At 34.7% G+C, this 144,179-nt stretch overlaps 11 protein-coding genes across 12 annotated transcripts in view; 10 read left to right on the top strand and 1 right to left on the bottom strand.

Annotated features, from left to right (window-relative positions):
- Nucleotides 1-956, top strand: part of LOC125068880 (zinc finger protein OZF-like) — a 2,051-nt gene extending 1,095 nt beyond the window's left edge. The window contains exon 1 of the mRNA XM_047678238.1: nt 1-956. This exon is cut by the window's left edge and continues 1,095 nt beyond it. Within this exon, the coding sequence (XP_047534194.1) occupies nt 1-609 (609 nt within the window). The 3' untranslated portion in view covers nt 610-956.
- A 278-nt stretch (nt 957-1,234) lies between these two features.
- Nucleotides 1,235-5,035, top strand: LOC125068884. Its single transcript, XM_047678242.1, has 2 exons — nt 1,235-1,426; nt 3,087-5,035. Exons 1-2 carry the CDS (start codon nt 1,418-1,420, stop codon nt 3,963-3,965), a joined length of 888 nt encoding a protein of 295 aa, XP_047534198.1. The 5' UTR covers nt 1,235-1,417; the 3' UTR covers nt 3,966-5,035.
- Nucleotides 5,036-62,875: 57,840 nt separating this feature from the next.
- LOC125068951 (proline-rich protein 12-like) lies at nt 62,876-64,954 on the top strand. The gene has a single exon (XM_047678357.1). It carries the CDS (start codon nt 62,876-62,878, stop codon nt 64,952-64,954), a length of 2,079 nt encoding a protein of 692 aa, XP_047534313.1.
- Nucleotides 64,955-67,011: 2,057 nt separating this feature from the next.
- Nucleotides 67,012-71,011, bottom strand: LOC125068883 (zinc finger protein 135-like). The gene is made up of 6 exons (XM_047678241.1): nt 70,580-71,011; nt 70,086-70,302; nt 68,125-68,249; nt 67,969-68,052; nt 67,500-67,792; nt 67,012-67,119 (listed from the first exon to the last, which is right to left on the bottom strand). The coding sequence occupies exons 1-6, from the start codon at nt 70,848-70,850 to the stop codon at nt 67,075-67,077; spliced, it is 1,035 nt and encodes a 344-aa protein (XP_047534197.1). The 5' UTR covers nt 70,851-71,011; the 3' UTR covers nt 67,012-67,074.
- An 11,081-nt stretch (nt 71,012-82,092) lies between these two features.
- LOC125068886 (glycine-rich protein-like) lies at nt 82,093-83,482 on the top strand. The gene is made up of 2 exons (XM_047678246.1): nt 82,093-82,136; nt 82,970-83,482. Exons 1-2 carry the CDS (start codon nt 82,125-82,127, stop codon nt 83,330-83,332), a joined length of 375 nt encoding a protein of 124 aa, XP_047534202.1. The 5' UTR covers nt 82,093-82,124; the 3' UTR covers nt 83,333-83,482.
- A 6,548-nt stretch (nt 83,483-90,030) lies between these two features.
- LOC125068885 (adhesive plaque matrix protein-like) lies at nt 90,031-91,430 on the top strand. Of its 2 annotated transcripts, XM_047678245.1 has the most exons (4): nt 90,031-90,098; nt 90,349-90,594; nt 90,840-91,078; nt 91,133-91,430. In XM_047678245.1, the coding sequence occupies exons 1-4, from the start codon at nt 90,087-90,089 to the stop codon at nt 91,326-91,328; spliced, it is 693 nt and encodes a 230-aa protein (XP_047534201.1). In that variant the 5' UTR covers nt 90,031-90,086; the 3' UTR covers nt 91,329-91,430. The 2 variants fall into 2 exon arrangements, with proteins under 2 accessions (XP_047534201.1, XP_047534200.1); XM_047678244.1 differs by having other exon boundaries at nt 90,840-91,430.
- A 10,097-nt stretch (nt 91,431-101,527) lies between these two features.
- Nucleotides 101,528-103,129, top strand: LOC125068887. Its single transcript, XM_047678247.1, has 2 exons — nt 101,528-101,618; nt 102,813-103,129. The coding sequence occupies exons 1-2, from the start codon at nt 101,607-101,609 to the stop codon at nt 103,023-103,025; spliced, it is 225 nt and encodes a 74-aa protein (XP_047534203.1). The 5' UTR covers nt 101,528-101,606; the 3' UTR covers nt 103,026-103,129.
- Nucleotides 103,130-107,139: 4,010 nt separating this feature from the next.
- Nucleotides 107,140-110,908, top strand: LOC125068950 (cuticle protein-like). Its single transcript, XM_047678355.1, has 4 exons — nt 107,140-107,174; nt 107,344-107,437; nt 109,753-109,927; nt 110,075-110,908. The coding sequence occupies exons 1-4, from the start codon at nt 107,140-107,142 to the stop codon at nt 110,815-110,817; spliced, it is 1,047 nt and encodes a 348-aa protein (XP_047534311.1). The 3' UTR covers nt 110,818-110,908.
- Nucleotides 110,909-114,970: 4,062 nt separating this feature from the next.
- LOC125068752 (keratin-associated protein 6-2-like) lies at nt 114,971-115,994 on the top strand. Its single transcript, XM_047678054.1, has 2 exons — nt 114,971-115,010; nt 115,431-115,994. The coding sequence occupies exons 1-2, from the start codon at nt 114,999-115,001 to the stop codon at nt 115,944-115,946; spliced, it is 528 nt and encodes a 175-aa protein (XP_047534010.1). The 5' UTR covers nt 114,971-114,998; the 3' UTR covers nt 115,947-115,994.
- Nucleotides 115,995-122,778: 6,784 nt separating this feature from the next.
- Nucleotides 122,779-127,348, top strand: LOC125068949 (cuticle protein 63-like). Its single transcript, XM_047678354.1, has 2 exons — nt 122,779-122,859; nt 126,710-127,348. The coding sequence occupies exons 1-2, from the start codon at nt 122,779-122,781 to the stop codon at nt 127,346-127,348; spliced, it is 720 nt and encodes a 239-aa protein (XP_047534310.1).
- A 2,572-nt stretch (nt 127,349-129,920) lies between these two features.
- On the top strand, nt 129,921-142,090 carry LOC125068948 (shematrin-like protein 1). Its single transcript, XM_047678353.1, has 5 exons — nt 129,921-129,974; nt 130,117-130,787; nt 136,602-136,671; nt 136,809-137,396; nt 142,021-142,090. Exons 1-5 carry the CDS (start codon nt 129,963-129,965, stop codon nt 142,069-142,071), a joined length of 1,392 nt encoding a protein of 463 aa, XP_047534309.1. The 5' UTR covers nt 129,921-129,962; the 3' UTR covers nt 142,072-142,090.
- Nucleotides 142,091-144,179: the final 2,089 nt, after the last annotated feature.

Here is a 144,179-nt window from a genome sequence, read left to right as displayed (position 1 = left end):
CATAAAAGTCTAGTTAAGAAGCACCAGAGTGTGCACAGCGATGAAAGGAAATATGCCTGTCATTTATGCAATAAAAGTTTTAAGTCAAGACCAGCATTAAATGTACATATTGGCTTACACACAAATGAAAAACAAAATGTCTGTAGTTTCTGTGGCATGGCATTTGCTATGAAAGGTAATTTGCAAACACACATCCGTCGAATTCATTCTGAGAAATCAGGGCAATGTTCAATTTGTCTCAAGACATTTTCAGATTTAGAGGTACACATGCGTAAACATACAGGTGAAAAACCATATATTTGTGGGACATGTAATGCAGCATTTGCAGTCAAACGAAGTCTGGCTCACCATATGATATTTAAACATGAAAATGCAGGCAAATTTAAATGTTCCATAGGAGACTGTACTAAAACATTCCCAACGGCAACTATGCTAGAGTTTCACCTCTTAAAACAACATACAAACCACACACCTTACATATGCCAGCACTGCCCGAGAAGATTTTTCCGCACCAGTGATCTGTCGCGACATTTGAGAGCTAGCCATATGGACATAAATTTCAAACCATCTATGAAAACCCAAATTTCAAAACCTGTAATGTATAGTTAAGAGCTTATAAGACTGAGTGCTAAATACTAGTCAGGTGTACAAGTACCTAATGAATGAATAAGATTTAAGAGTATTAGTATTTAAGAGATTAAAAACTATTTATTACTGGAAAACTTGTCAGCTAATTTAAGAGCAACATTAAAATATTCATTTTAGAATATAGATGTGAAAATTTTCTCGTCATTATATAATTTCTTATTTTTCGTATATTTTTTTAGTGTATAAATGTATTCCTAGCACAATTATTTTCTAAAGCTTAAATTTTTGTCAACAAATATTTTGTTTAAGTACTTTCTGTAAGCAATGAACTGGTATTTACAATGTTTATTAGATTGTCTAAACTTCAAAATAAAACCTCTTAATTAATTCGTCTGATGTGGCTTCATTTCTATATTAATGTTCACGAAACAGCCCTTTTCCTGTGCGTCCAAACCCGAACCCTTCGAAATTCAGTGGCGCGGAAATCCGTGGTCGAGTTTCAAACAGTCGTTAAAGATTTAACATCGGTAAAACAGTCCGTGTCGGCAATGCAGCACTAGACCAGGTGTATGCCCCTTTCTTTCTTTTTTCTACAGGTAACACTAGCCCTCTCTCTCGCTCCAATTAGGTGTGCGCGACGAGGTGATACGAGCGGCCAAAGGACGTTAGCCCGCGACCGGCTGCCGACGCGCGTCGACTCGCTCCGTCTGTCGTCAATTGTTCCACAACCGTGGCAGGTGTCGGTGCCGTGATGTGTATTCTGTGAAGTTTAGTGTCGGACTTTTAACTTCTTTCCTATTCATATCGGATTGTTCTTCAAGATTTCACCATGGGTGAAGTGAGTATCTCACCGTTGGAATGCGGTGCTCCATTTGACTACGGACGCTCTCATTCTTGATCCTGATTCTAATCACAAGTTCGTAGGTCGTCGGCTTGGGACATGGTCCATGCCCCATAGTGTTTGCGTGGTAGTAGTTCGCCGCTCGCGTGTCGGATTTAATTGCACTTTCATATACGGCAAATAATTGTGTGAGTTTCGGAATGTATGCTGCGTCCAGCCGGTAGAAAGCTTATTTTTCGAAGTTTTAAGTAATGTGGCGCTTGTTCGCGTCGCATCCGCTGAGATTAGCCGTGTACTGTTACATCTGATAAGGCAGCGCGGCGATACAATATCTTCGATAATACTAATTCATTTTTTAATTTATTGCCATCGAATGTTTCTGCTAGGTAATTAAAATTAGTAGGTACCTATGCTTATCTATTCTATGTAATGTTGCTAATAACATGACGATCGATTGTTTCCATTTAGCTTATCAAAACCACTCGATGATATGCAGATTGTATAAAGATTTACTATCTCAAATTCAACGAATTATAATTTCAAAGATATAATACAATAATGTCAAAAAATATAAAACTATAAATTAATAAGTGAGTCCTGCTTTCAAGACTCGTTTGAGAATTCTTTAAGAAACTTACATAAAAAAGTAATTACTTAGAAGTGAATTTAATAGCAATTAATCGGTATAAGCGAGGTCATTCGAAATGGTCATCAAGATAAACACTACATACCTACCAAGTAAATAATAACAACTAAATTATATTATTTGTAATATATATAATGTGAATACATAATTCAAATCATTACCGCTACAGAAAACAGCTGAATATTTTTATTACACTATCTAATCATAAATCGTCATATATTACGATGTATATGCAGAACTAAAAATAATTGTTGCTTAGAGACGTACGTAACGACCCTAATTAACTTAATATAAGCTTAAACGATTACAGATTCATAAGAATATACACAAAATAACGTTAACCTTAGAGAATGTCATGCAACGCTAATCTGTACCCAAGGTCAAATATTCTATCTCTGAAATAATAAGTATACCTAATTAGCAAAAAATGCGTGTAATATATTCATTCGCGTGTACATCTGTGTTCGCAAGTTACAATTTACCCACCACGGCTACATTATAACAAATTATTGTTTAATTTATAAACAATAAAATTAAAAAAGATCCCTATTTATTTTAGAAAGTTTTCTTGATATACTTTAATGTTGTAGGTATACGCGTTTTATAATTTTTTGTTAAAAACAAATAAGTCGTAATATTTTAATTAAACATCTGTTCTAGAAACGAAAACGAAACGGTTTTACGATTAATGATTTGATGAGTCATATTTTATCAGTTATTTACACTCACGACTTAAAACTTTGTATAAAATAAAACATTAAATGCTTTTTTTAAAGTTATAGGAGTCGCAATTTAATCGAGTGTCTCGCGTGTATTCTTGCATTTGTGTCACTTTGTAAGGTCAATATGAACCAGTGCGCTACTATTGGTAAAGACCCAGACAACATGTAGGTATAAAAATATTACATACTTGGCAACATTGCCTAACTAGGTTACAGTCACGTTCGCGAACTTTTCGATTTGATAACTAAAATACAATGTTATACAATAACCGTGTTTTCGTTTTTACAGTCTATGCTAAAAGAGGACCCGCTGTCGAGAATTCAAAGGGAGATCATAGAAGTAACAGAGAGGGAACGGGAGTTCAAAGAGGGGCACTTCAGAATTAATAGACTTATGTCTGAATCTACGATTGATATGACCAGTCAGAATGGACATCTTAATGGCGATGCAGACGAAAAGCCGCCTAAGACCCTCAACAGAGCCGTCTCCACGTCTCACCTTTTAGGTCCCATTTCGCCCTCTCCACCCAATACGCCTGCGCTTTTAAACACAAATGGCTACACGCGCCGGTTTACGCCTCAAACTGGAACGAAAGGAATTATGCAAAGGTTTATAGCAAACAAGGGTAAGTTACCGGTAACCTCACCAACGACGCCTACTGCCGTAATTCAGCAGCCGCTTGTCTTCACGCCTATCACAATCGCGCCCATCTCCGCTCCAGCCGTGATCAGCCGTACCCCTGAAGGAAAACCGGTGCGCAAAGGCTACGTGCCGGTAGAAGAAAAAATACAAAAGGAACTGAGAGAGATGAAGGACAGAGAACATGAACTTAAGAAAATGAGAAAGAAACAAAAACCTTTCGATATTGAGCTAAGCGACAATGAAACAACTTCCGAATCGGAGGATGAAGAAATTCCTATGCCGGGGAAGTTAAAAGCTACGAAATCTATAGGCGAATTATACGAGGCGCTTAACGAAGAACTGAGGTCTCCTTCGCCTAGAAATAGTTCAGGTAACGAGTCATTGGGCAGCTTGAAGCCTGCTAAATCATTGGCAGAATTGTGCGATCTCGGACCTGGTCAAGAATTCTTGGCGCCGAGCTCGACGCGCCTCATAGCTCAGTGGGAATCCATAATACAGCAGAAGCAGGAAGCCGGAGCGGCCTAGTTATAAGCAAAATTTTAACGGGATAAATGCGTAATGTTAGGGCGTGTGACGCCAAATATGTTTCGTCAATCAAGATCGCTAGCGAGCGGAACCATGAGCGCCGAGTGTGTCCGACAGTCGGTATACTCATTAATGTGTAAACGTCATCTGGTGGATAGTGTAACGGAGTGATCGGGATATTTAAGCCGTTTTGTAGGTCTAAAGCTTGTTTATCGGTAAAATCAAGTGACTGATAAAATTGTCTGAGATCGTCAGTTTAATTGGGCAACATATCCGATCGATTCATTCAGCATTCGATCGAATGTGGAACAATTAATTTTCTCCAGACCGCGAACAATGCAAATGATGGTTATCCGTAGGAGTAATTATCTCGGTGTTGGAAAGCAGGCGACACACGACGCGGGTTCGTCTACGATGTGAGTAAGACAGTTTCTTCCTATTGTTCGATATTTACAGCCTACTGAAAAAACAGTGATGGATTTTTTGCGATGGCGCTTTCCCGCAACATAGCACTGCAGCTTAATCGCCTATCACACGTAGTGCCGTATGAGGTCTCAATCGACGCCGTGGGAAACAGTGCGGGATGCTAACAACGATAATTGAAATTTGTTTGTGTGTCTCCCGCAATGTTCTCGTTTGGAGCGTAAACGCTTTCTCGTTCGTTCACGTTTCTGCTATCATCAGCTACTTTTGTAACAATTTATTGTGTAAATAACGTGTTATAATTTAATTTAATCGTTCAAGTCATTCTCTAAAAGTATTTCTGACTGAAATTATTTTAAGATATGTTAATTATTAATTATTTTACCGAGCCAACGTTAACTTTACGTCGATATATATTTTTTCTGTAAAGTAAATGATTGCGACTGTCAGTAGTTACTTTCGATCAGTGCAATTAGTCGTCGATAACTGCCGGCTTGTATAATTCCTATCAAATTAAGAAGTACTTTCACATTATGCAAAATAACCGACTGTTTTGTTAGATTCATTTGGGTAAAACTGATCGAAAAATATAAAAATCTAAATAGAAGGCTAAATTATCAAACATTAATTTGTTACGCGTGTCGGAAATCTGGTAATTATGTGGTGTTAGTCGATACTTAGGTTTCACAATAGTTAAAGCTAATCACAATAACGCAGCAGGACTGCCGGTGCCGGGATACTTAAACTTCGAATCGATTGAATCATTTAATTAAAAATGTATGTATAAGATTTCAATCTTTTTACATTTAATACTATTTTTACAAATTAATATTTGTATCTTTCGATCAAAGAGATAAGGTTTTAAAAAAATCCTAGTACATAATATATTTTATAATCTTGTTAAAAAATCTTTGAAAATGAAATTGAAATGTAATATGTCCTAAGATGCAATATATATTTATACATAATACAATGATCCTTTTTAATGTACTTAACCAAGTCAATATATATATACATACATATTATATTATATACTTAGTATTTTAGATTTTATTATAGATAACTAATAATAAATACATGTTCAAAGATAGATTCGTTAGTGTCAATAGTATGTGCCTTATTATAAAATCGATACGTAATATTTCTGCACAATTTAGATATCATTAAATAGATATAAAATTTCATTTTTTTTTTGCTTAAATAACTTAAAGCCCTTAGTTTTTAGTTGGGCTTAAAAAGTCGCCAATATCTGAATTCGAAACATTTTTTCGTCAAAAAATTTCAACGATAGTGACAAACGAATGACAGTTTACATAATAATATTATAATCTGTAGCGAAGTTAAAACTTGTGTCGATGATATTCTTTGTCTATGGTAAAGCCTGACTTAACAATTTAAGCATAATATTGAAATAGTCAATTTAAATTAATGTTGTATATTTAGTTAACAAATATTACAATTACGTTTGAGATTGATAGCTGTAACATCCGATTAATGTTAAGTCTTAGTTTCAATTCTTTCTGTCTGTGCCAGGTGATGAAAATTTGGCTTTTTTGTATTTTTTTTATTTATAGACAACTAACAAATAATGCCTTGTCGAGCTATCGTCATTAGTAAACATATAAATATATAATTACATCGTGTAACTACTTTTTACTATGTACTTATTTATTTGGTGTACACAATCTCGAGAGGCAGTAGGATAATTTAAAAAACGGTCTAATATGATAAAATGTCTACAGTATAAATATTCGTCTCGTCGAGAATGTAACCTCCCAAAACCCGTAATGTGATAAAATTGCCTTATTGTTAAAACGTTTTTCGTATTTATATATTTCGTAATGAAGATTCCTATTTATAGTAAAAATATCTTTAATCTTAAGTTTACAAAGTAAATATTTATAATTTATATTGTGCATAATAGATGGAATGTTAATTTATGTTAAGGTTTTCGCAATAAATACATTGTCAAATGAACTCGTCTCTTATTACCTGTGATCTTGCCTTTCAGATTGTCGCAATCGTGTTCTGTGTTCTCAAGTTTCGTTATTTCAAACGTGTAACTCACACCGGTCGCCGCGCCGGTGCGATAAAACATCGTAGGCCTAATTACATCAAATATACGTCTCTATAATATACTTGTAACGGGACCACGTGTCGCGCTCGGACGTGGTTTTTTAATCAATTATAAGTTGGACCGTTACTGTATATATATATTAATAGGTGTCATCTCAGGGACGTGCTGTATTCTATTTTTACAAAAGCATTATTAAAGAACAGTAAAAATACATGAACAAAGTCTAGGCCTAGCTACATAAGTCATGAAGTTTTAATCGTCAAGATTCAACAAGTTGAAGACTTAATTAATTTGGTACTACTGAATAGGAACAGTAGAGTTATCATGTAAGAACAAACTCTTAACTCAACATAGGACACGGTCATGAAATGTCAAAAACTTAATGCGACATTGATTTTATTAAAAAATAATATTTATATGATACACGCATCAAAATATCACAATATATTTTTTTTTAATGAGGCGGGCATGTCTTTGTGCCACCTGACGCTAAGTGTGGCAGTCACGACCACCAATAGATTTATATAATAGATTTTCACTGTAAGAAATATTAACCATTCCTTAAATTGCTAGTATGCCTTGAGAACTAAGCTGCCATTTCCCTTGTATTGTGATTATACCGGCTAACCCCCTCAAACTCAAGCTCAATAATACTAAGTATCCCTGTTTGGCGGTAGAATATGTAAGTGAGTGGTAGCTACCCATACTGGTTTACGTATGTACCTACCACAAAGTAAATGACATTAAAATATATGAAGATACAATTAACACAAAACGTTATAGAACAATAACTTTAACGCTGTATTTCTGCCAAATATCGTATTAAGCGTGTTGTGAACAGGTAACTTATAATGTGGTGATTGAAGGCGCTATTAGTAATTATTCTTCATTGACTGATATCTAAATCTACGATAGATCTGTATATAATCGGCATAGAAAGTCAAGTTCTTCATCAAGATCTCCCACGTTTTGCTAAATAGGACCTTAATTTATTATGACCAAAAATCATTTAAATGTATATGATGAGCGTAAATTAATTATTTTTTATATTAATTTTGTAATGAGACTTGTGAAATGACGAGTTTCACTCGTTACGGCACTAATTTCAGAACGGGACTTTTGGTTTTTATGGAACAGGAATTGAATTTTAGTACAAATGTAATTAATTGCTTGAATTTTTAAAGGAGGAAGGCACATTGGTTGGAAGGAAGGAGATTATTTGTTGGTTAATTTGTAATGTTATAATTATATTCGTTAATTTCCTTTTCGTATTATAATTACCAGTTGCCTCGTTCACTCTATGAATATGACTTTTTTAATTAATATCAAATAGGAGGTGTAATATAAATTAAATTTAAAAGATTAAATTATAATTATCTATATATTGCGAAATACCGACTCATTATGAGACTTAGAAACTCTAGTTCCGATTGAATTGAAGTTTACCATAGTTACTTCTTTCGCGACGTACACGCTCACTAAGATAGGATTTTTGGAAATTTTTACTTAAAGGGGACTAAAAGACGTGATATTACCCGTACAAAGCCGGGACGCACAAATACTTAATAATAAAGTTGAAGTCGCCTTAACGTCAACAGACAGCTAACTATTTAGGTATTGTAAGAAGATTATGAATTAATGATGAATATCACAAATGTTATACTCGTATATATAAATAGAGAGAAAAGTTAAGGCTACAATATAAATGTCTGACTTGTACCTAACTCTCTTCGGCGGCGCCGCACTCGAGTAAGAACTTAACTAAAGTAACGTCCTTGAAAAGAACAGCAACGGGCATGCGGCTCCTTTAACCTTGCAGTGGCTAAGGAACAAAAAAGTTTTCAAATATCTTTGTAGCTTTGGAACTGAAAATTAATACATTGTTCTCTATTCATTTACTAACAATTAATGTTTTAATATAATTGTTAGTAAAATATTTAAAAAAAAATCAATTTTAATATTAAAATTGCTAAATGTAGCCTTATTATATTAAAAACATCATACATACATATGATATTATAGGTTTACGAGCCGCTGTCGTCCGTAATTCTAGCATAACTTTAACATTAACTTTAAGTTAATTTGAGAGGCTAATAGGAATATTAGTTATTCCTTAAAACTGGACATCGAGACTATTCTTTAACTAATAATAATAATAATATAACAAATACGTATATAATATAATACATATATGAAAATACGAAGAAAGATAAGAAATGATTTTGAAAAGAAATATCATAAACTTACGAAAACCAAGAGCACGACAAATGAGCTCATTAAAAACACTTTTTGATGCCGATAAGCGAAAGCTGTGTAGAATTATAACATTCGTGTGGTAACTCGATGCAAGTGCTCAACTATGGCATACATTTTACGGTCTTCGCTTTTTAATTTATGATATTATCAAAGCTTAAATTGAAAAAAAAGAGAAAATTTAATAGATAAAAATGTTTCAACACGATAGTCAAAAAATCTATCCATCTCTGTATGTTTTAAGCCGCTGGTAACAAACAGCAATATAAGATAACATTAAGTCTTAGACGACCTCCCTGGTAGCAGTGTGTACACCGGTTTTCATGGTACGCCACTCCGAGGTCTCGGGTTCGATTCCCGTCCGAGTCGATGTAGAAAAAGTTCATTAGTTTTCTATGTTGTCTTGGGTCTGGGTGTTTGTGGTACCGTCGTTACTTCTGATTTTCCATAACACAAGTGCTTTAGCTACTTACATTGGGATCAGAGTGATGGATGTGATGTTGTCCAATATTTATTTATTATTTATTTATTTATTTATTAAGTAAACGAAATTGTCATTGACGTCTTATATTCATTATTATTAATAACACTAAACACGAGCTCATCTTTTTCAGTAATACACAAAACATATTACGTTGTGTTAATAAATCAGAATATTCACAAATATAAGCTTAAGGGCCGTTAATTCGAAATTTAGTTCATATTCATTTTACTGAATTATCTATTTTAATAGATAGTTAATTTATACGAATTACATATATTATATTAAATATATTATCATCTTTGAGTTTGTGCATGAGAATTTGAACGTTACCCAAACACAATAAAGTTGTAAATACTGTAAACATTCTTAAATTATAATCTTGCTTCTCACTTAACGAGTTAAATGAAAGCGAATACATTGCCTTATATTTTTTCCAAACCGACCACACGAACGCAACCTTTACAATGAGGATAAATCGGATGCATCTTATAAAACATAATTGTAAATAAAGAGTGTTGGAAGAAAAATGGAAATCCCGCTGGATTTATTGGGTTGGTTATAAATTTAATAAGAATTTTGACATTGAAATATACTGATAATCACCAAACCATTACGCTGAACGAGTGGACAGCCCACGTGCGTGCACTCGTTTCGTTTCGTCAATCATGTTTTATCATTTATATATAATAATTTATTTAACGCTCCTCGATTACATGATTATTTCCTATTTTCAATAATTAGAACAATTAGTAAGCCGTTGACTCAGATTTTAATATAATAAAAGTGAAAGTGATTGTTTATATGTGGCCAACTTTCACGAACGTATTCCCCATACGTTTGTGAATTTTAACATTCCGATAATTTGACACATACAACTTGTCATTTCGACCGAAGCAATACGAACCTTGCCTACACCAAAATCAAAATACCTTTGTTTGAGGCTCTTCGAGTATTCTTTAATCGTCATTGCGCAAGGTTAATTTGGTTACCAAGTTTCGAAATGTAGATTCCACCGAGAAGAACCGACAAGAAACTCAGCAGTTACTCTTCTCTGGCAATAAGTTTAATTATTAAATACAGTAAGTTACATACAATAAATGTTTATACTTTAACAAAAAAATAGCTTTTTGTTGTGCTTTCGTAAAACTAAATACTCTCAGTGATTAAAAATTAATTAAACAAATAAAAATATTTCATTCACACTTTCAACAATATTTTAGTTTAAAATGTACTTATTAAATTATGTTGATGTAGTTCTGTTGCAATCGATGTAATTTTATAGCTCTAAACTATAAATGAATATTTTACTTGTCTAAGTCGTGAATGATTTCATCGAGTTGTTTTTCTTTTATTTATCGCAAGATGGTGACTGTACAGTAACACGTAATCGATATTGAAATAAACTTTGTAGTCATCATTTTAACGAGGAGGTAGTTTTCATTCAATTGCTTTAGGATGGCAGGCGATTAACCAGGGATTCTGTAGAATTCACTTCGTATCTCACAAGTGAAATATTAACGACCGATTTGCGGATACACATGTGTTCTATAAATTTTATAAATATTAAAATCAATGTCGCTTTATATATTTTTCTGATATTTAACGCTTGTGTTCTGTGGTGAGAGCGGATTTTTTTATTTACAGAATACCTGTAATTTAACCTTTAATATCTATGACGGCGATAGTGAAATTATTACGTAAATGTCACTTAATTTATTTCTATAATTACATATTCTACAGTTCTTAATTAATTTCAGGAAGGGGCCGAACCAATTATATAAACCACTTCGGCAACGCGCCATCATTCACGTGGCTTGAAATTTGATACGCCTTGTGTCTGAACACAGGTTCATAGACCTGTCGTACTGGCACACAGGTCACACTGTAAAACTATTTAGCGATAGGACAATTGGCTGAAACCTTTTCAGATGGGGCTACACAACAATCTCATCATTTTAACGCTGTGTTTATTTAATGTTTAATTATTTAAAATCGATATTCATGCGGAAACGAAAGTAAAAGAATTTACTATAATAAATAATATCGTCATATCCATTTAACAATTGACCTCTAGGCCAATGGATAATTGGTAGATTATCGAACCAAATCTAATATATTTACGTCTCTCAGACTTCAAGTCAGCATTTACAGGTAGTTTTAAAAGTTTATCTCACAAGATTGATTAAACATTAAGCTATCACCGGTTTAAAACATAGTTTATACCGAAAATAACCGACTAGAATCATAGTTATTGCTTAATCTCATTTCATTACTTTTTATCATTCAATTTGCCTGTCTATAATAATAACGCGAAGGAATAATTAATGAAGACACAAGCAGACACTTTTTATGTGGAGACTTCTATATTTGTATGATATTATTCAAGAATTTGATTTCTAACCTTAAAATTAAAATACAGCTGGAATAAATATATACTTCTATACTAATATTATACATGTGAACGTAACTATGTCTGTCTGTCTGTCTGTCGCTCTTTCATTACCAAACCACTGAACTGAATTTGATTAAATTTGGTATGAAGCAAACTTGAATTCCAAGGAAGGATATAGGCTACTTTTTTGCCTAACGTATGCCAACCAACCCTTAAAACGCGAGCAAAGCCGCGGGCGACAACTAGTAAATAATAAATATGCCGTAAATTTTTGGTCTAATCTCAGAGATATAGACGAAATATAAAAAGAGTATTTTGAGATCGTGCTTTGCTTTATATAAAATGGTGTGATATCGTCTGTCCGACAAGCGACAATAATACTGTAAATAATAGTTATACACTTTAAATATTCATTTAGTTTAATCGAAATGAGCACTTAATCGTTAGGATTATCGCTAACCCTAATCAACTGTTCGGATGATATTTGTATCTTAACATTTGCAGGTATTCAAACATGTGTGGCGAAACGCTAATGAATCATGAATGTTGTCCAGGCGGGACCGGGAAGACTACTCACCTATACTTATTGCCTTATTTGTTGTACATTAAACACAACAATAATGATAACAAAACATAACGTAAACGCGTTATTGATTACGGTACTTACAATTTTAATTCATTTACAAATATAACCGTTGATAGTTAGCATTTTAATAAAATTTATTTCGTGAGTTCTTTACGCTCGTCCGAAGATTATAGGCACTTATTTTGTCAAATATTATTACTTCTAATTGTTAAATAATTCGAGGATCAGCTAATAACAGTATTATTTATAAATTATGATAAATTCAATCTAAAGTATTTGTGTGATAAGATTGTCGATCGCGGTAATTTTTATTCGTAAATACATTTTGAACGTGTTAATAATCTTTAAAATGTTAATTTCGCATAGACTTAGTATACTTTTATCTTTTATAATAATCTGAGTATTGATTTGAAATTTTACATTGAAATTTTGATGATACAACATGTTGGTACCGTCAGGTCGTATTGACGATAAAGCGAAGATGGTAAAATTTTTCAATGAATATTAGTATTAGTAAGCTATGTCATTGGAACTCATTTTGTATGTATTTTTTGCGAACTTCTATTACACTGAAAACCCATGTTTTATGTCTTATTATAGTCATTCGACGCTCTGTGCACTTAAAATGATTTTATCACGACAACTAAGTAAACGGAAAATTTATATATTTTTCCGCAAATAGCCATTTGATCTGCTTCATTCATATATTTATACATTTTTATGTAAATAATAATTGTTAGACGGACGGGTAAATAGGCCCCTTGATGGTAAGTGGTCACCACCGCCCATAGAAGTGCTGCTGAAGTGGTGCTGTAAGAATTATTAATCATTCCATGAACATCACACCAATACACTAGAACCTTGGGAGTAAAGTTATCTCCCTTATATTTATGTCCCTTGTGCCTCTAGTTATTGGCTCACTCACTCTTCACACCGGACACAACGGTACTAAGTAAGTATTGCTGTTTGGCGGTAGAATATCTGATGAATGGGTGGTACCTACCCAGACGAACTTGCCCAAAGTCCTACCACTGAGTACTGCCACTGGAAACCTATTTCTCCATATTAAATATTATGACTGTCACGAAAGATGAATTATTAACAACGCAAGTAGCATGTAGCCCCGCTATATTTATCGAGAAATGCTCGACATACTACAGAAGGACTGCAGTTCTCATAACCAAGCACGGATACGAAATTAAATTTTCCATGTTTATTCTCAAGAATTCCTCAATTAATAAAGTGAGTTAACACCACACCATTAAATAAAAATATGATAATTAAAAAAAATTATCATATAAATCAATCACAAGAAACAAAGCGATATTAAGCATACTAAGTACTACATACAGACTACTAAGTAACCGACAAACGTTAAACACTTTGTTATAAACTTATTTATCACCAAGTTAATCGATAAAGTATTATAATTATTTCATGGATGTGATAGCAATCGGCTGATAATACGAACTTTTATCCGCCAACTGATAACCTTGTCACCGACATTACACGAACGCGGCGCGTTCTCGAATAAATCTATAATTTAATTTTTGACTTTACTTTTTACCTTCAACTTTTACAGTTGCTCTTAGATGATGATGATGTCGCCCCGACCGGTTCGGCCGCGACGTTTGATCTCGTGGAATACCAGCCAACTAAGCAGGACATATAGTGTATGTAGTGCACAAGGGTGTGCGCAAACACTCACTCTCAGCAGCACTCTCACCATCCTACGGGAAAGCAAATCCTACGATCGGAAAGAGTTCAGGCGCAGGACCAATTGATGTACGTGCTTTTCGAGGCAAGGGAGTGGTACACACTTACAACTTCCAGACTCCGGGCTGTTACTGAGTATTTTTCGATAGAAAAATCCCAATAACGCTTTATCGACCCAACCTGGAGTTTGAACCCAGGACCTTGGGAAAGTAAGCCCACACCAACGAGGCAGTCAAGTGTGCTTATTAACGAACACCTCTCAACTGAAAAAAAATACAAATTTAATTGTTTATGCTGTTAACCGTTGTGGAGTTCATCAGGAGCCAATTCTGGGTTAGCCTTATCAAAGAAATACTGTCATAGGAATTGAACCAACAAGTTAAATTTCATTTCCGTAGGAGAAGAGGAAGTGGTTTCAATGCATCAGTCTAAGAAACACACATTGCAAGCGAGTTTAATGATAACTAAATATTGGATAACATCACATACATTACTCTGATCCCAATGTAAGTAGCTAAAGCACTTGCGTTATGGAAATCAAAAGTAACGACGGTACCACAGACACCCAGACCCAAGACAACATAGAAAACTAATGAACTTTTTCTACATCGACTCGGTCGGGAATCGAACCCGGGACCTCAGAGTGGCGGACCCATGAAAACCGGTGTACACACGGAGGTCGTCAAACTGTCGATAACTGTAAGTATATGAAACTTAAAGATTAATTGTATTAATGTTATAAAGATATAATATTATTACCATCATTAGAGTTACTAGTAAGATCTACTGCACTACTGTTTTCCTTGTAACGACCTTTACACAATACAAGTTACGACTAATATAAAGCAGTAGGTCAGATGTGTTATGTAATAATCGTGATGCCCTTAGACATATGCAAAACGCCCGCGCGCGTCGCCTGCATGCGAAGTTGCCGCAGACCGCCGTAGCATCGCTATGAAATACAAAACACACCATGTTGATACATTGAATCCTTAAACATGATGAGTCAAGTCAATCCGTCGGGACGGAACAAAATGTTGTATGGCCTATGATATGTCCCATTACTGGACAAAGACTTCTATATAGAGGAGGCCTTCGATCTGATTCATTTGTGGATAAAAATGATTGTGTAAAGATAAACACGAGTAATTTTTCTCAAGCTTTTTTCCTTCATCACCAAGCACGAGATGAATGATTGTTACTGTAATTCTAATCCGGATTGGAACACGCGATATTTTGTTATGAGTTACGTAATCTATTCACCAGGCAGACTTTTCCTTTGAGATAATTACCCGTCCCGGCGTCGCACGGATATCATCAGGATCAATAATAAACAAAACCCTCACCTCCTTCCCCCAAGAAACAATATGTAAAAAAACTGTAAAAAAGAAGTCCTGTCTGCGGATTTAAGCCTTCCTTCTGTTGAGATCAGCTTATTATAGAAAAATGAATAAAATGTTTTTTAATAATAAAAACAAATATATAATTACACAGAGAGGTGTTTATTGGATACAATAATAATCAGCATGGGATTCAAATGAAAATCTGCGTTCATAATAAACTCTAATTGGGCTTTAACCTCAGAGCCGTAATAAAACGTATCGAAAAAATATGATACGTCAAGAATGTTAAGACGCAATTGCTATTATAATTTATTTACTTTGTATTGCTAATAGTTATTAACGTAACAGCTTTTTTATGGCGTCGGTATAGGTCGGTGGAGTGGGCCATCCTAACATGACGATACTAAGTATTATTCCTTAGCGGTAGACAAACCTTAGATTGGTTATGCTTTATAATGCACCAAAAATAGTTCTTGATTGATATATCTTTATTTATGATTTCACTATTCCACTAGAAAATACATACATCAATTTCAAATTTACTTACCAAAGTAACTCTATAACTTTGGCAACATTTAAAACGCCATTTTTTCACAAATCCAGAAAGAATACCATAAATTATTGGTTTAAGGGTTATTATTAGAAACAGTATTCATATGGCCTAATGTATCGGTCGGACTTGCTGAGTCATCGGGTTATAGGATGAGGAAATAAAGAGTGCACTTTTTGCACAGATTGTATACAATAATATGACCTTCGTAAATATCTAGTCACCCTAGAAAATGGCCGCTTTAGCCAAAATCGATCAAGATGACAATATCGTTAATACGTTAAAGCTAAATATTATAATATTACTCATCAAATAAAACAAACTAGTGTTAATACAAAAAATCATATATTTAAGTTCAAGTAAACATAGAACTGATTATTTCCTTGTTTTATTATTATAATACATATATAGTTTTTTCCATTTCTTGTTATTAACTAATGCATTTACAAGGTTACATTAATAAAACTAAATTCTTATATAAAAATATGTTAATCCTCGCTTTGCAGTTTTAAATTGAAATTGAATATTTATTTACGTTCTTCTGTACTATTTGTTAGAAAAGCTGATTTAGCGATGCATTAAAACTTATGTTTCGTAATAGTGCGCATCCGTCATATTTGAAATATTTCGATCGCTTACACACTCAAATGTACAACAGTGCTTCGGTCGCATAATAATATGAGATTCGGCATTTCTTATAAGCCTAATATTAGATATTATTAATTGTACATATTTTTTTAATGAAGCAGTTTGGTTTTTTTCCCGCTGGAAAAAATGCATTATGCGTTACATGATTAGGGGGGGGGGGGGATATGTGATGGTGCCGGAATAGCTACTAAAAACAAGTGGTACACACTCCGCCTTTTCGAGGGATATAACGGGATCGCTTGACGTGACCGTGACGTCCTGACGGTAGGCCCAATTCTGCGTATATAACATAAAAAAAATTGTATCCTATTAATATTTGTCCATCAATTGCTATTTTTTCTTAAAGTTTGCTAGCATTACTTTGGCATTAATACGGAAGATTTGTCGTATTATAAATTATATAAGAAAACGTATTCATAAAATGTATCTAGGATTATGGAGTACGTACGGTACTATCTTTACGAGTATGTACTGTTCTGTTGAGACTCGCTGAATGACGGAGAGATTATGATTGATTATAATACGTTCAAATTACGATGTTTCAAAGAAACAATTTCGTTGAATGTACTTCTGTTATGCAGAGGAGGTCGCGGGTAATGAAATATTATAGGCAAAGAGTTGACTCACAGTTTAAGCTAAGAAAATAAATCGTTCAATTTTTGAAAGTTAAAATGAATCATCGAGTCGTTATTACTCGATTGGAATTACCATACGGATTCCAAGTACCGGATTGAAAATATCTTAATACTAATTATAAATTTTAAGCTTAAGTTGAAACTGGGGAAAACCTCCTGCACGAGCTGCAGAGTGTCTTTGAAAGCAGATGAAAAGCGACTTTATTCGAGGAGGCTCTTACAGTCTATTTAAAGACACAAGACTATATTAAAGTAATGCTACTAGCGTGGTTTTAAATTACCAATTTACTTCTTTTTTAAACTCTCCCATTGAACATATTGCAAAAAATAAGTACAAATATGGAGAAGGTTTTAGGTCTTATTCCAGTACTCAGACTCAATGTGGGGTGACTAAACATGTGACAGAATTTCATCTGACTTGTTTTCTCACGATGGTTTCCTTTGCTGCGAAGCACGAGATGAACTATACAATAAACTATATAAAGACTCATTAGGGCTTATCGCAATCTTCGGTTAGGACAATCGTCATTCATATTACGTATTATTCAATTCTGGTATATAATGTGTATTAATTTGACTTAATAAATAAGGCTGTTTGTACAAAATATAAATATATATAAATAATATACAAAGTTTTTAAAAGTATATAAACCTAATCAAATCACTTCTGAGGGTAATAGAGCACTTCCAAGCCGCTTCGCGTCCAAAGTGTACAAAATGCACAATTTTTAAAACCAGTAATTCTGACAAATGGATATCGCAAACCATATGAGATATCTTAGATTAAATCTTATCTTTCGTCTCCAGATACACTGACACACGGGACCTCAACGACGCAATATCGTTAATTTTCGATAAAAGTTCCTAGTAAGTGAAGTCCCTAGCAGTCAATCGATTCTTAGTTCGTAATCCACGACAAATGAAATCTTGTCACTCTCGACAAAGTAATTAAAAGCAAGTTTTAATGTGTGTTTGACTATCAATAAGTAAGTTCCTTTGAGTTAATAATTTCAGTTAGTTTTGGAAGTTATACTTCTTTCGGCGCGTTATGAAAAAATTATGAGAGTGAATTTTTATGATGCGCGCGCACAGGGTGACGTGTAAACTATAATCATATAGCATCACCGCAATCATACAACTTCATCTGAAGTTGCTCGCTGAACCGCCAATTACATGTCAAGTCAACTTCACACCTTATCTTATTGGCAACGGTTATTTTATTACAAATTTAAATTGTGAATACTTAAATTTATTAGTGAGTTATTTTATTTTATCAATAAGTAGATTATTATTATTTTATCTTAAATAATTATTTGCATGATTTAAAAATATTTTAAATTATGCCAAAGATGTACCTAAAACTTCTCACGGACGTACATCACTAACCGAACCTTTTTATATATTTGTTGTTAATTCTCTTGATTCTGTGTATTTCAAGATTATTCCCAATAAAATAAATGTAAATATAAAATATACCGGTTAGGAGGCTGATAGCAAACTTGTAATTGACAGGTCACGAGAGCACGACGGAGGCTTAATTGGATTTACAGAAAATCGCGATCAGTAATCAATCAACGTATATAAAGAGAGTTCTTTAAATAAATGCGACTCGTTAACCGTCTCACAATTTGCTATTACAGCTCAGATAACGACGATTTAATCTAATACCAATCCTATCATTCCGAGTCATATTTTGGCGTCGGATTACAGCGCGGTACTTATTCGGGGTCGTTTATTTAAGCACATTCACTCAACGAGATGAAAGAGTGAAACGTTCGACTTACAACGAGCTTTCACCGATTCGCGATATTAACGAGTTGCGCACGCGCATGACAGCGCCGAATATCAGCCAATGAAACAATACTTATTCGTATAACAGGTTGGTGCACTTTTACCGCACTGTATCATTCTCAATGAGATTTCTTTATTGAAGCAAGTTTTAGTTTTTGTACATTTAGATATTTAACATTTTAAATGAATATAGATTTATAGTTACAAAAATATTTTTAGAAAACCTGCATATATCCGACATTAAATTTTTAACAATTGTTATATAGGTTTCTAGTAAAAACCTTTGGCCACATGTACATCACATCATGTACACAACATATAACGATAAACCTTTAGGCACAATCAACAATATTTATATTGTATCATAATATTAAAATATATATAATATATATATCATAATATTAAAATGTATATGGGAATAGAGAAGAGCAGAGAGGAGCAACGTTGATGTTATATCATAATTATACATGTATACAGTGTGAAACTTATAACCTATTAATACGGTAGTTATAAAAAAAATAGTTTCCTAATAATATTTACTGTACAATAATAACTCACTTATTATATAAATAATAGTATTTCTTCAATTGTTTCAAAATAAATTCAAAAAATTATAACATACGTAAACCACCTGCAAACAATATTATCAGTATTTTCTTTTCCTATATTATATAAATACAAAAAAAAAATAGTTTATATGTTGAAATTTGTCAATGTCGTGTACATTTTTAATTGAATAAAATAAATGTATGAATGCTACGAAGTCATTTTTTTTCTTTTTAGGGTAAAATATGTAATTTGTTAAAGTAACTTTAAAAATTACAAAAAAAAAACATTTAAATTTGTGTTTTAATAAAAATGTCTTCAACTAGAGGACAAAATATAATGATGTCAACGGATACATAGAAAAAATAACTGTTCTCGTATCAATCAAAAGTACAAATCAACGTGTAGTGTAACAATGATTACGATGTAACAAAAACAACAAATTGTGACTTTTTAATTGAAATGCAATCTCATGATAACAATCGCGCCGGTACGACTGACAGCGCGGACGATGTGCGACGTGCATGCTCCATGCTCGCTGTTACGTTACGTGCGCCTGCGCATGCGATCATCTAAAAGCAAAGCAGAGACAACATAATTATAAATCATACCACGACGTAATTGTACAAGTGTGGGTAACTTTAATGTTATTCATGAAATTTCTTAACTAATTGCAAATCAACAATAGAGTAATTGTTTTGAATTATAAATAAAAGCTAATCTGTTCTTCAATCTCAGTTGCACGTGAATTCACAGTATAATTATGAAATAAATTAATTATTAAAATGAGTTGACGTCTGGATGAATTAATTATTTACAATAGTGATTGACATTCTTATTACCTGTAGGTGAAAATGACAATTTTTTGTGGCACGCGTGGCAGGATTGTCAACATTGATTTGAAATCCCTGTATGACAGATACATAAGAATAGCGAATTTAGTTTGAAATAATTCTAAATCGTAATGTTATCCAAAATATATAACAAAACAAAAAAAAAAAAAACAATTGTGATAGAGTTTCCTCAGTCACCTGTCGAATTGTTATCATGATATTCGATGTGATAAATAATCTCTGCATAATAAAATATTAAAAATAAGAATGTCTATCGAGTGTAAGTTTTAGAGAACTATACGTTAACGTTTTCATGTTCATTGTAAATATCAGTACTAACTAATAGCAATTAGTAAATTATTCCCAAGCTTCATACATCCTTGAGCCAAACGACCCAGTTTTAACTTTTGCATAAATGAAGAGACATCGTCGCAGCGATGTGTTTGAACTGACCGAACAGACGCGTCCGTATTTACATACGAGTATGTACCGTTAAACTAATACATAAATACGTTAGGAATGTCCACGTTTATAGAGATTGGTAATCATTACTGAGTACTGATGTTGGAGTTTGGAAATGACTATTGTTAAGGAGGTGACTACAATTATGTTTCTTTTTTATTTTAATACCGTCTTTATTCATAGAATAAATAGTCTATGGTTAAAACGCTGTTTCATCTGACGGATTTATCAAATTAAAGCTACACTAAAACAGACAAGTGGAATTATTTATAACCTACACATTAAATGTGAATGACTAACATTTACTTTATTATGTTTTTTAACTGACATTAAAATTGGTAGTTTTTATTTTTGTCTGAATTTATAGAAAGTATTTCGCAGTTAGAATGGAAATTATCACACAAATATACTGGATGAATCATAGTTCATATTCATTCGTTCATTCATATTTTATTAAAAACAAATAAAAATGCGGTTAATAGTCATTATAGTCATAACAAGAGAGGCATTGGCAAGAAGAGAGGAAGAGTCCAGGCGCAAGACCAACGACTTAACGTGCTTTCCGAGGCTGGGAGTGTACACATTTCAAACTTCCATAGTCCATGTTGTTGCTGAGAATCGACAGAAAAATCAAAAAATTTTGCTCATCCTGAAGTTTGAACCCAGGACCTTGGAATCCGTCTCGTTACTAGACCAACGCGGCAGTCGAGTCGGCATACGACGTACATACAATACAAATAGTTATATACATCGTATTTACTAACTGCAGCTGTATTAAGAAAAGCAATTAACAAAATCATTAAAATACCCGCACGTAGAGCAAACAATGAGCAGTTAGCAGGACCTCGCTGTATGGGAGCTGCTCTCGACCTCGCGACTTCCGAGATAGGATTTATAAGGCCGGAGCGAATTATTTGCGCAAACGCACTTGTAAACGTTTCAACGGGCCTCGTTGAGTGTTGCACGCCGCTCTCCATCTAACGGCGAAGCTATAATCGTCTTGAAGCTTTGCAGACGTACTATATTTTTGAATAATGAATGTGTTTCAAATATACCGACTTTTTTTGGTACGTAATACTTAACGTGGAGGACGCGCCTTCATGACTAAATATTTTTATTTTTTAATAAATAAAATGACGGGCGAGTAGGCCACGTGATGGTAAATCATCACCACCGCCCATAGGTAGTAGCGCCGTAAGAAATTCTAGTCATTCCTTACATCATCAATATTTGGGGTCAAAGTTATTATGTCCCTAGTGCCTGTTCACTTTGTAATGTTCCACCCAGACGGGCGGGCTTACGCAAAGCCCTACCATCAAGTAGCCTATACATATAAGCAATGCATCGCAGTAAAACCGCCAAACGAGATATGACTTATGATTAAGGAATATCAGAATTAAGATTTTAAGTTAACATAGTTATTTTTATTACTACAAGTATTTGAAACGTTCACGCACAGTCTAGTGAACAAGACATTCGTAGATAATATCGAAATATCGAGCTCCACCAGGTGTTATTCTCATTGCTTGTAATTAGATTGGTAAGCTAATGGTCACCTTGAATTTAAAACACAGAAATATAAGTTATTACTGTTTGGCGGAAGAAAAATTGCTAAGGGGATGATACTCAGAAAGTCTTTCACAGAATCCTTCCATTGCTTAACTACAATATTTTTACGTAATTCTTCTTTGGTGACAGAAACGTCAACAGATTCGAAACGCAACGCTCTGCACGTAATGTAAGCAGGTGTACGGTGATCGACTTAATGGAACTATTGCACTTATTTCATCACCTCTGTAAAGTCATGTAGCTTCAATTAATAATGCGATAACACGTTTTTGTAGAAAGTCAAATTGACATGTGCGTGTAAGGAAAACAGTGTGAGGAAACATGCATGGTTCGGTTGAGAATCTCCCAAGTCCACCAACACGTAAAAAAAATAATCTTCATGAGAATTCTTAGATAGTAAACTTTGATACCGTGATTTTGTTTTCTGCTACAACAACCAATATACTAAAAGACGAAACGTGATATACCAATTGTGAAAACGGTGTAAACGGTGACAGATAGTATGAATAATCATGACTCGTGATTGGAAACGCTCATGTGTCAAGTGAAAATCTACGACAGGCTCAGCGATGATTCAATCAATCATGATCAAAATAAAGAAAAGTTCACTCAAACGCAGTCCGTTGGTGGAACGTTCACAAACTGGCAAAATCTTTCAACCGACCGTTAATATTACATGAAAAACTCGACTTGATATAGATATTCCCAAGAATTGAGATACCATCGTTGTGGTTTACACAGCTGGTCACGACCATATACGTCCTGTTCCTACAACCGTTGACGTCGACAACCTTAATTACAACTTATTGCATTTCAATAAAAGTTAAATTCATTTGTATTTTAACATGTAGGCAAGATAAGTTTGTTTTCGAAACAACTTGAACTAGGAATTCCTTCGCTAAGGAGACTTGTATTTAGGCGTGGTTACATTTTATGACAAAGGTATACAATAAAGGTCGAGAGGTTGACATTTTGATAATTAAGTTTCGTTTTAATTTTTAATACAAATTAATAAGACTCAATAGAAAAAACGTAATCCTTAATATTTTAATCGGCTTGTATTAAAGGCAGTTTCGTCAATATTGCGCGATATTGCTTCACCGTCCATCGCTCTCTGAACATTCCTTCTAAACCTTTACGGTATTACAAAAAGACCCAACACTTACATAGACTTCTTATGCAGCATCCCTGACACGATTGCAATCAAACAGAGGTTTTGTCGGTCTCAGAACGTAAATTGTTCTATATGTTATATGTACTAACAATTCCCCAGGTTTAAAAAGTTACACTCAAGACACAAAAAAGCCTTAAAAAGAGCAATGAATTATACAATTCATCAAAAAACCTTCATATGATTCATCACACGAGCTTGAAATTTAACGGTTTATCTCATCGATATATAATAAACATATACAAATAAATACAAAATATAAACGATACATATATATGTACTACCCACATATATGATAAACGCACTTACTCAGCTTGTACTAGACCTACTTGAACTGTTTAATTTTTAATATCACGACTCAACCCACAGAGACGCAATGGTAACGGAGCAACTAGTGTATTCACAAAATATGTTCGTATTAAAAAAAATTCTAAAAGAAACTAATATTATAAATGCGAAAGTTTCGATGTATGGACGTTTGTTACTCAATTATGCCAGAACGACTCAGCGGATTTAAATTAAATATGGCACAGAGATAGATTATAGTCACACATAGGAATAGCACATAGGTTCGTATATATATACTATATTTATGTTGCCGCTTTATCAATAATATTAAATAAAGTGATAACTATAATCAAATGATTGTAGTAATGGCATATTTCACGTTGCACAGTATCATGTAAGAGCCGCACGCCGTAACGCGATACGACACAGCCTACTTACGAGACGTATCGAGCCTTGGACTCGCCGATCATTACAACTATCACTACTGTCTGTCTGTCGAAGCGTAATCTATCCGTGCAGTGAACGGAAAAGATCTGGTATGTTTGTGGATTCCAAATGTGAATACTTTAAATTGTAGATAATTTAAATGAATATTTACATACAAATTTCACTGTTTAATTTATTAAATTAAACCACAACTCTTCTTATTTAATTAAAATAACGAACTGTATCTCGTCTCTCCGTCGCTATTAATTTTTTTCCGTGGATCTCGTAAATCTCGTAACTATAGGCCTATGTCCAATTTCGTTACCATGGGTGGCTTAGTTGTTATGAATAACAAACAGACAGACAGAGTCACATTGATGTAATTTTGTTATAATAAAGTAAATTTATATGTATATAAAAACAACAATACCAGTGCAAAAAATTCGTCAAAATGTATGCGTTTTAAAATAAAAAACTGGAACGACCAGTAATAAAAAGTAGTTTTTGTATAGTTTATAATAACAACAGAGATCGATGATGAAATAAGCTTTCCCATACACAATGAGACGGTCGTGAAACGATCCGAAGTGGTGACAATAAGCGAAGAGGTTGAGCTCAACACCAGCGCGCTCGACAATCGTAATAAAGTGATTCTTTTTTAACAATTTCATATAAAACCATGCTTATGACTTCGTCTTAAATATACACTGATTTCGAATTTATCAACAATTATTATTATTTATATTCATACGATTGAAGCAACTTATTACCAATTATATATTTATACCTATTGTACAACACGTTAACAAAGTAACATCAAAGCAACGTAAATGTATGCAGAGACGATCTTATCGCTTAGAGTTTCTTCTTCTTTACCAAAGGTTATCTATTCTAATATCCGTTGGATCAGTATGCTATTCTTAGAGACAAGAAGAAGAAGCTCAGGAAGAAAAGGTTTTATAAAAACATTAAAATAAAATAAATTACATATCTGATTGGAGATGTAGATAGGAAAAATGAGGCTCAGTGGTATTCAGTGGTAAACAGTCAAGAAATGTCAAAACACACGTATTTGTTATATAACATATAACATGACGTGACGTGACGTTGTATTGGGCATTATTAACGCAAACTTTTAATGCAAATATTCCGTACGCGCAAAATATTAAAAAGAGGTACAAAGGTTTCTTTTAACGTAATTCAGCTCTCAGCTCTGGAGGGGCTCTCCCCAGTACCAGCTTCTTCCACTTGACCATATTAAACGTCGTCGTTGACAAACAAGTTTTCCGACCTGCTCGATCCTTTGTCTTTGCTCAGAGATGTTTGGTCACTTATTTACTACAGTGTTTTTCAACGAGAAGAGGAACTGTTTGGATTAATTCATATCACTGAATTATTCCTTCAGTTTTTTCACGATTTCATGGCCAGAAATTCTAATTTCATCCACGCTACCTCGATGGCCGGAAATCCACAACAGAATGATTTTTAAGGATTTTCTGTCTCGTACAGCAAGTCTGTGGAACCAGCTTTCTCTGGTGGTTTTTCCGAACCGACACAACTTTTTTGAAGATTACTTACAAGAAAAGAACCCACTCATTTCTTAAAGACCTGCATAACTTCCGATGTTGCAGATGTCCGTGGCCCGCGGTAGTCACAGAGCCTCCTGCTAGTTTGCTCGCTATCACATAAAAGGAGAACATATATGGATAAAACAATATAATATTCATATTCCCGTGCAGACGGATTTTATTAGCCCCTCTTTCGGGCTTCGCACGACATAAAACTATCGAGATTTTGTGTACAAAGATATAGATATTGTTCATAAGTAGCTATAAATATATATCATAGTTATAGTAGCAAAATACTATAACTATGATATATATTTCAGTTCTATATCTTACAAATTAATAGTTTTCATTGTTGTTCAATAGCCTTCATGAACGAACGGTTGACGGTTGACTATCAGAGAATGCCTTCAGGCATCGAGTGCGCTATTTGTTCCAACTGTATAATTTTGTTGCTCAAGTAAAATAAACACAAATTTACAAGTATGTATGTCAAGCGCCCTACACTGTCTATAGAGTACGATAAACGAGCGTCATACTCGCGATCAGCTGATCGATATCGGACGTGCTCCATATAAACGTCTGTGTAAACATTTGCTGGAGATAGCTTTAAAGATCAAACCCACATTCAATTAACGGTTACAGACATGAGCGAAAATGACCACTAAAGTTATACAGATACGGTCCATATTGTGATTCGAAACGTAAATATTACAATAAAGACAGCAAGCAGCACAGATGTGTTCTTTGTGTTACACAAAACATTGTATCTGTGTGTTCAATTCTTTACCCCTTCAAAGGAATGTTATACCTAATATAGAAAACACCGATAAAATTATTTTTAATCATTCGAATAAACTTCTTGAATATATTTGAGAAAAGTATTTTATTTTTTATGTATTATATATTTTTTTTTATATTAAGTTAGGCGTCGGACAGGCAAACAAAACCATCTGATGGTAAGTTTAAGATGGTAAGATTAACAACAGCAATGGTGACCTTGCTGTTGTTGTGTCCCTTGTGCCTGTAACTACTCTGGCTAACTCACTCTTCAAACCGCAACATAACAATGCTATGATTTTCTTCGAGGCGATAGAATATATGATGAGGGCTTGCCCAAAGCCTTACCACCAAGTAATAATAGGATAGAAATCAAACAAGCGATCACATTCCGTCATAAACATTGTCCACCCTATCCAATTATAGAAGATATAAAAGTTCTAATGTCTCTTTATAATTACACTGATTCTTTTATCGTTCTAATGAAAACATTGTAATACGGATGGCGACGTAAGGAATAGTCAGATGACGCCAAGCGACCCTGTGATTAGTACATAATACGTACATATGTATGCAACTATTGCACAACTATCACCTTATTGTAAGAAAAAGCTAGTTTTAAAGAATAAATTTAAAAGAAAATATAACAAATCTCGTGCCCTGATGAAGGAAATATCGTGAGTGAAAAACTTCCACATGTGTATCCAACAACGCTGCAGCGTAGTGAAGCTCCAAAACCTTTTCCCTAAAAAACGCGAGCCTTCAGCCACCGGTGTGTCATTTACAGGTCAAGTTAGTCAAAGTCAAAGTCAAAAAGTTGATTCGTTTATATTTAAATAAGACTTAAATAAGTAAATATGTAAAAAATGTAAATAAACAATGCTCTCAAATGTGCGGTTATTTGACAATATCAAACGCGAATAAAGTGTCGGCTTATAATTAATTACAAAAAAAAACATACTAATCTAAGCAAACAACGAGTTGACAACGGCTAAATAAACATTACCACCGCGCCGTGATTCGGTTCCCAAGTGTGTCTGCGCGTTGATAATATTGTGTGGTGGCATTAATTTGAATCATCGACATTTCCTATCGGCTCGTATCTTATCGCACTCCGCAATTTGTCGCCTTATCACGCATCACATGCCGATATCGAGCGTTCGATGATAGCATTGTCCGTTTTATGCGCTTGTTATTTGTTTTAATGAATAATGGACCGCTTCTAGAAGCTTCTACATAATTCTCACTGCACCCAATTGACGGGAAAGAGTTGTATTTAGTATTATTATGTATACTTGTTTATAATAGACTGTGTTTCTTGATATAAACGAAACAAACTTGTACGACGGTCAGTGCAAAATTAGTTAAGTACTTTGTTCTCCTGATTTTAGAAAAAGAAATCTATTAGTTTTATACAAATATAAGAACTTAGTAGAACTAGAACTTAATATGACGATTCCAAAGGTATATATAAAGTATTTTCTTAACATTTATTTTGATTATATGCAAGCCTTTATGTTCTTTTTAACATTTAACGAAGTACCTTTGGTATTTACGTAATGTGTCAAACCACCCCCGCCCTTTTAATTCTACTATACACTAAACAGCCAACGTAAGCGTTCCGCAGACACTACACTACAGTCATGGTGTATAGCCACTGCAGATATTGCAAAGTTCGCTAAAATGGGTCGAGGTCGACTGCCCTTCAGCCGAGCCCTTTCTCGACCCAATTCCCCGCCCAATACCTTCGTTACCTGACCTTATTATTGTTATTAATGCACTAACTTTTACTGCGTCCGGTTTTATTGATGGAGTTAGTGCTATATAGTGAACAGTCTTAGCAGTAGTTTAGTTTCGTTTCAAGAATTTTAATCCGTTAGTTTTTTTGATCTTTTTAAAAAAAAAACAATTTGAAATATTATATCAAAGTTCAATCGTAAAGCTTATCAAATACATATTCATATATTTTATTACACACATATGTCAGAATAACATACGACGTATACAGGTTTCTGGGTAAATTTTGTACGCATATTGCTCGCGGTTTATACACACTACATGTATGTAAAACCATGTGTTTTTCTTGGATCGTCAGGGCTAAATGTATACAAAAAAAATAAAAAATAAATACTAATGCGATTTTTAATAAATATTAAAAAACGCATCCGAAACAATTCGCCAACAAACGACTTCAATAGAAATAGGTGATTTAAGTAAATTATCAATACAATAGCAGACATTCTTTCGAGACACTTTAATAAAGTACATTTCGTTGTTGCGATATGTTCTATATCTTAATATAATTATTTGTTTCAATCTGATAAAAGGTATTAATGACGATAACTTATAACTTACACGGTCGGTTATCAGACCAACGTACAAAGAGCTCCGGAACTTTGTTCGCTTTGACTTTATACGTCGAGTGCAAATTGTAACTATCTTAGAATTATTTAAAACACATCCTTGAATTAATTAAATCCTTATATATCTCGTTTAAAAGTTAACTCATTTGCAAAATATCTTTAAAATTAATTATATGAATAATTTAGATAAATGGATGCCGAAAAGATACGAAAAACAAAATCAAAATATTTTTTATTCGAGTAGGCTCATAAAAGTACTTTTGAATCATCGTGTTGCAGAGTAGAATTAAATGTACAGCTAGCACCGGTTTGGTAAGTAGATTCTACCGAGAAGAACCGACAAGAAACTCAATTAATATTCTTTTCAGTCTTTTTTATTACAGATTAGTAGTATAGATAACATATATATACATATATAAAATTCAAAAATACAGTCATAATCAAACTACCTATGTTTACGGCTTCCTACAAAACAAAAGACAATAAAAAAGCAACAGATATGAAATCGTAGAACACAATCATAAAACAAACAGAACGATCTTCTCACGTGTATTTTTTGTCACTATTTATGTTATGATTGACACCTAACACATGAACAGCACACAGGATATTGGGTCTTGTGCAAACACAATAAGAGTTAAAATAAGGTAATGGTAAAAACAGTTCAACTACTTTTTCGCGAGATTAATATTTCCTGTACCAGAGACAAGCTCAATATCAACTGAGAATCAGAAGTCCAAATATAAAAAAAAATTGTTAATGACATATAAAAGATAGGCAATTTGAATAAAACCTCGTTTTGGTAATCGTGAAAGAAGATTTAGGTTAGGTAGAGTGACTAGATATGCAATATGTCTGATGCTGGTTGGATGGAGAGGATAGTTCATAGGACCAGCGGGAAGCAAGAGGAGCACTGGAGATGATGATACTAATATATCCCGTGTTCTTAAAATCACTTGTGCTACAACTTTTGACCTGTGTGTGCCACATGATTTGATTCGATGTGACACATTTCTATAGCGGTGATAATACAAAAAATAACCATTGATTTGTTCTCTCCAACAAAGTAACAGCCTGTTAGTAGCACATCCCACTGCTGGGCTAAAGTCTCTTCACCTATCTTGAGGAGATCGTTTATAAGCTAAGTTCATCACGTTACTCTAATGCATTTTGGGTGTTTCCTCATATTCTCTTCAACGTTGACGTTGAAGACAATATCACTTCTGAATCTTCAAGGGCCCAAGCCCTTGAAGATTCAGAAGTGCTTGTCCGAATTTGAACCCAAAACTTCGTTTAGGATTCATCGTTCTGATCGGCGCTTAGAAACATAATATACAATCCATTATTATATTCTGAGTGAATGTAATTTTATTCTTTTTGGTAATGTTTCAAACAAGTCGTATTGAATTTTACTATTGAGAATGTCGTGCGAAGCTGCGTCGTAAAGTCAATTTGATATAAAGGACATGTTACGTTGGCTCGTCTGGTATGTGAGGTGAATGACCTCGATGCAATGGCCAATATCGAGCAGTTTTGTGGAAGACCGAACCCAATATAACGGTTATTATGAAATTGATAAGTGAATGTCACTTGGATATTACGTTTTATATTAATCTTCACTAGCTGATCCGTGAGACTTTACCCGCGCGGGACGAGCTCTTTTTCCCTGAATTAATTTATATATTTTTTTAAATTAATTTTAGCGGTAACGAATAAACACGCTTTCCGATTGAAAACGTCTCCTTTGGCCTCAGTTACTGTCACGATATGCCATTATTAGAATAAACCACTTCATACACCGAGACTACATCACCAACCACGAGGTCTAATATATTAGGCTCGTCCATTCTTCAAACCGTATTACTATATGACGATAGATGAGTAAGTGTCTGGTAAGTGGATGGCATCAACGACCTGGACCAGCTCAAGCCAGCCCAATCGATTAATATATTAACTTCCTAAGATTATTGCAATTTAAATAAAGAAATAGCAGACTAATGGAATAAATTCAAAAAAACTTTAAACATCACTAGCTTGTTTGTTTGTATAAAATGTCATTCCGAACATCTACTGGTAAACATTCTTGAGCGAGTTCTTAAGTTAAACCGTGCTTTCTTTAACTTAAAAAAAACATTTGTCAACTAATCACCTGTCATCTTAATGTTCTAGGTAAAGCCATATTTATTTTAATTTAAGTACGGTTTGTAATGTTATTTAATTTTTAACCGTTCTATTAAATTTGTGACTCTATAAAAAACTTGGAAATCGTTCACAGATCTGAACATTTTTTTAGAAGGAATTAACGACAATCGCACATCAATTTCATATGTTTTTATGCCCTTTTAGTTTTTATTTTACATTTGGTATTGTAACGCGGTAAAAAGTGAGGTTGACTTTTCTTCGAATTATGAAAACCAAAAATAATTGGTCATACATTTTTTTAATTTAATTATTTACTTACGTTAGCGCCGAGCTTAAGGACCAGGGCCGGAGAGGGACTCCAACAATAGAAATTTTGGAAATCCAAAAACATTCCAATTCCAACTAGTAAATACATGTAATTTAGGTAAAGTATATCTTTAGGTAAAGTAGTTTATATGTTTGATGAAAAAAAATGTTTAATTTATTTTGAAAAAAATTACGGGCGCTTTTGGTGTCCCGGATCCCCAGAAATTTAAATCTAGTGATAGTTAGAGATGATTATTATATCACAAGTTCAGCACATGAAAACTACACTGCTAGTCTAGATGTGAACCCGTGATCTTCCGTTAAAAGAAAAAAAAAACAATTCATAGATTTAGCGACATAAAATCTTTAAAGATAAATAACACAAAATAGTTTCTAAATCTCGATCGTCATTCTCAAATATTTTAAGGAATATAAAAAACGTGTCGAATTGTATAAAAAACTGAAAAAACATTGACGCGATTGAGCAGCCGACGGAAAGTCTGATGAAACGAACGATTGGCTTAAAAAAGGGCTCTAGGTATAACTCACCGGCCGTGGATCCGGCGCTGCTTGCGAACGATCGTCAAAACTATTTATCGAGATCAAAATAAATTTCCTTTCAAGTGCCCAATTACGATACATAAGTGTTTTTACAAGATTCACTAATATATATTATACAGAAGAGAACCGACAAGAAACTTAATAGTTACTCTTTTTCACCAACTATATGTATGTTAATTAACTAAATTATTTTTAATTTGTGTAAATCAAGGAGCTCTGCATTGTCTAGTGTTAGTACTGTTTGCTGTCTATAATCTTGTATTGAGCGCTAATTAAGAGCCGAGATGGCCCAGTGGTTAGAATCCGTGCATCTTAACCGATGATTTCGGGTTCAAACCCAGGCAGGCACCACTGAATTTTCATGTCCTTAATTTGTGTTTATAATTCATCTCGTGCTCGGCGGTGAAGGAAAACATCGTGAGAAAATCACGCACAAATGTTACTAAATATTCCCCGATAAATAGAATATGTGGCCAGTATAACGATTTGTGTGCATTAACGCAAAATATTGATGTTTTTTCCGATTCCTTGCCGAAGTTTAAGCGAAAAATTTGTGATGTTTTGTCAAGTTCTGTCAATAAAATTTAGCTTTGGTAGTTTATATTATGTGATATTCTTTCTTCTTTTGTTATCTGTATTTTTTTCGTAATATTTTTGTAATTGAAAATTATTTTGTTATCTTTATTTTATTTTTTTTTGTAATATTTTTGTAATCTCAAAAGATAAGTATTATTATTAAGCAGCTAGACAGTAATCTTCAGCAGTGCTGTGTACGTCTGTAATTGGTACATACATCAGATAAGTATCAGTTTTAAAAGTTTAGTGTTAAGTGTTTAATGTATGTACTGTTGATGTGCCATTCAAATAAAATAAAATAAAATAGTGAGAAAACCTATGTCTAATTTCAACGAAATTCTGCCACATGTGTTTTCCGCCAACCCGCATTGAAGCAGCGTGGTGGAATATGCTCCAAACGTTCTCCTCAAAGGGAGAGGAGGCCTTTAGCCCAGCAGTGGGAAATTTACAGGCTTACAAATCAAAACGTGTGTAACAATAGCCATCGACTTGTTTTGTCGTTGCACCAATAATTGAAATACATTATGTACTTGCGTGCCCTTTTTTCTTTGTGATATAAATAAATAAACGTGATCTATAATATAATAAAAGGTATTATCAAAATTGTAGCTCGAACAGACCTCGGGGCGCAAATAGTCTATATACGTCATAGCAAAGTTATTTATTCCTTCATTATACGCGAGCCAGAAATTCAGGGCTCGTGTTCGACAATAATGCTGTTGACTTTTGCAACAGTCCTCTGATTTAGTATCGAGACAATGAACGGGTTTAGTAAACGGAATTGTTGTAAGCGAGACTTCGCTCTCGGCGACCACTCAGTGATCAGGTATTGGGAATATATTCTCCCACTTCTATTATTGACAAGGAAGTTTGAACTTTGTTACTTGAGCCTTACTAGACAATCGTGACGGTAACATGTGACGGCTGAACGATGTCTTCGGTGTATTGATGTTCGATGTTCGATGTTCAAAATCAAAATATACAGAATTCAAGTAGGCTCGTATAAGTACAGCTATTAAATGTAAAGCCGCCACCGATAAATAACTCAGTAGGTTTTCTATTCCTCTGATGAAACAAACGCTTAAGTATTAATGCGTTTGTTAATCAATCGGTAAGAATACTGTTTTTGTTAACGTGAAAGTAAGTATTTTGTATAAAATATTTTTCCAAAAATGAATAAAGACCGACTTCAAAGCTTTGCCTAAATTTACGCTTGAATTAAAAATAACAAGGTCCAGTGTTAATAAAATCAAGCTGGGACCACCGTGGAGCCATACTAAACCTGACGCAAAAATAATGATCAAATTTACTTTACATACAAAAAAAAGAAACCCACAAATATATACAGACGAGTCGAGAACTTCCTCCCGTTTCGAAGTTATTTGTTTATGTACGAATAATCTAAACCATTACAAGGAGCTGGTTGCGCTCTGTTTATAAAGTATATATTATTAAATATTATATAGTAGGCACATAAAAAATGTATCTATGTGAAGTAAAAATACATAACAAAAAGTATATATTACGTTGATGTAAATCGTATTTGAAGATATCTCCAAGTTCATTTCGACCGAACTTCCTCAGTTTGGACATAATTATAATTTGCAATGGAAAATAATAATGTACCGTAAATTCCATCGTAAACTAGTAGATATGACTTGTTTATTCTTTTTGTAAATAAAAATCAGTCTCCGGTGACCACGAACACTGCAAAGTGCTCGAAACGTCGGGATGTTAAAATAAAATAATTAATATACGCGATTAAATCCGTTAAAAACTAGTTTTATTTCAATGTGTAATAATCGCGAAAATCTAAGACAACATTATGTGAACCAGTACGGACTGGAAACATCAAATAAAATTCGCCGGTTGGAGTACCTAAAAGTCAAACATGCCCGATTCGTAACGTCCATGAACTTGCTGAAAAAATCAGTCTATTTGTTGAGAAATGTATGTTGTTGTTAGTATTAGTTAAACATTAATTAATTAACGCCAAAAGAAGCGGGCGGATGATAAAAGAGCTATTAAATAACGAATATATCTGTGTATTATGTTAACTCCAATCGGATAACACGACTTCACTAATATATAATTATAAGCTACAACAAGTATGAAGGTACTTCCTCAACTATTAACTTCGTGGTTAGTGGAGTGGCAACTGGTAAAAACGTCTTAATCATCGTTGTGATCTTAATGAAGACAAAATAAAAAACTTTTTATAGAGCATCATTTTAGAATAAGTTAACAAAACATTATTTCATTCTTAATTTTAGTATTCCCAAATTGATACGACATATATATAGAAAGATTCATTTGTTAACATATATAATATATAGAAAACAATTTCACTTCAAGAATTTCAAAAAATTACACATTCTGCCCATTTAAAGTGCAGTCAAAACTCGAGTGTTTAGGACGATGTTTGCATATTAATTCACAGGACCACCCAGTTAGAGGCTTGACCTTCGGTACAGGTCGCCGTCACTCGCGGAGGTGCTGTGCTGAGCCGCCGCGACATTGTGATGTTAATGGACGCCTCAGTTAGCGCTTTGTTGAGAAAGCATTTCATCGACACGTGTGTACTGTGTATACACTCCTCGTCTTATTCTTGATTCAAGTAAATATAAAAAGAATGTCGCTGCCATGGAACCCAATTATGAACTGCTGGATTATATATATTGTTACAGCTTTTCTATCGTTTAATGAAATGGTAGACTGTGTGGAATCATACCGCGTTGAGTTTCGGCTCTGACAGTACCTTGTAGTAGTATCTCAACCGTTTATATTATTTACTTTTCTTTCATTGTGTTTGTTATGAACATAAGCCCTATTTGTTATTCTCTGTTATTATATATTATTAACCACTGGCTCCAGTCATTTGCTAGCGCACATCTCAATTTGACTAAAACATAAGAAAATTGCTAATAGTACGATTAGCTCCGCCAATGTTAATGCATATCTTAAATTTAACCTTTTTGTTCAAAACCAGTTGTTTTTATTTAGACATAATTTTTTCTTCAAAGGAATTTCGAAACTCAACTGAATGGTCTATATTTACTTAGGTGGTCTTTCTGAATAATGGAACTATTGTACTATTTGAATACCTTGGACCAAGGAATTCGCCTTTTATGTTCGGTAGAGTTATGTTTCAATACTCGATGTAGGACTCGGTCGTAGATCAGAAAGTGATAAATATATGACAATTCATTCAAGATATTGAAGCGATACCCCGTGTACAGGCTCGCGCCCTATCTGGGTACAACTCACTTTACCGAGCCGTCAAATCTCAATACCTCGCTATGTGTAATTATAGGCACAGGGATTTAACTTTTACTGCGATTTACCTGATGGGAAGGTTTTGTGCAAACTCGTCTGGATAGGTACCACCCACTCATCATTTTGAAGTTGTGTTCCGGTTTGAAGGGTGTTAGTGAGCCAGTGTAACTACAGGCACAAGGAACTTTACATCTTAGTTCCCAAGGTTGGTGGCACATCAGCAATGTAAAGAATGATTAATATTTCTTACAGCGCTAATGTCTATGGGCGGTGGTGACCACTTACCATGAGGTGGCCCAATTGCCCGCGCCCAAAAAAAACATCTAGCTCCTATATTTGGCAGTGCATTAACGGTACAAGAAGTAATGGATAAACTTTCGTTCCGCCCATACTTCCGATTGATCTTTTGATATACTTATGAGTTTTGGTATAATTATAGATTTCGACGATTTTCGAAAAAGAGTAACTGCTGAGTTTCTTGCCGGCTCTTCTCGGCAGAATCTGCATTCCGTACCGGTGGTAGCTTCACTTATACTACATATAGTTTGTTAAATGACGATTCAAAAGTGTCGATTTTCAAGGTCAAATCTAAAAAAAATATTATTTATGTTTTTCACGTTTATGTTGCCTAAAAAGTCGTCCAAGTGGTATTTTTACAAAAAATGTGTAACATTGTTCATTTTTTTTTTAAATACAATTTTATTGTTGAGCTTAGTTTAGATGGGAGTATACACGGAGTGATCTGACAAAGCAGAACTCCTACATTAAAATAATGCTGCTGGAACTAAAACTGGTCATATATTGTTAAGTTAGTGTAAAAAAAAAGCCACCAGGAACCCCGAAAAAGTGTAAACAGACAACGTAATAACGTTATAATGACACCTGTCGTTTCAACATGTTACTCTAGTTTCAAATTTGACGTATTGAACGTTTTTGTGTCGCTTAGTACGATTATATTAAATATTTTCATTTGTATTTTAGTTAACTGAGGATGTAATCATAAAATTGCCTAAAATAGTCCAAAACTCTAAGCAAATGCTCAATATCTAATAATTTGTAAGTGTGTGTGTGTGTGTTTCGAGTTCAATGAACCGTTATTAAAACTATATAATATAAAATTTGCTTCGATTACGGTACACGTCACAAATACACGTTTTAAATGTCAACACGTGATATTGTTGCTCATTTGAATCAGCGACACATTCCAATCGAGTTACATTTTCTGGCCCCTCGTCCTTGCAAGAAATATATTAGAAGAGGATATAGCTTCTCCCAGTCACCCTATGACCTCCTTGAGAATTTGGAGTTGGATTTATTTCACACCATAGGCGTTGTTGAGCTGCTAAGCGACGACGGTGTTGTCGTAAGCTTTAACGAGACTTAGTGGTTGAAAAGGGATGGGTCTATTCTAGTCTATCTAAAACCACACTACGTTCGATTATGAATTTTAAATAATATAATAGTGAACAATTTCTTACGAAACAAATAATAAGTTTAAAGTAATTTATCATTCATGTTGTTTGAACTGGTCTCCTTAATCGGCATTTCATGATTTAATATGATTACGGTCGGTTTTTTCCGTTATTGTGATCCGATCTACCGGAAACTGTTTTTTTATTTAAATATTATGACGGTACATGGTTATTGTCGCTCATAGACACTGGCCCCGTAACAAGTATACGCTTCTTACAAATCTAATGCGCTGCAAACATTGTGTTCAAGATCTGATGTCGCTTTGCCTGTAAGTACACAAGCTCGCTCATTCTTAAAGCCGCAAAAAAAGAATCCAAAGCATCTCTAATAAATTAAGTGGAACCGATAAAAAACGCGCCTAAATATTTCTTTGGAAAGAGCCAGAAATTACTGGTACTAAGTACAAAGTAATAATAGCAATAAAATCCGCAGCCCATAGTTAGCAAGCTATCTTTAATGCTGACGCAAATACATACATGGTTTTTATACGATAGGATTGCGCTATTAACACGTCAGCGTCGTAGAGAGGAAATTAGTTTAGACAAGTTACGTCGGAAGTTCAAAAAAGTGTTTGTTATAAACCGGTGCGGGAGGAAGGAGTTAATGAAATAATGAGACACTCGATACAAGTCGTTTCTATAGAAGGGAAGTCAGAAACTTGATCTGATCCAACACTGGGGAGCACTCGAATGACGTATAAATTAATTAGATTCTAAACATATTTTATTATCTGTGGGTAATTAAGTAAAGGATTTAAAAAATGTTTCAACTTTTCAAAATAAAAAAAATTAGTACACGAATTATCCCAACTAATATTAAAAGATCTTCTGTTAGGGGAAATGTTTACACGAAAGACCTGCTATATACGTAATATTTATAAATCTTTACCTGCAATTTCACTGTCCCGTTGATTTTGTCGCTAAGTTATAAGAATTAGCCCGACAGCGCGAGAATTGATTTCCGGGTTGGACTAATAAAAACAATCTTGGATTTCTTTATCAAAGAATTCTCAGCACTCCTTTACATTTATTCTCACATTTTGAAAAGACGTGATAATGTTACGACTAATCTCTTCGCTCGCGCCGCACTGCCGTCCCATGAGAATATGTGAGTTAGGGAACCGAGAGTGCATCTATGTATACGCGTGCACTTGTTTGGTCTGAAGGGCATTAAGTTGTGTATATAAAGATTGTATTTCTTAAATCATTAGTCTTACATACGATATAAATCTGTAAAATGGAAACTGTTATCATTTCCGTTTATATAATTGCTACCTGTATATTATGACTTTGGCATAAAATTTGTCATTTGGACAGTGAGTGGCGTATTTGGACAGGAAGTGGGCGCGTGAGGTCGCTCGCTCGAAAGTGAAAACAACAATAGAATTTCAGTTTTATGCGAATTACGAGCGTTGTCGTCATACGAGTGTAACGCGTGTACGTGGTGACGTGCAATCATTAGATTGATAAACTATTGCCTTATTTGATTTTATTTTTTTGAATTTAGAACCTTGATGGCTCGGTGTATAGAATGACGCGTGAATTCTACATTGGATCAAATCTAGAAACGTATCGCTAAGTGACATTTTATTGCATACTCATAATGTGGAATTTTATTATTATCTACTAGAATTGTCTAATCTTAAATGGACATATTGAACTTCAGTTATTCTTATTGTTTTATTATGAAAAAGGCCAGCGATGAGTCTGCATCTCCGCCGCTGTTAGTCACGTTCCATCAGGTGAAGAGGTCTAATCGTATCCCCCACTTCAATAATGAAAAAAATTGTCAATTTTCATTGTTCAAGTCACTGCTAGATCGCCAAGACTATCTACCTACCTACTACTAAGTTCAGGTAGCCTGAGACCTGAATGACGTCATAGGGATATGAAAACCAGGATTTACAGGAAATAAGTTCGATGCGGACGAAGTTACGCGGAACAGCTAGTAGACTATAAACTAAAGGATGCACGAGAGTTTTATTTATTACCAACGTTCATTAAATACTTTCTGATATATTTATAAGATAAGCTTATTGTTGCGTCGTACACGTGTAATATACTACATAGTAAACTATTCTATATGAATTTAACTTTGAGCTATTATAATACTAATTGCCCACTAAGTAAGATCCATTATTGCTTAAACATATTAAACCATTATATCATTGATTTTAAATCAGAAAGGTATAATTACTACTTCAAACATACAATTACTGTTATTTTAAATGATATCAGACTTTTTACTAAATTGCACATTAATAACGAGTTGCTGTGCAATTAAAGACGTAGAGACAAACAGACGCCCGAACAAACGGTGGACGTCGTTATAAATATCATGACATAAAACGATCGCATCATTTTATGTCTAATGTCCGGCCATGCAGTAAAATTTATCAGGTCCGTGATTAAATGGTCGATGTTATATTGAGGTGGCGACATTTTTACGATAACTTCAAATTTAACGTATAAGCAGACACAATTAATATTTAACAATAGCAAAATCTATCAAAGGTTCCGAAAGGAAAATTACTGGGCAACAAAGAACCGGCAAAAGAAATTTATCTTAGTTTGTTAGTTATTTAAGTGGTTTTTTTGTCAATTTTATTAAAATATTATTGAGTATTAAGAATACTCAATAATATTTGCCATATTAATAAATAAAATAACACGTACCAGGTGTCAGCAACGTGATGCTTAAATCTGATATGACTTATACAAAATATAACTAGCATCGGATATTACTTGGGAACATTCAAGTAAAGAGCGCACTTATTCCTTAAACTGCAAGCTTACTACTGTTGAAGATGTCTATGGGCGGTGGCAGTCACTTTCCATCAAACGAGGCTCTTGCTCGTTTGACACCGATGACGTTTGATGTTTATCCGAATTAAAACTGCTGTGAACCTTTGAAATTACATGTATTATAACATCTCAGATATTATGGATGTCAGAGGAAGCAGGCTGCCCTCTTGCCACCTATTGCATAAAAGACTACGCTATGTAAGTCACAATTATGTACTCGTAAATGATGACATACACGTAACGATATAATTTCGTGATATATTTTCGAAAGTGCCAACGGAATAGTACAGGAGTTATTACTTTAAACTGTTATATAATAAAAGCATTTCGTGTTGAACTTTAAAATCAACAATTTTAGCAAAAGTGTTCCCAAGAACTACTATTAAAGTAATCGTTCCATAATGGAATGTGTTGCGTAAATATGACGATCATTCTAAACATATAAAAACATTTCGATTGAAGATTCTCTACTCACTTAGATATGAATTAGAGATTGCATACAAACGGATAACTATTGTTCCATTTGATGTATGATGATAAACATACATTTAATACTCTAGAGACAACAAACTACTTCACGCTGACACATATTTGTACGCTTTTCTTTTAAGCCCTTTCGTAATGCATTCCTAAATAATATGAAAGTAATCTTTAAAAATCTTTCGTGAGTAATTCCTTAACTTCGATCGTGATGCTGCCTCGTAATAAAAACGTGCAGGCACACTGTTATAATATTGATACAAATAAAAATAAGATACACCTAACACACGGACAACACGTCTGCGATACAAATATAATACAAAAACTCTTTGATAATATATTCTTCTCGCTGTCACAGGACTAAGATCTAAAGTCTAGTAGTCATAAGGCCTTTATTATTATTATTAATTGTGGAAATTGCTCAAAAGCGCGTTGCACGATGACAAAGAACACGTTATAGGTGCAATAAATCGAGCGAAAATTACCAAAGAGAAACTTAAATAGATATTTGACCTGAGATTTATGACCTGGAGGCCCTCGGATAACAAAATGAATTTGAATTCTAATTAAACATTTTTTTCAGTTAGGTGTTCGAATAATTATATAAATATATAATTATATAGCAACTCTGTTATATCATTCTCTATCTGAATAAAAAGAGTTTAAGTAAATATTTGTAGATGTAGTAAAAAACAGGTATAACTCTTGTATGTTATATCTACATATATACAATATTAAATATGTTAACTCATCAAATGTAAATTTCTATTGTGGGGCCCCGGAACTTCACATTTCCTAAATCTAACTCTTTTGCGTACGTATACGCCATACTTCCAGCAGTTCTACAATATAAATAAGTAATTATGAGATCGACTGTTGTCTGTTAACAACTAATAACTTAGTTCAGTTAAATTATAATTGTGTTATTGTAGTATGACTTTGACCATGAAGTACTTCAACGTACCTATTCATGCTCACGTCACTAAATACGATATAATTGTTGGTAGAAAATTAAATTTATCTCACAACAAAGCGAAATATAATGAAATCCGTATTTAGTATAACTCGGAAAAGAATACGTATTACTTATAAACCTTTAATTAAATTTCAAGGTAACGCGATACATATGAATACTGTTTTAACATTTCCTCAGTGAAACTAATTCTGTATGTAAGGTTAATTACGTCGTTAAATTTGTCTTAATTTATAACAATATACTTCATTAAATGGTTAAATATTCATTTAATAACTGAAATTGAATATTACACCGTATTCCACACCAAGACAAAACATTTCGATATTAAAACAACACGAGATCTTACAAAAGACGACCGAATTACTTTGCTTTAATTTTTTTTTTAAAACATGCGGAGTTTATTTTAGTTATTGGTTATTCTGAAGTCGTCTGTGTTACACATCCGTGCCGAGAAAATAACTGAAAGCGCTTGGTCTTGCACCATCTCTAGTCGAAACGGATTGCCATCCCATCATCCCATGAAAATGATCTTGTGCATTCGTATATATTCTTTATACTTGACTGCGATATGGTCAAGAAGTCACTTAAGGGCGAAAATTGATTAGGATAATTCGATCAGGGTAATTAGAACTTTACAAGGGAATTTGTATGGAAGTTATAGATTTGTACAGAAGCTAACACTGTTCGAAAATGTCTCGTATGTAATGTGTATGTAATGTCTCTATCTATTCTGTTTTCGGCTCAAAACGATAACGTAACTCATGACGATGAAGATAGTTAATATTTGTACGAACGGTATCGGCTTTATTAACGTTTGTTCATAAATTGCCCGAGTAGAGCCATAACATCAGACTGTATCATTACCGTATTTCCATCTTCGAGATAAACAATAGAAGCGAGATGCAATCTGTCTAGGAACAGCGAGTACAACTTTTTACAACTACTCCGGCCGTGGTTTCACTCGGGGTGAAAGTAAATATTTTAGATGTTTTCGTAAGTTATGACTTGAAAGTTAAACTATCCGGTGCACTATGATCTGATATTGTGAAAACGATTCCGTCGCTTTTAAACGCATGTGACATGCTCGTATATATCACCGCAAAATTGTAAATAGGTACCGTTAGATTATAATCTATATCGCGAGATTGTGAACCGTAACATACTGCTTACAATTTAACGCATTACTTTTCGGTAGATTATAATATATCGAAGTGCGTAATTTCAGTTAAATTATAAACACTAACCGAAATATCATAAACTATCGACATTTCATTTTGAGTTAAATCTCCGTTCACAAAATTACGGATGTTTACAATCGCACGAGATAGATTACCGATATTTACAATTCGGTATTTACAATTCTACGTTGATATATAAACGCACAATGGAAATAATATACTTAAAATTTAAAAATAGATTTTACTTTAACATATTCGTCTATTCTTGTGTTTTTTGTTCTATCAACTTTACCGTATATCTCGATTCTTATATTTATCTTAATTTAATAGAGCGAGTTATATACAAAGGTAATATATAATATCGATTTCGCTAAAACGATTGATTATAAACGTGTCTGTGCTGACTTTTTGTAACAATATATAGTGATATTAATCGTTTAAAATAGACAAATAACCAAATACATTGTTATTCAATATATAATCTTGCTTATATTTCATAAAGAAATAAATACAAACAGGATTATATGTCGAGTAACCGAAAACGTCTTAAAAGCCCGACAAATTGGTGAATAACGTAGCTAATAATCGCATCACAAACAGTTCAGACAATCCGTTTTGGTCCGAACCGTGTAATTGGATTTCAATATTGCGTACGTTTCCATTGATCATATTTATGACGTAACCGTCACAGTAATAACTTATTATTTATTTAAAGGATGTAAATGTAAATCAATTGTTTTAATGTGATGGTTCAATCATTTATTAATTTTCCAATTACTTAATATTGACTAGAGTTATTCATTTGTGCCGAATAATTTGCTTTATTAGAAATTGTTACCAATGAATATTTAAATCTCAAGTAAAAAACATTGCTCAGTAAGGCGTGACACTCGATAAAAGATTATTTATATTATGCCAAATAAGCGTAAAATTCGCATTTATTCATTCTCATGCAACATACTTAGCTTGAGTACAAAATTTTTTTATAGAGTTGTCGCGTTTAAATATTAATAAAGTACAGTAGTGTCGTATATCGAGTCCCAATCGTATAGGATAATCGTATCCAATATATATTGAACAGGCATTAGAAATCACCATTAGCATTTAAACATGTTTATTAGCTCATTTTGATCATTGTCTGTCAAAGTATAATTTGTAATTTATTCTTAACTAATTTTCTGTTGACATTTCTTAAACTTTTAAGTTTTTTTACTTTTATATATATTATAATAGGTAGTCGGCCTGTCAAATGGGCTGCCTGATGGTAAGTGGTCACCACCGCCGTATAGATTATGGCGCCATAAGAAATTTTAATCATTCTTTACATCTCCAATATGCAACCTTGGGAACTTAAGCCTGACTACTACACTACACTGACTCCTGCACTACTACACTACACTGACTCCTGCACTACTACACTGACTCACTCACCCTTCAAACTGGAACATAATAATACAATGTATTGCTGCTTCGAGGTAGGATTTACTATGATTGGTGGAACCTACCCAGGTGGGCTTGCACAAAGCGCGACTAGCAAGTGAAATATATAGCCCAGGATGATATATTTAAATATATATATATTTTTAATAATTATAAACACGTGTCACATAGATATATCACCCTGACGTCAAGTGAAGGTGTTATGGAAACGTGGTTAGACTTTCATGTTTACAAAGGCCGCGTGATCATCGGAACAGCGGCGTGTATCCCCATGTGTGAAATATCTACGTTTTCACAGTTAGTAGAGTTAAACACGAAAAAAATGGACAATAGTCGTACTATGTTGTACACATTAGCTTATGCGAGTTCATTATATATATTTTTTATCAACGTTAAAACCTGACAGATCGTAATTAAATTCCAAATCAAATAAAATAACCGCCTCAAACGCAGTGGCTTCACTTAACACAATTTATAAAATGATATTTCTAAAGAGTCGAGATGGCCCAGTGGTTAGAACGCGTGCATCTTAACCGATGATTTCGGGTTCAAACCCAGGCAGGCACCACTGAAATTTCATGTGCTTAATTTGTGTTTATAATTCATCTCGTGCTCGGCGGTGAAGGAAAACATCGTGAGGAAACCTGCATGTGTCTAATTTCAACGAAATTCTGCCACATGTGTATTCCGCCAACCCGCATTGGAGCAGCGTGGTGGAATATGCTCCAAACCTTCTCCTCAAAAGAGAGGAGGCCTTTATCCCAGCAGTGGGACATTTACGAGCTGCTAATGCTAAAAATTTCTAAAGTAAAAGCCTATTCGAATAACGTATATTTGGATTTCATTTGATTTGAATGATGTTAGAAAGAAAAAACGAGTGTTTAAGTAAAAATAAATAATGTTTACAAGTAAGGCCATTAATACTCGTATATAATATGCGCTTCGTTCCTAACCTGACGGCGGCGGGTGCGGCGACTGAAATAGTCGGTATTGCATAACGCTATTATGTTTAACGCATGGTGGACGTGACTTGTATTTAGATTAATTCGTTTTCCTTAACGTGAAATCATTTTTATTATTTTTAAGAGTTTACATACATTACATCTTTACATTAACAGCCTGTAAATTTCCCACTGCTGGGCTAAGGCCTCCTCTCCCATTGAGGAGAAGGCTTGGAACATATTCCACCACGCTGCTCCAATGCCGGTTGATGATACATGTGGCAGAATTTCGTTGAAATTAGACACATGCAGGTTTCCTCACGATGTTTTCCTTCACCGCCGAGCACGAGATGAATTTTAAACACAAATTAAGTACATGAAAATTCAGTGGTGCCTGCCTGGGTTTGAACCCGAAATCATCGGTTAAGATACACGCGTTCTAACCACTGGGTCATTTTGATTATTTTTTAAGAGTGCTCGAATACAATTAGATTTTGTTTTTATAAAATACTGGTAATACCATATTTTAAGGAATTACTTATATTTCTGTATGCCCCTCCAATTAAGCCTAAAGCTTGTGCTAGGAGTGGGAACGACCATAGCCCAAGGTACCAGGATCGAATCTGAGGTTTTTTACATCAATAGGTAGCTCGTAAGGTATTGCGCTATTGACGCTATATTCAATACAAGATTGTAAATCTTTATACACAATCGTATATTTTTGTAACGTCCTTAAGTTGTGCCCAATGAAAATGTTACATAAAAAACTTTTTTATCATATATTTCTAGAAATATCTTATATTTCAACATGTATTTTTATATTCTCGTAAAAATAAGCGGCAAACTCGAGCTGGACGTGTGGATACGACATTCAGAGTGCTTGTCCGTTTACTGTTCATAAAATCAACGTCAAAATCAAAATATGCTTTATTCGAGTAGGCTTTAACAAGCACTTTTGAATCGTCATTTAACAAAAGCTGCCACCGGTTCGGAATGCAGATTCTACCGAGAATCACCGGCAAGAAACAATTAAGGTTTAAACTTCCATATTTCCAATTAATTATTCGTGTGACCTATGAACGACACTTCTATGACGATAATGTTTTCCTTTGCAGGACACGTGTGACAGTGCACAGTGTGTGTGCAAGCACAAATGTACTCTTTAGTCCCCCACTCCCGTAGTCCGGCGGCAAATACATTACACGGTATGCTATACACACGCTCTAACCGTACTCAAAAATAAAGATTTGAGGTCGTCACTATCGTTACTTGATTGTTTTAAATCTGTTACCGCGACACTAGAATTTAATTAAATAATTATAAACCGCATTAGCCTACTTATTTAAGCTGTTTAAGTACAAACCTCGGATCGTATTCCCGCACCTTCGTAATTATCAACAGATTTAGACATCACGTACGGTCGGTTAGACGTTTGGATTGTTTTAAAACACTCCAGCACGACCTCGCTGGTATAAATTAGTTCATATTTTCTGAAATTAAATAACTAAGTTCTAAACTAAAAAACATTTCATTTTTATTTTATCACAACATTAACTTGGACTTACTGGTACACAGATTTGCATTATTACATCCACACACAAACTCACACACACACACACAAACATATATCTTATAAGTGGTTATATCGTATATCATCTGTTTTTGAAGCTTTAGTGTAATATATGAGTGGAGGGGATTTATATTGATGAACAAGTACCAATATATAATTAGTTCAGTGACCTTGGATTTGTACGCTCATTTAAATTGTACTTAGTTCGAGTACAAACTATTTTAAATGTATATTTTACGTTTTAAGTAAATAAATGTATGTCACAGCTTCTGTACGAATAACAAGTGTCGACTAAGAACAGTTGATTCGAATTTTAAAACTACAGTTTATTTTTAAAAATAACGGTATTCGGCGTGATAGCGGGATGTCACCTTTATTATTAGGATTAAATTATGAGTACTGCTTAAAAAGTAATCAAACAATTATTTTAAATTAATTTATTTACTTTAACTTTTTAAACGAAATAAATTACCAAAAATATAATTATATTCTTCTCAGTATATTTGGAACAATGATTCGTATATAAAGGCGAATGAATGTGTATTTTTTTCCATTCAATGACAGCAAATATAGAGATCTAGTTTTCAACGAGACGACCTCATTATGTGATATTAGAAAAAGTTGCCACGAAATTGAATAGATCTGACCGCAGCGTCGGTATCGTTCGCTCCACACTCGACTCGTACGACAAGCGAGGGTCCACAACCGTATCTAAGTTTGCGACCTCTCGTGTCTGGCGAGTTGAACAGCACATTCGACTTTCTTATGGAACACTCGTAATAGTAAATCAACTAAAAAAATGTAACTACAGAGTTACATTTTTTTTGTATTATTAATTCCATAAATGTTTCGAAGTATGTGAATTACTGGCATCAACATTAAACCTGTTCGAGCTCTAGCGGACACTAGTATCGTACACACTCACTTTACATTTTATGAAATACGGGCATATTAACCAAGGATAGAGTGTTCAAATACGGATAAATTTCGATGAGTTATATATAGGTCTTAAAGTGAGGTGTCTCGCGTATGACAGTGATTAAATTATGTAACTGTTTCAAATTAAATTATAGCATGGTATCATCCAATCAAAATCAGACAGAATATTCGTGTTTTTCGATTTAGAGGTTTAAAAGCGTCTGGCACTTTTCAGGCAACAGGCTGATTTGAATGAAAATTTATCGACATAAAAATCCGAATTGGTCCGGCCCTGGTGTGTATCAGGGACCGCCGGTTCCGCGACCCTATTCACTAGCCACTACACCAGCAGGGCAGACGCGTCGTTTCACGAATCATTAGCAGTGGCACCATCAATATGAGTGATCGCTTCTCTGGAAACCTTGTATGTAGTCATCAATCACTGCGCCTGAATTGTTTCTGAGCGAGTGATACGCGAGTAAAAGTAATCGGTTATTGATGATCCGACGACTTCGTAGAAAGTTACAAGCTTAAATTATTTGTAACATACTCGTACCTAGAGTATTATTTATTGTGTGTAGTTTCAAAGTTAAAAAAAAAATGTTTTCATAAAAGCTGTACTTCATTTTACTTTTTTTATTAAAAGTATTAAAAGCTAGCCGGGCCTAAGAGAACTGAATGAAAATATTAAAATTATATATTATCAGTGAGGAGCTCCTCGCGGATATTAATTGATCATTTATTGCGTTCAGTTGTCGACCGGTCCGAACGTCTCAAAGGTAACGTAGACGCAACCTATTATTGTCTCGAACCTTTTCCAGAAACGAACCTGAATTATAACAAAAACCTCTTAGTTTTATTTGTGATCAGTGTAGACAAAGAGATGAGAGAAGAAATAGTCCAATAATTTGAAAAACTAAATCATGAAGTACGATTGCCGGTTCAAGCCCTGGCAAGCATCTCTGAATTTTTAAAAGCTATGTTTATTTTCTCGGCGGCGAAGGAAAACTTCGAAAGGTCATAAGACCTTGTTCTCTGAAGGAGAGGAGACATTATTTAAGCACTGAGACTTTACTAGTTGTTACTTACGCCAGTGTGAAAGACTGCTTTATATTAGCGATATAACAAGAAAAGCTTTTCCAAGATTAATACCATACATATCAGCGGTGATAGTGAAGGTCGGCGTCGTCACGCCGCGGCCGGCCCTGCGCCCCGACCATTAGTCAGATGACCTCGCGTCGGACGCACGTTAGACGATATTTCATATCCAAAGAAAGCTATCTTTACGTGATGTACATAGGTATATCTGTAGTTACGTCATGTTACTCTGATTGTAATTACAAACTAGAGGCCTTTCAATAAGTAAGTACGATTGGGCATTTAAATAGCACCGTGGGTCACGTGTACGTCGTTCTTCGTAAGTCAGGCTTTCTGATTTGCTAAATGGGCTTACAATTTTTTTTACTGAGTAGTTAGGAAAACTAATTTGTAATACCGCTATATAGACACTTATATACCGTCTCACTTTGACATTAATTCCAACGAAGGAATTTGGCATCTCTTTTCTTCAAAAATGGAATACTCTACCAGCACACGAGTTCCCCTTCTCTTAAAACCTGAGTCAAACGAGGCGTAAAGAGGCATCTTCAGACCACTATCACTTACCGTGAGGTGGAGTGGAGTCGTATGCCAACCCGGATAATATAAAGTATATATAAAGTAGCTAACGTATATAATATATCTTTATAACTACAAATGACCTAGTTATAAAACATGACATCTTTCTATAATCTTGAGTATCTGATGCTCGACAAGAAATACACGTTTCATTGTATTGTGTCTGTAATTAGAGGTATCGTGATCAGCAACACTGATTAGTCAGGTACTTAATTATAGATATTATTTTATAATTATAAATAATTTCTGCAGGTTACGTAAAAATAAGTTTTTTTTTTTTTTAAATACAATTAATAAAATCCTCCAGCCTATACGAGTAGATGTAATAAAGTTTTGGAGCCGTGTTTGTACATAAATCATTCAGTGTTAATTGAGAGAGACGTTATCTATATAAAGGTCAAACACGCCAATTTTGGAAGTACAGCATTATTAAGTATATCTTACTAAATCCTCAGAATCGATGCCCGAAACAATTACAGCGTTTCCCCGGGGTCAATGACCAGTCTATATTTAAATAAGAGATAACCAGGATTGTATGTATTTATTTTTAATTTGCGCGTAATAAATACTTCGCAAAAGATGTCGCGAGCGCGCCACACTGACAATACTACCAGGAAAATGTATTACGACACATTATTCGTTATATAAAACGAAATATTCCGTTTTGTGAAAGTAAATGTAAATTATGAAGTAATTATATCAAAATGCACCGCAAGAAAATGTTATGATTAAGTATAGAATGTTGGACGTTGTCGAATGTTGCCGCAGTGCCGTTGGCGGCAAAGGAACAGTCGTGTTCCTACTGCCAACGGTTTGCGGTCTTTGGATAAGCCAACTACACTCGAGCGACAGACTCATATGATATGATATACCTATAGTGGATCATCGTTTTGTGTTAAATATAAAACAAAAATTAAGTAATAAAAGGACTTTATCGGTTATAAAATTATTCTAATTATTTATTAAACTTATTTATTGTAGAAGAAGATGCCTTAGAGGTCCAAGTCCTTGCAATACAATTTTATTTCTCTGTTACCTATATGGATACAAAGTAATCACGACGTTTTTTTTATATATTCTTCGTAACAGTTATTCAGATATTTTTAAACATTTTCGCTTTCTCAGAAAGGGAAAGTGAGATTGCTACAGCAAAAATTTATATTTGTTGAAATTTGACAAAGTTCCTTGTCTGTCTGTAATGTGTAATATTCGTTTTTTTAAAAGAGAAAGCAACAAGGAAAATGAACTTGAATAATAGTGGCCTACATTTTATACCATATATGCGTCCCTCGTGACCTTGGCAGCGATGGTCATTATCAGATACGAAAGCATTATTTACATTGATACCACCGAACCCCTCTATCACCGTATAAACTATATGAAGTTTTGCTTTATTGACTGACTACACAGTCACACAGAATGAAAAATCAAAACAACCACAAGATGCCATGTTAATGTTAAAATTAAAAATCAGAAAGATAATATTTTAGAGTTCCGTGCCCCTAAAGGACAAATGAACGCTCAGTGTTATAAAGTTAAAATGAATACTAATACTCTGCCGCCTCTTGAAACTGTGAAAAAATCAAACCTACGCAACGCAATCAACAGATATTGCCGTTTATGTCGCATTGCCTATACATTCGCAAAGGGAAAACCTATACCAATAACCTATATATAACCTATATAAGGGACTGCAGGAAGTAGAAGCAATATCTGGTATCAGAAGTGTAAAATAAAACGCAAATTTGTTGTTACATCAGTTTCTATTTGTCTATCTATCTGGTGGTACGGAACCCTCAGTGTGCGAATCCGAATCGCAACTGTCCGTTTTTTTTCTTATTTTCACTGGTACAATTAACCACTGAGGTAAATAATGTCGTGTCCCGTAATGGTTTGCAACATTTTTTTTATGGCATCGGTTGGCGGACGTACATATGGGCCACCTGATGGTAAGTGGTCACCACCGCCCATAGACGGATTCCTTACATCACCTATGCGGCATCAACCTTGGAACTAAGATGTTTTGTCCCTTGTGCTTTTGATTACACTGGCTCACTCACCCTTCTAACCGGAACACAACAATACAGAGTACTGTTATTTGGCGGTAGAATATCTGATAAGTGGGTGATATCTACCCAGATGGGCTTGCATAAAGCCCTACCACCAAGTAAGTTAAAACAAGTAAAACTTAGTCCATTGTCGCCGTGTTGTGGGATCCCTTATTACTCCACTAATTGTTTATAAGTAAACAGTTGAGCGTCAATTTTGAACAAACTTCTATTACGATTAATGAACTGTTTTGTGCCTTCGATTTGTGATTATGTTTCTTTATTCTATATGAAAAAAAAAAATTAAGTTTTTTTGAATTATAAGTCAACCAAGACAAATTTAATTATATGTTATTAGTATACGATAATACATTAAAATGAACAGCAAACAATGTGAAATTAATTATTAAATTCAGTCTTTTAAAGTAATGAGATCAAAAACGAAGACTTTTTACACGAAACAAAATTTCAAATTCAAGATTTACACAAATTAACATCTATTTTATTAATCTAGATAAGGTTCTATCCCTTGTGCACGGTTTAACATTTAATATAAATTTATATTAATGATAACTAAAACAGTTCAATAACGATTTCCACGTGGTCTAACCGAGACTCTGATGTTTATAATTTACCGTAAACCGTAATACAAATTAATCTATGAAACGGCAACTCGGAATTATCTGGGGTTGCCGTGTAATTTGTGTAACAGTGCATTTACGTTGTGTCCTGCATATCGATTGTCTAACTAATCGAATATATACCGTAAAGCCATTGATTTAAAGTTGAAATTGCATTGCTATATATGTTGAAGTATTGCTTTATATTTCTTTATGTTTACGCATTCAGTTGTACATTTCCCTCTCAATCGCACGTGAATCTGTGAAAGAGACAGCAATATGGAGCAATTGGATACATGGTGTAGAATAATATGGTGATAAACCAAATTTGCGGTGAGTTTCCTTGACACGGTTTCACATAGCTGTACTGCCAATCCTTCCGTGATCTGGTTAATAATATGCTACTTAGTATTATCAAATACACACGCCTCAGCACAAATAACAAATTACAAGTTATCTTTTAGTGTTCCTCTTGTACCCTTGTATAGAAGACCGTTGTATACTCTTATATGAAACAAAAATAAAAATAACAACTTCCTTATTCAAGTAAGCTTAAAAAAGCACTTTTTTTAATTGTCGTGTGACACTATTGAATTAAAGTAGATTCTACGAAGAAGAACCGGCAAGAAACCAATTAGTTAGTCTTTTCCTGGATATGACTTGGGTATATCACTCAGGTGTACCCGAAATTACGACTTATACTAACAATTTTAACAAGGATATCTGATTAATTTTTTTTTTACATGAACGACTGACATACAGTCTAGTCACAGGACAAAATTTTGCACACGAATTCCTTATAGAATGATTTAAAGATAGTCGTTATAGTAGTTTTAAATATTCACCCCACAAAGGGGTTAAATAGGGGATGATAGTAACATTTTATGAAATTTTAATTAATCAAACTCAATTGTTATTTTTTATTAATTGTAATAATAATATTCAATTTTAATTTTTTTATATAATTTTTATTAATATTTATATCAATCTGCTATGTAATGATTTTGATCTAGTTTATTGTGAAGACTTGATTGGTTTTTTTTTTCTGTAATGTGATATTTCTTGTGTGCATTTTATAACTGTTTGTCTTCCTTAAAATAAATAAATAAATAAATAGTTTTATGGAACCCGAGATCAAATTCCTATTTGATATACTCGTGTATGCGCAATACAAGTTAACGAAATATATCACCTGAAGAGAAATTGGTAGCGCTCTGAATTATGATTCTAATGGGATGGGATATAGGATGGTATATATACAAATTTTTATATATACGAATTTAAGTGCACCTTATTTCATGTTTAATGTGTGTATATGTTTTAACTATACATAAGGAAATATAAATATATTGTATACTTTTATGCAAAGTAACTTAACTTATGCGCGATACAAATGGCTGAAATCGCCCTTATTATTCCATCTCAAAACGGTCATACTTTAAACATTAGTCACTAGAATAGAGTTCACCAGACTAGAGTGAGCTGGTGTACAAACATGCAAAATTATCCTTACATTCCATTCTTGCCTCAACATTTATAACGCAAGAATTGACAAATGTTTTAAAAATCACCGAAGTGTGTGGAAAGGGTTGACTAATAATAAATTGTTCATGTGATCGTTTTCGTACATATTTTTCCCCATTATTAATAAAAAACCTATCGATCGTCACCTAAGTCTGCACGTGGGCGTCACTTTCCCGCGATTTCGCGATGGATCGATCAATTGCAAAGCGAATCAAAATCGATTCTAAATATGTCCGATTACTTACAAACATAGTTTACACCCAAATCACTTGAGTCACCCGTAAAATACCCAACTCTAGAATAAATCTTACACATAAACCAAATCACAACCGGCCGTACTGATAAATCCCACTTAGCGGGGACTGCTGAATAAAACGATGATTACTCTCTTTCGTTTCGTTATTGATTTTACTTTCGTTAGAATATTGTTAAAATTTATTGATTGTTTACATAATAACATTTATAGTGAACTCCGTATTATTTGATTCCTGTAGTAAATTGTATATAAAAGATCACTTATGGTATGGGTTGGTAATTTTTGACAATGCAGCAATAAACAACCGTAAAAGCATATAACGCTTTACTTTATAGAATTAATAACGAAAGTTACAAAAATACAAACGCATACACTTTAACAAAAATGTAGTTATGGCCAGCGTTATACTCAATAAGACTAAAGAAATCATTCGTCAATTGATTTAATTATAATGTCGTAATTACATTGCTTTATATTTTTTATACCTAATAAAATAATGCTGTCACCGATGGACTCGGCTCACGCACGCCCGCCTACTGCGACGGTTGAAGGAGGGCAAAAACTTATGATTATCAGTATGAAGCCCACTCAATGACAAACTGTGCCGCCGTGACTGACGCCGGACGTGTCTATTCTACATCGACTTCTGTATAAATATCGCGTGAGCACCGATTACTGTAATGGTAATATTTGACCTTTCCGAGAAAAACAGATTAGCTTTGAATAGCCTTAAAGCTGGACCTTTTAAGCTTATTACTTGTGTTAGGAGTGGGTACGACAATAGCCCAAGGGGTCAGGATCGATCCTGCGACTTTTTACATCGCTAGGCGAACCTTACACCATTACGCTATTGACGCATAATAACTTTACGTAAACGTAATAACAGTCACTGAATTGTAAAAAAAAAAATATTTTTTTTATTTATTCGGTCAACGCAAGCAATATTATTAACTGCTTTTGAGTGATCGCTACCGCTCATAGACATCGGTGCTGTAAGAAACAGTATCCAAGTCAATGCGCCTTGCAACCAACCTTGGCAACTAACTAAGATGCTACGTCCCTTAACACCGGAACACAACAATACTAAATATTGCTGTATGGTGGTAGAATATCAGATGAGTGGGATTACCTAACCATACGGGCTTGCACAGCCCTACCACCAATCTCATTGAAATCCAAAGCTGTATTAACAGATAGCTTATAATATTCTATACAGTTTGTTTTTTTTACAAAGATTATGTTTTATTTGAATTAGGCCGACTGCGAGATGAAAATAAACAAAAGTAAACAGTACACGTCTTATTCAAGTGGTTAGCGAAGGGGCTCAAGTAGAAACAGGTATGCGATATGATCCTCTTTGACAGGGATATCGAATGTAGATCAAATAAACACGTCTCTAACGAGTAACGATGTCTGGCAAAAAATGCCTGCATTGCGCCGCCGTCGGTCCGAACTCGTACGTACGTAGGTCTTTAACTTTTGTGTTAATAACGCGATCTTATTAGCGATAACTTGGTTAATTCTATACCTATTCGAGTTTTATTTTAAAAAAATTGATGTAATTACTTATATTTTCAAATAAAACGAATTTGATGAGTTCAAATCAAATCAAATCAATTTTATTCAAGTAAACTTCACAACGAAGCATTATTGAATCGTCGATATTAAAAAACTACCACCGTTTCGGAAAGCAGCCTTCAGCGAGAACAAACGGCAAGAAACTTGCATAGTTGCTCTTTTCAAATAAACTTATAACTTATATTCTTATTTATATTAGAAAACGGTTTCGAAAAAATGACCAAATGTAATGAAAAATTAAAAATACTTCAATGTTTGATCTTAAGCAATAGTCCTATTATATGAATTGTACTTATCCCTTCTAGACAGGGGATTTAATACATTTTCTTTTTTTTATATATAATTTTGAAACATTACCCTTATTTAATGATAGTCAATGTAATTACAATCGAACAACCAACAATGAAGACAGTCGTTTAGTTTCCAATGCGTCCTCACTTCTTTCCGTCTACAAGCTAACTAATCGTATAATAACCTTTTAATTTATTACACTGCGGAACTGAGTCGCCGACACTAATTATAAGGGAACCTTTTATTATTTGGCGTCGTTTCTTCTACTGGATCTAGCTATATCGGTGTATATTCACCTCTCCATAGTAATCAGTTACTACGATGCCGATGGGCAATAATTATTTGACATCTGTATAATTAAATTTTGTAATAAATTTACTTATTAGATCACAGTAAATTATTTAGACTGAAAACAATGCAGGTTTATGTTTATTGTTGTTTATTTAATCGTAATGTCATTTATGAGAATGATCTGTGTTTAAAATATTATAAAACATTAATAAGTTTATTTAATTCAATAATATTATACTGAGAAAAAACTACTTCGTTCTTCTTATTATGTTAAATATATAAACCATAAAACACATGGTGTATTGTTTAATAACTGAAATATCAGTCAGCTGCGCTAACGGTTGACTGTTGGGTCAGCGCGGGGGCGCCGGCGTCACGAACACTAACTGATGGTTCAATTTTTGGCCGAAACCAATTCAAGACATTGTACTTAACATATAGTGCAGCTATTTTGTAAGAAAAACTTGAAACTCACTGCTGAGCACGATCGTCAAATGACAGGATGTGATATAAACCATTAATTATAATAAATATTACATTTAAAGGAAACAAGCAATAAATACTAGTAACACAGAAACTCGATTTTCAACATTTCACGTTTAAGATACGAACTAAGTTCCCATAGAAGAACATAATAGTGTACTGACAGAACTTGAAGCTACTTGCTTACATTTATCTTTTAGTATTTCTATTTACGTCTTTAAACTAAATAAGTTACCTCAGATTAATTTTCCACGTGCACCGGTTTCTCCATCAAATTAAACAAAAATATATTTTAAATTAATGTACGTAGTAAAACGAGTATTTACTATGATACCAAATTTTGTCATAATTTCAACGTAATCAGGGTGGAAGTGGTAAAGTTAGTAACAAGAATTGACCCACATAACATTAGTACTAATAGATAGAATTAAATAAAAGCTATATGATTGTTTAATCTTCTACGTACTGTTAGTATTGCCATCTATTACATTGTAATGGGCAGAGGCTGGACAACTTTTGGCGAAGAAAGGAGGTTAAATTACTAATAAACTTACTAGGAACAGGGGAGCTTCTTAGACACGGAATACTTTGTCAAATTACTGATGACTTGTAAATATGCACCCACACTAACGCGTTTATTAGTATATCTATCGTATATGTATTATACGAATTAAAATATTGAAATATGTAATTTTCTTATGAAAAGATCTTCTCATTCGTATTAATTATATAAGGTGTAATGCAAATTATAGCAGCTAGTCAACCTGACTCATCCTCGAGTTTCTACTCGCGCGTTCAGCTGCTAAAACAAACGTCATGATGAGCGCCGAAACGAAATCGACTGTTTACATACTGATTCATGGCACACATGACACACTCGTTGAACTAAGTCACTTATTAGCAGATATTTTTTGAAAGACCTCGTACGCCTTGAAAAATGTTGGTAATTGGTCACCAACGCCAATAGACACTGGCACTCCTAAAAGTAAAAATCGCTTATTTCGTTGTTAATTATAAAGTTATATTTTTGCCTGAAATTGTATTGGCTCACTCACCCTTCAGACCTGAATACAACAATGCCATTTTTTTGTAAAATAAGCATGTGTGGCTTCCGCATACGGTACCAGGGGCATGTTCATCAGATCAGAGAATTATTTCGTATCTGCATCCAATTATCCTGGGTCGATTAAATAAAAGTTTTACCGTCGATAATTTCTCAGTAGAAAAGAAACACAGAAATAAGAAAGACAACCCAAATAATTGATGCTTTGGAACATTCCCTAAAACTAAAATGGAAATACGCGACTCATATTGCACGTATGGACACGGTGTGTCCATACACAGAGAGTAACCTGACAAGGGCCAACAAATAAAAGGAGATTGATTAAATAATATCACAAGCAAAGAACGGACTGACATGGAGCAAAATGGAGGAGGCCTTCACTCGGGGACACGGATTTTTTAAATTAACTTGTAAATTTGAAGTTATAAATGTAAACAAAAATAAATTATTATATAAGCGATTGTATTTTATAAAATAGACTAAGTTAATAAAAAATATAATATTTTATTAACTTAGTCATACACATGTGTAATAACGAATCCTATATATCATATTTTATTATTTCTTTTATAAGTTATATAGAATTAAAAAGGCTATAATAAACAAAACAAAATATACCTCCTGAGGTAGGAAGTCACTTTATGGTCATGCTTTGTGGGAGCCCCTCTGGTACTTTACTTAACCATCACCCACTCATCGTATACCGCCAAACAGTACTTAATATTTTTGTGTTCCGGTTTGAAGTGTGAGTGAGCCAGTATAACTACAGGCATAAGGGACATAACATCTTAGCTCCCAAGTGTGATGGCGCATTTGCGGTGTAAGGAATGGCTTATAATATTTTTTAATAATAATATTTATTATTAATTTACGTTGATAATTACATTTGTTGTATACTGAGTGAAGTTAAACAGCTTTGATCCTTCCACTTAAGTAATAAAGCGTATTACTTCACTTATTGTTAGCAAATATTAGATGAGAAAGCTTCGCGTATTCACGACGTATTCAACTCGTTATTAATTTATCATTTTTAAAATTTTGTATTTTATATAAAAAAATAATATTTAGTAACAGCTTTTCCTGTCCCTCTTTTCAGGGCCGGATCTACCATATGGCTTAGTGAGCTTCAGCCCAGGGCCCCGTGGATTCAAGGGGACCCCAGCTAAGTCAAGTCAAAGTCAAAAATAGACGATAATGCGAAAGAATCCATAACTTTATTAATTTAAACTGATCGTATGATTCGCATTAATTTAATTCAAGTCTACGTTCATATATGTCTTAGGTGGGCCCCTAGTAGTAGTTTTAGCCCAGGGCCCCCTAAACTTACGGTCCGGCCCTGCCTCTTTTAAACTAGAAGCTGCTAAAGATTAGTTTTATAGCTGATTGAATTGAGTGTCAGTATTTAACGCCACGTGCTACTACTTAATTAAATAATTTGAGCAATTTAATGACTTAAACCCAGATTCGAACCTGGGAACTTTAGTTAAGATTTCGACATTTTTCACTAAGCCGTTACTGATGATGATTAATGAAACTCTATCAAATAATAAAAATAGATTGTATTCCATGAATGCGATGAACCCGATGCGGCGCCTCCGCCGGCACCTTTTGTTTTGACCGTTAACACTTTTCGGTCGATACGATTACCTTCACCCAGAGATCACTGTTCCCACGTAAACACGTAGTGAGTAGACAATTGTCTCGCTCAGTTAATTTTATTAATGTAGTGGAATATATTGCGATACCGCGTGAGAACTACACGACACTCGACAATACCTTTTATGCTTTATTTCTTGTTTGTTTACGCGTGTGTGTGTATTTGTGTTTCGTAATGTGTGTAGTATTCATAAAACATAACAATTAAATAGCAAGTATTGTTATAATAGTTCAAGAACGCTATAGAAAAGCTACTCGTTGACACAATAATTCGATTAAAACGAGCTAAACTGTATGCTGGTAATAGGAACTTTATGATAATAATCTTATTTATAAAACGTATGTATGTCTGTGTGCGAATCAAGTCTTCTCTCAAGTTATTGGTTGAAAATTCTGCATACACTTAATCCTTGTGGCGATAAATTTTCTTTTTAGTAGTAGATCGGTGTCTATAAATAAATATACCGTATTCCTCAAACAAATACTTTATATTTATTCTTAGTGTAATATTATGTTACATTCGTATATCAGTAGGTTCAAAATAAAACATGTGATGCGTAATCTAATAGCATGTCGCTTCGCTTATAGAACATCCTTCCTTGACGTCAGCTGCAAAACGCTCACCGACATGGAAATTAAAGAAACCGTCAAAACACTAGCAGAACGGCCCGCATATTTTTGTCTTTTTAAGGACTTTCTCATTACATTTTTGTTATTATTTAAGATGGCTTAAAATTGTAACACATTCATTATAACTAAAAAGAAAAACTAGATCTCAATGCTTTTGAAAGACCACCTGATAAAACATAACAAGAATTGAATAGTTATGTCCAGGATTAGTGTATGTGATAGTATTGGTTTCTCTAGGATATTATTGCACGGAATAACAGAAGCCTTCGATCTCCCGCCATATGTGTGATACTTCCGTAGACACATTGTGCCTAACCCTGGAGGAGCGTAAGGGCTTTGGGGGCCCGTCGCTATTATTTTGAGGCTTGACGGAATATCTCGTTTCGATTCATGAAACACAGGGTGGGGGTGGGTGATTGGTCTGACAGCCTAATGAAAATACTTCCGCTGTCCTGTTCCAACGAAGAGCCCATACGGTTTTCGGTATCTCGAGATACCTCAAGATTTTGAAGGACTGTTTAACGGGGTCGGTCGTCACGGCATCACGGTAAGTTGATGGCACTCAATCATGCCAGTAGTTATAGCAGTTTTAATTATCGTGGCAATCGGTCATTGCTCCATATTCTCGCAACTCGTACTAGCTATGTAAAAAACAAAAGAACTGCAGGTATGATTTATACCAGTGGCGTGATAAAGCAATGACTTTTCACTTTATGCTTTGATAATGATGGTGCAGTTGTTTTAAATATATGATATACTGATACTCATTTAAACTAACAGTCCTTTAGAATATTCGTCTTGAAAAACATATTCTATATATTATTTGTGATATAATTATCCCACGTAGTTATTATTGACATGGTGACCTGACAGCCTCATGGCGCATGGCATGAAACGGCGCGTGCGCAGGTTTTTGCTCCGGAACTAACTGAGCGGCGTGTGTCACGCTAATTAACGACTGTTATGTCTTCGTGCTTTGCCGCTCTTAAACGGTACCAGCACACATTGTATAATACATTAATTCATCACTTTTACATACTTTTACGACTGTGATAATTTCGTATTAAACATAAGAAAAGGCCTTTGTATTGATTTCGAATTCAAGCAGTTGAGGGATAACGGAATGAATATTTTACTTTCTATGTGAATGACTAGGTATATTTATTTCTTATACACAATAATTCAAGACAAAAATAAATAATGCCACAAATATTTTGACGACAAATTGTCAATTCTATGAAAAATTGCTATGTAATTTCACATGTAAAATAAAACAAGATGTTAAATTATTATTTTAAAACAGTGTCATCTGTCATTTAGCTGTTTGGAACTTAATAATTGTCGTTATTATTGGTAAATATAACTAATATCAGGCCGACTATTGGAAAACGGTTGCTTACCTTTTTTATTCAAAAATATCAAAATAAGTTATATAAATTTACTCTTCAGAATTAAATTGTGTTCTTTGCTCAGAAGTGAGACATTAACGGATGATTACCACTTTAATACAAGACAAACATCGAAAATGAAGAATCATTAATTTATAAAAAGAGCATTAAATGGGACTTAAAGCTCCTTTTAAAATATTATCAGCAAATTTACCGCTGTAGTTTTTGCTATTTAATTTTGTAAGGCGTTTGATTACAATCATATGAGATGAAAATAGCGTACAGTTAAATATGACACGATAATAATAATAATAAATTTGTTAAATCGAATATCAAACATTGACAGTTTGCGTTACGTGGATTAATATGTTCATACTCGTACTAATCCATCAATCCATCATACTAATCCAACGCATCAATACATATATTTTAAATATAATACTATTACGATTCCATTCTATTTAGATATAAATTTTGGGAAATATAACCAGCATAGCTCAGCACAGACAACCACCTTGGTTTCTTAGTAGAAAAGCAAAACCATTCGCAAATGTTCGCCAAATCATTATCGCTAAAATTAGGTGAAGGTACCCACGTATTAAATAAACGAAAACGTGAATTTGTGGTCTTTACCGAATATTATGCGATTAAGTACGGCTTCTGATTACATTTTTTCGGTTTCAATAAGCTCTAGCGTATGTCAGTTTAAGACTTGGACACGTTTGAATATGTTAATATGTACAATAATCCGACTTCATTGAATTAAAACATCAAATAAACATAGTTCGATGCTAGAAGAAGCAGGATTTATTCTTTTAAATTAGCTCTCATAGAATAAGTCATATTTTCTCTCAAGCAGAACCGAGGTGACCCAGAGGTAAGAACTCGTGCATCGTAACCAATGATTAAAGGTTCAAATTCAGGCAAGCACTATTAATATTCAAAGTTATTTTTTTGTGTTTATTATTCATCTTGTGCTCGACGCCGAAAGATTTAAATTCTGCTACATGTTATTTTTATATCTCAATCAACTTGAGGGAATATTGAAACGGCAATTTATTAACGTATTAATCAATTGACAAATTTGATTTGTTTGTTATATTCAAAGTTATTGCTCAAGCGTTCTATAGATTTAACGCCTGTAACGTACAAGTTCAAATAATTATTTCTGTAAACGAAACGTAATTAGTTTCGGTTAATTATAAAGTGTCAATGTCTTCGTCTGCGTTAAATTATTAATCAAATTAGTATTTAGCATTTGATCAAAAGTTACAATCACAAGTTAAGGTCAATGATTTTACTTTAGAAATCATAATAAATCTATTATATATTAAATTGTTATAAAATAATTATTGTCTTTCGTATTTCATATAATTATTAAAAGGATATTAGAGGATTAATAGATATCCATTCCCTATTAGGTACGTAATGACTCATTATTATTACAATACAATACAATTTTGTTACAATTGGAGCAACGTTAAACTATTACGTCTTACTGAATGGTGGGAAATTTAAAGAATGTTCGAGAACGAATAATTATTGAAAAATAATAATTATTTTTTTGCTCTGAAATAGATTGATTGACCTTACTCTTATTCTTTGTACACGTAACGCATTTTTAATCAGCGGCGGTCGTTACTTATCGCCTAATGATAAATAAATTTAAATAGCGAATTGATCTATTGTATTAATGGCATTGCTCATACTTTGCTTAACGTTAACGACCTAATAAGGATTGGCTATGAGAATTTAGCGAATACGAAAGAGGTAGGGTGAGTTCAGCGAGGCGTGACGGACTTGGGCAACTCCTGCAGCGACAAAAGTGCGCGCTCGCTGTCCCGCGCGACACTAGCCCGCGCCATGCCGCGCGTGCTGCTGCTGCTACTGCCGCTACTGGCGGTCTCTACACTCACGCGAGGTGCCGATGTCTTCGTCATCGCTGACACTGCCAATCAAACGATTACTATCGCAGACGCCGCTAAGGAGACTATCGCGGAAGCCAACGACTTCGCCTTAGCCGCTAATGACACTGTTACAGACTCAGACGACGATCACGAACCGGTTGTGCGTAAAAAACGTACCTTTGGAGATGTCGTATTTAGAGGTCTAGCTGATGTCCTGGGATATAGTGTAGCTCGGAAACCTCCTCAAGTAGCGTTTCCGCCGCCACTTGCACCAGTACCCGGTATAGACACGCCTTTGCAAGGTGTTCCAGTTGCAGTGGTACCTATACTAGCTGCAGCTCCGGCTCCCGCCCCAGCACCGGCAACACCACCTTGTGGCGCACCTCGAGCTGCTGCACCTTTGCCTTGTAGGGCACAAGCACCACCACCACCAGCTCCACCGAAACCTACACAGCCTCCGTGTCCAAGGCCAAGAGCTAACCCAAGACCTAAACCGAAGCCAACACCGAAACCGCGACCAACAGCGCCGCCGCCACCACCACCATGTGCAAGACCTCGTGCTAATCCTACAACTCCATCACCTTGTGCACCTCCTCCACCACCACCTCCGCCACCGAAGGCTGATTCTAACCTTGAAACAATTACGTCTAACTTTCGTTTGGACTTTAACTTTAATAGAGCGCAAGCGACACCTGCTCCTGCTCAAGCTGCTGAAGAGGAACAAGCAGAACAAGAACAAATTGTACCCGTGGCAATCCAGCCCCGAGCAGCACAACTGCCTCTGGAATCACCGCGCACGCCGCGTGTCTACTTAGATGCATTCGTGGTGCGAAACGGAGTACCACAAAAAGTTCATGCTGTAGATGCCCGAAACTTAAATCAGAACCAAGCTCAAGAAGATTATTTAGTATATGACGAAGAGGAACAACCTCAGCAGAATCAAGATGACGATTATGAGTATGTGGAAGAGTCCCGCGATCGTGCTAAAGCTGTTCGAGAATTTGGAAACGCAGTAGACCGTTTCTGGGAACAGAAACAAAAGAAACCAAAAAAGAAGCTGCCAGCGAATGATTATCGGAATGTGCATTTTGGCGATCGTGATTTGGTCAATCAATTTCGACACCAAAACGACGAAAAACTTCAGTACATCCAAAAGACGAAGCCAAACTCTAACCGAATTCCCTTACCGTTACCAGAAGAAGAAGAAGAAGAAGAGGAAGAAGACGAAGTAACTACAACAACACAAAATCCACGAAGACGACTGAAACCACGTGTACTTCCCCCTACAGAGCACAACCCAAATCAGATCGATACTGTTACTGTTCGAGTTCCACCCATATACAAAGAGAAGAACCCGAAGAAACTTCACCGTGAGCGACCTGAACGACCAGATAGGGATGAAGATGCGGAAGAATCAGAAGAAGTTCAGGGATCAGAAGAGCAACAATACCCGTCTGACTCGGAGACTGATAATAGTGATACCGTCCCTCAAACAGAAAAACCTAAGCGCAAGCGCCGTCGTAAGCCAAAACGAAAAACTAGATCGACACACGAAGCTTACACCGCCGGAGATTATGATTATTATGGCAACAAATTGCCCATATCGGATGAGGAGGATTTTTATCGTGGATTGACTATTCCACCACCAACTAAAGACGCTGATGTGGCACGTTTAGAAGAGGGAAAAAATGAGGATAATCATTTCTTGGATGATCACGAAAGACTTCGTGATGATCCGGAAAGAATCAAGAGCAATGACAAAAGCTACGACAGGGAACACGCGAATGACGATGAACGAGCGGACGATTCGGAGAGAGCTGACGAAAGCGAACGTTCTTACAAGGAAAACGAACGAGAGGGTGAAAATGAGCGAACCGATGATACCGAACGAACAGATAAACTAAGCCCTAACGCCCGAGTACGAGAGACAGGCTACCAGAACAACTACGTGCATGCCACTAACGTCCAAGTCGATGACCCCCGGCCTCTCGTCTCAACCGTGAAGAGGAAAACTAAAAAGATCAACAAAGCCTGACCCGCTAACGTTTCGCCTGCGAGCACCCGCCATAATTATAGTTATTTATTATAATACGAGTATCGAACGTAAATCTTTCGAAATCAAGAGACAAAGTCTCCATTACTCGAAGAGTTCCTGGATTGTATCATTCATCGAAATCAATATTGCGACCTGTGATGTTCTAGTTAAGCCTATACGCGTGTAATTTTTACTGTCTTATTATTTTTATACTTAGCGTAAGCAAATTGTATATTAAGTTTCTTAATAAATCGTTTCGTCAAATATATTTCATTATTAGTATTGTAGTGGCATCGAATCGATTGCTGGGGCGTGAAATTTGATTTCCTCAAGGCGACGGCGACGTCAGCCACTTTTGTGGGTGAAGGTCCGCGAGATGAAATAGAAAACGAATTGATTGCGGGTCGTTGCCACTGCGACCCACTTCTGCGAGAGGACGAGGCGGTCACTTTGATGACAAAGATGCTGCGCTCTGAGACATTTCTCTTTTATAAAGTCTTAAGAATCTCAAAAGAATCTAATTTAAAAGATGTCAAATAATTCCATCAGATTTATTTTATCCAAATAATTATTAAACAACAAAAAACAACAATAAGCTTTATTTGAATATAAGATTTTTTTATTTGTATTACAAACTAGTCGTTACGAAACATTTCGTTACAAACGTGCAACTCATTAACGTTCATACAACGATTGATCAACATTAAACTACATTAAAAACATCGAATTGAATAAGACATGATTGTTCATTATCATTACAATCAAAATATTTAATAGTCAAGGAAACATTGACTGCATAGAAAAGTCCAGAAAGCCATTATAAGCTGCCGACCCAACGAGAACGAGACAAGTATTGTATGAAATGTCGATGTTGAGCAAATCTGTTTCGATTGCTAAGTTGGGTAAGCTACAGAACGATTAGTCTTAACTTGCTTTACTTAATCAAGAAGAGATTTACTTTAGTGTCAACATTAGTGATTTTATATTAATTGTGTAAATCTGGATCGCGTTATCTGTAATATTAAATTACAAAAGGAATGTAATTGTTGCTTATAAGGATGAAATTTGATTTGTAAAAAGAATCCAAAAATATAGAGAGACTGTTTTCAAACATAATTGCCGTGACACAGACGACATATTTGGTAAACTATACGTAAAACTTTAGGATGCGTCCAAGCCGTTGAGATGTCTCTCGTTTCGTTAAAATTATATTTAGTTCTTATTCTGATTCATATTGTATATATATTCTATTTTTAAATTCATAACTTTCTAATTTATATATTATTGCATTTTTTTCAAGTATATATTTAAAATTACTGAAAAACCGCAAGTCTCAATTTGACTGTGTCACTGTCCTGTCACTTTCGATTTAACCTCACGCTAACATAGGTCACACGTAATGAAGTTGAAACATCTATTATAACAATATAGTCTTTATTTCACCGGCCATTAGACCGATTATTCTGTCAAAGTATTGAACAAAGCGCGTCGATTGACCATCAATTCGCCACAGACCTTGACCGCAGATTTAATTTTTCGCCAATTTAATTTTTCCAACAAGACATTGAGTACAAGGAGTACCTAAAAATAATTAATAATAAAGTTGTGACGTTAACAACATCGAATCAAGAAAAAATAAATCATAAGCGAAATCAAAGAGTCGGTTGATTGTTGCAAAAGGCAAATAAAGCATTTTGTTATCACATGCTCGGGGACTACCTATCTATCAATATATGATTCATGGTTTTTTTTTTTATGTTAAAGATCTGCACGATTCAACGCAAACTGAAATAGGTGCGCATTTGGTGTATGAAACCTAATGACTTCGAGAACGCTTAAGATTTGGTGACTAGCGTTCAAAATTCGTGAGCAACGCGAAAATCCACCAAAAAAGGTTTTTTACAAAACATAACACACACTTAATAATGGAGTAAATTCACTGAATGTTTTGGCAAACACTAATTTATTCCTTAATATATTCGTGATAGACACATTATTGTATATGAATGTCGTAAAATTATTAAAAACATAATATATTTAAAGCACTTTATTTGGTATCTGACTAGAACAAACACTATCAGCAATAATTACAAAATTATAAAACGGGCGAAGTCAGTCTTCTAACTAAAGCCGGTCTGCTGCTTCGTGACAACTGCAGAAGTTTTCTGAAAATAATTTCACCATTACAGTGCGCTCAAAACAAAACCACGAAGCGAATCAAAAAATTCTTACAAGTGCATAATATTTAGTTTAACATTTGTTAATTGTTTGATGCAAAGAGTTGTCACAAATACAAAAAAATATAGACATAAACAAATAGAGCCGAGATGGCCCAGCGGTTAGAACGCGTGCATCTTAACCGATGATTGCGGGAGGGCAGACATCCTTCGGGGCGGCCATAGCGGCAAGTGGAATACCACTCGGTCGTTGCCCATTTTTATAAATAAATAAAACGTTCTAAGACATCCTAACACTAAACGTCGCCCCGCCACCCCGACCCGCCCGCAATCTGACCACACTATGAAAGTAATCAATGAGCCTTTACCACTCCGTGTCGCTTCCTCAGGTGCTTGTTGAGCGACTGCTTGTGGTTGTACCGCGCGCTGCACAGCGCACACGCGTGCTCGCGCGCCGGCGCCGCTGCGAGCCCCGGCCCGCCCCCCGCCGCGCCCCCCGCGTGCTCCCGCGCCGCGTGCTCGCGCAGCGCGCGCGCCTCCACAAACCGGCGCGGGCACGCGCCGCACGCGTGCGGGCGCGGCGCGTGCGTGCGCATGTGCACGGACAGCTTGTTGGTCGTGAACCGCTTGCCGCACGTCGGACACATGTAGGGTTTCACTCCTTGGACATATTGTGGCAAACGGTCGTTTTAATTGTATTGATGAGTCAGCATTTTTCAGCAATTTCGATTTCGATTAAAAGTACGAGCAAAGTACAAAACTTATAAATATGTACAATAAGGTGCAAACTGCAGAGGATACCGCTGCTACGGATGTTATATAACATATAATCATCACCTGTATGAATTCTCTTGTGATCGTTCAGCGTCGTTGAACTTCTGAAGGCCTTTCCACACTCCGGGCACTCGTAAGGTCTCTCGCCTGCAATGCAATATTTTTATTAACAATGACCTAGGCACTCCACGAGGCAAACGCTCGCCGCCGTTACATCACCGTTATGCCTCCTGATGTGCGTGTTGAGGTTGGTGAGCGACGTGAAGCTCTTCCCGCAGGCGGGCGCGGGGCAGGCGCGGCGCGGGCGGGGGCGCGGGCGCGGCGCGGCGCCGCTGTGGCGCGCGCTGCAACGGGACCACTCACTGATGGGATGTTTCTCATTTATAGAATGTAGTGAAGTTGCAGCCTGTAAAGGCTGGGCTTTTTTTCCCCTTGGAGGGGAACGTTTGGAGCTCATTCTATCCCGCTGCTCCAGTGCGGGTTGGAATTCTGCCACATGTATCCAACATGTGGCAGAATTCCGTTGATATTAGACACGCACACAGGTTTACCACGATGTTTTCCTTCGCCAAAGTGTACGAGATGGAATTATTAACACATGAAAATTCAATGGTGCTCGCCTGGGTTGTTAGCCGCAATCATCGGTTAAGATGCACGCGTTCCGACCACTGGACCACCTCGGCTCAGTATACGTCGGCAGACGGATCAATGGGCCAGACATTAAGGGGTTAGTGTAACCTACCAGAGCTTGCACAAAACCCTACCCCCAATTATACTATACTCTACAAAAATGCTTGTACGAGAGAAGTGTTGATTAATATTCAAACTGAGCCAGCGACAGCAGAGCCTGACTAAAATCTCATTACAAAGTATGTCATAGACAACCACAATAAAATACACTTTATTTTTTCTTGTAATATTAATGATTGGTAACAATTCTTTATCTTGTTTGCTTTATTCTTTTTTTCAAGTTTATGTATATCTTTCTCAAGAATCCTGATATACATATAACAAATACAAAGTACATATTTTTTAAATATTGTAAAGAAATCACCTACTGTTTGTACATTTGTTCTGTTACATTTAGACTTTTTTGATTTCTTCTAATATCATTTGAGCAAAGTGTATGCATGTATTTAAATTATAGTATTATACAAAAAAGAAATTATTAAATGTTATTTTTGTAATAAAGATTGTGTATTTACTCTCGTTGGTCAGCCTTATTCAATACATAAAAAATAAAACATGTATTGAATGTATTTTTAACTTTTATTTTATCAAATATGTTAACTGCCTCAGTTATGCTGGTTTTATGCTTATGTATGTTTGGTATATAAGTAAATTGCAGCCTTGTAAGTGTAATATCCAGTCAATAATGCCATATGAGAGGAAATTAATAGAAATATAATATTTATAGGAATTAGAAAAATAATTTATAAGTAAGCACATCCCTTAAATTTACTGTTACTTATATTGTTGTTTAAAATATAAGTGATCATATAAATATTTAAAAAAATTGTCATTAGCAGCCAGTTCTATCTAAAGATTTTTAACCTGTTTTTTTTTTATCTATTTCAATCAAACCACATTCCAATCAAAGTACCTGATAGATAATGATAGATATGTTAGTATAATATCTTAAAGCAAGTACAAACAATTCAGTAATTATTTTTCATTAGTACTTTGTGCAGGCCATTTTGACCAGTTATCACCCACTCTTTACCTGTTTACTACGGGAATGCTGTGTAGTGCTGCTTTCCAAATTGAAGATTTTTAGTACATTGCATTTTTTGTATTTATAGTCATAAGGAATGTATGATATTATATAAAACTGTTAGTGATGGAGAAATAGTTTATACTTCTAATGTAACATTTTCTTAGTAGTGTTTTGTGCAAGCTCCTCTGGATAGGGACTCATCATATATTCTACTGACAAGCCGCAATACTTAGTATTGTTGTGTTCTGGTTTAAAGGGTGAGTGAGCCAGTGTAATAACAGACACAAGGGACATACATCCTAACTCCTAAGGTTGGTGGTGTACTTATTCCTATAGGCAGTGGTGACCACTTAACATTTGCCCATCCACCTACCTATTTCATATAAAAAGTATAAGATGGAAGATCACTTCTAAATAAGTACTAATAAAAAGTAACTAATAAAAGTAAGTATGGGCAACTTACAGATGTAATTTTAAATTAAACTTCCTGGTAAATACTTTGGAGCAATATTGACAACAATGTTTTATCATACTCTGTGTAGCGTTGTCCTTAATTGTAGAGATTGGAGTATTCGATTCTGAGCTTTCACTTGTTTTATTATCACTGACAACTCTTTCTTCAGTGCAGTCATTTTCGAATAGTTTTTCTTGACCTTCATAGACATACTCAGCATCATCAACTGGAATGAGAATCAAAAGCAATTTAGTTTTACAAACAGCTTATATGATTTGTCTAATATAAAAATGTTGTTAGTTTTTAATTTGGTTAATTTAAAATATCAATTAAATACTTTCAATAATTAAAACTACATTTAAAACAGAAAATATAACTGAAAATTATGATACATTTAACATTTTGTTTATATGTACAAAACCATATTAATGGTTGGTATTAGGTACCTACTTATGTATCATATACTTAATTGTGGTCTTATATTTTTTTATAAAAATACACACCAGAATTATTCTCCTTGTATTGTAATAATAATTTGTTTGCTCTCTCACATTTGGTTAGAAACTCCATAAAAATGTTCATTTCAATAAAACATTGACCGCATATTACATTCGGTCCCCCGTCATTAATAGCTATGTTTAGTTTTGTATTATTTACGAGTTTTTCGTAAGGAGAGGATCCATCTTTATCGCTGTATAATGATATTGTATTGTATTGTATTTGAAAACAAATGCGGCAAACATTATTGCCTATAATATTGGGAGCACTGTCCATGTTTCTTTTGTGTAAATTACTATATCATTCCTTTATGTTTTCAATATGAATTTATACCATTATATATAATACAATAGTAACTTTATTTGACAACATTAATGTAAAATATAGGAAGTAGATTTAAATTCCAGTAGATTTATTGTACGACGTACATACAACGGGTTTTTGTATCATATTCATTAAATGACATTTGACATTGACATTTGAATTTGACAATTATGTCAATCCACGCACGTCACTTCGAACCCTTAGGGTCATTTAAAAAATAACAATTTTAGTAAAAGTAGTTTGATATCCAACAATATATTATATATCTTTATGTTGGACTAGGAATGATACCAAATAATATTGTGAATTAAGACATTATTATAATAATGTTACAAATAAATTATGCTTTAAAGGAAGGTTTTATTTTATTGGTAAACGACTTCACTGTGCCTGACGATAAATGAGCAGAGTCCAAACGCGAAGATGGGAGAGAGCCAGAAAGAAATATTTATTTAATAAAAGGATTTTTTATGTATTTTATTAATAGCACCTTTGTAAAAATAAATATAAATTAAATGTACTAAATGAGTTAAAGTGTTTTAGCTAATTTTCTTAGTATACAATGTCCAACCAGTTCACTTATTAACAGATAGAAGTAAATATTGCGACTGCTTTACATTTTGATAATTAATTTGATTAGTGGCACTAATTGATATGTGCTACTAATTTATTTGCAGTAACAAATTGGTACATTTTTTTATTTAACTTTAAATATAGATTTATTTCTTTTATTGGGATGAAAAAAATACCGCTTAGTAAACTTTAATTTCATATATATATAAAGGATGTATTAAAAAACGGTTTTTTGTGTGAAAAGGGTATAATTGATCACGAATTTATTTTATTTATTTTAAATAATACATGTATTTTAAACACTTATCTAGTATGAACGAGGGGCTTATTTGATTGAGTCGAGAACTATTTTACAAATATTTTACTATGTATATTTTCTCATAAAGAGCACAAAACCACCCGGGCAGAATTTTGGTTATAAAATAATAAAGTAGACCTGTCAATGTGCTGGGCTGAGGCCTCCCTTCCCCTTGAGGAGAATCTAAGAATTTCAATGACATTAAACACATGCAGGTTTCCTACAGCTCCGATTACAAGATGAATTCTAAACTCGAATTAAACACATGCTAAATTCGTGCTTGCTTGCCTGGGTTTGAACCCGCAATCATCGGTTAAGATGCACGCGTTCTAACCATTGGTCCTCGACTAACACCCGTGAAATAAACATAAAAATAAAATTGTAGTGAATGACCTACCCTCGTGTATGTAACGTTCATATGATATCCGTATCGATGGAGTCGAATCTTTTTTTGACTGAACACGAAAAAACAATAATAGAAAACTTACCAATACTTTAAGTTTTAATACAATAAGTGGTCATCTTTGTATAAGTTGGTCGTAATTCCTGCACTTTAAGCGCCGTGTTGTGCCTTAGCATTATTACACAATAAGATTACACAGGAATAGTACATTAAACTAGATACGATTCAATTAACGTTGTAAGCAGAGTGATAGCGAGAGCCAAGGAAAGTGATGTTTGAATATTTGGTAACCGACTGCGTGTGTGCGCATAACAATGTCCTGCCCGTACAGGGACGGAGCTACTTTACTATTGTTGAATACTTACTACCTAAGTATATTTTAACACTTTTAATATATTTGATAAATTTAAGGTCTAAGGTGAGGCGTATTATTATAATTTTATTTATTCGTGTGCTATTATATATACATATTTATTGTAAATTTGATGTTATATTGTAAGCAAAACAAATACAGTATAAGTTTTCCTTACAATTTATATATAATTTATCGAATATTAACAAGTGACGTAAGACTACTGATTTTAACAATTAATAAAAAAGGCATTAATAGTAAATATTTTTGTAATATTTCTATATAGCAAATAGAGGCAAAGATTTTTTTTATCTCTTTTGTAATCACACTAAAACTTCATACACTAAAATTAGGTTTAAAACAAAGTCACACTTAAAGTACCAAGAAAGGCAATTTGCAAAAGTTCCACCTATAGTTTGAAAGTACCCGTTTCCTATTCTCTCACCATACTTAAACTACAACATTATTAAATAACAATTATGAATTTTATGGCAACGCTTATAAAGACCATATTAATCCGCGACTTCTGTAGTTCCTGTAGGTTTAAGCTAATTTATAATTGGTTAAATTATAATAATTCGGATACTATTGAAAATGATTAATAAATATAAATACATAAAACATGTATTGAATCCAGCCCTGCGTGAACTGGTACAATTTTCTCTCGATTACGTTTCTTAATCGATTGGTATGCGTTCATACAACCATGTTACAAGAATGACGACAGCGCCCTACGTGATCGTTTTAGAAAATGAAAACTTTCCAAAGTAAACTTTCTAGGCACGATATAGAGTATAATTTCGAATGTCGGAAATTCGGCCATTCAGTTCCGATGGTTCGATTAGGAACTGTTGAAAGCCGCAAGGAGCCAGCATGTAACGTCCGGATACAACGAGTGAAACTTGGACGTTGGCTACATACTAATCGTTTGTATTTTAAGTTATAAGTATGGGTTGCAAATGAAAAGATCACTGGTTTTTGAACGATTGTCGCGCCGACCAGGCGACCGCACGCCATGAAGTTTTCAATAGTAAGTATTCCTGGATACGCAGTGGAAATACAGTGATATAGTGAGAATGTGGTAGTGATCCGTAGTGGCACTTGGTGCAAATGTATTGGGTGGAAAAGAGCGTAGGCGTTATAATGTAGAATATTTCTAATAATTGTTTTAATAAATAATGTTAGGGCATACGTAAATACCTTATGTTAAACACATAAAGAAGATCATTAAAACGTAGTACTTAATAATTTTAAGATCGAGTGAACAAAGTTAGTGCATGTGTTTCAGATCGCGTTGGTGTTTTGTGCTTGCGTGTACGCAGCAACTGCAGACGTCGCTCATATTAAAGCTGCCAAAGCAAAGTTAATAGGAAGAATAGCTGGGAAAGGAAGACATCATAAGCGTGGCATCCTATCTGCTGTACCGCCATTTAAACTCGGCCACGACATACCTCATGTAACACACTCTGTGCTCAAACCGTTAGTGGTTAATTACCCTCCGACAGCTGCCGTAGCTGCTGTCAAGATCCCCATTCCCCAACCTCATTACCCTGTGCCTGTGGGACACAAAGTACCCGGTTTACCGCATCCACATTATGGACTTAAGTTCCCTCATACTAAATTTTTAGCAAAACCAGACCATCATTATCATCATCACCACCATCACGTGTCTCCTAGACCCATTATACCTGTGGTACATGCTGCCCCAATTCCTACAACGCACGTGGCTCCTGCGGCTCCTATAATACCTGCGCCTCAACCACCGGTTGCTGTTGCTCACCCAGCACCAATACCGCACCCACTTCCTGTACCTGCACCACCTGTTCCAGTTTTTCCACAAAATCATTTACATCTCAGACCTCTACTACCAGCTGCTTCTGTACCATTAGCACCAGCTCCAGTTTTACCCTCGCCAGTTTTGCCTTTAAGTCAACCGTTTCCATATGTCATTCGCCCTGGCGGTGCCGTTCAGACTTCTTTATTTGCGACTTATCCAAGATATCCTTTAATTAATAGTTATCAAGCCCCTCTCGTCCCCGTGGGGCCCTCATCCCCTGGTATACACTCTATTTCACAAGTACTGCTTCAGCGTCCACAGTTTAATCCATATCATTTTATTCACCAAGCAGCAGGTCAGCATGGTGTTATAGAACAACACGGATTGTTACATCCAAGTCAAGTGGCGCCACAACCTTCTGTTCATTTACATTCGAATCATGAAGTTTTGCAGCAATCTGGCTTCCATTTACATCCTACTGAAGAAACTTTACATCAACCAGAATTTCATTTACACCCCACTCAAGAGACTCTTGCTCAACCTGGGTATCACTTACAGCCTGGCCAAGAAATATTGCCACAACCTGGCTTCCACTTACAGCCCACTCAGGAAACCCTACCCCAACCTAATTTCCATTTACATCCTAGCCAAGAAACGCTACCCCAGCCTGGTTTTCATTTACATCCTTCGCAGGTTGTACCTCAATCACCCATACCTTTACAACCAACCCAATCATCCATTCCATTAGATCATGATGGATGGTCACCAGTACCAACGCAACCTCATGATTTGAGTACATCTCATGAAGGACATTTCCCACAACAAACTCACCATTTTACCCAGGAACAAGGCACTCAAGTATACGAGCATCATACCGATAATAATTACAATGACTACCAACATCAACTGCAACACCACATTCAGCAACAGATCGAACAGGCGCAATACGAACAGAGCTTAAATAATCAACATCAACCATCCCAAGAGTACGGCGTACCTCAGCAACTGGGCCAGGAGTATGGTCAGCCAAATGAATATTCCCAACAAGACCAAGATTTTGCACAACACGCTCAGGAGTACCCACAGCATGGACATGACTTCACACAGCATCAACAAGAGTTCGCGCATAACGGCCAAGATTTTGCACAACATGCACAGGATTTTGGACACAATATAGCAAACTTAGGTCAAGAATACGGCTTGCCGCACCAGGGCGCTGAAGGTAGAAACTCTGATGATAGCGAGCAACAGCAGTTTCATAACCACATACCACTTGGGCTTCAACCCCCGATCGACAGGCCGCTAGACCATTTCCAGTAGTTACGCCTATAAATGTATAGCTGTAACTGAATTAGAACGCTGACTGCTATTACCTTTGTTTTAAATTTTAAGAGTAAAATCACGTATCTTATATTGATCTTATCGTAACGAGAAGATCATCAGCATCTTTCAGTACTAATAAATTCTACCATGAAAATAACGCAAAGTCAGCGCTTAGGTATCAGAGCGATTTTCAAATTGCATTTATGCGGTATCGCTACCTCGTCTAAAGTAATGTTAAGCTTATTTAAGAGGATGATGGTGAAACGTTTGTTAAATAATATTAGAATTGATAAAAAGCATATTGATGTGATCTGGTTGAATTAAGCTGGTAGTTAAGTCCTAGATATAAATGACGAACATGTGTACAAATTGCCTAATTGCTATTGACTTACGAGTATTATTAACATAGCGCTAAGTTTATTTATTGTAAAACATCATTATTATTAAAATGACGTAACATATTTAATATTTTTTATTATAAATATCCCTGCGATAGGTACTGTATACACTTGACAGAAGCGATATTTACATTTGAAATGGAAATTTGAGTTAATTGGCAAGATTTTTAATATATCTTTAGTACTAGGTCCAAACAAAAATTGTCACTAAAACAAATATTTCAACTCTCGATGATTGACAAAACCCTATTAAAAATAGACAAAACAAATTTAATAATAAATAAATAAACAAAAACAAACTAGACTTGCATATTTCATGCGATTTGCTAATAGCTTTTCAAGAGGGCTATTCGCGCGAGTTAAAGAATAATTAAGGTATAAATTTAAAGCAATCAAGATATTGACTGTTGCTTCTCAATATATATTCTGTAATGTTTTGTATGTACCGAAAAATATTAATGATTTTATGAGAAAATGTGATACTCATAGCATTGGTACAAGGAACAAACACAAACCTGTAACTGCATAGGCAGTCGAGTAACAGGAGTTACACCGGACTCTATAGTCCGTAACTCTTTTTTGGGGCAATGTGTATGGTTCTACAACAGGATCCAAGAAAACGTTCAAAATGCCTCTGTTGCCCCAAATTTTAAAAAATAAATGTTATGGAACGCTTGTGTGCGAAAAGTCATTCATTATACCAGCGAGTTTATGATTGATATGGGAATGAAACGAACGCCTCCTGGCTATGTCTTTTCTTATTGAATAAATGAAAATAATAAAATTGACAAAAAAGGCCCGCTGAGTTTCTTTCGCCGCTTCTTCTCAAGTCAGGGTATTTTCTTTTCCGAAACGGTGGTAGTGTTTAATATGACAATCAATAAGTAAGTGTAATGCTTCTTTATTGAATAGAAGAATTTGAGTTTTGAGTTTATATAGGCATATCATGTCAATTTAATGTCCAAGTTGTTAATTACTGACTCCTCCTGTGGTTGGAAAAGGCTATACAAATATTGTCCTACTAAATTAAACTTATCGAGGCTGACTAAGAGAATGATACAATATTTCAAGCGTAGTAATTGTTATAATCATTAAATTCGTATTTATTTTATTAAATTATTAAAAGTTATCTCTATTCTGTGACATATTTTTTTTTGGACACGCTTAAAATGTTTGCTTGTGTCCGAGATCCTGTCAATTAGGCTACAGTCACGAGATATGATATCACCCCCTTTAACTCTATTAAAATTTGACGATCCTCATTTTTATTATAACAGGTAATTAAAAGATTTATTTTCGATTTAATATAAAATATAAATTAATGTAACAAAAGCATGACAAACATTCATCTCCGCCTTTATAAGTAACAATTTTCTCGAAAAACTCGTATAATATGTATTTGAAAAGTATTACGAAAGCGCTCCAATACTAAATGTAATTATAGCCGGTACCGAGCCGGTTACTGATTGGATGTGGGCCACACGTGCTTACGATTTACAAGATATTATTATCGCCGGTTAACTTGTTTCAATTACAAACTCTTAGATAATATTTGTATTTAAAACAGGCTTCTATCCTTACTCCTTTGATGATGTACATGTATACCATGTTTTCCATCACCACTAAGCAAAAGATGAATTGTAAACAAATTAAGCATCTACATATTCAGCTATGCTTTCCCGGGCTTCGAATCCGCAATCTCTTTAAAGTCACGAAGCCAATCACTGCTCAAATCGAGATCTAACAACAATAGACTTTATCATTTATAATTTTAAAAAATTGCTTGACTCCGTTAAAATCTCACATTACGATTACTTACAATTAACGATTTTTTTTGTGAGTTTCTTTTCACTGATATTAAGTATCAGACACATAAAACACTCGTTACAAATGTAATCTTAGTCGTCGCATTTGTGAATGAAAACTTGATGTAACATTTTAAAGAAGATCATAAGTACACATGCTAGAGATTGGCGATACGACCTACTGCCATATTTTCTATTGTGATACGGTTCGAAAATAAAAACATGCAAATAAATTCTGGATATATTCCATTACAATACAAAATGCATCAAGTGGACAGACAACTCGTCTGTGGATATTTGTTTATTTAAACGAACAAGTCTAAAAAGTCAACGAGTCCTTGAAAAGTCCCTTTATTTAAAAAATAAATAATGATTTTATCTGTTTGTTAATTAACTGGTTTTCTCAATTTTCTTCCATTAGTTCATTTAAAACAGAATGTAGTACGTACATACATAGAGCAGGTTATATTACACATTGGGCCATTAGTCCATATAAGCCCCAAAGTAAATACGCCCTTTAAAGTACTGTTTGACGGAAATTTCTTATTCGTATGAATTTTTTACGAAACGAATCTAAAACACGACTCATTTCAATATACGTAGTTAGCTTACTTGAGTCGATATTTACGAAATATTAGTTTAAATTGACTTTAAAATCATTAAATAATATAATTAGTTCTACTGTTACATTTAAAATTGAGTTCCATTATATTTTGAATTACTTATAACGAGTATTAAGTTAAATTAAGTAAAGATTTAATTAGCAAATGGCATTAATGTCCTCATTAAATAATTACAAAATGAACATCTTAAGCTTATGGTGCTGTTGTACCTCATTTCGGATATTAAAATACAATTAAGGTAATTACTTCTTAATCTCTTGTTTCATTGTGCACTCACAAATAATCAACAAGGAGATAAGACTGCTATTCATAAATAAACACGTACTAATCGTTGTTTATAAAAAGAGGTTAAAATAATCATTAATCGTCATATATACGGTGCAGCGCGATGGATACACTTTACGCGAGAAGCGAAGACACCTTCGCAAAGTGCATAATATCTACCGTACCCCTCGACCGGCCAGTGATAGCTTTATCGAAAGTGACGAAAATGGTGCTAACTTCGAACATACCAGTGTGTCTCCGTCCACACGTGCTCATCCGAGCTCTGCGGATCCTGCGAGTTATTGAGGCTGAAAATAATCTTCTAGATCTCTGCTTCGCGCGGTACATCCCTCACCCTACGTGTGGAGAGCTCAACATGAGTCTCGGAGAACTGTGGGAGCTGCCGAGGGAACACGAGTGGTTGTGCGGCGAGTGTGGGCGGCCGCTCTATGATATACAGACAGACAGTGATTGAAACTCATTCATAACGTTATCTAGATGCTATGAACGACAGTGAGCGTTTGCTTGCAAATAAACGAGTATAACGCTCTCGCGAAAGTAATCGACGGAGTAGCTGCGGTCCATTTGTAATTTTATACAATTATGAAATATTATTTTTTGCGTAGTGGGTGCTTTTTTAAAAACTTTATAATGATATAATATAAGATTTTGGTTTACTAAGGCTGAAATGAAATGTTTCATAACAAGAGAAACGTTTGAAGGGCAATTTTTCGTCAAGCGAATTTATGAAAGAATAGCTTTTAGGAAACATCGAGAAAGAATCTTTACAAATATTGTTTTTTTTCAGTGTGCAAATGTATATGAACTTCAAGCAGAAGAATGCACTTAAGGTAAAAGGAATGAGAGTAGCGACCACTCGCGTTAAAGTCCTGTTCGGTTCAAATACACAAAATGTATCGCTATATAATATATCGATAAAATATGGTAACAAAATAGACTACGTTACATAACTACATTTGGTCTAGCTTAGAGCGACAGTCAACGACCTTATAATTAGCAGCAAGCTGCAATAAAGTTATTCTGTATGAACAAATTCGAAACTCAGCACAGAACATGATCGTGTTTTATATAAAGTGAGACATTGACCAATAATAATTATAATTATAACACCGTAAGTCGGGTTTCAACATCCAATGAGTGAGGTACGAAGTGAGTTTACACAGAATAGCACCGCAGGTATCTTATAAGTGATCAAATAATATGTATCGGTTATAATGTTATAAAGTACTGACAGAATAAATATACCTTGAACATAAATCAATGCACTCTATATGGAATAAGGTTTATTTCATATCACTGTTTAAGCCACTAGCTGTGCCCTGCGGTTGCGCTACTTTTGGGTTACGCAAGTCTGTTTCATGCATAATAATTATGAGTTCATTACAAACAGCCTTTGAAGAATTAAATATCATCCAGAAAATATTTGGCAAAAAAACGGTCACCGAATAATTAGTTTACTCAATTTCGATAGACGAAGGAGATTATCAATTTGTTTATTTTAAATGTAAATATTTACTATCCCTAATTTGTTTGTTTGTTTTTACTGTTTCGTCCCTAACAAATTTTGAAGAAAAAAAAATGATGTTTGTTTTATTAGTTATGATTCTAGATTACTATACAAAAACTTTTCGTAATGTAAATGTGTACCTAAATCTTTTTCAATAAACTAATTTAAACATTCAAACAGAGCAATTATAATTTATTATTAGTATAAAATGTGGTCAATACCCTCGACCAAAACTTTAGTAGGTAATGTACCTATAATGACTTATAAAACGAGCTCAATGAATTCGTGAACTGAACGATTAAAGTCAATACCAATATTATATAAGTCTTTTAAAAAATTACTGCTTTTATTTTCATATTACCTAATAATCCTGTTTTCTACATCGCATTTTCATGTGGGGTTTTTCTAATGAAGGTCAGGATAACAATTTATATTGAAAATTAATCAAAATAAGATTAGTAATTATATAAGACCTTCTTTAATCATATGTCACTTATGTATATAATATAGTCAAGTTTATTATATACAACAAATGTTACCGGAGCTTAAATGTCGACCATGATCATTAATGGAAATTTAATAAAATATAGAGATAGGCCGAATGTGTAAATTTGACCGAACATTCGATGAAAACAAAAATCTGAGCTGAAGTTTAGCCGACACTCCGTGAAGTGTGAGACTAATATCGAAATCTCAAAACAAATTACTTGTCCAAACGAAATAACAGATGAGCTGTTAAAGTCTGTACGAAAAAAAGAAAATTAAATAAAAATAAAAAAGAAGAATATGATTTAATTTTTATCACTTTTTAAATTATGGTTTACTTGTTCCTACTAAGAAATGACCACGAGTAAATAAAGGGGCCTAGTTTTATGTTACAGTTATGATAGACGATATGATATCCATTGACTTCGAATGTTCGGCGTTCGAACCGAATTTTGACCAAATGTCGAAGTTCGGTTCAAGCTGCCGAATTTCTGTAAAACCGAATGTAAAACGAATTTCGGCCCATCATTAATAAAAACATATTATTATACATCAATATGAATTAATACTATTAATAAATAATTAATATTGATATTAATTAATTAGTATTAATTCATTTGTATCACAATGAAGTCAATGACGACCAAACAAAAAGAAAATGAGTTGCCAAACAGAAGAAAAAGTTTATTTTCGTTTATCGTTGCCGATTTATAGGTGTATGGACAATAAAATTAATACATTATTATATCACCTAGTTTGACAAGAAATCTATACTAAGGAGTTAAGTAACCGTTAAATGTCTCTTCGTGTGGCAGTTAGTCTTGCAACTATATACCCGCCCCGTACAAATAATTGTACATATACTTAGTTTTCACATATATAGTATTTTAATCAAATATATTAATATCAAATCTGTAAAACGATTGTTTCCTAATTTACAACAAACAAGACACAAAAGACAATAACAAAAATGGCCTCACGAAAGAGCAATGCTTACAATATCACTGCACTCATCCTGAGTGAACCTGTGCGAGTCTAAAGTCCAAGTGAGCCAAGTCAAGCCAAGAGCCAGTCTTTAAAAACTATAAATAATTACTCACTTCGATTTATAATACAAGTTACACAATACAAGATTCGCGCCAAACGCAACATCACCTTTAGGTGGAGTCGGTGATAATTAAACTATTTGCCAATGCAATATTAAAAGCAAAAGGAAACGAAAATTTCTCACATCCTGGTGATTCATAGAATAATTTTAGGTACCGTATCGACTTGCCCTCTATACCTAGGCTAGATAGTTAGCAGCTAGAGGGGCGGATAGGGCTCGTATAAAAGCACTAGGGCCCCGTCACGAACTGAGTCAGTCTGGATACCCCGATAGGCACTACTTGAAAATATGAAGGCTATAGTAAGTATTATTTTATATTTATTTTAAATAGATAATTTTATTTATTTATCGAATTTATTTTTGGAGACAGCGAAATTAAATTCAAGGGCACCTTAATACAGTAAATACGGTTGAAAAAAGATATCAAGCTTTTGATTGGTAATATAGGCTTATTACTTACTTTAAGTTAAAAAAAAATAATAAAAATTTCCTAGAGTCATAATATAGTTAATGCTATATTTAAATAATGTATCGGTAAAAGAACATGATATAACGCAATTTAAATGTGCACCTTATAGTAATTTAGAAATTATAATTATAATAAATAAATAATAATAGTATTTAGTTTTTTCGAATTCACAATGTTGTTCAATATAAATAATTTACTTTAGAAACTTGCATCTTTTATAAACTCAAATGAATTTAAAATGCGATTGCCTAAATATAACAAACACCTGCCTTCGTTCGTTTATCTTTATTATGATAATTGTAAGAATTTATAACGTGTGTTATAAATTATTTTAAGCAAGCTCCCGTGCCTCGCAAAGCACGCAGCCTTAAAAAATATATGTATATTGTCGTTATTTCTTATTGAAGCGTAATTTAAACACTTATTCATTTATAATAAAGCAATAGTGTGATGTTACCCTACCATCTTATTATAATTTTGATGCTCGTACTTCAGTAATATTGACATATTTCGACTAGACATCTTCGGGTCATACGTTTTATTATTTTACTGTATGTGTCAATGTGACTGACGAGCGTTCAAATGAACAAATATCATATTACAATAAATATTGATTAGTCAAATGTGTAAGTAATTGTTTTACTGAGTAAGTATTAATTTTCAGCTGTGTGTACTTCTGGTGGCCGCCGTCTCCGTTTACGGCGCTGAAGAGAAAAAGAATGAGAAACGAGGTCTTCTGGGACTCGGCTATGGAGGCGGCCTTTATGGAGGACACGGATTGGGCCTGTACGGTGGCCACGGTCTGAGCATCGCCTCAGCCCCCATCGTCAGCCATAGTGTCGCCATTCCCGCCCCCGTGATCAGCCATAGCATCGCATCTGCACCTATCCTGGACCATGGCCTCATCGGTGGTCACGGTCTCATCGGTGGTCATGGCCTCATCGGTGGTCATGGACTCATCGGTGGCTACGGAGGACATGGCTTGGTCGGAGCGCCTCTGCTAGGCCTCGGTCATGGCTGGCATTGAAACTTTCTGCAATATTTGCAATTATAATCTTATTCTGTAGATTATATTTCATAAAGGCAAAAAACTGTCATTGTAATTGAGCCCACCACCACGCGCGGCTCCCTCTGTGCCAAATTAGCTCCTTCAGGTTTACATGTACAATTAAGTTGAATAAATTCTATAAACCCACAACTACACAGTTTTATTTCATACAATATCTTTAACACAAGCTGTGCGACTTTGTAACTTGGCTCGGCTTCGGCGTTACATATTTTATAACATTTGTATTGCACAAAATAAAATTATTTTTCAAATAAAGTCTTGATTGTTTGCAAACAATATTTGCAGCAGAATATTGATTGGACGAACCTACTCGGACAGGCTTAAACAGCCCCGCGCTCAAGTGAATTTAAAAACCGATCATTGGCTTATTAATCTCCTGCAAATAATTTTATCGTCATCAGATAAGAAATATCTTACTATTTGAAGTGGCTAAAGTTTAGCTGTCGCAAGAGGAAATGGCCGTTTGATCTGAACTAAGGAACTTGCAACACGTTGATTACTTGCATTGCAGCGCACATAGACTCCCTTAGAAATTATTGTTAAGCACATAAAATAATAGTGTTTTAAAACATTTTTCACAATGAATAAAGTTCTACACAGTAGTTTAAGAGTTAAAAAGCCTTTGTCTAACTATGCGACAATACTGTTAGGCCTTATTTATTTGTTTAAAATTAAATTAAATTACACTAAAGTTGGACTCAGACTATTGCAATCTTTGTCAACTCACGACGAAATAGAAAGGTGCAAGATGAAAATAAAAAACAAAACGATTATATAATAAAAACGAATTCAAATTATATAGAAATAAATACATACAACCATATTCTATATTTATACAAACATACATTTGTAGGTGAGTACAAGTAAAGCCACATTTACAGATAAAATTGTAAAAACTATTTGTTTCGATCGGTTGGAAAATAGCAAATATCATATCGTCCTAATTATACTGGTTTGTAGATTTTCTAACTAGAACTCGCGTTATTAAAACGTTATGTAACGTATGAACAGACAGATAGCTTGACTGGTTAAATGTTCCGATCTATGTGATTGTAGATAAACTTTACATAGTATTAACTGGTTTAAGAACAAGTTTTTTTTAAGTTAAACTTATTCTAGATATTATGTTTCGCACTAAGCCGTGTACGAATACGGGAAATTACACTTTATGTAACATATACTTTATGAAACTGTAAATATTTTACAAGTTATAATTATGGTATTTACTTTGACACTATTATTGCTAAATCCCAGGTGTTTTAAAAATAAATAAGATTTATTAATTTTGATCTTGCCAAATATCTAATGACCGCCGCCTCTTGGACACAGAGATAGACATAAAAGGTTTAATTTATCAAGCCATTAAATTTTACATGTTCATAAATCATAATGACTTGACCAATCAACTTGCGATATTGGCGGATGTAAATCTGTTAAATATCGGGCAATCACAGTAAAATACGAATAATCTGTATTTTAAACTATGGAATTGAAAGGTTCGTATGATTTACATGCTAACCTCAACAGCTACGAATCCGATTTGAAGAATTATTTAAGCGTTAAAGCTGTATGCAATATATACAAAAGATACATGTGTATAACTAAATTTTGACGCAGGTGGCAGTGGGAGATTGCTTGGCTATAAATAAATATATCGCGAAAGTTTAAATTGTACAAACAACCAGATACTTACCTTTTAAAGCAAAACATTTATATTTTTACGAACACGTCGAAAATACTTTAAGCTCATACCAATTGAGTAATGCTTGCCCAATTTTAAAACCGCAATCTTCGGTTATCAAAATCAAAATGTCCTTTATTCGTGTAGGCTGATAAAAGATTTTTAATCGTCTAATATTTCAGTGTCGAAGCTACCACCGGTTCAGAGAGTAGATTTTACCGAGAAGAACCAGCAACAAACTCAGGTGTTACTCTTTTCCAACATTTGAATTGGTATAGATTATGATACATTCTAACCATAGGACTGATCTCGGTTCCTCGTCTACAACTAATTTACAAAAAATATAATTAGTTATATTTCATCGCTTGTATAAATCATCGTACGCGACCACGCGACCGGCGCGGCGCCTGCTCGCCGATTTAATGTTGATCAACTCCGTAATGCAAACGCACTAAACGAGCCGACATATTGTTGCCAGCACCTGTCGGTTCGATATTCAGTAAGCTGCACCTATAATTAATATTTTTATATTCGTCGTAATAAATCTACATGTTATTGCAATTAAATACTCTAATTAATAAAACATGCTTTTATTCAGTACAAATAAACACAACAACAACAAGAAGGGAAATGTTAATAAAAGAAACGCTTCAATCCACGAGCGCAGGAGAGGAATTGACGGATATCTATTGTAAAGTTCATTCCACGAGTAAAGTATTCTTCTAGTATAAAAATGGTCGATGCACGCGCCAAGAGTCAAGCTAGGCGAATTCGGCACGTGAGACAATCGTAAGAAAAGATCTGGCAAAAGAAAATCTCGCAAATTAAACAATGAGCGCACAGGAATATTTTACTCGTTTCGTGGAATGGACTTTATTAGTGGTGACAGTTCAATATCTACAATAGGACGGAGATTTAAGATCGATAATTCAATTGGTACATATCTAAGATTGATGTGAATTTCGGATTTTAGATATAACAATAACTTTTCAGACCCAAAGTACATATAAAATAAATTAATTTGATTGAATATTATGTATGTAGTAGAAAGATCGAGAAAACTTCTGTAAATAATAAACACTTTAACGAGAGAATGTCTTGTGATGAAAAACATTTTTTATTGATTAACCACGTTTACAAAACAGCCCGTCTGGGTAGGTACCACCCACTCATCAGATATTCTACCGCCAAACAGCAGTACTCAGTATTGTTGTGTTCCGGTTTGAAGGGTGACTGAGCCAGTGTAACTACAGGCACAAGAGACGTAACATCTTAGTTCCCATGGTTGGTGTCGCATTGGCGAAGGAATGGCTTATATTTCTAACAGCGCTATTGTCTATGGGCGGTGGTGACCACTTACCAGCAGGTGGCCCAACCTGTACCATAAAAAAAAAACGATACAAAAGTATAAAATACAATTATTGTAAATATCGTGTAAGCAAACATTACAACGTGTCTCTGTCTGTCTGTCCTGCAGAAAGTGTAATCGTTTGTTAATCAATTATGAGTTACAGGTCGTAAAAAATAAGCATAATCGATATATTCATTCAAATTTTCCAAGATATTCAAATTGATATATTTATGTTCTCATAATTTTATCTGTTCATTGACCCTTTATAATATATATGTATATGTTATGTAGTCAGTTAACCGGATCAACGAATATTATGTATATGTAAAATAACATACAAATTTTATAACGAATATTAAAAACACTACGAAGTTACCTATTCGCAAAATTTAAAATGAAAAAAGGACGCTTATAAATATAATTTAGCATTTTAAGTATAGTAAACTAAACTATTTGAGTTTCGATCAATTCATTATTTAGAGCGGGAAGCCCAACCTAAGAAAACACTTTGAATCAACTAGTATATCTTTAACACTATGTTTTAATTATATATAAATATGTATAACATTCCATAATGTCTACGTAAGTGTTAATTTTATTAATTATATCATTATAAAACCTGCCGGACGCAGTTACACGGAGATAGAGTATTCTTGAATATATATTTTTTTTATTTAAAAATATGTGTAATCAGATTATTTTAATATATATTCACCAGAAACCTGCCCACTGCTGGATAACTGCTTCCTGTTATTGAGATTATTCGGAGCGTATACGGAAGAACCGCATGACAGTGCTTTAAGAGCTAGATCCAAGGAATAGGATTACACCAAAAATATTGTAATATACATATATAATATAAGCTTTTGTGTTATTGACAAAAAAAATTTTAACTTTTGCCTCCGTAACAGAGGTCTTGTTTTAAACAATTCCCTATGCTTTTTTCTCAAATATATTATTACCTAAGCTAATTGCTTTTGTTTAATTAATTTTAGATTATAAATAATCATCAACTACGATATTTCATATCCGCCGCGCATCTTAGATACCTACACTACGAAACGCTTAACGCGGCGAATTTCTTTATTAATGATAGTCATACGTTTTACATACCCATAATTACCTACAATTCACACGTAATTATTCATAAAGTTTGTTTGAGCGCACAAATAAAATCAATCATCAAGCGGTCCATCGTTTAGTATACCGTCCGCGTCTCGCTGAAAGCTCCAAGTGTTTTGGACATAACAAATTAAACACCAGTTATGCTAATCAATTCCAAATCGATGCGAAATATTTGAAGATAATAAATATTTGTAAATAGTTTTTTTTTTTAATTCAAATTATAATTTAAATAAGCAAAAGAAATATTGATTTCGTCTTAACTTTTTTGACGTATTAACGCGTAAATGCGTGTCTTTATCTATATCTATAATTAAACTATGTAGTTATATTAATAGAAGTCAATCATTATTAATTCATTTTAAACTTGAATCTGTCAAAATTACAATTAAAAAAGTGACACTAAGATTGTATATAATTTATTTTAATAGAGGACATTAATTTCGGCTTATTGCATTAAAATAAACTCAACAATAAGCGTTTGTCTTTATTAAAACACAATAAAGACATATCTGACGCAGATGTTGCAACGGCAATACGACATTTCGCAGCAGGTTTACCAACTTTTGCAACAAAAGCGCAGTTGTTCCAAATTTCATTCATATTTATCGAATCTCAAATCGGAGACAGGACGTCTGCACCGTGTGTGTATGGGGCATTAGAGGCAGGCAACAATATACTGGCAATTATTACTGCATTAATATGTATATCTATCTATATAAATACTAGGTAATATATTCTTTTTTACGATATTATTTAGTTTTGTTATTAGATAAATTATAATTTCGTTGCATTGTGTTATACTCCAAATAAGTTTTCTTGCTCTCATTTGTTGCAAATAATTGTGTCTACGACGAACGAGACTAAGAAAATTACTTTGATCATTATACCGATGTAAAAACATAAAATATATGTTATAATTATTTATGAAATAATACTCGTAATGCGAGTTAACAGTTTTTACTAATAATTTATATATTTCACTTTCAGAATAAGCGTAAAGCACAATCTATGAGATCGGAATAATAATCGCCCAAAGATAGACAATGTTCACGACGCAAGGTTCGTTTGCCGTTGAACTGTTGCGTAAATACTTAACATATCCTTTAATACGAATTATCAGGTTTGACTCTACAGGTCATTGACCCTTCGTTATACAATTCAAAGCCATATGATTCAGTATTATTTAACTTATGTTACTTAAACTAATATTTAAAAAAATGGACATACAAAAGTATTAAATTTAAAAATATTTCAACATTTATTATTGGATGTATTAAATATTTTACAATCTCGTGTGTGTGAAGTGTCTCAGGGCCTAATCATAGAGAGTGTTTAGTGTTAGTGCTTGGGAGCATACTTAATGTTACAGTACACACAATTGGTCACCATAATATGTCCTGTGCAGTTGGCTCATCTTCTATTAGTGGCTGCCACGCCAGGTCTCAAGTTATGATATCTGTGGCAAAATCAATTACGATTGTTAGTGGTTTACTCGCTATCAAACAGACTCCGTTTGATTACTAACAGTATTTTAGATGATAGTAATAATAATTGAAGCACGAGACACAGGCCGGTTTGACGCTCTAACTAATATTATTTATTTTCATACGTCATTCTTCCGACGTGCAGCGATGGAGTTATGGGTTGACGCGATTCTATGCTTAGAATCAGAATGTAGAGTCTCTCCGGAGTGTGACATTTATAGCCCAGAATATACAAAAGACCAGGTCCGCGGCAGCAGCATATAAACCTAGTTGCATTTTCTCACAATCCTACTCAGTTGTGTTTTGAAGGAAGTCTTACAAAACATAAAATCGTCATAAGCAAAGGTCACATAACGCTAAGTGTACGTTAGCCGTCGTAATATTTTCTTATTATTTTGAGTTTTTTTTAATAAAGAGCGTCCATCTCATTAGCAAATTATTTGATGAGTTGTAAATGAAGCATGTCGAGAATTACATTAACGAATTGAACGCGAGTTCCGTATTATATTATATTAAATACACTTCGCCACAAGACATGTTTCATTTCAAATAAATGTATTATTCATTAAATACCTAAAATAAAAATAGTAATATCTCCTATACAAATCATGATCAGGTCGAATGGTGGCAGGAATTGGCAGCATTTCTTAGTTGAATCGCAATTCCGATTATAAGGATTTAAAATTAAAATAATCATAGCTATATCTTCTGGACATAATATTTCATATATTATCCTATTAAGTCTATACATGCTAAATCAACAATATATTCCATACAACAACATTTTCAAAAAAAAATCCATTTGGCATTTGAAAAGAAGATCCAACACCATAAAATTTTAATTTTTTTCTCACTCAACCGGTTTTAAAGCTGAACCCTAAAATAATCCATTACTCTTAAATATATGAGACTTCTTAGGAATCCTGTTCGATGGGCCGGACGAGATTTGACAAGAGTTTTATAATTAGATCCTGTCCTATCTTATATAAAAGCCGATCGCCATAATTCTTCAATAGTTGTGAAAGTCTGCGGGCGCGATACTTTGTGTGGAATTGTGTTTGTTATAGCAACATGAAGGTTTTGGTGAGTTGCGTCTTTAAATTTACAGGCGTTTTCGTTGATTATTTATTTTTCGCTTATATAACTTGTTACCTTATATGGTGTAGCGAAATAGTAAAGTCTGCAATGTTATTTTAGTACGAAAAGCTAAAATTTACATGTGAACTTTTTTACAAACCAATTAAAAATAAAATTTAAAATAAATATTGTTATCGCTATCAAAGCACAAATTCTAATTTTAAGCCAAATGCTCATTATATTATATGTCCTGTAGATTATCCTCGCTATTGTGGCTGTGGTGAGCAGTGGACAGGTTAAGCGTGGGAAGCGCAGCTTCGGCCACCAATACTCACCTTTGACGCAGACCTCTTTGGAGTCCAAGACTCAGCACTCAGCCTCTTATCAGTCCAACACGTTGCAGTCTACCTCCTTACAGTCACAAACAGTACAGCCAAATTACCACGCGACCTACCAGCCTGCTGCTGCCGTCGCGCAGCCCACATACAACGTTCGCCCTACCGTGAGTAAAAATTTTCAGTCAAAAGTATAATTGAATGAAGTGTTAATTTTTGTATTTGAGTGCAATATTTTTATTTTCAAGCAAGACTTTTTAGTTTTTTCAAAAAGGATTATATAAGTACATTTGCTTTTTGCATTCTACTAGAAAATGGTCTATAAATATTGTTTTAAGTACAAAAGACATCAACGCGTGCTGTTTTAGTGCTTCTTATTAGAATTACATTAAAGAATTTAAATATTTTTCAGTACTCCTACACTCCACAAGTCGAGACACACAACGTGCAGACTCCGGTCACTTACACGTACCCCGTCCGACAACAGGCTGTATACAGAGCTCCTGTCCAGACATACAGGGAGACCTACACGCCTGTGCAAAGCTACGCGCCGGCTCAGATTTACCAACAGGCTCAGACCTACGCCCCCGCTCAGACTCACGCATCCTACGCCCCCGCTCAGAGTTACACATCCTACGCCCCCGCTCAGAGTTACACATCCTATGCCCCCGCTCAGAGTTATACATCTTATGCACCCGCCCAGAGTTACGCATCAGCCCAGACCTACACGCCCATCCAAACTTACTCGCCAGCTCAGACCTACACACCCACCCGAACTTATCAAACTTATACACCAGTCCAGACCATCCAAAGTGTGCCAGTCCAGGCATACAATACGGTGCCAGTATCTTGGCAATCAAAGAACGTCGGTAACAACTACAACGCTGACCCATGGTGCTAAACATCTCTAATATGTAGCGTATTTTATCAATCCCACCAATTGATTGCATGAAACCTCAACGAACAATTTATAATAGAAACATATCCATAGAAGTACGAAGTATCAGAATCTCACGAAGCTTTAAATCACAAAATGTAGTACAAAAATAAAGAGGTATTCGTTATTAAATGTGTATGTATTTAAAATCTCTGTTCCCGTTTATTTTTGTGTAATAGCTCTTATGTACCTTTGGAAAATAAAAGGATTTCCTATTTAAATAGCCAAAGTCCATTGAGGGTTGAATTAATAAAAGATCTATTTAACAGATGAAATTGTTAACGACTTTATATTATATTTCGAGCCTCGTTCAGTTCCGCGGTCAATTGCAAGGCAAAGCCAAATTGGCATAAAAAAACTCGGTGTGCTCTTCTACAGAATTTTTCAAGGGTAATGTTCCGAGGAATTGTTCAGGACATCTCGTCAAAATTCCAAATATCACACGCACCACCTAGATGTCCGAAAATCCACAACAGCGCGATTGTTAAGACATTTTCTGCCTCGCACAACCACTCTGTGGAACCAGCTTTCGCCGGCGGTTATTCCGAACCGATACGACTTGGGAACCTTCAAGAAAAGAGCGTACTTATTTCTTAAAGGCCGGCAACGCACCTGCAAGCCCCCCGGTATTGCAGATGTTCATGGGCGGCGGTAATCACTTTCCATCAGATGAGCCTCCTGTTTAAGTGATATAATCGATAAGTACAACCTGAAGCCGGTTGTGTCCACGCATCGGGTCCACACATCGGACGTCCTTCACTGAACGGCTCTAGTGCAACTGATCTAAAGATATTATAATAAATTATTTAAATCTACAGCTTCATATTATAAAATATATTTTATAGTTTCCGCCGCTCTATATTTGTTTAGTAAAGTCAAGGCCGCCTCCGTGTGTCACGGAAGAAAACATCACTTAATTGATTTTTATAATTTTCCGCTCGAAAAATTATGCTTCAAGTTTTTTTAATAGTAAATAGCTATAGCTAGTAGTATAATTTAAGCATTCGTAGTAAATCTAAAAATTTTCAAATATCATTAGAGACAAAATCTCAGACAGCACAAATATGTATAGATATATGTTTTGAATTAAATTTTATCTTCAACGAAACATGACGTAACCAATTTTATACCTAGGCACAATTGAGATTTTTTATATATATTTATTTTTCTGTAACTTATGACGTCACGCATACAAATTTACCATATATTTTCGATATATTTAACATATTAAATGTATTACAGATTTTATATTCGCTAGCGAATATTTCTTGAAACGTATGATTTATTTGTTATTATTTTATTTCTTTATTTGGTTTGTTTATAACATTATTATTGAACGATAAATAAATAAAATTAAAATGCACCGAATATATGAAATATTAATTAGTCGCATACAAGGCGAGAGTATCGATGACCGTTAATAATAATTAATTATTGCAGAACGCCGCGCCGACCCAGAAATAGCATCGATCATATTGTACTACCACAACGTGTACGACTCGTAGTGGGACTTTTCCGCTGCTATGTCGGCATCGAATCCCCCGTTGCCCCGGTACATCCTCACTGGTGACTTCGACTACCCAAACAATTTTTTTGCTTCACGATTATAAATTTATAACACTTCAAAGTATCTAAACTTTCGAAGCAAGCGAATTTTTGATGATTTTTCAAAACAAATATTTACGAACTTTATGTTCCTACAATTATTTACGCTAACATTAAGTCTTTGAAAATTTCTAATGAATACAAAAATTACATGAGATATTAACAAAAGTTCAGCTAAAATACAGCTAAAACGAAAGGTTAGAACAACAATTATATACTCTTCCTATTAATATTGCGACTTTATACCGTTAAGTGTTTCTTTCTCGACTGTGTACTGTGTTCAGCTACCGGATACTACTGTATTACACAGATGCCACTTTTACTCCCTTTGGTCATCACAGTCATAAGCTATAAAGTTATTAATATGATACAGGTCGTTGCGAAACAAGAGCCTCGCAGATGACACAATCTATTTATTGACCGCCATGAGTACGTGATGTTTGTGGCGAGATTTATTTTCCCAAAACGTACAGCTTTATTCATCGTCTTCATTACGAACTTGGTTTCGACCGCTCGAACACCTAAATTATACCAAATAACTTAACAAAGCTCAGGACGACGTAATCAGCTTCAGGACGGATGACTGAGCGACGCATACAGACGGTAAAAAAAGCGAGGAGCCTGTATTCCTTGATGTCCATTCAAACTGAAACTGAATTTCCTTTATTCCATATAGACGCATTACACTTACTTATCATATTGATTGTCAAATTAAACACTACCACCGGCTCGGAAAAGAAAACGCTGACCTGAGAAGAACCGGCGAAAGAAACTCAGCGGGTCATGTTTCTTTCAATTTTATTGAATTAACTACTGAGTCGCTTTCTTTTTCTTTCTGTATGAGCTATAAACTTCTATGAAACCGATGGATTGATTTGATGCGGTATTTACTGATACAAAGAAATATAAGATTTGTATATATATCATTTGTAAATATTTTGTACAGATTATTTTAACTGTGACGTTATAAAAAATCTGTTTTCGTACGTTTACATAACTAGCGCTGGCTTAACCTTGGAAGATACATCAACACAGTGCACTAAAGTATTGTAGATCCTAACACGGCCAACGGAAAAGTTCGCGGGCATGTGTCCATCTTCTGAGGTACAATCGTAATAACTATTGTTTTCTATTACAGATTACAAAAACAATGTCGGTTATTTGCGATTGTTTTAACATTACATTACACTAACAACCGGTAAATTTCCCACTGCTGGGCTAAGGCCTCCTCTCCCTTTGAGGAGAAGATTTGGAGCATATTCCACCACGCCGCTCCAATGCGGGTTGGTGGAATACATGTGGCTGAATTTCGTTAAAATTAGACACATGCAGATTTCCTCACGATGTTTTCCTTCGCCGCTGATGATGATGATGAGATGAATTATAAACACAAATTAAGCACATGAAAATTCAGTAGTGCCTGCCTGGATTTGAACCCGAAATCATCGGTTAAGATGCACGCGTTCTAACCACTGGGTCATAACGGCTCTTGCGATTTTTAATTCATTATTATTCATATAAATATGTTAGATACATTGGACATTTCGTATAGATTATAATTGTTTATTACACTATTTTATTCGAATAAATGCATTAAAATATATCACAGATTCCAAATGACGTATAACCAAAAAAGCGTTGGTTCGATTTCGTAAAAGTCCTAAGCCCCTTTTGTCTCCGGTAGGAAATACTATTTTGACGAGAGCAAGGAAAACATTAGACGATTCTGTTTACTGGACATTTTTAAAGACGAGATTTAAAGTTTTATACTTATAAATAAGATTACGAAACGACTAAGCGTTTAGAATATTAATTGTCAGTCAGACACACCCGGCGATCGCTGCATCGATAAAATATTATTTACTGAAGGCCGTCGTAAACTCATCAACAGACGTTCATATTATTTAATTTAATGTATAATGTTAATACGGAAGATTAATTAATATGACAGAAATAAGTGTAACTGTGTGTTTAGGGAATTGTTAAATTTGTAATGAAATTCTTTCTATACCTTTGATCTTGCCTATATACTCGTAATGTATGTTGCAAAGATCAAATGACAATATCTCTCTTTATTGTGTGATTCCCAGAGGTTTTGAAACTCACTCCGGAGTAAGCACGTCGGTGCATAAAAAAGTAATAAAGGCCTATAAAAGGTTTCACAATACGACGTTTACATTGTACTAAGACACGTGAAGACACATTCGTAACATTTGTAATAATTTGACGCCACTGAATAATTGAGGCGCTTAAGCTCTATACTCTATTCCAATGAGAATAGGAAAGAATCAAAACAAACCGTAATTTTCAATATCACAAGTGTTTTGTTGATAAGTCCGCTATATGATTTACTACAGACAGTTCTTGATTAATGTATCTTCAGTTTTAATACAACAATATTTCATTTAACAACGTAAAACCACTTTAATTTCACTTCCAAAGAAACGAAAACATTTTTGCCGACATTCAAAACGCCATTTTTCGATGAACGAACAATTAAAATGGAGGTCTCACTAAGGGTGTTCGCTAAACGAATGGAGAATGAATAAATTTATACAGATAAAAAATATATTATTTTAGTTTTAATATACATTTCTGATTTTTTTAAATATATATTTATTTAATTGGTTATATATAATATGGAATATGAAATATTTGTAAAAAAATGTAGAAAGTTACATAATGTTCGATAAAAATGTTATTATTTTATATAAGAAGGTATAGACAAAACATTTAAAAGAATTAATTCATTTTAAAGATTTACAAAAATCTTAAAATATAGACCAGATTGCATAAAGCAAAGCAACACTTAATTTATAGCTTTGAAAATAATACAAGAGTAAGATATTATTCGGAATTATCAAAAGTATTTTTCTTACGACCTGGCTTTGTAATTGTAACCGTTTAATATTATCAACCTTTTGCTTTTGCGTACTGACTTTTGATTTGCCTTCAACAAGGACTACGCTGATTGAACATTACTTTTTCAGTTTGAAGATTAAGATAAGATGTTATTTTAAATTACATTTTTGTATTTTTTTTCTTCTTCTTCTCTTCTTCTTATTCTTATTTTAGGGTCATAGTCGTTTTAGATATAAGATAAAGTAAGAGTTTTCTTTGAAAGATATTTAAAATTTTATTTATTCAAAAGCTTAATATTATAGAATACTTCATCTGTCTTGAAAATGCCACTTTATTATTGAAACACAATGTTTCTTGTATGTTGGGAAACGGTGAGTGTGTTTCTGTGATTTATCACTGAAAATAAGTACCTCTTTATAAGTTAATACGGCTATTTGCGAATTACCACGATCCAAATCAAACCTAACGACCTAATTTTTATTTAAGATTAAAAATGCCGCTACCTAAAAATTTGAATATATACCTTACCTGCAATTTATATAAAATTTATTTAAAAAATAACATAAAACCAATAAAATATATCGTTCCTTAGGATTCGTTACCCATTCACTCAGTAATTTTCTCCTCACTAGTGTAACTAAAATGTCACGTCAATTCAAGGTCAAAGTTGTTTTTTTACATTCTTTCCTATCTTATTATTCTTATTCGAATAGAGTATACGTGAAAACATGACCAGTAGCAAACTTGACTTTTTCGTTCCTGTTATCAGATTTTATCTTATTCGAAACGAAGCAACCAAAACTTTATTTAATCTAATTAACTAATGAGTTTCCATACCAGCCTTTAAAAATAACTTAAAAGGCACTGATAGAATCGCTTGTTTCTCCGTTCCGTACAAAGGCAATTTATTTTATAGTAATATCCGACGAAATTATAACTTCAGTCTGTTTTAAATAAATGTAATTGATTAAGAAATATATTATGCAATGAAATATTCTGTTTAATTCACATAACACAGAGTAATAAATTAAACAAAACTAAAACTTAAACTTTTTTAACTTAGTTTTAATTGAGTTCTAATTACTTTTATTTTAATAAAAATATTTTCGTGTCAATCTTATCAAACAATGCTAGAAGCTTGTATATAAGACTCACGTGTCAGGTCACGCATTTGGTACACAAGACTCCACAGGCATGCGAATTATACCTAACGAATGTGGTCACAGCAGATGTATCGTCACTGACACACACGCACATGTCTTAACAATTTTATTTAAGAGTTCTTATTTATTTGTGTGTAGTTTTTTATTTAATTTTTAAGTCAAATTTTATAATACAAAAGATTCAAGTTTTAAGCTATTTTCTCAGGTGTTTTATAAACAAGATCTCGCAGTTTTATAAATAAGTTTAAAATACTCGGGTTCAAACCCATGCTTTAAGCCCAAATTAAACACAAGCAAGCAGGTCTGACCCTTCACGCTACATTTGGACTTATGTGTACTTTATCCAATGACTGTGGAACAAGCTCTTTTAAATCTTATTTATTTTCGTCATCTTGTATATAAATGATTTATTAATAAAATCTATAAATTCGATAAATTTAAATACTTTGATACAGAAACGAGCTTCTCGTACTTCTAGGTTATTTGTTTCAGTTTAATCAATAATCACAATTACCAATATTATTATACATATAATAAATGTATTAAGATGCGGCCAAAGGTATCCATACTTTGATAAATTTACGCGTATTATTGATCGCCAATGTTGATAGAACGCAGTGTAGCCATTATTTTTACATCAAATTGTAATCACCACGCGAATAAATTATATTGATCGCTTGCAGACGTTCTCCGAATAAAGTAATAAAACTAAACCAGATTATTAAGACCGCTATACAAGTTACGTATTTGTCTGTTTCATAAAAAAATATGATGAAACAAAAACACTTTGCGGGTAAGATTTCCGTAAGCTTGACCACAAACATTAAAGGCTAGTGACAAAAGAGCTCGAAGTTAAGGGGTTGGCGGGAGTACAATCCCATCAATCGGAGAGCACGTAACGCCTGGTATCTCCAACGGTCTAACGCTGTCATCCGCCGGACAATAACAGTACGGAAACCGAGTGTGTTCTTTGGCTTGGGCATACTCTCGTACTCAAGATGAGTCGTCGTGGGCGGTGTATCAGTAGGATATTATTATTATTATATTAACAAACGATTGTACTAAATCATAAGGACTTAATTGCTATCATATTTTAAAAGTAAACGATATTGCCATAATACTAATTTATTATCCTCGTACTCCGTATACGAGTATAGTGTATAGCAGTAACGTCACTAGCAAGCGTTTATTATTTATTATTTTACAAACAACACAAGATACCATCGGCAATTTAATGCAAATATTTTAACGATCGTATTGAGTTTTAATCATAATATACATATATTATAAGTAAATCAAATCTTCCGCCGCGAGTTAATGTAATAATGCAATTTATTTCAACGCGCTTGACGTATAGCAGACGATTAGGTTAATTGCACACACTGATCCTATCCTGATAGATGTCGCGGGCGCGACTCGGGGACATTGTGTCGATCAATCAATTAGAGCTGCTCATTAAAATAATAATATACCATTATTTTTATTGAAGCCTTCAACAAGCTATTAAAAAGACTTAGCCTATTACTCTGTATTAGAATTGTACATTTTTTACATTACATTACATTAACAGCCTGTAATTTTCCCACTGCTGGGCTAAAGCCTCCTCACCCTTTGAGTAGAAGGTTTGGAGAATATTCCACCAGGCTGCTCCAATGCGGGTTGGTGGAATACACATGTGGCAGAATTTCTTTGAAATCAGACACATGCAGGTTTCCTCACGATGTTTTCCTTCACCACCGAGCACGAGATGAATTATAAACATAAATTAAGCACATGAAAATTCCCGAATTCATCATCATTCATCAATTCATTTAAATTGAAACCGAAATCATCGGTTAAGATGCACGCATTCTAACCACTGGGCCATCTCGGCTCTTTATATAGAATTATACATACGATAAAAAATCAAGGTACTAACAACCGCTAGATCTTGTAAAGAAATTCGGTATTATTCCAAAAAAATATTATTAAAAATTGTTTTCCAAAGTTTGTTTGAAATATTTTAAATTTTAATATTGAATTAGCGTCTGTATAACATTACCAGGACAATATCAAATATATTAATTTGACGGAGCGTCAGTGAGCGATGACGACGAGCAGGTTCCGTTGACAAAATATTATCAGGGCGCGGCAAATGTAGTATCCCTGACATTTTCCAAGTCCATGAGCACTGCTGACATTACTAAACGGTGGTCTGCATGAATAACACGTCATGATCTATTAAATATTTAGTAAAGATGAATTTAAAAATTAAAAAAGATTTAAAAAGTTTTTTTTGTTATTGGCCATTGGATAAATGCGCCACCTGATGGTAAGTGGACTCTACCACCCACAGACATGGTACAGTAAGAAATAATAACCATTCATTACATAACCAATGAGCCCACCAAACTTGGGAATAAACATGTGACGTTCCTTGTGCCTGTAGTTACGCTGACTCGGGGTAAAAATTATTAATAGGTGAAACATTTTTAATAAATATGAATTTCCATTTTATTTAACATACATACAGTACCTACATTATTTGGCGTCTGGGTAGGTTACCACTCACTCATATATTCTACCGCCATGTAGCGGTACTTTGTATTGTTGTGTTCGGATTTTAAGGGCGAGTGAGCCAGTGTACTGGCACAAGGGACATATGTATGTATATATTAATTCTTTGATTCCCAAGGCTGGTGGCGCATTGAAAATGTAAGGAATGACTAAAATTTCTTACGGTGCGATTGTCTATGGGCGGTGGTGACCATTTACCATCAGGTGGCCTATCAGTTTCATTAATAAAACATACTTTTAAGGCGTCAAATATTTTAAACAGAAAAAAATTAACATAAACTAATAAAGTTTAGATGAATACAAAGATTAATACAATATCATAACTCGACTTCGCGTGTGTCCAGTGACTATGGGATGTATTAATTGTATTATTATTTTCAAAATAATATTTTTATCAAAAGAACAACTGTTTGCGAATAGCTGACGCAGATTACAAGTATATCATTTCTGAATAAAGGAAGCACTGGCTCCGACACACTTTGTAAAATTTTTACCAATAAAGAATAAAAATATATAAAAATGATCACAAATAGTACGATGCCGCCAACACGTGATTATCGATATCGCAATCCACAACAATTAATTTTAAATGTAATGATACCACTCGTAACGTGTCATTCTAACACGGGACCGATACGAGTGTGTCTCATATCGTTGTAACAGCAAAATATTACCACAATTATAGTGATTTATGGTTTCTTCGTATGCATTTAAAATAATACAAATATATTGTAAGCAATTTGTTTGTAAACGATTATCTTTTTCGGTATTCCGAGTTACAATTCACCCGTTAGATGAAACATTAAAAAAAAAGCATTGTAAAATATTGTCTCAGGGAATATAAAAAAAATCCTTTAATAAGTTGACAAAAAAAACCGCTGAGTTACTTTCGCCGGTTCTTCTCAGGTTAGGGGGATATTCTTTTCCGAACCGCTATGAAATATTTTTTTATCACTAAAATGCTCCTATACACGACATCATATTTTGACGACCTCCGTGTTCGAGTAGTGTGTACACCGGTTTTCATGGGTACGAGGTACTCCGAGGTCCCGGGTTCAAATAAAAAAAAACACAAGTGCTTTAGCTACTTACATTGGGATCAGAGTAATGTATGTGATGTTGTCCAATATTTATTTATTTATACAACGACACGGTCCCTGACAGAGGAAGGCGATGCGGACGCATGCAGGGCTGTCAGGGCAATGTAATATAGATTTAATAGTTTCTCGAATGACCGAAATCATATTTATAGTTTGGAATGTAATATACACAATATGACCCACCCCCTAGGGTCACAAAATACATAGGGTCACAAGAAGATGAGAACTCGATTTGAAAAGCGGGTTGTTAAAAAGTATAAGAAAAAGCAAAATAGACAGTGCTTCGTGACGACGGTAAGTGGTCACATTGGCGCCGGGTTAATATAGAGAGCGCCAACATAGATATGTTCCTTAGGTCTTTAATTGCACTGGTTACAATTGTAACAACATTACAAATATCAGTTGTGTTGCCAATATATTATATCCCATACTGGAAAGTCAGCTTTATGCCTTAGCATTCATCAAAGAATTGTTGATTTGAGTAATTCGATAACCCTACCCAAAAGACTCCTTGTTTATGAAGGAACAGCGTAGTATTTTGACCTTATGAAGATTCAGCCCGCAGACACGACTGCATTCCGCAAGCCCACGCCATCGCCTCGATTCGATTCGCTTGCTCCTTTTCGGAAACACATTTGGAGTGTTTCATTTATTATTGTTAACGTCATTTTATAAATTATTATCGACTCGACTATTTATAACAATAATTTATGTTAATGACCAATATAACCGCTCATTATACGTTAAAATTCATCGAAGTGTCCGTCCTCGACGTCGCGACGCAAAATCCAAATCTAATCATGGATTTTTATGCAATTAACCTGCACTAGGATGTTTACAATACGGCATGTGCAGCTCGCAGCTGTGTGCGAGGACCTCGGCCGGTATATAAGGATGAAGATGCGCTTCAGCCGCATATTGAGTCGTCTCCACTGGAACCGATCACTCGAACAACAATGAAACTCCTTGTAAGTTTCTTTGACAGTTTTATTTTGCTTAAAAAATGATATTTATAATTATGTCTCTGAATCGACACGTGCATGGACATTGTATTAGGTGACGCGAATTATTGTGCAATTGGAAAATTATTTACTATTATACATTCACATCGTGCTCAACGAGATCCTAAGACGCCCATCGCCAGGCGACACACGAAACTGTAACAGTACAGTGTTTAAGAGTGTGTGAAAATACTTACTGATTATTTTTATTGTAATGAATTGGTGGATGGGTAAATGGTCCACCTGATGATAAGTGGTCAACACCGCTCGTAGACATTGGCGCTATAAGAAATATTTACCATTCCATACATCATTAATGCGCCTACAGTTACACTGGCTGACTCACTCTTCAGCCCGGAACACAACAATACTAAGTGTTGAGGTGTTTTTTATAAGTAGGTGGTACCTCCTCAGGCGGGCTTACATAAAGCCCTACCACCTAAACGGGTCCTCTTTATAGACTCTACGAATACCGATATTCGCGGACATGATTTATACACTAGCTATTTTAAATTTTCAAGGAAATAATTGTAATATAAACGGTTTTTTAAGTCGTTGTGTTAACAACATAATTTTAAGGAAATCATTTAATTTAAAGTTTGTTACTCGTATCAAAGGAAAATTAAAATGACGGTGCTCAAAAAAATCATCGATTTGTTAAAAGTATTCGCTACCAAATCCGATCTTACAATTAACCATATACAACTAACTATAGAAAGAACAATGAACCAAGATCGCGTGATCTAACGACGACGACCCTGAGACCTTTGCATTAAGAAATAACAATATGCAAAAAGAAACACGTATAATCTGAGTGTGAAGTACAAAGAATCATTCCCTTGGGTTCATCCAGTCTGTTTTATATTATTACTAGAAAAGAAACGTAGCAGATTCTTACAGCCACCGCGTGCGTAACGAAGATACATCCTGAGTATATATTTTTTAAATCAGTTTCCAGATACTAAACTAAGCGGAAATTGATAATACAAATGATCTCAGCATAATTATTTAAATGACGAATCTATTCGCGACATTTTTTTAAAATCAAAATCGATTCCTGTCACAAACATTAAATGATTTATATTAAATAACATTGTTTCTTAATAAAAGTTTATTTGAATATATCGATAAACTGTATAATGTTATCTGCGACCCAATTAGATGTGCCTGATGCTGGTGGCCGTGGCGCTGGGTGCGGCTTCTGCGGGCTACATCCACAAGGGTTGGTACCCGAGCTACAGCTCCCCTATCGTCTACTCCCGGCCCGTCGCCTTCCCGTCCTACTACAGCGGCTGGTCCGGCAACAATGGCTGGAACAACGGCGGATGGAACCGTGGTGGGTGGAAGAGCGGTTGGAACAGTGGCTGGTGGTAAATACTACCGACATTTGACCAACATTTTTACCTTTTTTAAATCGTAACAACGGTCATCCAAGCTTCTTGAAAATTAGTTGCTAAGCAAAGTCACCTACTTGTACCTTGAAATACTACCAACGTAAAAAAATAATTATTTTCTAATTTAAGTTTCTCTGTAAAATTCATTATTTTTTGTTATTTTATGTAAATAATTTTTATATATGTTATATTGGTCGAAATCCTAAATATTATATTACAAGTATTAAAAACGTGCATCTGTGATAATGCGATTCGCCTTTTCAAAACAAGTCGTGATGTAATACGTACCTGTATAATTTAATAAATATATTATTTTATGACCGAACGCAAACACACGTTTTATTTGTCTACAAATAATTTTGTTACATCAATAAAACACTCACAGTAATAATAGAAGTAATATATAAATATTCATGTCTGTGGTTTCGTTATTCATATATGTTGATATCAATTACCGACTCATCAATTATTCTTCCGTGAAACAACAACAGTACAACTTGTACAGCGTTACTGTGATGAAGGAAGAAGTATTACATATCTTAGATTGGTTAGCAGCTCGGCTAGCGGCGCCGATGTTGGTTGTGGTTTTCTATGAGGTACTCATTCATAATAAAACAATTGAAGCCTCTATAGCTCAATAGCTTACCGGCTATTGATGTGAAAATTTGATCCTAGCCTATTGAGCTGTTGTCGACCTCAATCCAATTAATTATTAATTTGTTTTTCAATTGTTATTGTAATCTCATATATGAATTATATTAATATTAATAATCTCATACAATTATATAAGATATTTTCTGCCACTATTTCTTGAGATCAATCAAAAATTTGTACTAAAGAACTAAACACAATGTGAGTGTTATCGCGACTGATTAATGATCCTTAAAAATATATGTAAAATGTGAATTCACAAAAATTGAGATAATATTAAATAAATAAATAAATAAATATTGGACAACATCACATACATTACTCTGATCCCAATGTAAGTAGCTAAAGCACTTGTGTTATGGAAATCAGAAGTAACGACGGTACCACAAACTCCCAGACCCAAGACAACATAGAAAACTAATGAACTTTTTCTACATCGACTCGGCCGGGAATCGAACCCGGGACCTCAGAGTGGCGTACCTATGAAAACCGGTGTACACACTACTCGACCACGGAGGTCGTCAATTAAAGACTATATGCATTTAAGCCGATCGGTAATAAATTACCCGTGTCAGTAACTGCCCATATTTTTTGCCACTTCTGGGAAAAACCTCCTCCCCTTTCAAATAATTTACTCCATGACATTGCCCCAGTGCGAATTGGGGAACTAACATAATATGCTGGTCATTTTTAGATAGAAGTGTATCTGATACATCTTCATTCCTTAAAGGCCGGCAATGCACGTGCCAGTCCCCCGATGATGCATATGTATATGGGCCGTGAACACTTTCCATGAGGTGAGCCATCTGCTCGTTTGCCACCTATCACAAAAAAATATACGCGTACAATTCTCCACAAAACTTTCACAATCAAGCTAGAGATCATTAACAATAAAAATAATATTCATCCGTGGAATATAAACAAATTATTCTGTGGAATTATTTGCACGACTTTGCATCACTTGAATGTCAGCGACAGTAAGAAAAGGTTTTTATTTCATTTTGTTTGGGCGGTGACCACTTACGGGATGCGGCACAATTGCAGCTCTGCCATCCTTCGTTTAATATTATACAAAATTAATATTCGAACTAAATATTAGAACGGCAACTATCTAAAATAAAATAACTCATTTAAGTAAATATAAACTTGTTATTCGGTTTCCGCAAACTGATTTAAAATGTAACAGAAATAATACGAGTCATATTTAGGTGATAGAGATTGTTTACTTCCAAAGATTACAGCCTTGATACATCTCGTCCGGTTTTGCTTGTAACCGCTCAAACTCCGAGCTATCATTTACACAACGTTAAATATCAACAGAAGGTTCGTTGCAAAACGATTCAGCCCGAAGAGCGCTCCACCTGGCTGTGACTCAGGCGTCTTATTGAGCTCCTTGTCATCTTTAAATGTCGCCTGAGACGATTATTAAATAATGCATTTTGGGTCAGCGCAAATGGTGAAAACTAAACGTGTCCCCCAAGGTTAATATCAGTTAATATTCGTTTTTCAATTTGGATATTACAAAATTAGACATTAATATAGTATATTTTATATGTAAAATATAATGTTTGCATCGTCATAAATTTGCTAAGTGTAATTAAGGCATCATCACTCACTAAGTGTTAACTATGTGACACTAATATCTCTAACTGTTCCTTTATTTACGATTCAAAGACAATCGAACACATTTATTAGCCTGATATATTTTCAATAGTCATTAATCTTATTATAAGTGTCCCTGAGTAGTCTAATATTGTGCGTATGAGGTTTTCTAAAGGAGCGGAATAAAACAGGACGCAGAGATTTTCAACTGTTTTTTTAAATTACAAACATTTATAAGCTTGGGAAATCACATGCTCCCAAGTGGGTTTTGTTATCAGTGAACATCACTAAGGTACACCATTACTAATGCACTGACTTCTATCGAGCCGCAAGGGTGTGAAGTGCATCCCCTAACATGTCCTTTTTAGCAAGTAGTGTAGTAGTTCACATTTATTTACAATTACAGTACAATTACATTATCTATGTATTTAGATTACGGCATTGACTTGAATTTAATTTTCCTACTCTCCAAATAAATCGGATTCTATTTGTACTCGAAACAACAAGTATAGAGCAGTCTGCTTTACACAAATAATATATTTATGTTTATTACATGGGGTTCAAGCGTCGAGAGTTAATTGCTTACAAACTCAGCAAATCGAGTATTCGAAACACGCCATACAAATAAACAATAATAGGAGTAACATCACTCATATCGGTTAAGAAACAATAGAACGCATATACTTCGACTTTATGTAAATTTTTATATTGCTAAAACAAAATAATACAAAACGTTAATTAAAATACATTCAGAGCGAGACGAAATCCTTCACAAGGCTGCGCGACTGAACAACTATTACACATGATATACAATTAAAATAAATATTATTATGCGTTACAAATGTTTATCTAATATCAGAATGTTCTACTGACTGACTTCGGCTGCGAATTGTAACACTCAAATATGAATCATCCTCGTACGTGAGCGAGTTAATGTAGCAGTAATAAGCAGTAGTAACTTTGGTTAAGAATTAAGATCCACCTGTTCTAGCTACCGGCTTACCTCAGATAGAGTAATTTATAAAGACAACTATTAATTCTTATTCTATTACAAATAGAGAAACAACATTGACACTCTATATAAATCAATAGCTTATTGCAAAAACAAAATTCATTGAATTTAAGAATGAAACTAAAACTAAGGCCTTCTAATGTTAACTACAAACTGAGTCACAGCCACAGAACAAGGATGAAGCCAAAAGTGTCGCGTCTAAGAGTAGCTGCCTCTTTTTATTTCGTACTTTCCTACTTTTTATTTAAAATACTGGCGAATAGTTCACTTGATGGTTGCGGACCACCACTCACGGATATGAAACTAAGAAATAGTAACCATCCCTTACACCTACCACGATGTAGGAGATACGTTTTGTTGTAAGTTTTGTAACTTGCAAAACTATTGTATAATAGTTTTGTTTTTTGTTTTATATATAATTACATTAGCTTTTCAAATTATTGTCCTATTGAATCGTCATATGGGGGCCATTCATTTATTATGTAAGACTATTTTCGCTTGTTTTTGACCCCCACCCCCATTTTTATAAGAAAAAATAAGAATATACCGACCTCCGCCTTAATATTTATTACATAAGAATCGCAACGCAAAAATGAACACACGTTTGGTTTATTTTAATATTTATGTTTCAAAAAATCAATTTTTTTAAATATTTATTTCTAATTTGACCGTTGCCACGGAAATTTAAATATTGTTTTATACATATACGCATCCGAGCGAACCTCGACAATCAAACCGTTTTCAAATAATTTTAACTTTGCGCTTTTTTTTCTTACTAACGTAAGACTATCGAGACTCCTTCCTATCCCCTTGTAAGAAAACATAAGACATGGTCGAGCCCCCTCCCACTTTAAATCCTCTTACGTAATAAATGAATGGCCCCATACCAGTATAAATATAAATGTTATATAAAACTTAATTAATGTGGATATACATTTAATATGTAATTAAAAAAACACTTGTTCAAGAGCGTTAAACTCAAAGCGTAAAAAAGCTCGATGCCATTTCTCCGCGTCTACGTTTCATTTTAAAGATGCGACAGTGTCAGACTGGCGCGACCCCCGCGGTCCCCGCGCCGCCTCCTTGTCCACAGAGATGACCCACAAATTAATGCACATAATAAACCGGTTAGTTTGAGTTATGACCGACTTTAAATATGCCTCACATTACAAAAGTCACACTTAACACGTCGCTTTTAATGCATTTATTAATTTTATTTTTTTTGTAAATGTAATGTATAATACTTAGGTAGAAGTAATTAATGTTAAGCTTATTGCAATTATATTATAAATTAGTGTAAAGAGGTAAGTACACATTAAAATCCTAATGAAACATTATACGTTTGCTCATTGTATCCCAAGTAAAAAGTACCATCGGTGCGGAAAAGAAGATACTGTAGCCTGAGGAGGAGTAATAGGAGGCGATCGCTTCTTACGCAAAGTGTGCGTCAACTAGCCCATAAGATAAGATACGACATTAAAAAATTACGATCACATTATAATTAATTATATATTTTTTTAAGTATAAAACATAAACGCAAACACGTCGCAGTGCTGGAGTGAATTACAAAACACACAAGAATTACGCCAAGAAGTTTTTTGCCTTTTTGCAATATTAATAAGAGTATTTTTTATACAACCTTACACCGTTCCTATTTAGGTAGAAAGTGGCAATTCGAATTATCGAATGTTTACTGAGTGCATGGATTTGGAGGCGAACGACTTACAAAATTAAATCTTAATTACTCACCCGATTGTGGCACTATTATTTATTTGTATATTATTGATTCCAATAAAAACTTAAATTAAAATATATGTCAATTAATTTATTTATTGATAACGATTAACAGTACTTAAAAAATATTGGTGTATCTTAACTGATATTATATGTGCAAGCGAACTTTTTAACGGAACTAGTATCGTATATAATATCGTGTACAGCTAGTATTTCACATTGTTTAAATACAAAAACAAGCCGATGGAAGATTTAATTAACAAACAAATATATTAATTTTTGGAAAATATATTTAGAACTTCCTTTTTATACAATTCAAATTTCAATTCATTGTATTACGTTTGTATCTTATTTATTACACGAATTAAATGTCGGGTCACAGGGAAGAGAATGTTTATTACTCGTACACCAGTAACGACGCACCTGGAATGTCGATGCCGCTCCAACGCAATAAGAGATCATAACATCAAAATGACCCGAAAAAACAAAGTGTATTTTAAGAAGGTTACAGAAACCGAAGGTTGCGTTACTTCATTTAATTTAACGATAATGCGCGGCGCGGGAACCACGGTTGTCAAAAATTAAACGCAACAATGTATAATTTTATGATATAGAAATAGTATTTAAGAGAAACAATAATATAAAATGTAAAAATGTTTGAGCAATCTACTTGTAAAGCGCTTCAGTTATGCAACCGTAAAGTTCATACGCGTCTGTGCGCAACTCATTGTCAAGTTCAAACGCTCCGCTTACTCATTACAACGGCACTTTGTTAATCGTTACAATTACCGGTAAATACCTAACCTATCTCAATTAAAAATGAGTCTTAACTTATTTAGTGTGTTTTATAGTTAGTAGTAGTTTATATATTCGTAATAAATTTATTTATACTTTTTTGTTACTATAAACGTGAGATGTAACTTTCAATGTAAATATTTCAATCAGTTTAAATGCAATTAGATAAGTCTAGGAATCTTTTTATCCAAACGAAAGTTCATCAAAGATTTTCAATTCTTAAGACTATAATTTTAAATTAATTGAATCGTTTCAATAATATTATTTTTAAGTAAATTTAAAAACTGACAAAACATACTCCATTCTTACATTCCATATTATAATCACATGTTCGAATTTAAAATGCTAATTTAAATTCGATTTTGAGGTCTCGTATGAGAAAATTATGAAAAATCATAAATTAATTAACTCAAGTGGAGGAAGGTTGATGTGACGAGGACGGACTTGCGACACGTTTGACAATGATGATGTATATATGGCTAGCGGGTACTCTGGGACATCACTGACTAGCCAGCCGTCATTAAGTTATTATAGAAAACCATCATGAAGGCATTTGTAAGTATAGGCTTACTTAACTGAACATTCAAAGATATATCGGTGTATAATCAGCCAATGAATGGAATCCCAGCGTGGATACTCTGCGAGGCGCCGGGCAACTGCTTTGCGTGTCATAAATAACTTTTTTATTTCATGTTCTTAACATAAAAAGGAATATCGCTAAGGTTCTTGCCTATTTTGATAACAGAAATAATTTCAAGAAGACAAGATTGGATACCATTCTGTCTTGATGTTGATTAATTGAATAATGTTTACAAATATGATTCTAATCATATTCCCGCTATGGGAAACATTTAAATTTGTCTTACTTTTTAAATTATACTGTCGAACTTTAATTTCTCGCATTTAATTTCAGATTGTAGTCTGCGTGTTAGTGGCGTGCGCTGCGGCTGACAACGTTCGCCAGAAGCGCGGTTACCTCAGCGGCCACCACTCCGCTAATGGGTTATCTCATGGTCCCTCTAATGGGTACAGCTACTCCGCACCCGCTTCCAGCTACTCTGCACCTGCTGTCAGTTACTCTGCACCCGCAATTAGTCACTCCGCCCCTGCTATAAGTTACTCCGCGCCTTCAATAAGCCACTCCGCATCTTCTATCAGTCACTATGCCCCTGCCGTAAGTTACTCCGCCCCCGCAATCAGTTACTCCGCGCCCTCAATAAGCCACTCAAGCTCTTCAATAGGCTACTCCGCACCCGCAATTAGTTACTCAGCCCCCTCTGTGAGTTACGCTGCGCCTGCTGCCTCATACGCATCCTCTGCTTCGTTTGGACACTCAGCACATTCCCCATCGATTAGTTACTCAGCCCCCTCTGTGAGTTACTCTGCGCCTGCTGCCTCATACGCGTCCCCTGCTTCGCTTGGACACTCAGCACACTCCCCATCATTTAGTTACTCAGCCCCCTCTGTGAGTTACTCAGCGCCTGCTGCCTCATACGCGTCCTCTGCTTCGTTGGGACACTCAGCACACTCCCCGTCGATTAGTTACTCAGCACCAGCATCTTCCATAAGTTATTCAGCACCCGCGATCCGCTACGCTGCATCCGCTCCTGCCCTCAGCTATTCGTCTGCCCCAGCATTGAGTTACTCCTCTCCTAGCATCGGTTACTCCGCACCGGCTCAGGCCCACAGCTACTCATCTGCCCCCGTGTCAAGCTACTCTGCCCCAGTGAGCTATGCGGCCCCTGCTATATCACACTCGGCCCCGGCAACCCGCGTAGTTACTGTCAAAAAAATTGTGAACGTTAAGAAAGTAGTCACCGTCCCCCGGATCATAAATGTATCCAAAGTGGTCACCGTCCCCCAAGTGATCACGGTCCAGAAAGTAGTACCTGCCGGTGGCTACTCCACCGGTGTCTCCAGCGGGCAAGGCGCTCGCTACGCCAGCGGCTATGGCTCGGGCTACGGCAACGGCTGGTAAACTATATATAATGTGAAATCTAGTCAAATGTTCAATTTACTGTTTGTTGCTTTACTTAGGTTGCTATTATTTTAATTAAACAATTTTGAAAATATGTTTTTCTATTATTTCCCGAATTCATTACTACGTTAAACTAAAACGACTTTATAGAAATCTAAGAACTTAAACATATATGTCTGATTATAATCAGAAATCAGTAGAAATAAAAAAATATAATTATTAAAATATAAATTATATATTAACTAGCTGAACCTGCGGCTTTACCCGAGTTAAAACCCTTTTATTCCCTTAAGATAAAGAGTTGCATAAAACCCGTTCTTAGCGGTACATCCGCTAAGAACGGGTTAATAAGAAAAGATGCCGCAACATATTTAAAAAGATGTGAGAACATATTTAAAAAGAGGTACTTATTAATAAAATGGAAAAAAACTTACAGTCTAAATATTGCCAAACGCAGTCATTACAATATTTCTGTAGTTTTACTTTTAAATTAACAATTAAACTTGACCGTAAGTTTATATTTAATTGAAAGATCTTAATATATCAATCAACGCTTAAAATCAATGTTTAACATCCGTCACTGCGGCCTTGAACCTTAATCAGTTTCGTAGTTTGTCTTGTGAGACGACTTTAACTCTTACAATGTGTGGAAGACATTGCTGTTTTCGCGAATATAAAATAATAACATCAAAAATGTTTTGTTAGTCTTTATTTCGTGAATTTTAACAAAAAAATAGTTATAGGGTCACAGGGTTTGTATGTCACTGAGATTTTGTATTTACACAGCCTATTTCTAAGAGCCGAGATGGCCCAGTGGTTAGAACGCGTGCATCTTAACCGATGATTTCGGGTTCAAACCCAGCCAGGTACCACTGAATTTTCATGTGCTTAATTTGTGTTTATAATTCATCTCGTGCTCGGCGGTGAAGGAAAACATCGTGAGGAAACCTGCATGTGTCTAATTTCAACGAAATTCTGCCACATGTGTATTCCGCCAACCCGCATTGGAGCAGCGTGGTGGAATATACTCCAAACCTTCTCCTCAAGGGGAGAGGAGGCCTTTAGCCCAGCAGTGGGAAAATTTACAGGCTGCTAATGCTAATGCTAATAAAATAAAATCTTTTAACTAGTAAAAATAGTAATTATATAAATTAGTATATAACTCCGAAACTAATGTCGTGCCTCCCTTTAGCTACTAAACACACTACTCCTGCCGATCAGATGTTATTTTCGTCGGTGTTCGTTCGGTGTGTGGGTTCCATGAACAGGTAACCTAAAGTGGAATCTTTATAGGAATGTAAAATTGACTGATCTCTTTTTCCGGCATCGAAGATTCAACGTCATAATAATGTCTCGAATGAACTCGAATATATTAGTATGACAAAGACGGAAAACGGCTGTATGGCTGGACGAACACAAGAGAGCGCAAGGCTGAAGCTAGCTTACAATATTATGAAAATAATTAAATTACACATTATTTCACACAGATGAATATGATGAAACATTTCAGAATAAGATGCGGTTTATTTTAGAGATGAATAATAACCTATACAGACAAAATACAATACAAAAAAACATCGATATGTATAATCAACAATAAAAGATAAAAACGCTTAAGAAAACAATTTCTGCAATCGTGTCCTCAATACGTACACCATTCAGCTTCCTAAATTGGGTTCCAAGACCCAACTCAACTTTCATTAATTGTTCTGCTCTATTTTTTCCAATTTCCATTTGTCTTTGTTTCATTAAGTAAGAGAAATGGAAGAAAATTATTGATTTATAACTTATCGCTGTCACACACACAAATATGTTTAAGTTTTTAAGCTTCAGTTATAACTTTACTTTCGGTTTATTTGATATGAAAAGATTTAATAAATAAAGATACATTATAATGAAGTAATATCCACGTCAATAAGTCATAATTCACACAAACGTTTTGCGTTAAGTTATAATCGTCTTCCACTTAGCGCTTAGTAAATAAGCCTAAGTTAACAAAATTACTGATTCTCTTACAAATCAACCTACTCCGATGTAAATTCGTTGGTCTCAGGAACTATCATGGGGATTTTCATTCAGTTAACATTAATAAATTAAATATATTAGTAAATGAAAATAAATAAAATCCTATTTAATGACCTATGGAGTCTTTCCGTACACCTAATCAATAGTTTCATTTCGCAGTGGTGATGTTAGGACTGATTACATTTTCTTACGGCGCCAATGTCCGTGGACGTCGGTTACCGTTTACCAGAATTATATTATACTATATGTAATAACACTAAAAAACACTTTACTCTAGATAGTAAGATGGGGCCTTGGCTTCGTCAACTTCATTTATTAATGTCAATATTAATAAATGAAGGGGACGGAGTAAAGGTTAACGCACAGTGAAAGGGCAGCCGAGTTAAGTTATATTTAAACTCGGAGCTATCACTCGATATTGTTTAACATCAATACCGAACTAGTTTAAAGCCACTTTTACTTCATTTCCAAACGTCGAGGAGAGATGTCAGCCATCGTTACGACCACATTATAATTTATATAATGACTGGCTGCTTACTAACGTGCGGGAAACTGGCTCAACTTTGCTCATAACAGACGTCGTCCAATATTATACAGCCTTACAAAATTATCTAGGAAAACAGTTTTAAGTATTACATAAGAAAGCGATCGATTACATTTTGAAACATTAACTCTTAGCAAATTTTCTATCGAAAATAATAGATCATCATCTACACGTCTGTTTGATGTAGAATATATTGCCGCCTGACTTAATTGATCTTAATTAATGTTCATTTTTTAAATTATTTTACGAAGGCAAAGAATGGGTCACCGGATAAATAAATCATCTTGTACAATATTCATCTATCAGATAGGTTTCCTCAGCATGTTTTCTTTCACCGCCGACCGAGCACAAAATCAGTTGTTTACATATTAAGTACGTGAAAAATCACTGATGCTCGCATGGGTACCTGCTATCTTTATTTAACATTCATATATCAGACACCGATAGCAGGATATTATGTCCCTAATGCGTATGTAAATTAATTAAGTGTCAAAAATGGACCAATGGTTCAGGAATGAATGCCACAGTGCACCATATTGTGTCATATTTTCTTAACTCGAAGATCATAACTATCTTGAATTTAAGTAGTAATATATATATATATATATATAATGGTATAGTCAAATTATATGATGTATCGATGTTGCTTTAGAACAAGTAGGTTGAATCCAGACGCACACAACCCGACAACCCACTATCACCGGTTGTCAAATCAAATGTAACGTTACTACTGCCATTTAACTGACACAAATATAAGTAATTTATTTCCGCCGATTCCGAGGCCAAATAAAAAAATGTATTAGCTCTTCACTTGTCACTAAAAAGCAATTGTAATTCCTTTGTATTTAATTATTATTATTTTTTTATTTTGCACTTAGTTTTCACTTCCTTCACTTTTTGGAAATCTCATTTATATGTTCTTTTCTCGTCAGTATAATTAGTATGACACTAATTAACTATAATTAATTATCATTAACTATTGAGTTGTCACTTCAAAAGAAAAATACTACCAGCGATTTGGTATTAGATTCTACCAAGAACCGCCATGACTCGGTACTTGCTCTTTTTCATCAATCATATATTCGTCCTAATCATATGCCCTGTTGCATAATAATTTGTTAAAAGTCATTAAAATGTATTTAAATCACGAGCATTCATGTACTATTATTCAAATCATAATATTTACATAAGGACAAACAATTAAACTTCACAGAATATTATTAATATAATAATGAATATTTGATTTTTTTTATTTCCTAATATTAAATAACGATTATAACGTTTTCTAATACTATTATAATTTATTTACTTTGATTTTTAATATTGCTCCCAATATATAATATTACTCAAGAGCTTAGCCAAGTGTATGTCGAAAAAGTTTAAAGCATGAATCGTACAAAAAAACCCAAAATAAAATGAATATTGTATAATAATGCATACAGAAACAAAAATGGCAATGAATTAGCAAGGATTATAATTTATGATAGGGGCGCGGAAGAACCGAGGACGAGTTGCATCACCACGTCGCTGCCAAAATCCCCAGCGCTATATATGCAGCCGGCGAAGCAGTCCACGGCACTGAGCACTCGAGAGTCCGATCTTACTTACCAATATGAAAGCCTTCGTAAGTACTGTTGAAATTATTGCAATATCATATCGATAGTGTTCTCAATTAATTAAGTTAATTATTTGTATATACTTTCATCTATTTATTTACTTTGATTTTACAAGAAAATTAAAAGAAATTTTACAAAAATAAAAAACAATGAAGAAACTCCTGTATTCACATCGAAATGTGAATACAAGAGTTTGGAAAATTCGAGAAACTTGGAGAGTTCTTTAAAACTGTTCTTTATTTTTTGTAAAAAATTTTTATTCACTGCATTATTCAGTATCATTTAAATATAATGCATTCTTTAAATCAAGAAAATATAACTCCCTCCATATTTTAACAATAATCCATAAGCTAATTAACAATTAATTACACCGTTGATTTCTACTCGTTGGTTACTTCTTTGAAAAATTGTTAATAATGATTTAACAGTTCGTTATGTGCGCCCTCGTGGCCTGCGTCGCCGCCGAAAGTGAGAAACGCGAGAAGCGTGGCTTCCTCAGCGGCCTCCACTCGTACAGCGGCGGCATCAGCGGAGGCTACCACGGAGGATACAGCAGCGGCTACAGTGGCGGCCATGGAGGCTATGGTGGATACGGTGGATACAGTGGCTACTCAGGCTACTCTGCGCCCTCGATCAGCTACTCCGCGCCCGCCGCCAAGGTCGTGACCGTCAACAAAGTAGTCAACACCCAACGCGTCGTCGAAGTCCCACAAGTCGTGAACGTGCGCAAAGTGGTGTCTGTGCCTCAAGTAGTCTCCGTGAACAAGGTGGTGGCCGCTCCCAGCTACAGCTCTTACAGCAGCGGCCTGTCCGGCTACGGCTACGGATCCGGCTACAGTTCCGGACACGGCTATGGCTCCGGATACGGATCCGGCTACAGCTCCGGTTACGGCTCCGGCTACGGCTCTGGCTACGGCTCGGGCTACTCAAGCGGTTGGTGGTGAACGACTTAGATAAGACTAATCTAATTACTGTGATCTTATATGTAATCATATTTTCAATTATTCTTTAATTTTATTTGAAATTATATTTATGACAAATATTGCAATAAATATATATTTTTTTCAAACATTTGTTTTGCATGTCTAATACAAAAACAATCTAATCCCTATTTTCCTTGCATATTTTTCGTCACCGCTGAGCAAGAGAGGAGTTATACAAAAAAAGAAACAAATTGAAAACTGAATATTTATATTTGGCCACGGTGGCGGCCCGTAACGTTAGAAGTAGTGATATTATATAAGCTATAATCATGCTTATTGAAAGTGTAATTATTATTATCTAGTTATAAATTTACAAACTCCCTTTGCCTGCAAACCAGGGGCGTCGATACTTAAAAGATTGACACTTTTTACAGAACTGTATTAAAAATAAGACCACCGGTTGAGAAAGTAGATTCTACCAAAAAGACCCGGGAGTATATTACCTCTTTTACAACATTTGGAGTAAAATGCGATATTGGTACTAACACATCACGTTTTGTCTGGTAGCAACTAAAGTTTTTCATTATTTTACTTTAGTGACTTTCATAGTCTTATGTCAAATGGCATTTTATTATGCGATAACGTTACACATTAAATTTATTCTGCAGAAAAAGCCACGTATTTATAACCCTAGTTCTAGGACATCATAACGTAAAAAAATTAAATAAATAGATGAATTGACAGCTGCTTCACAATATACTTATGATAATATGCTGTTTATTCGGCAGTATGTACGAAAATATTCCGTAAAAGCTGATATAGTATTAATATACTAGAAATAAATAAATATATATAGGCATATATGTTTATTGCCTGTGCTGTCCGCTTATCTCAGGCAAAGTTAAAAATGTTATTAGAACACAATTATTTTTAGTATCAAAAGTGCAATTGTGCGAGTTTCTAACCGTTTGTTGCTTTCCGAAATGGTGGTAGAGTTGAAGTATTGACGCTTCAAAAATGCTTTATTGTAAAGTTTACGTGAACAAACCATAGTGAGATAATATTCTTACCGCCTAATGCATCAACACCTTGTGTCATTTTACTTTAAAAAAAAAATAGAGCGCGCGGTTGCCTGTCACAGAGGCTTGGGTTTACTTTTGGCGCGAAATTTCCTTCGGATATACTTTATCTGAGTCAAAGAAATTATGACTTTGTATTTGGTTTTTGCTATCAATTAATATTCATTTAAAATAATTAATGTTATTGTTGATTGTTGTTTGTTGTTATGAGTCCCTGACGTCCTGAGTCCTAATATAAAACATCAAATGATATTAGTAGATATGGAAAATGAATTTTGAAATACAAATCACCAACTTAAAACACCTGCATATACATTGAAGCAATATTACAAATATAACATTGATTTTATCATTGGTCAGAACATAATAATTAAATGTGTCTAATAATTAAATATTTTTATAACATACACACATATATCGTTGTGGACTTACGATACAAACGCTAAGTCAAAATACCGGTTCATATGATGATTGCGTTTCTTTAAGAACTAATCACATGTAACATATATAATTAACATAGTTATTATTTGTGACAGTAGTCAACATTTGAGAAATCTAAATCTTAAGATTCCTAGTCATGTACTTTGTAGTGGATTAAGCTGAATGTGAAGTTACTACCATAGTTATAAAGCTGAGATGGCCCAGTCCAAAGACAAGCATCTTCAACAGAAAGAACTTGAAGTCATATTAAGTGCTCCAAACCTAAAATCCTTAAAGCCTTATTATCAAGGAAACGGTCTCGACAACATCAGACCTCATCGAATGTGGCAATAGTCCAAGACATAAAATCCATGAAGATCTCCCAATGCAACAACATTCCTAGGCTTATAATAACCAACAAGGAACACTGCTAAAGGTGAGACTCGAAGAAGGGGAATCCACTACCTAATTCCTCTGAGGTCCTTATTAAAAGCGACACCGGAGTTTACGTAGTGGTAATGTGGTGGGCCAGCCCGATACTACTCTACTCACCCATCAGATATTTGACTGCCAAAAAGCAGTACAGAGTATTGTCGTATACTGGTTTAAAGGTTTTGTAAGCCAGTGTAACAATAGGCACAAGGGACGTAGCATCTCAGCTCCCAGGGTTCGTTCGTAGGTTCGTAGTTTATTATTTTTTACAACGTCAACTATCTGTGGGCAGTAGTGCCCACTAACTATGAGGTGACCCTTTTGCCAATCCGCATACCTATTATGTAAAACAGGGCGTTAGGGAATTACATTCCAATCGCGCGAAAAATTAGTTACAGTCCAAGATACGGAAATGTCTCCATATTCTGAAGAAATAATTTATAGGTTCAGAATATAAAAAAATATTTCAGATGGCCCATTTGCGCTCTATAATATTAAGAATATATTTATGACGCAAGCATTGCTATACGTGTTATTATTATATAATTAATAGGAGATGATGCATCACACTCATACGACTAATTTACGTTAAGGTCAAAATCAAACAGTCGGCCTTGAACGATCAAAATAATAGTCATATGTAAATTAGATCGAATTAGAAATGAAAGTTTTGATGACGCCACAACTGGTTTAGATTTAGCGCAAGTGTTCACGATATCCGGCGTCTTTAAATGTCCTACTCAATCTAGGAACCTGTATGAAGTGTTTTGATGTAATAAGTGCGAAAGCTTGCAATACTAGGTAAACGTCCGATCATTGTACATTGGGTTTTGATTTGATTTGACAGAGATCAAGAGCTCAATTTAGGTTAGTTTAGTTTTTGTGAATAATTTATTGATTTTATACGTGTATATAGAAAAAAGTTGTTATATGGTGAACAAGGACAATATGATAAAGTTTTTATTGAAATAATATTTATAGCACATTATTTAAAAAAAAAGTTGAGAGGTGTCAAGGGACACCCGGATGGAACGAAGTTCTTATTATTATAAGAAATTATTATTATTATTTTTATTATTTATAATGTACAAAAACCCTGTATACACTCAACAAAAATAATCGTCGCGACACCACACTGTTCAATGCGAAATAGAAATGAAAATATCTTTCTATAAGAGAGAGAGAGAGACAGACAGAGCAACATGCGCACGCAGCACAGCTTACAATAGCTTACTAATCTAGACACGCGGAAGCGTGTCAGCCAAGTTCTAGTATAGCAGAACTGGCGTGCAGCACCGTGTGTAATATTACACGAACCATTTGGAGCCACTTTTGACCTCCTCATAACTCAAAAACTATTTGACATAAATATGTCAAATTTGGCTCATATATTGAGACTCGCGAGATACATATGTGTTCTAAATTTCATAAACGCATCTCAAATGGTTATTTAGATATTAACGTCTAAAAATCGTCATCTTTATCACTGACTGACCTATAGATCAAAACTATAACCTACTTCCAGGTGACCTAGAAAGTTCAAATTTGGCATGCAGGTAGATAATTAAGCCAATATAAAGGAAAAAATCTGAAACTGGTAATTTTTTATCATATTATTATAATTTTTCATTTTATTGGGTCTATTAGGAACACTTATATATTTAGTTCCTGTAATAACTGTAATAAAAAAAATGATGTAAGAACCAGCAATCAAAACTTATGACAACCGGTCCTAATGTGGATTTTAAGGTCTTCACGTGAATATATAACAAGTTGAATACCACTCTTAACTTTTTTAAATCCAAATATTTCCGTTTTATAACTTATGAGTATAGCCGACTTTCGTATTTATTAGGTTATTAACTAGCATTTAGTGCACATCAATGGCCCAAATTATTATACTTAAAAAAATAATAATAGGCATTTCGGTACACAGCGCGCGACGCGACGCCGGAGCAGCGGGATAGGAGCGTTGCGATTAAACCTTAACGCGGACGTGTCTGAGCGAGTGGCAACCGCGCTCATAAGAATTATTTCAATGCCTTCCGATGGAAGCTGCCTAGTCTATTCGACTGCATATTTTTTGTTTGAGTATACTAGTATACAACAATAAAAAAAGTTTCGTGAGACTGTAGTAGAGTATGTATATCGTAACTGGAATGATTTAAGTTTGTACTCTAGCGCTACAAACGGGGATCCTTATTGCTTGGAAGAACAGTATCCAGCAAGCATGCTGATGTCAGTAAAGGACTGGTGAATGGATTCAATGGAAAAATAGAGAAGATACATTGGGGACGTCGATAACAGCAATAGCGCACGTAAAATAACAATTTAATTTAAACATACTTTAATTTGCGAACTAGAAGTCAAAACCAAGTTACAGATATTAAGTAATGTACATATATGTTCAAAGGAAACAATTCTCTATTTGCTTAGCATATTCTACTACTATAAACAAATCACAAGGCCTTCGCCTTGACGGTGCTCTTTTCGACATAGGCTCCTCTATATTAAGTAAAGAGCAGGCTTACGTTGGCCTCTCCAGAGTTAAAACCTTAGATGGAGTACTTATCAATTTAAGTCCAATTCAAATCAAGACACAAGAGAGCTCTATTGTAGAGTACAACCGTCTGCGCACGTTATACCACCCCTACTTGGCCAAATTAAGTATAAACAGAAAACGCGTAAAAAAAATCCACTGAATGGGCAATTCACTCGAACATTTCAGAGGTACCTACAAGAAAAATAAGAACGTATCAAAAAAAAGACAATTATACCCCGTAAACGTAGGAAAATAGAATAGTTTAACAAAAACCATTTGGTATTAATTTTGTTATTAATAAGTACCTACTAATAAGTTATATACAAAAAGTAGTGATATCCCATCAAAAACATAAATGTAAAAATGAGAGCCAAGTTAAATATTATGATATATACCTTGGTTCTTGTCTTCAACGACAAAAGAAGTGAGATCTAAATTTTTGCCAAGTTAAATAGTCCTTTCTGAAATTTATTTATAACTACATAAAATATCATTTCTTCTTATAACTTGGGATAATATATTGTTGTCTAAGGTCTGACTTGGCTAGTTCTTATATGTTTATAAACACAAATTGTAGTTTGTGTTTAGAATAACAAATTATAACTCAAAACATCTAAGAAGAATGGAGGACAGGTCAGTATTGCTTAGTTAGTATACGTACATTAAGAGCTGCGATGGTTCAGTCTCTAGAAAATATGAATCTTAACCAGATATTGCGAGTTCATATCCAGACAAGTACCATTGAATATTTGCGTGCCTAATTTGTGTTCATAATTCATTTGTAACATTTTATAATTATTTTATATTTATTATTTTGTTCATAATTATTTGGCTTAGAACTTACGAAGGCTATAATATAATTCGTATATGAGAACTAGCCAAGTCAGATCTTAGGCAACAATATATTATCCCAAGTTATAAGAAGAAATGATATTTTATGTAGTTATAAATAAATTTCAGAAAGGACTATTTAACTTGGCAAAAATTTAGATCTCACTTCTTTTGTCGTTGAAGACAAGAACCAAGGTATATATCATAATATTTAACTTGGCTCTCATTTTTACATTTATGTTTTTGATGGGATATGTTTTTACTATATAAATAATAATTGGTAATTTGCTTCATGCATTTTTATTTAATACATTTTAATGACATAACAAATATAACGTTGCTAAGGAACAACATTATAAGAAAGGATATGACACTTACTATAGCAAAAAGTGTCGTTACAACTTTTCGTGAGTTTTTTTTTCCGTCTAGCCCCCTTTCACAACGCGCGATAAGGAACTTCGTTCCAAAACCCCCATTCTTGCACGACGAAATTAAAAAGAACGCTTCAGGAGAACAGTAATAAGCAAAGATTAGACAAGTAAACATATTTTCATTATACTTATACAAATGGAACAGAGGTGGTCACTGTGTTGTAAAAAACGAAATGTAATCAAATTAACGGCTATTATTAGACAAGTCATCACTGCTTGAAAACAAAATACTATAAGCGATTTAAATCTATATGTTGGCAGCAACAACAGGATATCCAAAAACCCCTACCAATATAACTCAGTTCCGTGAGAACGTCATGGTCCATAAGGAAACGGCGGAGTGGGAACGGGAAATGGCTTATCCCGCTAGGTAGAGGTGACAAAGGCGTCCTCTCGCCGACGCCCAGCTTCAAAGATAGGGCCGTTGTCCTTTTTTCAGACGGCATTGAGTCGGATGTCAGCCAGAATAGCCTCATGCTGTCATACGCACTAGCGAGGAGAGCTGCGCTCCACAAGCAAAGCACTGCAGGGGCGGCCACGCATGCGTTATATCGACACGATCTTATATCCTCTCCGATCCGAGCCAAAGAAGGCCATCGCAGTGGTTTTAGTGGGTAAGAATCCAACTAAACCTGGTTCCCTGTAACCCTTTTCTAAAGGTATCGACTGCGTGACAAAAAAGAGTTAACGTGAAATTAGAACTTTTAAGTGACCATTATTTGACGACAATAATACGGAAATTTTATGTTAGTAGTAGATTCACGATTCATCACGTATGTGTATATTATAGGGCATATAGGAGTATATTATGACATTAGAGGACGTTCACCTTATAGCATAGATGCATTTGATACACTTATTAGAAGCAGACAATGCGTAGATATATCACAAATTTATATGTTTAAGACTTATCAACCTAACCTATTTCTTCGTTAGACGACTAAATGTGTTTGAAGACGATTATGGTATTTTAAAGGAGCTGCCTTAATTATAACGTAATAATATAATGATAGGTCAAAATTTTTGTTTAAGGGTCATGAAAGATAGAACACTCCCTATAAATATAAAAAATTGTTTAACACCTGCATACTACCTATTCTTACTTACGGTTGTCAATCATGGACTTTAAACCAGGAAATATTGAACAAACTAGCAACTTGCCAATATGCAATGGAAAGGAGTATGCCCAATCTCAAAAAGTCGGACAGATTGAAAAACTGTGTCATTAGAAATAAAACAAACACTACAGCTGTAACAACTAAAGTCAAAAGACTTAAATGGAGATGGGCAGGCCACTTGAAAAGAGGACACGACAAATGGAGCAAAAGAGTGACACGGTGGTACCTCAGAGAAGGCAAAAGAAAGAGAGGTAGACCACAGAAAAGGGGATGATGGGTTGACGACATCAGAGAAGTGGCAGGAGTCATGTGGAACAGAGTGGCTGAAGAAAGGGATGAATGGAAAAGGTTGGAGGAGCCTTTGCCTTTGCCAATTGGCAAACAGATCTACAAATGATAACCAAGAAACAGATATTAGTTTAATTTGTTTATTTTTTTTTAAATTAGTGAACAGTTAGTGTTAGTTTTTTAAGTTCAAATTTAATCTAACCTATTAAGAGATCGAAATAAAAGGCTATTATTATACTGTTGGAATGTCCAACATCGATTTTTAAATTTTTTAACATATCATATGCTTATTGGTGCCTAATAAAAAAATAAACATCTGATAAAGCTAAATAATCCATATTGGCATTGCATAAATCCTGTTTCATACAAGTAATCAATGTCAACTTTCTTGGTGGTAATTCTATAAAATATATATTAACTAAACTATTATACGTTAAAATTCTATTTTTTAATGTACTCTGTTTTTAATTAATAGATAAATAAATAAGGAAATTCTAATATAAGTTAGTCAATTTTGTGGTTAAAGAACTTTATTTTTCATAAGAATTTTACAATTCACTTAAATGAGATTACAGAATATTATACACTAGATTACAAAATTTAGAGTTCTCGTATCTTGGAAGCATGCATCACACAGATATAACTAAACAAAGAAGAAATTTAAATACATATTTTATAAAATTATTTTAAACAAAGTATAAACAAACTTACAATTTTATTATTATAGGATTTTTTCTTTAATATACAACTTTAGTTTTTTTTTAAATATATTTATATTTTCCATTTCTTTTATAGTATGTGGCAAATTGTTAAAAAGCTGAGCTCCCTCAAAAAGTATATTGTTCTTTCCAAATGTTTTTGTTCGTGGATGACGAACATAAATTTTGTATTTATTCCTTAGACTGTGACTGAAAGTACGCTGTGTTAATGTTATATTAGTATGTATGTGTTTTTTCAGTATTTTTTTTACTAGAATGCATGTCTTGAATGTGAATAATTGTTCAATATTGAAAAGACCAGTTTTTTTATACAACTCTGTAGTTGGTGTAAGGTAGTTGTAACGAAATAGGGCTTTAATAAGTTTATTTTGAACGATTTGTATTTTTTTATGTTAGTCTTTGTAGTAGATCCCCATATTTCTATCAGGTACTCTAAATGTGGTTTAACAAGGGAATTATATACGATGGGTCTAAATTTGTGTGGAACATAGTTTGATATTTTACGTAAAATACCTGTTAGTGAAGTTAATTTTGATGTTATTTTATTTATATGAGGGCCCCATGTTAATTTATCATCCAATATTAAACCTAAATATTTTTCATAATTCGATCTTTGTAAAATATCATTATTAATAGATAGTGGAATATGATTTGGTATTTTTTTATTCTTTGCACTAAATATCATGTATGATGTTTTTGTGGTATTTATTGTTAATAGATTGTAAGAAAAATATTCATGTAACAAGTCTAAGTCTTTTTGTGCTTGAGCTATGATGTCATGAATTGAATGAGCAAAGTAAAAGATACATGTATCATCTGCGTATAGCGTCAAATCACCTGAGAGATTTAAGTTTGTGATGTTGTTTACATAAACTAAAAAGAGCAATGGTCCTAATATGGATCCTTGAGGAATACCGCATGTTATGGTTCGGGGCTCACTTTTAAAATCAGATATTTTAACGATTTGTTGACGGTTCGTAAGGTAAGAAGCTAAAATACTGAATGGTGACCCGGTGATACCGATGTTTCTTAACTTTTGTAACAATTTAACATGACTAACGGTGTCAAAAGCTTTCTTAAGGTCAATGAAAATGGCTAAAGTTAATGTTTTTGGTCAATATTTGTTTTGAGTTTAGTTATTACATCAATAGCTGCAGAGAGTGTATTTGACTGCGACCTAAAACCGTATTGTTCTTTTATTAAAAAATTTTTCCTATCTAAGTAATCATTTAGTCGATTATATATTATTTTTTCAAATATTTTAGATATCACAGGCAGTACTGATATCGGTCTATAATTACTTGGATCAGATTTCGAACCGGATTTGTAAATTGGAGTGACTTTTGGAATTTTAAGGCTATCAGGGAATTTGCCTTGTAGTAAACATTTATTTATACAATTAACTAGATCAGTGACAACTATTCCTTTTATACATTTAAGTGCTTTTGTACTGATTCCGTCAATACCAGTGCTAGTGTTACAATCTAAATTATTTATTATATTTTTGACTTCTTTGACAGTGCACGGCTGCAGCTGACACAAGACAGTTTCATGGTAATGGTTTTCTTTGTACATTAGAGTGTGAATAACGCCTGAGTGAAATTTTTTTGAAATGTTATTTGCTAATCTAGTACCTATCGTCAAAAAGAAATCATTAAATAACTTACAGATCTCGTTACCATCAGTCCCAGCGCCCGTTTGTGTATTAAGTTTTGGAAGAACACAGTCACTTTTTTGTTTATTTAAAGCTAGATTGTTAAGTAGATCCCCCATTTTCTTCGGTTTCTTTCGACATTGGTTAAAAGCCTTCTGGTAATATTTACTCTTTGATGATCTTATCATTTCATTCACCCGAGTTCTTTCTGTATTAAACAGTTTTTTAATTTCTTCATCATTTGGATTTCTGAAATTATTTGAATGGTAATTAATAAAATTAAATTATTCGCAACATTAGCCAACAAACGGTCAACTAAATAACGAAACAATTAATGTTCGGTCATTTTGCTCACGGAGATACGACTGGTTGTATTAACAGGTAAAATAAGAATATTTAAGTTACATATTGGAGTGGGATTTTTAAAATATCGGTAAGTATTTCGTGTTGCATTACTCGCGCTAGACTATATACGTTTTGTGACGTTTGATTGAAATATAAAAATATTCGTTTGGCATGAGAATTAGCGTAGCAATCGATACTTTTTTAGGTTAGACGAATGCAAATAATGCATGTATGTTATTAAATCTGTCACATTTTTCTGTTATGTAACAGATATGAATGATTAAGGCTTGTTCACGTTGGTCTCATGGACGAATTAATAAAAATATATAATTTATAATTTTATATTACTTCTACATCTGTGGTATAATATATAACAATTATATATTTTATACTAATAAAATATATAATTGTTATATATTATACCTACTAAGGTACATGTATTATTAGCAAGTTATTCAATTTAAACAATATCGAAATATGGAAGAATAGAAAAAAAGAGAAGCTGAAGAAAAAAAAAAAAACTACTTGAAAATTTCGCAATGTTATGTTCCTTAATGTTACAGTTTAATTGTTACGTTTTTGGAACTAAAAAATATTTTCGGAATTAAATATGCATAAACAAATTTAACAGATATATTAATTATCAATAAATCCAGTTATATTAGCAAATACATCTCATTAAAGAAAAAAAACGAGGACCAAATTTCGACATTGTACTAGCAAAGCGTGACTACGACTATAAAACTTGCGGGGTGCGGACAACTGTATCATTCACAGTGACACACTCGTACAAAAAACTTCAACATGAAAACGTTCGTGAGTATCAAACTACTATTAACTGTATTAATTATGATCGCAGATCATGTTCCTTACGTTGACTCGTAATAGGTTTGTTGAATTAACAAATTGTATTTATTTATTACAGATCGTTATCTGCGCTCTCGTGGCCTGTGCTTCAGCCGGGAATGAGAAGCGTGAGAAGCGAGGCTTCCTCGGCGGTCTCCACTCTATTGACAGTCTTTCTTATGGGGGCTCGTACGGTGGTGTTTATGGCAGTAACTACGGTTATGGTGGCTACTCGGGCTACTCTTCACCCATCATCAGTCACGCAGCACCCGCGATAAGCTACGCATCACCTGTGATCAGCCACGCAGCACCAGCGATCAGTTACGCAGCACCTGCAATCAGCCACGCAGCACCTGTCATTAGCTACCCAGCAGCTGCTTTGAGCTACTCAGCTCCAGCAATCAGCTATGCTGCACCAGCTGCCAAAGTTGTGACTGTCAACAAAGTAGTCAACTCTCAGCGCGTCGTCGACATCCCACAAGTCGTGAACGTGCGCAAAGTGGTGTCCGAGCCCCAAGTAGTGTCCGTCAACAAGGTAGTAGCCGCACCCAGCTACAACGCCTACAGCAGCGGACTTTCCGGACTTGGATACGGATCCGGCTACGACGCCGGGTACGGTTACGGTTCCGATTACGGATACGGTTCCAATTACGGATACGGTTCCAATTACGGATACGGATCCGGTTACACTGCTGGTTACTCTAGCAATTTGTGGTGAACAAAAAAAATCCTGTTCTGCTAGTCAATGTTTTCTGTATAAGTTATTTTGTTTGTAATTTTTATTTAATATTGAAATACAACCATAATTTTATAATTTCTTGTATCATTTATTATATCCGATACATACTCATTAGTTGACATCATACAAGGTTGTACTGACAGCGACATTTATAAGGACATTTTCAGCGGGCATTCATCGAAATAACTAGAGAGCTTAGTAATAGGATCTCCTAATAGCATAACTTACTTGAAAAATCACTATTTAACTAGCGTTAAATCTGGTATTTATTAAACCTTCGATCAATATAATATAGACGTTTTCGAAGAAAATTGCGACAATCATTGTAAAGACACTAGGAGGAAAGGTAAACTAATAAAATCTAGTTTCCGACTTTTCAAAATTAATGAGATTCCAGTTTTTTTTTTAATTTGGCCTATTAACAAATTTAAAGCTCATGTCAAAAAAACATTGGTAAGTGAGGCATAGAACTCAATACAAGATTATATTAAAGATAAAAAAGTGGATTTAGTATTTACTGATTTCTAGGCAGGATATATAAAAAAAAATTGTACTTTACTGACATACCTACTCTGTAATCAAAATGGTGAAAAAGGGTAACTACTGGTGTTCTTGCCGGTTCTTCTCGGGAGAATTTACTTTCCGAGCCGTTGTCAGCTTTACAATTAATTTAACACTGTAACCTGACGCGATTCAAAACTGCTTTTATGAGCCTACTTGAAAACATTATATTTAGATTTTTGACAAATAACACAATTAAAATAGAATGAGAAAGAGTAACAACCTTAGAGCAAGGTAGCAAGTTTCAGTGATTATGAAGATATAAAGTTATTATAAATTGAAGCAATTGATAAGTTTTTCTACAAACGAATATAAAAGAATAAATTAGTTGATGACGTCAGCTCGACTCAAACTTGACTTTAAATGTGTCGTTTCTAGAATTCCAGGATCATGAACCGTTACATTGCTTTTTTAATTACCCAAGAGGGAAAATAAAACATTTTAAATTAGAAATCTTTAAAATTTATTAATTTAAACAAGGATTAATATTTGTGTCAAATAAAATGACCCAAAGATTGAGTGAATGAGTTGAAATTACCGAAATTATTTTATTAATAAATCTGAAAAATACAGTCTCAAGCCTGGTTATTTCCAATTTTCGGAAAACTAGTAAGTGAAAATTTTATGTTGTTACCACTATTATGAAATAATTAAAAAAAGAGGGGTGGCAGTTTATTGCTTTACAAATCATCACGACGCGAAACTATCAAACAAGGTCAAAGCCACGTCTCGTCCTTCATTGATACGTTTACTTTAACAGCGTTATGTTAATGCGACATTAGTATTACGATTAGTTACCATTTGATTAGAAATTCGTTAATATTTATGACTCTATCCACGAATAAACTAATAATATTACGCAACAAATATGTTCAATAAAATCTAAATTTAATAAAATATTGAATGTAAAGCTTCTTATTACTTCTTACTCACATTGTATGTCTCGTCTCATAAAAGTAGTTTGTAACAAGTTATTAAAAGTATTCTACAAACAAGTATACTTTGTGATAAATCATATGTTAAAAACTTTTCTTGATTTTCCAAGATTATTTGTTTATTTACGTCAAATTTTGTAAGCTCAATAAGAACTTCTGCTTATCCCACAGAGTTGAAATTTTACACAATTTATTTACTAAAGGAAGAAAAAATATTTTTATATGACATATTCAGCTAAGGGTCAGTAGGCTCATCTGATGGAAAGTGACCGCCGCTCACGTACGTCTGCATTATCGGAAGGCTTGCAGGTCAGTTACCGACCTTAAAGAAATTAGTAGGATCTTTTCTTCGTTTTTCCAAGTCTATGAAATTTGGAATTTTGTCTGAGGGAGGAATTTCAGACATCTATAAATTTCCTCAGAACATTCGTGAACGTGAAAAATGCGGAATCTTCCATTATCTCTTTGCAAAGCCAACGGACTGGCAGGTTGGCAAATACTTCATCGTGAAAATTTTAACAGTTCTATGTTGAATACAGTTAAATAGAAGAAGCTGATACTGGGAGCTCTTATCTAGAGATGAGCACAGTACTCCATGTGGGATCGAATTTTCACCTTGTAAAGTCTTGAGCGATGAGCCGACATAAAGCACCGACTTGCCCTGCTGAGCACCCAAAGCATTTTAGACGCCAATTTGGTTTTACCTTCAAAATTTTCCAATTTGATTCAGTTTGGCACGAAATTTCGTGGACAATTCTTTTTGTCATTGGACACAAATCAGGTGTGATCCAAAATGAATAATAATATTAAATATATTTACTTATTATTATTACTTTTGAGCGTTTAGCATATATATCTCTTGTAAGAGATAATCCCATATATCTTTTACTATACAAGATTGACTATTTACATATGTATATATTATTATTTGTCAATTGAAAGTGTTTGATACGATTTTAATATTCAAATAATATTGGCGAGGACAATCTTGCGCCACCGCGCGAGCGAAGTATAACTATATAACGCGCTGCGTGTCGGCTCCGACATCACTCATCTCACGAACTTTTTCATCTTACAAGTCTCCCAAACGCGACGAAATGAAAGCCTTTGTAAGTAATCGCAGTCATTGTAAACCAGTATATATACTATTTTTTTAATGTGTTGGATTGTATGAAACAAAATAATAGTTTATGTTTAGTATATCATTCATAAATGGATATATTATATTTTAATATTTGTTTACTATTACAGATCGTTATCTGCGCTCTCGTGGCCTGCGCTTCAGCCGGTAATGAGAAGCGTGAGAAGCGAGGCTTCCTCAGCGGCCTTCATTCCGTTGACAGTCTTTCTTACGGAGGCTCATACGGTGGTATTTATGGCAGTAACTACGGTTATGGTGGCTACGCGGGTTACTCTGCACCCGCCATCAGCTATGCAGCACCTGCCATAAGTTATAATGCACCTGTGATCAGCCATGCAGCACCTGTAATTAGCCACGTAGCACCTGTGATCAGCCACGCAGCCCCTGTGATCAGCTATGCAGCACCTGCGATCAGCTACGCATCACCTGTGATCAGCCACGCAGCACCTGTAATCAGCCACGCAGCACCTGTAATCAGCTATGCAGCACCTGCTATTAGCCACGCCGTACCTGCGATCAGCCACGCAGCACCAGCTGCCAAAGTTGTCACTGTCAACAAAGTAGTGAACTCTAAGCGTGTCGTCGATGTCCCAGAAGTCGTGAAGGTGCGCAAAGTGGTGTCCGAGCCGCAAGTAGTGTCCGTTAACAAGATCGTAGCCGCTCCCAGCTACAATATTTACAGCAACGGACTGTCCGGGCTTGGATACGGATCCGGCTACGATGCCCTTTACGGTTACGGTTCCGGTTATGGATACGGTTCTGGTTACTCTAACGGTTGGTGGTGAACGAAAAAAAAAACTGTCTTCCTAGTCAAACTGTTATGTATAAGTTTTGTGTTAGTACATTTTTTATTTAACGATAAAATACAGTCATAAATAATATCCTACATTTTTGTATTATTTACTTTATACACCTTATAATGATCAAAGACCCCTTTATTACTGATTAAGAGGTATTTTTGTATTATTTTATACAAATAGTATAAAAAATTTCAATGAGCTCTTATCAAATAAATAGCCAAGAAAGAACTTTTTTTCTTGAAAATCAACAATTAAATAAAAATATTAAAATATTATCATAGAAAGTTAGAAAATGACTTCAAAATTAAGCAGCGGTAGTAATTTTTTTTGTGTCTTTACTAAGTTATGTCTTCGTGTCGTTTTCAGCTAAAATACCTAAATGAATTGTGCCATAGTAAAACAAAAGATTTAACACGTATACACGAATGTTTGTTTGAACCGGTGGCAACTTTAATAAAATTATATGAAGTTACCAATCCAAAGATTCAAAAAATTGATTTTTATTTTGAAGGTTTGATAGATTCATTGAAAATATAATTTAAATATAACAACATATTGAAGCAAAATGAACTAAATACAATAAAACATACAAGCAACCTTGAATTGGAACGCATATACCACTCAATACTACTTTCATGTTAACTAATCACTCGACGCAAAACTATCACCAGTTCAAAGCCACGTGCAGCCCATCATTCATAATTACGTTTACTCTCAAAGCGATATTAGTATTTCCATTACGATATCATTTGATTTTAATTCGTTAATATTTATGACTCTCTCCAAGAGTAAGCCAATAACATTGCACAACTGCAAATATGTTAATTTGATTGATTATGGTGGCAACGACACGACGTGAGGAAAATTACAAGTGTGGCCGTTTCGGCTTTTCGTTCTTCTGTACCAAGCCTTTTTTCACAAATTTTAAAATCAAATTCAGTCGAATCACTTATGTTACAGAAGTGACAGAGAGCTTGAAGGTGAAGTTCCCCAACGATGATATCCCTATTGAAGTTACATAACAACCAACTTTGAGATACACCGTTACAATACATTGTTTGATACAAAGTTTAACAAGTACAAAAAATGATGCCAGGCTTCTATCTTTAATAACTCACGAGTCATACTTTAAAAATCCCTCTAAAAATCTTGGGATGCTTTTAGACATTGAATGTTTCCATATATAAATGGGCCAGTTGTCTCCGATTGGAAACACTACCGAAGTGGAAAGGAGGTAGACTATCTAGGCTTTCATGGCTTTTCATGTCCAAGGAGTTCAGGTAGGGTTTTCCGTCGCAGTTTTCGTCAAAAAATCGTACTTGCCATAATCGATATTTTTGCTATCATTGAGCTCCGCGGAATTATTTGTGATGATGGCAAGAGAACCTATAGATTGGCACTGGGAACGAGAATGGACTTTGTGAGACGCTACTGCGCTAACACACTGGCCCGTCTCCTATCAAGGAAACACCGTTGAGACAGAACAAACGATGCAAATATTCGTCTTTTATCCCAAATTAACAATTATGTTTTTTCCACTTGCAGTTGAAGCACTTGGACCTTGGATTAATATTGCAAAAAGCTTTATTAAAAGTAGAACGCCTCGCCCTATTGCCTCCACTGGTGAAAAGAGGACTGGTTAAGTTTTTTCTCAAAGCAACTATTTGTAGTGTAATTAATTACTACTAGTAGTACTAATTATGAATTTTAATTTATATATAATTACTGCCTTATTGCTAATAACTCTTATGTAATTAAAAAATAAAACACTTTTATTGACTGTCACCTTATTAGACATACCTGGCTATGCTGAAGCATCAACTGCGAATCTGAGACTTAATCAATATAAAAAAGACAAAATAGTCTTTACAAAAGTTTCAGGATATCGGGTATCAGTCAGTTGCTTAGTAAGATAACTTAAATTATAGAAGAATGATACTTAGTATCAGTATTTGTTGATGTTCCTACAGGGTACGTCATATAAAGGTTTAATCTAAGCACACTGTCCTGGAGAGTGGAGACTTGTCAATGAAACTAGGAATATATCAATATCAAATTTATTTAATTAAGTGGTAGTGCCACACTGCATACTTTCGAGTTGCAGCCGAATGGGCCGGCACGCCCGGGGAAGTACCACTCTCTCACTTAAAATCGGCGTGAAGTGGTAGCTATGCTGCTGCGTTTCGTTCGGTATGTGAGAGTCCCGGAGGCCCGATCCCCCTCCCCCCCAAATCATAATGGTTGTGCAGAATTTGGTTCTGTTACCCCAGGAGGGTACCATCAGCGACTGCGGTGGAGAATCCCTCTCTGGGCATCCATGCTCAGGACGTACACAACCTGAGCAGGGATGCCCAGGCTGCCCTCCGAATTCTGGGGGGGGCAATTTTGCGCTCGCCACTGTTCGGGGCAAGCGGAGCAGGCATCATAAGGCAACCCTTACCACCCTCACCGTGGACTTCTGCAACATAAAGGGACTCAACTCCAACTTGAACGCCGTTCACTTTCACATTGAGACGGCTAAGCCGGCCTTGCTCTTTCTTACCGAGACCCAGATATCCTCTCCTGCCGATACGACTTTTCTCTCTTACCCCGGGTACAAATTGGAACATTCCTTTGTACCACGAGCTGGGGTGTGCGTTTACGTCAGAGATGATATCTGCTCTCGACGCCTCGGCAGCCTTGAAGGGCAGGACCTATCGATTATCTGGCTGTGTGTAGACTGCGACGACCATCCGCGAATCTACGCGTGCCTTTATAGGTCCGATAGCGGTAATGCCGAAACCGACCGACTGGTTGAGCACGTCCAAATGGCTACAGATTCCGTACTGCAGCAGATCCCATTCGCAGAGATCGTTATTCTTGGCGATTTTAATGCCCACCATGCCGAATGGCTTGGATCGCGCACTACCGATCATGCGGGTAGATCTGTTCTCGACTTCGCTTTAGCATATGATTTGACACAACTTCAATCATCAATCATACACCTTCCTTGTTGGACCTTCTGCTGACTTCCCATCCGGATGGCTACCAGGTTATCGTCGAACCTCCTCTGGGCTCGTCGGACCACTGTCTCGTCCGAAGTACAGTGCCGGTTGCGCGTTACTCACGACCTCGTTTCGTGGGCTGCCGCCGAGTGTGGCACTACAGGTCAGCAGATTGGGATGGGATGCGGTCCTTCTTTGCATCCTACCCATGGGGGCAGGTTTGTTTCTCGCCGGATGATCCGAGTGTTGTTGCTGACTCTGTTGCCGATGTGGTACTTCAGGGTATGGAACTATTCATTCCGTAATCTGCGGTCCCCATCGGTGGCAAGTCCCAGCCCTGGTTTGGTCGTTTCTGCAAAACGGCTTCACGCAGAAAATGGGAACGCTACCAAGACTGGGCTAACGCATCAGCGTCTCGTGATGTAAATACCAGCGCAATCAGAAAGGAATATAACTCTGCCTCTAGGTCCTTCAAAAACGTGATTGCTAAGGCGAAGACGGAGTACATTGGCAGAATTGGCAAGAGACTGGTGCGCCTCCCTTCAGGAACACGTGCGTTCTGGTCTCTCGCCAAGGCTGTCTTAGGGAATTTCTGTCAGCCTTCCTTAGCATCTCTGCACAAGGACGGTGAGTCATTGGCCCATATAGCGAAGGAGAAGGCTGATCTTTTAGGCTCTCTCTTCACAGCGAACTCGACTCTGGATGACCGAGGAAAGTCACCACCAACAATCCCGCGGTGTGATACCACGATGCCGGAGGTTAAATTCCGGCAAAGTGCAGTTCGTAAAGCACTTCTTTCCTTGGATATTCATAAGTCGAGTGGACCCGATGGCATCCCTCCAATCGTGCTACGGATTTGTGCTCCCGAGTTGGCGCCGGTCTTAACGCGTCTTTTCCGGCAATCCTATGCATTCGGCGTCGTCCCGAACTCCTGGAAGACTGCTTTGGTGCATCCGATCCCTAAAAAGGGCAACCGCTCAGACCCATCCAATTATAGGCCTATAGCCATCACCTCCTTGTTCTCCAAGGTAATGGAGTCCATTATAAACTGCCAGCTCCTGCGGTACCTAGAGGAGTACCAGCTGATTAGCGACCGCCAGTACGGTTTCCGTCGGGGTCGCTCAGCCGGTGATCTTCTAGTTTACCTTACTCATAGATGGGCGGAAGCAGTTGAGAGCAAAGGGGAGGCATTAGCAGCCAGTCTGGACATAGCGAAGGCCTTCGATCGCGTGTGGCACAAAGCGCTTCTTTCGAAGCTTCCTTCCTATGGGCTTCCCGGGAAATTATGCAATTGGATTACCAGTTTTTTGGCAGATCGGAGCATCAAGGTCGTTGTCGACGGTGCATGCTCTGACTTAAAATTCATCAATGCTGGTGTTCCACAAGGCTGCGTTCTATCACCCACTCTGTTTCTTCTGCATATCAATGACTTGTTGCAAATCAGTAACATTCATTGCTATGCAGACGACAGCACCGTAGACACCTCATACACCGGCCGTGCTAATATTTCTCGGGAAAACGTCGAAGAAAACCGGAACGAACTTGCATCTGAAATCGAGTCTTCGTTAAACAAAGTCTCGAACTGGGGTCGGCTAAACCTAGTTCACTTCAACCCCAAAAAGACGCAAGTTTGCGCGTTAACTGCTAAAAAACCACCATTTGTCGTATCTCCACGGTTCGAGAACATTCCGTTAGCCGCTACAGTATCGGAATACTTGGCGTTGATGTTTCGAGTCTCGTTCAGTTCCGCGGTCAATTGGAAGGCATAGCCAAATTGGCATCAAAAAAGCTTGGTGTGCTCAGCAAGGCAAGACAGTATTTCACGTCGGCCCATCGTCTAAGACTATACAAGGCGCAAATTCGGCCTCACATGGAATACTGCTCTCACCTCTGGGCGGGTGCTCCCCAGTACCAGCTCCTTCCATTTGACCGTATCCAACGTAGAGCGGCTCGAATTATCGACGATCAAGCCCTTTCCGATCTGCTTGATCCTTTGGCTTTGCGTAGAGATGTTGGATCGCTCTGCATCTTCTACAGAATTTATCACGGGGAATGTTCCGAGGAATTGTTCGGATTAATCCCGGCTGCTGAATTTCACCTTCGGACATCTCGTCAAAATTCCAAATATCACCCGCACCACCTAGATGTCCAAAAATCCACAACAGCGCGATTTTTAAGACAATTTCTGCCTCGCACAACCACTCTGTGGAACCAGCTTTCGCCGGCGGTTTTTCCGAACATTTTTCCGTTGCAGATGTCCATGGGCGGTGGTAGTCACTTTCCATCAGGTGAGCCTCCTGCTCGTTTGCCACATTATGACATAAAAAAAAAATAAAAAAAATAAAGCAAATTGTTTCAGCAGTTCCCAGATTCGTACTTGCTGATTCGATTAATTTCGATTAAGATCTACAATTATTTTTTTTTTATTTGCAAGTCATGTGTGGTTTTATTAATAATGTATGTTTTGTTTTACACTGATTATTTTAATACTATTAATGTAATAAAAGACAAATAAATAAATGTACGGAACCATGTCTCTGTATTTCGTTTATTTTTTATTTAGAATTTCAGATATTGCTTTTTGATTTAGTTTATCGTGTCTATTTCTTATTACTAAATAAATACTGACAGAAATCTTTTTCAAGAGATAAGTAAACCTGTTATATTTTATAATACTGATGTATATCAGTCATATGAGGCAATTGAAATGTGTTTGATACAGTTTTAAAATTCGCATATTATAATATTAGCGAGGACAATCTTGCGCCACCGCGCAGGCGAAGTATAACTATATAACGCGCTGCGTTTTAGCTCCGACATCACTCATCTCACGAACTTTGCCATCTTACAAGTCTCCCAACGCGACGAAATGAAAGCCTTTGTAAGTAATCGCAGTCATTGTAAAACAATATACCACTTTGTAAACAATTACTTTGATGAATTATATGAAGCGAAGTAATAGCTTACCGAGTACCGTTTAAATTAAATATGTCTACTTTCATGTTCCTACGATTACAGATCGTTATCTGCGCTCTCGTGGCCTGCGCTTCAGCCGGGAATGAGAAGCGTGAGAAGCGAGGCTTCCTCGGCGGTCTCCACTCCATTGACAGTCTTTCTTATGGAGGCTCGTACGGTGGTGTTTATGGCAGCAACTACGGTTATGGTGGCTACTCGGGCTACTCTGCACCCATCATCAGTCACGCAGCACCTGCGATAGGCTACGCATCACCTGTGATCAGCCACGCAGCACCAGCGATCAGTTACGCCGGACCTGCAATCAGCCACGCAGCACCTGTCATTAGCTACCCAGCAGCTGCTTTGAGCTACTCAGCTCCAGCAATCAGCTACGCTGCACCAGCTGCCAAAGTTGTGACTGTCAACAAAGTAGTCAACTCTCAGCGTGTCGTCGACGTCCCACAAGTGGTGAACGTGCGCAAAGTGGTGTCTGAGCCCCAAGTAGTGTCCGTCAACAAAGTAGTAGCCGCTCCTAGCTACAACGCCTACAGCAGCGGACTTTCCGGGCTTGGATACGGATCTGGCTACGACGCTGGTTACGGTTACGGTTCCGGTTACGGATACGGATCTGGTTACGGATACGGATCTGGTTACGGTTCTGATTACTCTAACGGTTGGTGGTAAACGATAAAAACGCTGTTTTCCTAGTCAAAGTGTTATATGTAAGTTTTGTGTTAGTACCTATTTTAATTTATGATAAAATACAGTCATATATATTTTCACACATTTTGTATTATTTATAAATCTTTTTAAGATAAAATACAGACTAATAGGGTATTCTATTTTTGTCTAAAATAACTGTAATAAAGTTTGTAGTGAGCTCTTTCAAATAAATATTACTCATTCAATATAAAGAAAGGAAGTCATAATTGGTAATAAACTATTGGTACGATAAAATAATATTTTGGTGGTCCACTTTTTTTCGAAAACAATTAAAATTATTAAATATAAATGTAGATAATTATAATACTAATATCATAAAAAATAAATTATTTGTTCCGTTTCACGCAAAACCTACCAATTCGATTGATATAAAACTTTAATATTATTTAAAGAATAAATGCGTTGTAAAATGTTTAGAAATATCTCTTTATGTAATATATTTGTACTGCAAAATAGGCGTAGAGACCTACGAACCCAAGTGATCGAAAATTTGAAAGAGATCGTAGAAATTTAGAATCTACCTAAAAATACACTCATTTATCTGTAGGTATTCCTAAGAAAGTTACCATATAAAAACTTTACGACATGTCTTTAGCCACGGGACCCAACATTTTTTGGCGCAATATTTAACAAGAGATTGTTCTTTTGTTGACCGAGCTCAACTTCAAAAAAAAGAGCTCTCGATAGTGATATCGATATTAGCTATCTCGTTGAAAGTTCTAGAATTGGCAATGGTGGAGACCAGACGGACTTATTCCAGTTAGACTGAGGTCGTTGGAAAAAAAAGGAACCGACCACGGGACAATATAGTATGTGTTGTGATATTGTTGAATAAAAAGTCAGGAAATCAATTTATCTTTGTGGCGTCTACAACTTAGAGAAATGGTGATAATTATAACTAAAAGACGTAATACCCGTCTCATTGCCTCAACTACCTAGTACTGGTTTAGGTTTCGGCTAAATACATGTTGCAGTAAGAGTGAATAAACAGGTTGTCAAATTAGTTGGTTGAAACAGTGCATGAATTTTTGCGACTCACACGGTCGTACGTAGTTATAATTCTGGTTTGTTTCTTTATATTTATTCAAATCAATATATATACAATATTTGAAGGATTCAATTACGAAAACTATTTTAAATAAAAATATTTAATATTGATTCGACATTAGATACATATTTACAATAAAATAGACACATATTATGTTGAAGTGAAAAGTATAAACCGCTTAACACTATTTTCAAAACATTTGAATAAATCTGTTGTAAGTTTCAAAAAGAAGGATGATCATCCGTTGTTTACAAATCACCTCGACGCGAAACTATCACACGGTCAAAGCTGCGTCCCGAACTTCATTCATAATTACATTTACTTTAACAGCGCTATTAATATTACGATTACGGTTTAATTTGATTTCAATTCGTTAATATTTATGACTCTATCCAAGACTAAGCCAATAATATGGCACACCTGCTGCTACTGTTATTCCAACTGCTGCTGCTGCAAATATTAAGCAAATATAATAATTTTAATAAAAAAATAAAATAAAAACTTACATTGTCTTCTAATAAAATCATATAAAATTACTATTGTCTAAGAAATAACAGCTTTTTTTTTAAATTAATTCAAAATAAATATATAATAGATGAATTTAATAATGAACATGTAATAAGTAAAAGAAATTGATAATGAAGCTTAAAGAATTTACTTGCCAGACCTTTTACATATTTAAAAGAACGAAACATTTTTGGTGATAAGTGACACATCGTTCTTATTAAGGATATTATTTTCTTCTTCTTTAAGCTAATATATTAAGAGCGATTATTCGAATTTCCGCTTCTGAAAATCTGTCATTATTAAGCTTGTTGCGCGGAACTGCGTATACACAACTACTATAGTCAAGCCAATCGACATAAAGCGTCGTGATGCTATTACATTATTTATTCTATATATTTTATATGAGTTTTATTTTCAATTGTATAGAAAATAAAATAGCATACAAATAATAATAAATTACTGAAAAAAATATAATATTTTGGATGTACACAGTTCTTATATAAAAAATAAAAACTTTGAGTAAAATATTAAAATCGATAGTCACTCATAGTAACCGTAAGATTTACGGTACTTACAATTCCTTGAGTATTTTTATTACCAAATTAATAACATACCTTTAAATAAATTAATACCTTATAATAACAAAACTTGTAGTCCATTTTGTATAATACGCAAATTCAACAAAAAATATAAATAAAAATAAATAACCTCTAAGGACGCTGGTAGTCTAATTACAAATGGCACCTAAATTATGAGTTCATAAATGATTACAATAAGTTACATTTTGTAAATAAGACTTGCGACATTGTATTATTTGCCGATGATACATCCCTTATTTTTAAAGTCGACAGAAAAATAAACAACTATGACGTTGTAAGCAGTGCTCTGTCGCGGGTTCTTGGTTGGTTTGATATAAATAATTTGGTACTAAATGCCAAGAGGACTAAATGTATTTTGTTTTCTCTGCCAAATGTCAAATCAAATTCTTCCATCCATCATTTTGAATAATGAAAGGCTTGAGTTTGTTGAGTCGACGGCCTTTCTAGGGATAACCATTGACTCCAAACTTCAGTGGGGCACCCGTTTGTATGCCCTAGCAGAGAAACTAAGTAGTGCCATTTATGCGATAAAAACAATAAGAAAACTCACGGACCTAAGTACTGCTAGACTAGTTTATTTTAATAATTTTCACATTCTTATGTCATATGGAATGTTGCTATGGGGTAATGCAGCAGATATTGAAATAGTATTTATTCTGCAGAAAAGAGCTTTCCGAACTAAGTATAATATTAGCTCTAGGACATCATTAGGCGAAAAATTTAAAGAAATTAGTGTATTAACGGCTGCTTCACAATATATTTATGATAATATAATGTTTATACAGAAGAATATTCAAAAGTATTCCATAAAAGCTGATAGACATACTATTAATACAAGAAATAAGAATAAACTTGTAACCCCTACTTTCCGTTTGCATACGGTACAGAGAACCTTTTTGGGCAATGGTAGGTATACATATATAATAAGATACCGAGGAATTTAACCAATTTACCATTTACGAAATTTAAAAAGTTTTTTAAGACTAAATTAATAAATAAGTCTTATTATTCATTAAATGAGTACTTTTTAGAAAAAAACGCCTGGATTTAGGCTCGGATTTCATAACAGGACACTATTTTTTGTATTGTAAATCTGTTTATTTGAAAAGAGCAACTTTCTTGTTTCTTGCCGTTTCTTCTCGCTGGAGGCTGCTTTCCGAAACGGTAAACTAACTTTTAGCAAGATTTACTCACATCATATTTAAAAAGCAAGTAAATAAATAGTTTCCAAAAGATAAGTAATCCTGTGTACATTTTTATCTTATTATAATTTGTGTGGCGTCCTCCTGATATGATAACGGCGGCCTTACTCCACGAGTACGCAAACAACGATCTATTCATTTTCCGATGGGACTTTTATCTAATAAGGCTGAAGAGGTTCAAGCGCAAGTAATGTTGCCACTAGATCAAGAATGACTATGTCATGTATTTTATAACACAATGTCAAATTATTGGAGGCAACAGTTCGTGAATAATGTACGAAGAAAAATCGCTTACAAAACATATCAACCTTGTTTAAAAATCACTTATATTTGCAAAAATTGATACAGTTTTAAAATTCGCATATTATAATATTAGCGAGGACAATCTTGCGCCACCGCGCAGGCAAAGTATAACTATATAACGCGCTGCGTATTAGCTCCGACATCACTCATCTCACGAACTTTGCCATCTTACAAGTCTCCCAACGCGAAAAAGAAATGAAAGCCTTTGTAAGTAATCGCAGTCATTGTAAAACAATATACCACTTTGTAAACAATTACTTTGATGAATTCTATGAAGCGAAGTAATAGCTTACCGAGTACCGTTTAAATTAAATATGTCTACTTTCATGTTCCTATGATTACAGATCGTTATCTGCGCTCTCGTGGCCTGCGCTTCAGCCGGGAATGAGAAGCGTGAGAAGCGAGGTTTCCTCGGCGGTCTCCACTCCATTGACAGTCTTTCTTATGGAGGCTCGTACGGTGGTATCTATGGCAGCAATTACGGTTATGGTGGCTACTCGGGCTACTCTGCACCCATCATCAGTCACGCAGCACCTGCGATAGGCTACGCATCACCTGTGATCAGCCACGCAGCACCAGCGATCAGTTACGCCGGACCAGCAATCAGCCACGCAGCACCTGTCATTAGCTACCCAGCAGCTGCTTTGAGCTACTCAGCTCCAGCAATCAGCTACGCTGCACCAGCTGCCAAAGTTGTGACTGTCAACAAAGTAGTCAACTCTCAGCGTGTCGTCGACGTCCCACAAGTGGTGAACGTGCGCAAAGTGGTATCCGAGCCCCAAGTAGTGTCCGTCAACAAAGTAGTAGCCGCTCCTAGCTACGCCTACAGCAGCGGACTTTCCGGGCTTGGATACGGATCTGGCTACGACGCTGGTTACGGTTACGGTTCCGGTTACGGATACGGATCTGGTTATGGCTCTGGTTTCTCCAACGGTTGGTGGTGAACACAATAGAACCTGTTCATCTAGTCAAAATGTATCGAGTTTAATTTTATTTATATTTAATTAAAATTTTATTTTTCATTTTATTGACCTCTTTTTTTTTCTATCACAAAAAAAAAACAAATAAGACTAAATCGGACCTGAAGATCAATTTACTAAACACACCTAATATATTATTTACGTATTTCATGTTGAAACCTTCATGTTGAGATTTAAGTAAAAACCTAACATAACATTATTTTGTAAATTGTATCAATGAGATATTGTTTGGTATATATTTATCTCTTTCCCGCCCTACGCGGTGCATAACTAACCTACGTAATCAACCGATCGATCAATCAACGCAATTTCGAAAGCGAGACGTGAAGTCGTACCATATATCAATGACTAATATTCGATGAATAGTTCAATTTATCAAACAATGTTTAAAGTAATGTGGTGGTATGAGAATCATTTCATTAAATATAAAGTGTATTCTCAACTTCGGTCATCAACAAATACATTTTATATCAAGAGATATTAACTACAGGAATTACAAAAAAGACTGGTATGCAACCAAATGACTATTCGCCATCAACCTTGGGAACTAAGATGTTACGTACATATATCCCTTATGTGTCTGTAACTACACTGAATCATTCACTCTTCAAACTGAAACAAAAAAATACTAAGTGTTGTATTCAATATTAATCCAGATCAAAACAATATAATACATGCTCCAAAAAGAGACAGCAATATAGAAAAGATACGAATTTATTTATATGAATGCGAAGTTTAACGCGATATTTAGATTAGATTGTTTCATTTAATACGTAAGGTTCCTACTCCTGGATACTATACGTAATATTACCTAATTGTGTTTGTAAACTGTTTTATACATACTTGCTGACTACTTCTCAATTCAAAGTGTAACACATTCTTAAGTTTTTAGGTAATAATAATTAGCTTTACTTGTATACTCTGCCAAAGTTTGACGTGTTTTTCGATAAAAATGTACATTATTCAAATTTACTTTTAGAATAGCTTGTTATTTAAGACGTAAATTGTATTTGTTATTAATTCAAGATAATTTACAAATTTACGTCAAAATAATTGTCAAGTTTTTGATGTTTCTTAAGAATTCTGAACGAGCCGAAGATGTTAACATTTCTTAATTAGAGTGTTTTTTTCCGCAGTAAAGTAATTTATACATATAGTAATTAAAATGTATATAAAAGTCACAATGCAATTTTATTAAAGCAATTAAATTCAGTTCTGTTCTTGATGACTGCGAGACACATATCATGTCAATAACAAAGTATTAATGGAGCGAATTGAAAACTCGTGGGATTCTCAGTCAACGCTTACAAAGGTACCTTCACTTATTATTAAAAATGTTATGGCATCACTTGGTAGATAAGATTGAGTTGTCAAATGATATAAATTACGATTTAATTGTGTTCTATACTAATATTGAACTTTGTGTCATAAAGAGAAAATTTTTGTATTTTTATTTCATTACATTTCATGACATCGTTGATGTCTTACATAATATAATATATAAAACATCAACAGGTTTATATCTGCTCCTCTAGTCACAAACCGTATACCACGCAGGATGAGAAAGCTAATAAAAAAATGGTTTCAAAATGATCCAATATATTAGTAGATATTATTCAAACCAAAAGAACCGAGAGAAGCACTACTGAATTTCCATGTGCTGAATTTGTTTTTATAATCCATATAGTGCTGAGCGGTAAAGGAAAACCATAAAGGAAAACGGTAAAGGAAAACCAAGGGGAATCCTGCGTGAGTCTAATTTCAATGGAATTCTGCCGAAGTTGAGTCAAACAATAAGTTCTGAACGTTCACGTCAAAGGGACTTCAAGCCTTGTTATTTTACTTTAGTTTACTTTACTAATAAGGGTAGAAAATTAGTAATATATATTAATGATTACTATATTTATTATAAGATATCTTCGCCTATTGAGAACCGATTTCACCGAGTCGGGTGTTTTATAAATGAGTAAATAATTCAAAGTGAATTAGAATAGATTTAAAAATAGCTGCTGGACACTTGACGTGTTTGTTTTACTCGAAATCATAAGTTTTTTTTTTTTAATTCCTTGTTA

Source organism: Vanessa atalanta, chromosome 14 (assembly GCF_905147765.1).
Source record: "Vanessa atalanta chromosome 14, ilVanAtal1.2, whole genome shotgun sequence".
Taxonomy (NCBI): Eukaryota; Metazoa; Arthropoda; class Insecta; order Lepidoptera; family Nymphalidae; genus Vanessa; species Vanessa atalanta.
Note: the sequence above shows the minus strand (reverse complement) of the source record. Positions and strands in the feature narration are given on the sequence as shown.

Bases quoted from the DNA above. Each gene is read 5' to 3' on its own strand.
- LOC125068950 (XM_047678355.1), top strand. From the start codon at position 107,140: ATGGTCGAGCCCCCTCCCACTTTAAATCCTCTTAC. The intron at 107,175-107,343 runs GTAATAAATGAA...TTCATTTTAAAG, and splicing joins CCCACTTTAAATCCTCTTAC to ATGCGACAGTGTCAGACTGG. The intron at 109,928-110,074 runs CAATTAGTCACT...ACTCAAGCTCTT, and splicing joins TGTCAGTTACTCTGCACCCG to CAATAGGCTACTCCGCACCC.
- LOC125068948 (XM_047678353.1), top strand. The intron at 136,672-136,808 runs GTAAGTAATCGC...CTACGATTACAG, and splicing joins GCGACGAAATGAAAGCCTTT to ATCGTTATCTGCGCTCTCGT. The intron at 137,397-142,020 runs TACGGTTCTGAT...TACGGTTCCGGT, and splicing joins GTTACGGATACGGATCTGGT to TACGGATACGGATCTGGTTA.
- LOC125068951 (XM_047678357.1), top strand. From the start codon at position 62,876: ATGCCGCGCGTGCTGCTGCTGCTACTGCCGCTACTGGCGGTCTCTACA.
- LOC125068885 (XM_047678244.1), top strand. The intron at 90,595-90,839 runs GTGAGTAAAAAT...AATATTTTTCAG, and splicing joins CATACAACGTTCGCCCTACC to TACTCCTACACTCCACAAGT.
- LOC125068949 (XM_047678354.1), top strand. From the start codon at position 122,779: ATGGACTTTAAACCAGGAAATATTGAACAAACTAGCAACTTGCCAATA. The intron at 122,860-126,709 runs GTCGGACAGATT...TATTTATTACAG, and splicing joins AGTATGCCCAATCTCAAAAA to ATCGTTATCTGCGCTCTCGT.
- LOC125068883 (XM_047678241.1), bottom strand. From the start codon at position 70,850: ATGGACAGTGCTCCCAATATTATAGGCAATAATGTTTGCCGCATTTGT. The intron at 68,250-70,085 runs GTAAGTTGCCCA...GTCCCGTTGCAG, and splicing joins TTTAATTTAAAATTACATCT to CGCGCGCCACAGCGGCGCCG. The intron at 67,793-67,968 runs GTGATGATTATA...AATATGTCCAAG, and splicing joins TCACAAGAGAATTCATACAG to GAGTGAAACCCTACATGTGT.